General features: G+C 32.0%; 6 protein-coding genes and 1 long non-coding RNA gene across 15 annotated transcripts; 2 read left to right on the forward strand and 5 right to left on the reverse strand.

Moving 5' to 3' along the window:
• Positions 1 to 1,204: 1,204 nt before the first annotated feature.
• On the reverse strand, positions 1,205 to 9,138 carry LOC137930598 (intraflagellar transport protein 81 homolog). Its single transcript, XM_068773894.1, has 11 exons — positions 8,992 to 9,138; positions 8,319 to 8,524; positions 8,036 to 8,223; positions 7,356 to 7,477; positions 6,679 to 6,810; positions 5,969 to 6,100; positions 4,959 to 5,159; positions 3,097 to 3,216; positions 2,506 to 2,679; positions 2,025 to 2,411; positions 1,205 to 1,372 (listed from the first exon to the last, which is right to left on the reverse strand). The coding sequence occupies exons 1-11, from the start codon at positions 9,136 to 9,138 to the stop codon at positions 1,205 to 1,207; spliced, it is 1,977 nt and encodes a 658-aa protein (XP_068629995.1).
• Positions 9,139 to 10,303: 1,165 nt separating this feature from the next.
• milt (trafficking kinesin-binding protein milt) lies at positions 10,304 to 44,372 on the reverse strand. 9 transcript variants are annotated; one of them, XM_068773336.1, is made up of 15 exons: positions 41,301 to 41,551; positions 40,087 to 40,291; positions 36,565 to 36,669; positions 30,695 to 30,799; positions 22,407 to 22,483; positions 21,401 to 21,565; positions 20,104 to 20,302; positions 17,788 to 17,918; positions 16,106 to 16,195; positions 15,151 to 15,356; positions 14,618 to 14,845; positions 14,011 to 14,153; positions 13,102 to 13,257; positions 12,866 to 13,016; positions 10,304 to 12,806 (listed from the first exon to the last, which is right to left on the reverse strand). In XM_068773336.1, the coding sequence occupies exons 2-15, from the start codon at positions 40,238 to 40,240 to the stop codon at positions 12,047 to 12,049; spliced, it is 2,670 nt and encodes an 889-aa protein (XP_068629437.1). In that variant the 5' UTR covers positions 40,241 to 40,291; positions 41,301 to 41,551; the 3' UTR covers positions 10,304 to 12,046. The 9 variants fall into 9 exon arrangements, with proteins under 9 accessions (XP_068629437.1, XP_068629438.1, XP_068629443.1 ...); XM_068773337.1 differs by lacking the exon at positions 41,301 to 41,551 and having other exon boundaries at positions 10,304 to 11,606; positions 12,094 to 12,806; positions 40,087 to 40,426; XM_068773342.1 differs by lacking the exons at positions 40,087 to 40,291; positions 41,301 to 41,551 and adding an exon at positions 44,289 to 44,372.
• Positions 44,373 to 47,318: 2,946 nt separating this feature from the next.
• Positions 47,319 to 47,831, reverse strand: LOC137930693 (uncharacterized). Its single transcript, XR_011108910.1, has 3 exons — positions 47,736 to 47,831; positions 47,465 to 47,667; positions 47,319 to 47,389 (listed from the first exon to the last, which is right to left on the reverse strand). It is a non-coding gene; the product is annotated as an uncharacterized lncRNA (long non-coding RNA).
• A 1,677-nt stretch (positions 47,832 to 49,508) lies between these two features.
• Positions 49,509 to 54,531, forward strand: Prim1 (DNA primase small subunit). The gene is made up of 7 exons (XM_068773380.1): positions 49,509 to 49,681; positions 49,754 to 50,010; positions 50,196 to 50,365; positions 50,642 to 50,840; positions 51,791 to 52,001; positions 52,602 to 52,941; positions 54,051 to 54,531. Exons 1-7 carry the CDS (start codon positions 49,679 to 49,681, stop codon positions 54,068 to 54,070), a joined length of 1,200 nt encoding a protein of 399 aa, XP_068629481.1. The 5' UTR covers positions 49,509 to 49,678; the 3' UTR covers positions 54,071 to 54,531.
• Positions 54,128 to 63,942, reverse strand: Pef (Peflin). The gene is made up of 5 exons (XM_068773381.1): positions 63,809 to 63,942; positions 63,692 to 63,725; positions 55,921 to 56,149; positions 54,906 to 55,049; positions 54,128 to 54,817 (listed from the first exon to the last, which is right to left on the reverse strand). The coding sequence occupies exons 2-5, from the start codon at positions 63,701 to 63,703 to the stop codon at positions 54,594 to 54,596; spliced, it is 609 nt and encodes a 202-aa protein (XP_068629482.1). The 5' UTR covers positions 63,704 to 63,725; positions 63,809 to 63,942; the 3' UTR covers positions 54,128 to 54,593.
• Positions 56,936 to 61,056, reverse strand: lbk (lambik). Its single transcript, XM_068774049.1, has one exon. The coding sequence runs from the start codon at positions 60,761 to 60,763 to the stop codon at positions 58,082 to 58,084; it is 2,682 nt and encodes an 893-aa protein (XP_068630150.1). The 5' UTR covers positions 60,764 to 61,056; the 3' UTR covers positions 56,936 to 58,081.
• A 698-nt stretch (positions 63,943 to 64,640) lies between the features above and the next one.
• Positions 64,641 to 67,929, forward strand: LOC137930357 (NECAP-like protein CG9132). Its single transcript, XM_068773596.1, has 5 exons — positions 64,641 to 64,875; positions 64,942 to 65,147; positions 65,225 to 65,406; positions 65,687 to 65,868; positions 66,737 to 67,929. The coding sequence occupies exons 1-5, from the start codon at positions 64,790 to 64,792 to the stop codon at positions 66,792 to 66,794; spliced, it is 714 nt and encodes a 237-aa protein (XP_068629697.1). The 5' UTR covers positions 64,641 to 64,789; the 3' UTR covers positions 66,795 to 67,929.
• Positions 67,930 to 123,890: the final 55,961 nt, after the last annotated feature.

A 123,890-nucleotide genomic window follows, 5' to 3' on the forward strand; every position in this document is an offset into this window, starting at 1 on the left:
ATATTATGATTAGTTCAATTTAATATGATAAAATCTTTCACGTGCGTTGATGGATGAGGAATTACATCAATCAATCATTTCAGAATTTCTAAATATTTTATCATACTAAATTTTAATTTAAATTAATCCCTAAAAGTATGTAATCCAGAATTGTCCATCATAAATTATTTAGAAGGATATTTTTCACATTAACGATTATATAGGGTATTGATAAAAAATATTCTTTGATCAAAATGCTTATCGATGTTTTAAATTAGATTTTTAGTAAACATAGTAGTGATCAATTTATAATATTCAATAATAATTCCTCTACTTATAAAATTGGCGCTGACTATATTTAAAAAAATGATTTAAGATTTTGTGAAAAAGAAAAAACTAAATATAGTACTTTTCTTTGGGTAGAGTTGTGTTATAGATCCCATAGATCCACGATGAGTTATCAACGATTTAGTAGATTTTCAAAAAAAACCATTGAGTGTTATATTCTTATAACCAAAAAGTTCTGTATTAACAAAATAAAAAATGTAATTAAACAGTGTTTTTCTTTTGGTTTATTAAAAACGTCAAATTTATGCTAGTAAAAATTATTACACATGGATATATTAGGGACATCGCTTCTTCTTCTTCTTCTTATTTTTAGCCAAAGATGCCCACTGCAAGGCATCTGTCTCCCCAGATATCTCCACGACGGTCGATCTTGTTCTGCCCGCATCCAGCGAATTCCCCCGACGTTAACTATGTCGTTGATCCACCAAGTGGAGGGCCTATTGCTGATAGGATTAGAGTCCACAAATCCACGTAAAATCAGAAAAGTTTACACCGTTACAACAAGTTCCGTTAAACAACTAAGTCTTTGTTGCAAGATAACGAAAACGTAGTACTTTTCGTTGCCTTGCGTCGACATGATATGTTTCTTAACATATTTATTATATTATTGTTAATATAATATAAATGTATTACATAAAGATTGAAAAAAAAACAACTACAGATGATGAATGAAAATTGTAGTATAATCCATTAGAGCCTACTCTAGCAATAACGTTTAAGCGAGAAAACAAAAAACGTATATATCACTGTATTTAAGAAAATTTATAAAAATTACATGAATTAAAACTTATTTTAGTTCCACATTATTATTAAACTTTACTCTAAGCAGTTGTCATGAGTGATTAACAATTTTAAGAATCGACTACACCAAAATCCTTTAGTTTAACGTGAGCATTTGAGAATGCTGAGTTATATGCATGCGTCCCTGATTCGGTGCTGGTTCATTCCGAGCCCTAATTTTACATTGCAATAGACGAAGCGTGTTCTCCCACAACCTTGTCTGTTCTTCTACTACGCTCTGACGAGAGCTGATCGCACGTTGTTCCTAAAAATAAAATATATATTTAAACAATTATTATTAATAGTTTTATGTGCGCAAATATTTTGTAATTCTAAAAAATAGTAACTTGTAAAAATAGTAGTTAATAACAATGATTTGTTTATTATTGTACCCGGCACGTGATTTGGCACGTCGTTCATCATAATCGTTTCCTTATAAATATTAATCTTTTACTAAAAACAATGAGCCTTAGTATTTTATATACACGACAAACTGTCGAATTGCTGGGCGTTAAAGATAATCTACAAAACCAAACCCTTCCGTCTTTTACCACAAATTTGCTCTTCTGCTCGACGTACCAAATCTAATGCCGGGTATAATAATACGAGCAAAAGTAATAAGCAAACTAACTAATATGTATCGCTTAACTTAACAAACGACCAAAATATATAGGTATTAAATTATATAATTTGATTTTAAAACAGATTTCATTTATCAGCAACCATAATTAAAAATAACAATAAAATTACACCTCAAGAATCTATTGGTGCTGTAATTAAACATATTTCATTACATTTTAAATAAATCTTATTATTTTTATGTAGATTGAATAATACTTGTACATTATAAATGCCAGAAAAGACACTTATTATTTATAAATGCAGGTAATGATTTTACAGAGGCTAATCAATCTCACCTCTTCTAAATTTTTCACAATTTCCTCTAAATCATTTATTTTCTTTTTCAATATCTCCATTTTGGATGGTTTGCGCGGAGATTGCATCGAGTTTTTCATTTCAAACATTACGTCCGCTTGTAAACTCTCCGCCTTTGTTATTTTTTGCCGCAGGTTTTTCCACTCCAGTTCTTTGCTGTTAAGTTTATCAGTCAATTGTTTTACTTGATTTTTCAAAGGCTCCATCTGGGATGTAATGTTAATTGAAGTCGCTTCATATATTCTTTTCTTCTGTTCGTATTGCTGCTGAATCGTCTGATATTCCTCCTTAACTGGCTTAATTTGTTCAGCGAGTGGATGTATTTCCTCGCGGACTTGAGATAACTTTTGTGCGGTTTGGGCTACGATCTATATCAATTGTTTAATAAAAATATTATATTATCAATTACGTAACAATAACAAGTATGTAATTTTAACATTAAAACGCAAAAAAATATGATACCTGTGATAAATCATGGAAAGACTTTTTGGCAATGTCCAAAGGTTTATTTTTATCTTTTTCTATTAAATCGTCTTCGTCAATTTTCATTTTCTTATGATTTAACAATGCCATTTCAATAGTCGGATCTGCATTATTCAAGATGTGTAAAGTTCTTGATAATATACCAGCTTCGACCTTCGAAAATATTTTTGTTTTTAAATACAAACAGAATAAATCAAATTATGACCGAAAAAATATTTCATTTTTTTCCTGTTAAAGCATTACTACTACGTTAAAATATTACTACTAGGCCAAACCCCACGGTTGAACTGTTACGCCTTCGCTGCAAGATATTTTTTAAATTTTTACCGCCAAGTGAATATATTATAAATATGAATTTTATAGTGACTCTGTAATAATAAGCAATATTAATATTTTATTCTGCTTCAGTGGTTTGAGTATATTGCAAATATACATAAAAATCTTTAGATTATTCTATCTGAAGGCAAAAAAAAACATCAAGCATTCGTGCCTTAAACATTTTTCAGTAGGCACTTTGGTTGACCATCGCTTCTTTATACGAAATAATATATTTAAATAAGTTTATATTACCTTAAATGTGGACAAGTTCGCCCTTTGCCTTTTATATACAGTGCTCTTTGTGCGTAAGGAACTGACATATTTCTTCAACTCCTCACCTCTTAACACCATGTCTCCGAGAAGTTGTTTTACCTGTGTATGAAAATAAATTACGTACAAATTTATTAGAGAAGAGAATAAACTTTCGGTGATCTCATTTAGCTTGGTTTTCCATAACCCTCCTATTTATCAATATTATAGTAAAAATTGGTAATAATTAATATTGCTTAAATATCTAAGTATTTTATTTAAAGAAACATCTCCTAGACATAAAAAAGTAGATATTAGGTTTTTGTGATTAGATTAAAGGCTTTAAAGCTGATTTCAGCCGGTCCTATTAATATCTATAGGGGAAGTCTAAAAATGGAAGCCCAAGCTGTAATAATGATGAAATAAGCAAAACGAACTAAAATATGCAATCATTTGTTACCTGAAAGTATGACCAATAAATGTATAAAGTTAGCGTTAGGTGAAAAGCTAATTATTACGTCATCTACAGAGTTAAAACTTTTATTTAAAAACCATTAACATTAAGAAAAAAATGGAGACGTTATCGGAGGCGATTCTGTCGACGGTCCGACATAATGACTGATAACTCAAAATGGAAAAAATATCTTATTCGATCAACAGGGGCGCTTTATGGTGATACTTACTTTCCCTAAAGTGAAAAGTGCTATTTTTGGCATCTTTTAATGAACATTATTTTTAAAGACGTACGAAAATAAACTGTTCTGACTGGCGAAAAATCAAATGCTACAATATGCACGGAAATGTCAGTCACCGCCTGTGGTATATGTCGATATGGCAGGGCCTTCCTACGATTGATAAAATGCACACGAAATATTTGAGAACATTATTATTTGAAGTTTGTCTAAGTTTGTCTCTCGAATTATGCCTCTCACGTACCTCAAGATAATGATACCGATAGAACTGTACCGCGCCTTAGGTATTCCGCACAGCGAGATGGGACGAGTATTTTTTTGCTTTATTCTATCAGCTCATTGTTAACGTCTGCTGCGACACTCGTACCCTCACCCCGCACTTTCCTTGGGTGTGGTACAGCGGTTTTTGGTAGCACTTGTACACACACTATTGTTTAATATAATAACTGATAATAGTTATTATAATGTTCAATAAGGGTCTTCTTACAGACAATAATCAGCAAGCCAACTCGGCGCTGATTATTGGATTTTACACTGTAAATGATTTTTAATTTTAAAATTTACAGTTCACTCGTAATGTATTTCTTAGCCTTTAATTAACAGTCGCTGTTTTTTGTTTTGTGCAAAGTGTACATGTACCGGGATCCACTGTGTCTGCGGTTTAAGACAGTTCTTAATTTTTTCATTTCATAATCCAGACAGTTTTATTTATGTATACTTCTAAAATCTTAAATTATTCGATATTATACAATATTTAGTGTTGTTAATTGTATTACTTCGCAAGCTATCCCGACAGAATTTGTGATGCCAGAAGTCAAAGATCTATCGCATTCCAATAGCAAAAAAGATAATAATAGTGTTTACTTTATTTATTAAATGAAATAAAAATAATTTAATAATCTTTAAAACCGACCAATGTAGCTGTTAAGTGACAATATAAAATCGTAGCAAATGATCTGAGTTTGAATCAAACGCACGAAGTTCAAAGCGAACTGTCAAATGCACAAAGTTCCAATAGCAATTAAATTTCTTTGAGTTTCTTCTAAAACTATGTTTTTTTATAAGAACTTCCTGCAAAGCGTTAGATAACTAGCCAAAAAAATGAATCAATTCGTTGAGCTATTTTTTTTATTTATGTATACTATATAGATATCTATAATATTTTATAGTTACTTGAGATTGTAGGTCAGCTAATGCGGCTTCGTATTCCTTGAGACTAGCAGTAAGCTCATTAACACGTTCGGCACTGGCTTCTTTATTTCGCTTAATAATAGCAGCTTGCTGACGGAATGGAGCGAGCTTGTCGTCTTGTGGTCCCGCTGTCGCTAATCGGCTCTGCACTATTTGCTCTATCTCGCTATTTACTGCGGATAACTGATAAAATAAAATTTTCTTAAATAAAATGTTCTTGTCAACGTAAAGAAATCATTTATCAACTAAATGTGGTAATCAGTAATTTAATTATAAAACTTCCTAGCAATGATATTAAGGATCTTAAAAAAAATTCTGAACCTGTAACAAAAATTCAGCAGGCAATTCTAGAAAATTCTGCATGTATCTCTGCTTTAATAAATGAATCTTACATTTTAGTAATATTTATTTTCGGCTGCCTTGGACTTTGTTTACTAGGAGAGCGCCTAATGCCGTTGTCATTTCAACCCACATACGCCAACTGCAAGGCTTAAGCCTACTCCAAAAATTTCTATAGGGGGATATACCATAATCTCCCCGCTTGGCAGACAGGTTGGTGATCGGAGTGTTTTATTACATTGCTGCCCATCACCTTAAAATTTAAACCCTATATAATTAATGCACAAAATGTGAATTATTTATGATTGTATACTGGGAATCGAACCCGCGACCTACGATCGTGGATCACAGTGCTCCACCGCCTGGCGACCATTGTTCAGCGCCTACTGTACAGAAGTATTATTCTTAAGTGATACAATAATTCACAGTCTGGTATAATACTCATATCATAAATACTGCGACATCTAAAGTCAATGAGCTGTTTGGCCAATAGCGATTCAACCTGGTGATTCAGAGTATTGAATTTTCTTAAAATAAAACAAAGAAATTTTACTTCACCGACGATATTCTGTTTCCCACTGGCTAGTTACAGTGATGAAATTTATTTCACATTTTTAAATGAAGTTAGCTGAACAAACCAAGTTTCGTATTACCTTATCTTGTACAACAACGAGGTCAGAGCGAGTTGGATGTTGCTCCATAGCAATGTTTTGCATTATATTCAGCTCTTTCTGAAGTTGTGCACTTTCTTGCGGCAACTTTTCTTTTGCTAGATAATTGTTCAGCTAAAAATATTGTAAGCATAACAATTACATTTATTACATGAATAAATTTGTTAGAAATATTTAGCTGCTAATTACTTAAACGCTTCCAATTCCCTGGAAGATGTTTTTAATGGTTGCTACTTAATACACGTTTAATAAAAATCGTTTTAACCGCAAAATTCAAATACTTATGTGTAAAACTTGCGACTAAATTTCCTCTTTAAAAAGTTGACAAATCCTTCATAGGTCTGTATGTACAGATATGCAATAAAGTGCCAAAATATGTCTTAGATGTTCCTATTCTTAGTTTTTAATCTACAGCTAAAAATGTATTATTAAATACATCTTATTACAGCATTCAAGTGTTTTTAGTTGATTGAAACGTGTGGAACTTGTGTTTGTTGACTCATTTACATAGTCTTTATTATGATGTATCTATACATTGTATAATTTCATTTAAAAAAAGCAATTCTTGAAATTCTGACGGCTCACTTCAGCGTATCAGCAATCTTACTTCTTATAGTCTTAACATAATTGATAATTCAAAAGTGCCAGTTAATGCCTACTTGCGATAAGATATTTTGAATTTGAGTCGATACCTGCATTTCCTCTTGCAAACGCTTGATAACTTCGTTTACGGACTTAGGACTGGTACTCTGTCCGTGAATAATATTCAAGTATCTTTTTAACTGATCGGATGCCATTTTTAATTGCGACTGTTGCATTTCAAACTGAAAATAAAAATCGTAAAATGTACTTTTATATGAATATTTGTACTGAAAATGAAACTAGTAAGAACTCTAATATTGTCAATCTTGTTATACACATCTGAATCCTGAACAATCCGCACGGTAGACCGAAGGAAAATCGACGCTTTTGAAATGTAATGCTAGCGAAAGATTCTATGCATACCGTGGAGAACCTATAGATCTATTCTCGATCATCTTCGTATAAAAAAAGGCTTTCCAACATCTTTTACACGAGTATTCTGGACTGTTTCGGCCACACAGCGAGGAGACAACCAGAGAGTCACAAAAACCTAGTTACTGTGGGAAAAGAGACCAAGAGGGCGGTTACCAACTCGATGGGCGGACTCTGTGCAGGTTGTGATGGACATCACATTAATGTAAGCACTCAGAAAAGCGTGTGACAGAGATCTGCGGAAGCAACTCGTCGAATCCTTGACCAAGATTTTTCCAGAAGCGCACGACCTTCAGCAATAAAGATAAACGGCCAAAAAGAATATGTGCAAAGTACATAGTACAATAAATCTTACCTGATTCTCTAACTCCTTTATTCTCTCTTGTTGTAATCTCAGAGCCTTGCTAACATTTAATAAGTCTTCTTTATTACTCACATCGATTAAGTTGACTTGGACATTCTCCAGTCTTTTTATTACTAAGAATTAAAATGTTAATTATTAAAAAAATCTTCTTAAATTTGTAACAATGACTTTAGAAAAATTTAAAGGATTTATTTATAATTCATAAAATTAATAAAAAAAACTTTTTCATGTAATTTATTCGATTGATTTACTTCTTAAATTTAATTCCGTATTATGATTGAAAAAATGATTTGGACCCGTAAGCTGTCGTACCCAAATCTAAATAAAAGGCCAAGAATGGAAATCGAAAACAATAAATGTTTTTGTTTTTCATGTAATGGCATAAACCGATTAATAATCGTGTTACTATGAGAATTAATATCTACATCTCACATAGAATTTTAATTACTACAGTCAAGAAATAATGTAAAAAAATCTAGTGAATAACAATAAATATATACGTAGAAACAATTGTATAAGACAACAAAAGCAGTAGGGCTAAGATCTATGCTGTTAAATTTTTAAATATCAGTATACGATTCAACTATTAAAAACAAACAAGGGTATGTTAATAGTTAAAGTTTAACAGTTAAATAATAGTTTAAGAACTACAAAAAATATTTATATCCTACCTATATCCCGTTCAACTGCCATTTCTTTTATATCATTAATAATTTCGGTCGAGTTTTCCTTCTCTAAAAGTCTAGTTCTTTTATGCACTTCTTTAAATTCATCAATTAAATTCTGATATAAATCCAAAAGATCTTGAATAGCGTTATTCCGGACTACGTCAGGAGGAATATCTGGTATCTTTAGATACCTATTAAAATAAAAGAAGGATAAAGAAGATTAATTTCATTGCAAAGAATATAAATTTCTTTCTTTATGTATTCAAGTGTGCATATAAGTACGTACTTTGCTAAATAAGCCGTCTTCTTTACTTGTTCCTTGTTACTAAGAATCCAATGCATAACGTGATGAATAGTCCTGGCGTCACCGGCAAGTAACTTGGCTCGGAAAGTTGACGGTTCTACATTAGCCGGTGGTCGGTACTTTACACTTCCCAACATTTCTAAAACACGCATTGACACCGTCTCGGAGTCATCTTCACGGACGTCTAGCTAAATATAAAAAGAAAAAAATAATTTTTATTTTTATCTACTATACGAGAATACACAGAGATGACAATTCAAAAGCCTGAAAATGTCTTTGACTAGTATCTGTTGCCGGTGATGACATGCTGATCTGAGACGTGATATCTTAGTATAGGCCGTATAAGAAGGTTGAAGGTCATTTAAAGTGCAATAGAGAGGGCTGTGCTCGAAGCTTCGCTGCGAATTCGAATCAAAAATTCACAGAAAACCCAGGTTATTAACGAAGAATTGCTCCTCTGAAGTGGCAGCGGACGGACTGAACAGCTTGTGCACGCGAAGGCCGTTCGGTCAGGAAGGTGCCTGTGTAGCGACCACGAGCCGATTGACGCAGCGTGGTTAATCCGTTGCGAAAAGTCGCTGAATGCGGGCTGCGCAAAACCCGGTAACATGACAATCTATGTGGGAAACCTATCCCTTGTACAATGTATACTTACTCTTTCACCGGCTTTAAAATTAACTAATAAATCCACAAGCAGTTGCAGTAATTGCTTTTCGTCCAAAGAATCAAATTTTATCAAATCATAGTTTCTACCCAACGTAGAATTTATTTCTTTTACAATGAATTTAATTTGCTCCGTCATTTCTAACTTGTATTCGAATAAACTATGAACAGACTATTTTTTATAACCTCTCCAATTATTGTTTATAGGAATCGTTGCTATGGCAATGTAATGAAAGACTGTAAAACCTAGTGTGCACTAATAATAATTCTATCTTTTTTTATTTGTATCGTCTATAATTTCTTTTATAATACCGGGAGATAACGGAAGTACATTTCTCGTACGACAAAGAAAATATTTTTAATACTTTTTAATACGCTTTCAACCACTAGATGGCGCACCACTTTGCATAGTCGTATTACTTAAAAATTCTTACTTTTTACATTATTATTCAATGATAATTATTTAAAAATAAATACAATCTAATAAACCTGGAGAAACAATTACAACTCTTACTCCTAACAACAAAATGCTTCTTTAGGATCTTGAAACCTTGCTCCGAATTCCGCTTTATATATACACTATAAGGGCAGGTTTCTATCTACCTGGTCTACGTAAATGCTTAAAACTGTACGTATATTAAATAAATCCATCTCTGCTGCGCGGTAAATGACTGAGAAATCATAATCGAATTCGTGAGGGTTTTTAGCTAACCGCAGATATGGCGGAATTATATAGAAGAATGCAGTCGTTACGATGTGAAGACCAGGGGTTTCGAGGTACCATCGTATGTAACTAGGAAAGCAAGTGCAAGGTTTCCTATAAATTTATTTATTTAAATTCTCTTTATATATTCTATTTATATCTGCGAGGATCTTAATGACGAAGGCATATTTTGCCACTTAACGGTTTGAGCAGTACAGAGATAAATTAATAAAGTTAGGTAAAACTAGTTAATATCATAAACCATAAAACACGATAAATAAAAAAGTAAAACCAAACAAAAGGAAAATAATCACAAAAAGCGATAAATATACTAATAATACATAATAGTATAATAAATATACTAATGCCTACAATATAATACAATTATTTATATACTACAATAAATATTTATTTAAATCTACATGTACTATTTATCTACATATAATAAATAAAAAAATCATAGATTCCTAATGTTTCGAGGAATAAAATAAAAGAAAAAAAATTCAAATATTAACGGTTTATTGAATTTTTATTATTGTTTCCATATTCATGGTAAAACAAAAGCGCAGTACTGAAAGAGGACAAATAAAACGAGCAAATATTTTTGGAATAAATTATATTTCTATTATAATTAAAGTACAATCGGAGCTAATCGTATCGTATTTTTGTAATCGTCAAATAAAATGTAATGCTTCGCTTACAATGTACAGTTTGTGCTTCATCCCAATAAGTATATTCATATTTTGTCAATTGTATCAATTCTACACAAATATCCTCTCACAGCCTTTTCCTTATTCAACTTCAATCAAATGTACAGAGCTTTTATAAAAAGATACCGATTGTAGCAATAACAAATGTGTAATTAAGTAAAAACAATTGCACCTATTTAATAAAATCCTATCTGCGTCTTATCTTATTGTATGCAAATGTTCACTAACGACTATACATTAAGTGATGCAATCCTCACTGGCATAGTATCTATCTAGCACCAATGGGGCGAGGGTATTAACATTAAAACGCCACTATATAAACTGATGATCTTAAGTGACAGCCATAACTGAAAATTGAAAGTGTAAATCTTTGGTAATTCTGTAATACAAATTATTGTTTGAACGTTTTTTAATTATTTAACCTCAACTGTGATCCCAAATAATTTCGTAGACTGATATTTCCTCTCCCCGATTTGATAACCTAAGTTCAGTAAATTGAATAAAATATATCGATATTCTGACAACATGGACAAGAGACAGGAGACAGCTGTGATTGTTACGATGCTCATTATTATCAGTGTCCTATAACGAATCCTATTATTCTAATTAGTCTATGGCATGCACCATTACGCCTTTTAAAACCCTGAATCAATAAATTCTAATAAAAGAAACGGATACCGCGATACATTAATATTGGTTACATACATAAATTGGACGAACACGTGAAATTAACTGCCATTTATTACTAAAAAAATCATAGTTCAAAATTATATTATACACAAGTTTTGATTGATTTTATTGCTAAGATTTGACAATGAACATAAATAATTTGTACTCTCCTAAATTAATGGAAATTTATATTATTATTTACAATGCTTCATGACTATAATATTAGGATTAGAATGATATATTAATATAAATATTTTAAAGCCAAAAGTACTAACCATCAAACCAATAATGTTGATAAAGTTTACTTATTAACAAATAATCAAATGATAACAACCTTTGTATAAAACTACTTGACATAAAATTATTATTAATTAATTGTTAAGTAATTAAGGAAACAATACTGGTTAGTCTCAGATAATGTGATGTTTTATTGTGTTATTTTCATTGTACAGAATAACCGAATGAATGAAAAGTGCATGCTTGGTCCTCATGATGTTGCTCTCCCCGCTTCAACTTTTCGAAGTACTGCAATTATTACAGGAATGTATGAGAGGAAACAGAAATGCCATTACTTTATTAGAAGCAATGCGTTATTTGCAGCACATTTAACACTGAAATTCTTTTAATCAGTCATTATAAATGCACTAATGCAAAAATACTTACGAAAATTGGCTACATATTTATAAAAATGTCAAAACATAAACGAAATAATAAAACAATACAATCAAAAGGTAAAATAAATCTCATCGATATGATGATTATTTGCAAACTACTTAAAAACTAGTGATAGATTTCACTTACAAAGATTCTCACAAGAATTGAATAGAAATAAAATCACAAGTAACATGATATCGCTTACTGCCTATTACCGCACCTAGGCTCGCTGATTACCGTACATAATTAAACTAGCCCGAAGGATTCGAGCAACAAAGACACGTAGTGACAGAATCAAAATGGAGAATTATTTACAGCAAACCACCTTTTCTACCAAAAAGAAGAGAACTGAGCGTACCTAAAGGAGAGACGGACTGAACAGGCGGACGAGGCGACGGCGCCGCTCCCACTGTTCCCAAGTCCGTCCGAGGACGAGGCGCTCTCACTCGGGCCCTTCTTCCATTAGCACCCACTACGTTCATATTATCTAAAGCACTAGAAGCATCTAATGCCCCTTGGCCTGGGTGCGCCGGGACACCGAGCGGCGTTTCCGAAGGATCTAATCTCTCGGGCGCCGCAGCCGGTGACCGTAAGGTGCGTTTCAAACATGTCAGTTGTTCCATAGGACTACGATGTACGAGCCCAGTGTACAATGACCCTGGTGTTTGAAGCGCAAGAGGCGCGGGTGAGCCATCTGCAGCAGGCGACGCGAGGTATCGACGTCTAAGTATTGAGGTTCCACTTGCTATGAGAGCGTGGAGGGAAGGAGGTGCGTCCCCGGGTCGAGGCGTTGATGGTGGAGTTGATTCCGGTGAGCCGAGTAAAGGACTGTTCGCAGGCGTGGCAGTTGGTGAGAAGTGTGGACGCGAAGGTGGCGTGCAGAAGGAGTCGCGCCGGGAGAGCACAGGCGATACAGCCGCAGACGACCGCCTTGAAGTTAGCCGCGAACTCCAAGCCGTCCCAAGCACACTGCTCGAAAGGCTGCTCATGCCGCTGCTGCATACACTGCTCACACTGCTGCCGGCCAGGCTGCCGTCGTTTGGATGCATCACCGTACTGTTACAGAAAGAACTACCGAGACTACTCATATTATAAAATAATTAAATCAAATATTTGCGCAAAAATGTTACCTGTTGGTGAATGTGTAAATGTGACTTGAATGTGGTAAACGCGGCATGTCGTCATCCTCTTCCACATCAGACAGTCTGTACAACTTCATCCCTAAACCGGTAGCAGACCTAGGCCCTCGCACGCCAACACCCTCCTGATCTTCTAATAAACCTATTAGTAATAATTAAGTTTTATAATGTTATGTACCTTTCAATTTATTTTTTTAATTAACTTTTTGAATTTCTTCAGTACTTGCCTGACATATTTGGCTTAGCGAGTTGTGCCCAAGTGTGCAGAGTGAGAGATCCTTCCAAAGGTTTGACGATTTGCAATTTATGCGGCGCACGAAACCTCGCGAGACCACCAGCCGCGCCCGCGCCCCATACTGCACTCTCTTCACTCATATCCCGCTCTACAAAATCACAAACAATGTTTAACAAATATCAATGATCATTTACGTTCAATTGTTTTCACTAATCTTGTACACAATACAAAGCTCATTTGATATCTTCAATTACTTTACCAATGTGTTCTTTACACTTCAGATAACTTAAGTTTACTAAAGAAAATGTGACACTAGCATTCCATTTAAAACTAAATAAAAACACAAATGAGTAAATAACACAATAAAAAATAATATAATTTAAACATCAAATATTTCTCAATATATATTTAATAACATATTATTCATGCGCCAAAATTTAAATACTTATATAGAAAATCGTGACAAATATTAAAAAAATAAAAGAAATAATAATAAACTCGTAACGCTTTAATTTCATTTTCTGTAAATTTGCACGCACAAAAGTTCCAGAGCATTAGTTGATGTTCCATTTCTTAGTTTAAAATACAAAATAAAAGTATATAATAAATAAATCTTACTATAGCATTCAAGAGTTTTCACTCGAAAATTGTGGAACTTGGCTTATTTACTTCTTTACATGATTGACAGTATAATGTATATTTCAAACATTATTAAATTTGATTTAAAAAGAGCAACTGTTGAGGTTCTGTCCGGCTATTCTCTGCAGATGTGCGTTCCGATCCAGTGATAGCTTACTTCTTATAATCCTAATACTTTGACGATTCAAAAGGCCGTGTAAATGCCTGCTTGAATAAAGATATTATAAGATTTAATTCAAAAGATCATGATAATTTGAATTACCAGTGTGTCTCCGGTGTCGCAACACGTGAGAGGCAGCGAGCGATGCACGGCGTGAGTTGATCTCTTGCGGTGTGAGACGGCGCAGAGCGGCCGCTAGTTCTGCCGCTCCTGGCGCGCCGGGCACACCCACGCCCGCACCGCCGCTACAATGCATTGTATTTATACACCTCATACATAAGCGAATACAATATTTATAAAAATAACGTTCTCATTAATTTAAATCAAATAAGATGAAACAAAACAATTTTGTTAGCTGATGGACACCCACTGCAAGGTATAAACAAACCCCCAAAAATTTCCACATTGACCGGTCTTGCACTGGCGAATCAAGCGACTCACCGAGACCTTGATTATGTCGTCGGTCCATCTCAGTAGGGGTGTCCGCTAACACTTCAGACAAGCAGTTATTGGTGCTACGTCGATTTTTCTCTGGTTACCTTGTCTTCTAAGGCCCATCATATACGACCACTTTTCAGATTCATAAGTCATCACCGGCAACCACACCCTTGTAAAAGACTATTCGTCTTCAAACATTTTGGACGAGATGTTTCGAAGCTTCCCGAACGCTGTCCATCAGAGTTGCATTCAGAAATTCTCTTTTACTCACGGGTAAAGATCCTCAGATTCCGCGTCAGATGATTCGTCCAAGAAAGAATCCGCGGAAGGAGGTTTGAGCGACGGTTTGGGATACGTCATCAAAGGCGCGTCCGCTACGTCGGATCCCGCCAGCGACGCACCCGATGCGCCAGATGCAACCGACGCGCCCGACGCACCTGACGCACCCGACCACCGTGTCGCACATTGCACCGTCTCAAACACTTTCTGCATGCTTGAACTAAAACAAAAACATTATTTCATAACTAAAATAGTACATAATGTTAACAATAGAAATAAAGAAAAGCTTGTTATTTGTTTCCCCGGGGTTCATAAAATTTAAACTTTTTTATGGGCAACTACAACACACTTTCATGCAATGTCTCTTAACCTTGTAATAAATTTAAAAAAACTCAAAAAATTAGTAACTTGTAAAAACTGACATTATAGTATGAAGGGTTTTTAAGTAATAATCGAGCACCTGAGAAAGGTATTTGTACAATTCTTAAGTTTTAATAATGATTTATATCTGTCTGTGTTACTAACTGTGCAAGCGGGTCGCCGATGCCGGAGTCCAGGCTGAGCTCGGAGTACACTGAGGCGTGCATCTCTCGGTGCAGACTGGCAGGAAGGAGACCGGCGGCCGCGGCGACGCTGGGCATAAGACCACGCGTGGGCTCGCCGCGCCGCCGCAACTGTCGCAGCTGTTCCTGGGCCTCTGCGAGATGCGCCGCCACCTCTGCATAACGCTCCTGACAAATTAGCCACATATTCTTTGTGAAACAAACGAGTTTCTAAACGCGAACGTTCTATGGTACATCGACGCGTTCATATAAGCTAGTTTCTGCGAAAACAATGGGATAGCAAAACACCCTCGGAAACTCAAACCTTTGTTGTGCGGTATATGAAAATATCATCCTTAATTGGTATATAATTGTCAAAATTAAAAATTAAAATTAATGTAAGTGGATTTTGTAAGTCTGACTACCGCGACCTATACAGTCGTCTATCTAGTAAAACAAGTCGCGAAAACTAATCGTTATGTACGAAAATGTCTTCAACGCTTTAAGATTCTGAAAACGAAGAATTATTGTTCCTGATGTATTACATAAACATGAAAATAATTTTATATATAATAAAGATTTCTTCCTCTCTTCTATGTTGCTATGACTGTGTAAAATCTATTCAACAATTTTAAAGCGCAATAAATTCATTGTTCATTAATTGGAAATTACGGCAAAGATGAAGTGTTTTTTTTTTTTATAAAACAACTATTTCACTCTTACCTTCGTAGCAGTACACAAAGAAGACACTATCTATATAATCTAATAAGTAATATACATAAGCGAAGGGCTTATCTTAAACTGAGGCAGCCAGCCTATGCCGAATATTGACAGCTTAGTTATTTACTGCATCGCTGCTACATACGAACGTGTCGGTGCACTAACTAAACATCAAAGAGGGTAACAAAATAAAATTAATATTATACAATTGTCCATACCTTGGCATCGGCCAATTCTGCGGCGAGTGCATTTTGATTTTCTCTTGTTATATCTAAAATTCGTATTGTATGTTCGTGTTCGGCCGATAGCTGTGGACAATGAATTCACGGTGAACAAGGATTACCGGGTTAAGTTTGTATTGTTAATATTTTATGTATTGATAATAAAAATTATATTTGTATAGGTTACAGAAAAACAAGTTTTACATTAAAACTAATTTTTACTAAACTCCTTTAATAGTACTAGAATTAACCAATATACAGAATTGAATATCAGTTCAAACTAGTTATTACCAAATAAAAAGCATGTTTAAAAAGCAAGTCAGTTAAAACTGGTCTGACCAAGGTTTAAGAAAGGAAACAAAAGGGTGTCGCTGCAAAAAAAATCATGATATTTTGTCTCGCAAAAAAAGTATATCCTCAACCTTTTTTTTAATTTTAAAGTTGTTTATTATTACTTATCACATGTTAACCTATGTTTCTTTAATGTAAAATTATTGTTTTTGCACTGTGTCCTGGATCTATTTTAATAAATATTTTTTTAAACTTCATCTTGTTTTCAATACTAAATTAGCTTTTCCTGTAATAGTTTTAACTACTACTCGCAGTGACAACAATTTTATTCTGAAAATCAAATTTTGTTGTCGTTTCAGCCCATAGATGCCCACTGCAAGGCATAGGTCACTCCTAAATATATCGCCGCGATTGACAGACGGATTGGCGATCGCAGTGAAGTTATGATACTCAGAGAACACGTCTGTCTATCCTCTGGAAACTTGTTTGTGAGCAGTGCCAATCTCATATAGTTAATGCCCAAATTGTGAATAATTTAAGACTGTGTCCCGGAAATCGAACCAACAATTGCAAGTCTTCATCATCTACCGCTGAGCTACCAATGCACAAAAATCATATACATTAGTGGTAAATCATAATTTTAACCTTGTTGAATTTTCCTTGAAAGATTTGGCGATGGTTTTTTCAACCCATATATTTATTCATCCACCCTTTTGTGGAACATGATTTTCAAAATTAGCATTAAGACTGTCTCGTTCAACAGATTAAGTCAGTGCTGGAGTTTGTAACTAAATAAGAAAAATAGCAGACAAACTAGCACCAAGGTCACTAGTTTCTGATTATACAGAAATTACCTTATTTTCTAATGTCAATAAAATATTCAAAATGTATCTTTAAATGTTTATTAGTAATATCATAATTTTATTTTATTATTTGAATGCCATTTGGTAAATAATTTACTTTTTTAGCAACGAAAATAATTTTGATGGAAATTTTGACGCCCGGGGCTCAAAAGTTTCGCCATCACTAGTTCATGTTATCACTAGTGTAATTCAACACCAGATGGCTTTGCAACCTTTTAACCATTAAACCTATCATCATGAAAATTACATAAACAGGTATTTTTTCACCGAGATAATTTGTAAATATAAATATGTCTAGCCGGTAGTGCAACGCGTCAGAGAGAGAGAGAGAGAATGTGATAAACAGAGTCTAAAGTGAGAGTAGAAAAATAGATGCGTTCTTAAATGATGTGTTTGGGTGCATTCTAATGAACGTCTTTCGTACACGCTAAACTAACAAACTTACTTACATCATCATGAATTAAAAAAGTTTGATGGCAGATTGTAGCCGGATTTCAAAGTGTTTATTTTTAAAAGACATATCACCTGTTGAAAATTACGCTCGGTGACTATAAGCCTTGCATTTGAGGCATCTAGTTGGTGCTGAAGATCAGCTGCGCGTTGTCTCTCCTCAGCCAACTCGGAACTGAGCACGTTCGCTTCGGTGTTTGCGCTGGCTAAATAAATAAACTTAATTAACAACGTGAACACTGAAGTTAAAATAAACCACGGATTTTTTCTACCAATCTCTGCAAAAATCTTTAAATAATATAACAATTAATTCAACCCAAATTTTAACAATTATTACCACAAAAAATCTTATAAAACGTAGACAATTTTAGACATCACAACTAATAACATTGAATGGAGAAACAATAAAATAACGAGTTTCAATTTAAAACCATTGTATATCAGATAAATCATTTTCATTTAATCATAATGAATATATTAAATATATTACAATATCCGTGAGAATTTTTCTTCATATTTATCACATAATACATAAATGCGCTTTAGATTTAGCAATAGTTGTTGTGCACGTAGATAATTACTTAAAACTATCATATAATATTTTATTTTCTTAACATGTCATAATGTAAACTATAACAAATTTCATTATTGTTAATATTGGAATGAATGCACAGTCATTTGTACAAGCATGAAGAAAGTATGCATTAAATCTAGGAAGTCGTCTATTGTTGAATTAACCGTGATGCTTATCAACACAACGCTTGTTTCTCTTTTAACTTACGTAACTACTCATTATATTACAACGTAAAGTACAACAAAGAGACGCGTAACAAATGTTTAACAAAAAAAAATATCTTAAACTGGTTTATATTCTTTATAATATACGTTAAACAAATATATGTCACTAGTTTACGGGTTTTAATTATTTCTTATAAAGTATATGAATATAATTAAAACTAGTCAATAAGGATTTTTTATCTTTGCGTTTTGTACTTTTGATGCTTTAAATACTCCTAAAATGTGTATTGAACTATAATAAAAAATATTACAGGTTAATACTTAACATAATATTTCTGCCCCTAGGCTACCACTGCTCAGTTTTTGTAAAGCAATACTCGACTGAATCTGCTATAAATATATGTCGTATATTCGATAATCTTCAAATTTCATAGTATTATTTTTCTTTTCCATATAACAAAGATATACATTTCGGACGTAGCAAAAACTCGAAGGTTTGATAACCATCATATTATACTGTGTTCCGTTTTTCAATCTTGACAATCTTCAATCTTCTTCAATTCAAATATGATGATAAGAAATCCGTTGAAACAAGTATGGTCTGACAGGGTGCAAACCTTATAGAAAACACGCTGCTAGGCCACCTTGTTACACCGAACTTCCGGCTTCTATGTATCTTCATTTTTCATCAGGAAAAATTTATCAATAATGTAGGCACTTGATCGCCAACGAAATCATACACAAATATCATTAGATGTTTAAAAGTATTTATACAAAAGTTTGTGATTTTCAATCTTGATTACTCAATTATTTAATTTATATTATAATATCTGTAAATTATCTGTGGCATTATTGTAGATCATGATAAAAACATAATTTCCATACAAAAGTAGTAAGACTGAGACATGACCTTGTGCGAGGATTACAGCCATTGAATTTACGAAATCATTTTCATATAATTTATATGACGTGCAGTGCGTTATTATTGTAATATAGACTTGATAAAATATGGCTGTATGTCACATCAGTAATTCTAATTCTTTACACTGACACGTGGTTATGGTACTTCTGTCTGGCGCTCGAAATAAATACTGTAGCGAAAACCATACATGATAAGCTCGACTGAGAATATTATGGATTATACACTAGAAATTATAGATCAAGCAACGCCTTTCTGCAATTGTCGAAACCTTCGTCTTGTCGCTAGCCGCGTTATGCAAAACTAGACGACGGTTTCGAGAGATTTACAAGTCCAGGTTGGAGTGAATAGCTCAATATCCAGAGGTCGTTTTGACGGTCGGATCAAGTTGAAGCTTTCGCTATGTCACCTCTAGATCTATCCATACGAAATCGCTGCAAAAGACTGTAAAAATATCTATGACAACTCATAAGAAAAGATCATACGACAGAAATCGCCAAGGTCTTCGACCATCTTCGATAGAAGCGTTGCCGGAGTTTCTTTCGCAACCAGTGACAGCCCACGCCCTCGTCCCGCCATTGGTCATTAAGCCCACTCTGTGGAAAGATGCGGTAGCTCGATGCTTCTTGTGCTGTTTAGACTAAGCGCTTTTTGCGACCTACCAACTCCAACCTGCGGAATCTGCAAAAGCCACTTGGGCAATAGTGAAGGACAGGTAAAAAAAAGATACTTACAAAGTTGATTGGCGATGTCCCTCAACAACTGTCGCTCCGCCAGTTCGGCGGAGTCAGCGCCGGCAGCTAAGCGCGCCGCCTCGTCTCTCAATGCACGGTTCTCCCTCTCCAGAGCGCAGGTTCGTTTGCGTAGAGCCACCGCTGTGGGCGCCTCTTGTTCCTCTGTCGGACTGCCCTCCTCAGTGTCATTTGTTAAAACCTTCATGAAAAATATACAATACAATTACAAAGTTCTAAATTTTTACATAAAATACGGTAGTAACTTTGCCAGACCAAGATCTTTTCTGGGCGAAGCAGACAAACATTTTTTTTTTCATTACATTTTATTCGACAACAGTTATTATTTTATTATGCCATAAGTATAAAATCAAAATCACCATCTTCAGCATTTCAGCCTTAAGACGTTCACAACTGTATATAGACTTATATATCTCCCTCGTGCGTTTTCACTTCAGCTAGGTCCCCTCAAGGATTGTCGAGGTGTCGACAATCCATGAAGAAGATTTCTCTATGCTCGGGATTTCTTTACGAGACTAATCAGGAATAAACAGATCCGTAGACGAACAGAAGTAACCCATATGCCCTAGCACATGAGCAAGTTGAAGTGGCAGTAACCAAGCCACATAGTGCATTGAATAGATGGCCAGTGATACCTAAAGGTTCTGGAACGGAGACCGCTAAACACAACGTAGGAAGTCAACAAAAGGTGGACAAATAACAGGTGGCAGCCAACAACTACAGAATTTTTATTAATAAAAATGAATCACCTAGTGTTTATAAGCGAATAGCTTGACACCAAATCAGTTTTTTTTTAAATCATGTTAAAGCACTAGGAAGGGTGTAATGAAAACATGGAAAATTACAAGGTAAATAGTAAAAACACTACTTTTATTGACTCGTCAAAACCCAACTAATTAACAACATTTGACGTCAAATAAAGCCATAAAATGTGTGTACTCAACCAAATATTGAAAAACCAGGAAATTGAATCATATTGCTACTTCTTCTTAGTCTTGAAGAGAATGAAATAGAAAGCTTACTTTCGTATTCGTAGTGAATGATGTGTATAAAAACATTTTTGTAATGCGAAAGACGAATAACTATCGACGAATACGAAATCTATCAGAGCTGCTTGTTATAATATTTTACTATAAACTCTAGTGAGCCCATAGAATATTAATTAAACGGGTTTTTTTTTGCTTAAAGTCTGTTCGTATCATATTATATATAGATATAAATTATTATCCAAAGGTTTAAATTTAGACCCCAGTCGGTGAAAATTACAAAAAGAACAAACCTGCAGCAGATCTGTTTTGGCGTTGAGGTCGTGACGCAATTGTGTGACCAGGTCCCGCGCGCCACGCAATTCTCCCTCGAGGGCGGTCACACGTGCTTCCAGTCTCCCATTAGCCGCTAGCAGCTCCTTGCCGATTCGAGCCGTCAGCTCCAAATCCTTCTCTTTCTGTAGACAATATCAAATTATAGTCAACAGTCTTCGTGTCAGCTAACAGACGCCCACTGCAAGACATCGCCAAAAATCGGTCTCCAAAGGTGGGTCTTTCACTGCCACTATCTACCGAATTCGCGCGGTTTTGACTATGACGTTGACGCAAACTAGTGACGGGCCTACCCACGTGGGTTGTCAATACGTATTGACAACTATTTCAAAACCTATTAAACCATTTATATAGGCCTGCAGTCTACGAATTTTGTGGTTGGAACGTTTATCATCGTCGTTTATCATCTTGAAAAATGTAAAAATTTAAATTTTCACTTAAATCAATTTCTACGTTTACGAACGTGCAAAGAGTATGTATATATATATATATATATATATATATATATATATATATATATATATATATATATAAGAATTATTTGAAAATATGGAAATGTTAACCATAAAGAACAACATTGATTTTAAATATTATTAAATTATTCACCAGGGCAATGATACGGTTAATATAAACCAGACCAAAAATAACTAAATGTTATTAAGGAAATATTCTTCTTTACAATATTTGTCTATAAATAATAAGAAACCTGTTTAAAATGTCCAAAAAAGATCAAAAATTTTAAAACTTGCATTCAATGCGTTAAAAGTTGTTTAATTCACTTTCTCACATTCGCGAAAGCCTAAGACATCAGGCACCTATTTTTTATTTCGAAACACTGGAACAATGCATGATTGTAACTCCTATGTAAGAAATGATTGACAGACAGTTGTAGGCTGCTTATCTACGACAAATTAGATTTAATGCTAAAACAATTAAAAAGCTATTTCAGGAAGCAATTAAATTTACCTCTTCTAAGAGCCGTGTTACCGCTTCGATGTCATTGTAGGTCTTTGTCATTTGGCTCACCCTGTTGCTGCATAGAACTGCAAACAGAACACTTTTACTGTACTAAGAAAATAAACTACATGCTTGTTTGCAAACATTAACAGTTGATAATGTCAACATTTAGAGATTATGTTAGGTGCAGTGTCTTCATACAAGCTACAGTGATATAACCTTTTTAAGCGAACATTTTGTTTGTGTAATAAAAGAATCAAAATAACCAATATATGTAATTTAAATAAATGAATTTCATTTGGCCATTTTATATCAGTTTTAACAATGTCAGTAATTCACAAGTACGTTACCATTTTTACATAAATACATTTAAAAAATCACTTCCAAAACATAATATAATACAAATATGGTATAAATTAAGTAGTCCTAAATCAAAATAACGATATTTTTTTTTGTTTCCATGATTGACCCCACGATCAAGATGTGTGCATGCAGCAACCGAAACGAGAGAACTCCGTTTTCACATAACTTTCTCTTCTCTCCATGTTCGTATCTAATGAAACACTATGCATTACGCCTCTAACAACTGCAAGTAAAAAGACCATACCAGACATAATGGATATGGTAAACTAACACTTAAAACTATTGTAAACGGAAAGTGAAACCCCAGTGAAGTGTAAAGAACTTATGCGCTACTTGCCAGAACCGACACTGATAAGATACAGAGTGTTCAAAGACAACTAATAATTAAAATAAACACTGACCCGCTAAGATATCGTCGATGTTTGTCGCGCTCATTGGATCTAATTCAATCTACGATAACATTCTTTAACAATAATCAATATAGAATATAAATTAAATACAATTCTTGATGAACGAACTGCAAAGATAACAACGCTCGCGAACAGAACGGCTAAGTAAATGACTGCGTACAGAGAGTACGCCGGGGAAGCAAAACAAACTGTTCTATTGTGCAACATGGGAAAAATGGAATACAAGAGACAAAACATGCTCACAATTTCTTTATACGTTTGGTGTCAACAGTCACATTATATCAGAATTACCATGAGATTTCAATCACTTTATCTAATATTAAACAATATGTTAAAAGCATAGTACACACACAATTGCATAAAGATTTAACAGAACAATATCTTTTGTCTAAAATATTTTTTAAATGTATTTTCCATAAACTACATATTAACCTATTGTGTAAATATCTATATGACGGTTGCATGGTAAAGCATATAGTGTCCTTTGACGCATATTTGCAGATCCTTCACATTGTTTACAACTAAAAGCGTAAATCGTGCGAATTTGATTTAACTTAATAGAACTTTAGTGGTACGAATCGGTCAAACTAACATATATGTTAATATGTTATACAATGACGGACATACCGTCTCGTGAGTATTGTTTGTGATTTCCATCGTATAAAATGTTTTATCGATAAAAATAAATATACATAGTTAAAATATTTTCTTACGTTACAAGAACTCTCTGGGAAAAGATATAATTAACAAATACCTTTCAAAGAACCGTATGTAATTTTTACTGCATCTTACCTAACATCTCTCGCCGTGCCGTGTAACGGCGGATATCGATTGTTAACAGCGACGTTTCTCTCACGACACCAAGGGCTTTATTGCGTGTCGCAAAATATATTCGTAAGTTACAATGCAACTTCATAACTTGAGTTAACTTCGTCATTAACTATACTAATTAGTTTTACATACGTTCAAACAAGTTAAATATCCACATTATATATAGATATTAAAAGTAGACAGAATTACGCAGGACATAATCCAGGAATAGCTTATTTATTTATGCCCATTCGGCACCATGCCAAACACGAAACACGTGTTTGAAAAGTATTCAGCACATTACCATGAATTTTTTGGAACTCTTGGATATGTATCTAACATTTGAAAAACTAAGTAAATAATAAAAAAAATAATAACCAAATAAAGAAAAAATCAATGTTTCTTGTATTTTATATTCATTATCTTAACTACTAGACTCGACATTATTTAGGTTTTGTACGTATAAAGGTTGTTTGATGATGTCTTAAGAACATATAAAAAAATTACACTAAAATCAAATGTTCATCATAGACGCCCGGGTAGACGTGTCAATTTAATAACTGAATTAACAACATTTCGTTAAACAAGTGCTTTAACCGCACACTAAATGAGTTCAACCACAACAACAACCATTTATATTTCCTTTTAACAATCCATTGTCTCCCTGTACCTGTGATCAATAAAAATGAATCATGTATTCTATTGTGTGTATATGTTAACAATTGATTGGATGGTATGTAGATGAGATCGTGTTCGCGAATCGATGATTTGGGTGACATAGCTGAAGCATTCATTAGTTAACTCTTTCGCTACGGGGTCTGTGTGCTCTGACGGAGTAACACCGCTGAACGGTGATCGATGTAAGCTATACGTAAAAATGAACACATCGCGGAGATCATGATCAAGTGGTCACCAATGTCGCAGGAGATGCTCGTACATAAAGGGTTCTTTAAGCAAAGTTCGTAGCGAAAGGGTTAAAAGCAAATAGAATAGCAGATATGAGAGAGCAGAACTGAAAAGCAGAAGATAATTGGAAGGATCAGAAGTTGCGTCTAGCGATGAGATGTCCGAAAATCAATGCGTTATTTGTTTGTAGCCATGGCCGTACCTCGATCAAGGAGCAATGTCCGTATGACGCGAAAGTAGAGGCGTCCGAACCTGTCTCGCGCCACGTGGTACAGGAAATCTGGGTACTCGCCGAGGCACTCGCGGAGTTCCGAGTCGGGGAGGAAGCTGAGCTCTTGGAAGAGTTCGCGATCGAAGCCGGGCGGCGGCGAGGCGCGCGAGCCGCCCGCGCACCCCGCGCCCCACCCCGCACCGCCCTCCGCCGTGACGCGCCCGACCTGCGGACATCGGCCCCGCCCGACCCGCCCCGCACCCCCGCACCCGCACCCACCCCGCACAACCCTCTAGCACTCACGCCCTCTACTGTTCTCCATCAATGTTTTATTACAAATAAAGATGAACGCTTTGTGTTACAAATAACATTGCTGCACTTCACTAATTTAATTGTTTACTCTGGTAAATCTGTATAATAAGCCCTGTTTAAAATTGAAAAATATTCATAAATTCAACTTCCTATGCTACGCAGTAAACCAGTTGTGGCGGAGAGCCACCCTAAGCCTCCGCCTTCTGAATATGTCACTTTGAAGTTGTCATACTGAACGGTCATAATAAAAAACCCTGAATCGTTAGAATTAGACGAGACCAAATTCATAACAAGTAACGGAAATCCATTAAAAAGATAATAGTAATTTATGAAAAGATATGATAAATCCAACCAGTAATAATGACACGTCAATTTCTAAATATTTATATGACATTTTTAATTATTCATTGTTCGACCAATCAAACAAAAGCAAATCGTTGATTGTCCAGTACAGTTTAAAAGAGTTCGTAAATAATGAATTCTTTTAACAATAAAAAGCAATGTTTATCTTTACAATCAGTGATTACGTAATTCACGCCTTGCGGCGACAGGTCTTGTTCTTAATGAAATCAGTCAGCATAGCGTCATGGTCAGGAGGAAATAAATGAAATACATTTTACATTAATTGCTAACTAACCTCGCTCTATAAGTGTTGCCAAACGTTATGGTTCGCCCTCTATTCTAAAGCGTACGTTTTAATAAACAAACGAAAGATAAGTTCGGCCTAGATAAGAAACTATAAAAGATAATAGAAACGTGTTCAAGTCATTTACAAACATTGAACATAAAATGTATTGTAGCATCTAAATTTTTTTTTTCGCTAAGTGTTGGCCTAAAACGCTACGAATAGTGTTCTACTCTTGTATGAGAGGAAACCTAGTATTCTATGAATTTTCATAGCGATTCTGAATGTTTCTGGTTCCGTTTATACCTGTCTAAAAACTTTAATTAAAAGAAAGAAATATAGTTTAAAGATTAATAATTCTCATGAAAAATAAACTTTCAGTTTTATAGATTTCATACGAGACTATGTTGTAATATTGGAGGCGGTGCAAAAGGTCGAAAAGCGCGTGACTCAATAACTGACGTCAAACAACCTTGTCCTGATCGTGTACTGCTTTTTGACACCAACTTTACCGCACCCATTTAGACAAATTGTTATTCAAAAATAAAATATATGAATGTAATATCCTTCAAAGCGTTTATACAATGTACAAAAATATGCTACGTATACGTGAGAAAATAAATAAAGGTCCGATAAATATAACGCGATGTGACGACGATAATTTCGCAATCATCTTTCCGACAAATGCACTTAAAAGTTGAGTTTTGCATTTGTTTACCGACCCGCACTCAAGGAGTTTTAAAAAAAAACTGTTCTTAATTTCTCACGACATTCTGTATCCGTGCAAATTGAATAAAATTTACGCAATTTTTTATACTTTTTTTCTTAAATCTTATTTTATATTTTAATTAATCATTAAGTCTCGTCTGCGTTATAAATTTAATTAAAAAACAAAAAGATTTATTCATATAGTTTAATCAGTCTATAATAGACATAATGTAGGTTGAATGAAAACATGAAACCTATCAAAAGCGTAATATCGATCGCATTAAACACACGGTAAAACTTTGGAACTGGAACGTAGAAGCAGCCATCACGGCTAAGGCCTTGGCCCGTTTAAGCAAAGAATCCGCCCCGAGAATTTAGCTTGCCAATTTATTCAGCGAGATGATTCAGGGCAACGCTATTGACACACGGCAGGTTATTATAGAGAAAGTAAAACTTGACACGTGAAAGTTTCAAGATCATCTGAATTATAACTGACAATGTAGACATATATAAAAACAGTACTCCTAAAGAGAAATTTTAAATCATATATAAATAACAGTAAATGAATTACGATGCTAATGTGATTATGATGTATAATTAAAAAAAAAACTTGACGTTTCTCGTTTGTCTATTAGGTAGGTAATAAGAAAATTAAACTTGAAACTCTATGAACACTATGAGTGATAACGATAAGACCTATGCTATCGCGCTGTAATTAAATCTTTCCGTTTGCAGAAACAAATGAATTGTTCAATTTCTTTTTAATATTATTCTCGGTTTGAATTCGAATCGAGCAGCATTTGAATACTAATTACAATTTCTGCTTCACCGCGGTGCGTTTTAACGTTAGCTGTAACTGTGGTTGCGTGTTATAAATGATGTTGTAAAATTGAAATGAAATTACTGATATATTTATTGAATAAAAATAATTATTACATTAAACGTATGATTGGATAAAACGTCAAGTTTAAAAAGTTAATACTACATGACGGTAGAAAAGTACCGTCCACACACCTTCAGTTAATTAAAAAAAAAGTGTTAAAAGGTTTTTACATTTGAGGTTAATAATAAAATTTTACAATGAAATGCACATGTAAGCATCACTATTTTCAACACGTGACCACAAAACACAAATTATTTCACCGCCGGAAAATTGAGCAAAAAAACGTCCACTCCTGTCCGCAACGCGGTTTAAACTAAGAAATGTACCTCCTGGCCAGTTATAATGTTAACAATATAACTGTTAGAGTTGATCACGCGATTCTACATCTTATTGTTATAGCGATTAAATTGATAATAGCGTACGATGTAGTCAAATTTATGCAATTGTACTATGCATGGCCAGTGAGTTATATCAAATACTATTTACCGTAGGGTTGACTGCACCGATTTCAGGCGTTGCGAATGGATCAATATTGAAGGAACGCCTTTAGTTACATTATATAATCAAATTTGAGTTTTAAAAAAGAACTTTAAAGACATATTACAAATTACATTATATAAAGCAGGATAAACCAGGTATTTGATAAATTAACGCTTCATAATACGTATAGGGTAGATATAAGCCTATACGAAAATACACTAATTTACTGCAAGCGGCTAAACAAATCAAATACCAGCATCTTACTTGGCTATCATATAAATAATTATGCAATATTATATGCAATTTACAAGTATCATAGCAAAACTATTAATTTAAAATAATAATAAGTTTAGGGTATATAGTATATGGTAAAGCTATTTAAATATAGTTTTACATATATATCTTTATACTAACAAAATAAGCTATTAAGTATGGATTTTCTCTCACGGTTAAGATAACGTGTGGAGGGCGCAGCTGTTGCGCGCCTAGGGCGGCGCCGTCGTCGCCATCGCGGCGCTATCCCCGAGCACTCAATCGATATCGAGCCAACTCTGCGTCGAATGTAACGCGCAATATACAACCGCCCTTTTAAGAAGCGATGCCATCTGTGCGAAATTATTCGCCATGCGGTACCTTACGTAAATGAGTGAATGCGTACTGGTTGGGATCGATGAGTTCTTGCGGTCGTTTTGGCGTGCTATGCGAGGACTCGGGTGACATGTACGATACTATATCGGTCAGTGCAGTTGCACCATTGCTATGTTTAGCGCAGGCAGCCGCCGCTCTGTCGGCTTCGTATCGATCGGACGCGTGTCGCGTGTGTACCGGCCCGCGCCGCACTGCTGTCCGTGCCTCGACCGCCCCGAGCGCCGCGCATGCGCTGTGCCTACACAGATGTGACTGGCGTTCCACGCACAATCGAAATTCTTATCTCGTTAACAACCATTTTATTGAAGTTTTCATTCTATTATTACGATATTAACGACCTTACAATTATCACAATGTTCGCGTGATAATAAAATAAATTTAGGAATGCATTGATGTAAATATCTTTTGAAGTAAAAGTATACAGAGTCGGTGAAGATTTGTTATCGATTAATTACATTTTATGTAACATTCATTGAGCTGCCCACTATTATTTATAAAATTATCTTTGCATCACCTTGGATTGACTAGTAAAGAATGCCTATACGGTATAGTCTATCATTACACAAGTTTTAAAAAGAGTAAATAAATAAATATACAAATAATTGTTATAATCGAGAATCCGCAATTCTATAAAGCGGAGACTAATCTCATATCGTGTACGAAAGAGATTGTTGCAGTCTACTATAAGGTCAACACGTAAATTTACATAGTACATAAACTCAGCAGCAAGTTTTCGCAACGTGTACTTTTTAATGTCCCATCCAAGTAAAGAAGAAAAAAAGACTTATTTGATTTAAGTCGCACTTACGTAACATAGTTTATATAAAAAATTAATAAAAAAACTGCTTTAAAATATCGTCAACGAACAAAAACTTATTACGTAGCAGGAAGTATGTTTACGAGATTTGTTTATAAAATACAACCGCTTGTTGGTAACACATAAATATGCAAATAAATTCAGTGGTGAAACACCTTTCCAACTTTGAAATATAACTCACTTCTTTATTTTAATAAATAATTGTTTTGTAACTACTCATGGGTCGGCTTTTACTATTTATTTCGGTACACATACAAATGGTAACGTATAGATATAATATTGTTAAGCTGTAAAAATCACATAAATACTCAAATCTTTAAGGTATTATTGTAAAATAATGTTAACATTGATATAAATAGGCCAAAGTAAACTAAAAATGATTTTCCGAAGATTTTCCGTATAGAAAGGGAAAATACAAATTTTTATTATACATTTATTATTTTCATAGGACTCAATTATGCTATTTCACTTGTCATATTTGTCATACTCTTGGTGATTTCAATCCGATCTGCATGAGTGCTGAAAGGCCTACTAGGAAGTTACTATCGTTTGTTTATCATCACCAAGCTTCGCTTTAGATATTTTTAACTTTTAAACCTGCCCTAGCATATGCTATTTAAAGTATTTTTAACTTTGTAGTAAAAAAAAATTACACACATCATATGCACTGAATATTGGTGACAATAATTAACGTAACAAAACTAATAGTTATAAAATCCATACGATGTACCGTCATTTACGATAAATAAAACGATTTTTCTGATCGATTTAATATTTAGTTACTAAATACTTACTTTGTCAACTACATTAAAATATGTAGGTAAAAAGATTTATCACAATTTATCTGATTTTTATTGAAGAAAGAAAATTATTAACTTTGCGCAAGTGATATCCTGACATTGAAATTGCACAAGTCCTATAAGTTATACTGTTATGCGGAACATTAATAAATAAAATTAAAAAATAAAGTGAAATATGTATGTTCACGTGTATTTTTAAACATCCACTTAAAAATCGACAGGAACTTTTCGGAAAACCAAAAGTAATATTACTTTGTTTGATAAGTCAAAATATAATACTACTTAAGTAATAACATAATGATATAATAATAAAAGAGTACTTACGGAAGTAATTCAGCGTTTCCCTGATCTGATCAGGAGTGAGTGCAAGGTCGTCGGAGCTCACAGGCAACGCCGGCGAGGGTATAAACCAATCCTGATTCTCGTACCCTTCAAAACAATGTATAATTTTAACATTTATGAGACTGGCAACATTGTGCGGATAAAAAAATTAAAAGCACTGTTGGTTATGATGAATCACACAATGTCCTTGTTTCATCCAGTTCGTACTTGATTTTTATAACACATATTTAATACGGTTTTATTTTTACCCATTGGATACTAACGTGTGCACATCACTACACTCGCGTTTTTCGAGCAAGAACGACTAAACTGATAATCCAGGGCGCAAGGTTATCAATATAAAATAGTATACATGGATGTCACAGCGATAACGCGAACAGCTTTATTTAATTAAAACCTTTACAACTGTTAAAACGTATACACTGTACCAAAAATGAAACCTAAATAAAGTATGGTAGTCGCCTTACTGGATTAAAATTTCTAGTTTCGATCAATCTGACAAAAGGGCCTTAGAAACCGGTTCCGTAGAAGCAAAAGGTACTTGTTTATAAGATATCTTTAGTTAGAAGCTTTCACTTGATCGAGTGCATTAAATATGTAAATATGCTACATTCCAAAATCAAAACATCAAATAAAAACACTTTTCGACCTAATTTTAAGTATTCGTATCAAGCAATAAAACGTTAGAAAACAAATATACCGTCGTACTAAACAATTAATCTTTATTTGATGCTCATCATTGCACACGTAAAATAGAAACATTAAAAGTTATTATAACATAAAAAAGTACAATGGGTAGTTAATCACTCGAGGCAATTTTTTACAGACATAGAAGGAACAGGTAGTCAATGTGTACATTGAACGAGACAGTCTAGAACATAATCCTAGGATAAACAAAAGATTCGGACTAATACTATTTAAACATTTGTAGCTTAAGTTTGGATTCTTCACTTCTTTCAAGGTTTAATTAATCGTGGCCGCAACACTTACATAAGTACTACTCCTCTATAAGCAGCTTATTCAAAATATGATTATTTATAATCTGTCTATGAAGATTTAACTTATATTTTTATATATAGCATTTTGATGGTTATGTGAAGCGTATACCATTATGCAAACAGGGCTATACAGAAATACATTATTGAAGGATTATTACCTAACTACGCATATAGATACGATAAGTGACCTAAAATGTTGCATATCCAACGGCGCCATCAAACCAGGACAAGACCTAAGAATGCATGGAACTCAACGTACTATTCGCGATTGAACTGAGCGCATATTACGAGACCGGTCGGACGCCTACAGCACCGGACTGCGGCCGATGACTCGAGCGATGAGACACCATTATTAATAGTCATCGCGACGCCGGCGCCGGAAACCTAACCTCGAACACTTAATGGGACGGAACAGTGATTATGTCCACAGAACAATATTCTACAATGTGCACATTCTGCAACAAACTTTCTACACATGCTATTTGTGTAACAATCATTTCCCTCTTTGTACAATAGCGTTGCGGAAGGTTTTTTTATGAGAAGAAAGTCATTTTATAATAACTATCAACGAACAAGAACTACGAATAATTAAACTTTAAATAGAATTTAAATCATAAGCTCAACACGAAAATCGGATTGATTTGGAAACTCGCACCTTAATTTTCTATTGTCTTTACAAGTGGTGTAAGTTGAAGCTAAGAATGTCTGGTTGCAAAAAGTAATATTTTTTATTACAATGCATCGTTTGTTAACTCAAACAATAAAATACTTTGGCCATGTTATTGGAATGAAAGACGACACTACGGTGATATTTGTCGTCCAGGGTACAGTGAATGGCTTAGATTAAGAGGTTGCTTTAGATCAGGAGAATCGATTCGGAATCGATTATTGTGCCTTAAAATAGGGAGACTTTGTGAAAAGAGTCCTGCAAAAACGAATAGGAACCGTTTGTTAACATTAAATTACAAATAATTAAGTTAGTCACAGAGACACAAAATTTTTAACATATAAAATTATAAACGCTGGGCAACGTTCGAGTAATTACTAAACATCTAATCCAATATCCCTCAATGCGCAAAAGACGAAGGTCTACTACAAATATGTGTTACCAGTATATATTTACAAGCTTACACTCGCTAAATGAGCCATAGAGAGGACTATGCTCAGGATTTATCTACGTGATCGAATCAAGAATGAAGAGATCCATAGACGAGCTGATTGGCAAGTTTAAATGGAAGGCTACATAGCTCGGAATATATAGCTACTATAGTCCACTCCAAAACCCAAGGCCCTTGCTTACCACGGACGGGCAAACGCAACGTAGTTCGTCCACCCACAAGGTAGTAAATTGTTTTCGGATTATTTGGTATGTGATAAGTAACAAAGACACGTTCACATAGTTTGCAATGGAGCGTCGCTAAAAATATTTTTAATTATGCATAATAAGCAAACAATTGCAAGTAACGGTGAGAACAACACCGATAAAAGCCGATAAGGTGGTATTCAAAACCTTATCCTCGAACACATCGATCGTATTATCAGGCGTAGAACACTAAGGTGAGAAAACACGCTAGAAGAACAATTTCTTTCGAAGAAAGCTAGTAACCAATGATTACCGCTGATAATTACAGGTACTAATTAAAAGTTGTGTTTAATGCCATGGACTACTGCAGCTAAGATATACAGGGTGATTTGTTATATGTTTTAAAGCTTTAAGTTGTAAATGTGTAGTTCATTTACCGGCGAAAAGCTTTAAAGTTATTACACCTATATCCAATAATCCTGCACAAAGTGATCACTGTTAAATATGTTACATTTATTTATTTTTTATAAGGGGGACCGGAAAATTATGTCGTTTCTATCGACATATTTTACAGAAAAAAACAATTGATTTTTACTAATCAGGCATTGAAAATTTGTGTAATAGATGGCAAAAGGTCGTTTGATAATGAAAGTGAATAAATTTTAGATTAGAAATAAAAACTTGTTAAAAATGTAATTGTATGAATTTAACTTAAGAAAGCGACATGACTTTCCGGTCCCCCTAATATTTAAAAGCGACAGGCCAATAATAGTAAACACTAATTAGTTTTCGTAATACAAATTTCGAAAACGCTTTTTGTTACTATATTAATCATTGATTTCTGTACGGAGTGTACAAGACATTAATTGACAGCGGCTTATACATTCACCGCTTGAAAGCTATCATATGTATCACCCTGCATCTTCTTGAAGGCACAACTTTCCTAACGATAATTTCTATCAGATAAAACAATTTGAATATGATATTAAAATAACATATTCCACTTAGAAATATGAAGAAAATAAAATATTGAAAAAATTGTTTTAAGTTCCAAAGAGTTCCTCATATGATTTATTACTCTGACAACTACAAATGAACCTGCTTCCTATATGTATATTTTAGTATTTAGTGCAATGAATTTTTAGCTCTCTAAATATACGTTCGACGACGAAAGCAAATGCGCATTATTTGTTATGTTCGGATAACGAGAGATATTTGTTTTGTGGCCTACTTCTTATTTTATGTATGCGTACCATTGTAAGTTACTTCCAATCTCAATTGCAATTTTTATTTGAAACGGTAAAAAATATCATATGAGTTTTTTTAATTAATAGACAGGTGATATTTTTTAATTATATTAATGCAATAACACTGTAACAGGTTTAGTGATATTATACAATGTACAATATCATCTACAATATCTGAATTTTTTTGTAATATCTATTTTATTATGGCACCCTTATAGTAACATTACAAAGCGTACAAACATAATACATAATATTTACAACTTAGTAATAAATGCTAAAATCGGCTCTTAAGAAATTTAACATATATTGTAAAATAACAAGCGTTTATATCGTTTTTAAAAAGAAGGTCTCCGAATAATGAAACTTGGCTTGGGAATATTTATTTCATTAATTTAGATAATAAATGTTGCCGATGTAACAAAGAATACTGTTTAATAAACCCACAGACAGATGTTATATGTTGATATTGTATGATATTTCACGAGGATATGATGGAATCTACCCATTAAGTACATCAGTTTAACTAAGATGTGCCTTGAGCGAAGCCTATGGGCTGTGACAATACCCCGTCTCTAACCTTAGGACTGTGACAATTTCCCTATGACAAACCAGGGACTACCGAGCACATGAGGTTGGACTGTCTTGCGCCAAATGCCTTTAGATCAGGGTTGAGCAACACTCACCCTGCAGGCCATTTTAACATGTTTTTTCGACCCGATAAGAATTTCTAAAATTTAATTAATTTTATTAACCCTCTCTCATCATTGTAATAAAACTAATTATTATAAAATGTCAGTATATAGTAAACCGAACCAATGTGTTTGTGATGAATTACTAAAACAGCGAATTATTCAAACGTAATACGAACGCGACGCGCCTGCTGGATTTTTTTGTACTAAATTTGCATATGAAAACTACTTTATTTTTTAAATTTACATTTCTATATTATGTTTATTATGAATACAGTTTTGTAGATTATTTATAAAATTTACTTGATGTGCGACCCGCGCAACAATTTTAAGATTTAAAGTGGCCCGTTGATAAAAATGTTGCACACCTCTGGTTTAGATAATGGTCTATGGTCGAAATATTATGTCTTTGCGGTTTCCTATTTTTCTTTTAAAAGATACATAAAATAAAAAATACAAGGTTAGAGTAGCGTTAGGTTCTATACATCCACACCCTTAAGTTGCAACTGAAGTTATGATATGGAATATAAATATAAAATTCTGAATGAAATATAAAAATTTGCGCAGGGCGGCATTTGCGCTACTTATTCAGGTAGAGGTAGATAAATTTTGTTATTTAATTTGATAATCTATATTGTACGCGTAAAATTAGGAAGAAAAATATAGTAATAACAAATACAATGGGTGGTCTAATGAATCGAGGCAATTTCATACAGGCAACCATAATATCTAAACAAAAGCAGCGGGTTGTCGAACTGTTCTAGATAGTCTGGCATATGATAATCGCATAAAAAAAAAGATTCGGACTAATAATAGTGACAAATCTGGTGCTTAGATTTCGGGATATACACTTCTTTTTAAATTTGTTTTGTTTATTAGTTATGTATTTCTTATAACTAATTATTAATATATTTATACTTATATAGATTTGTTTTATCTCTCCACTATTTTATATAAGAACGAACGAACAAAAAAGAACAAGAACGAACGAACGAACAAGAAATTGCTCTCTATTAACTGGATACCCCTTATAACGAAATAAATAGAAGGCGTAACGTGTATTCTAAAGACCGTAACGTCCTCTCCCTGACTTCGTTACAACACAATATCACTACTGAGCCTACTATATTCCTCTGTTGAGTCATCGTCGTCGTCGTTGTTTCAACCCGTGGACGCCCACTGCAAGACAGACTTCCACAAAGATATGTATGGGGGAACATACCATGATCGCTTCGCTTTACACTCGATTGCTATGTACTATTATGGTACGCAGAGGACGCTGCTGCCCATCCTTTTGTTGAAACGAAATTTGTTTATAAGCAATTCATTATAATAATGCACCAAGTGCTAATTTATATAAGATTGTATTCCGGGAATCGAACCTGCGACCTACGATCGCAAGTCTCAGTCCTTACCGCTGGGTTACCACTGCTCTATTTGGACATAATGCCCAAAAAATCAACAACAAGGAGAACCTGATGATCACCTGTACATTAGAGGGCAAAAGAGCACGTGGATGCAGCCCAATAAAGCAGTTCAATCAAATTCGCACTAAAATGGTCGCTATCATAAAAGTTTTTTTTTTGGAATTTACAATGTTAAATTAAAATATTACCTCCAAATTGTGTGAGACTGTCAGCTCTCAGTCGATATTTCGGTATGTGTTCTTGTAAAAGACTGACGATCTCTACTTCGGGCACCTCCTCGCTGTTACACACCTCTGACAACAAAAAATAACGATTATACATAAGACATTCTACTAAAATTTAACGTATAAGCTTGATGGATTTTATAATATTTCACAGCAATAAAATTTACTTTATACAATCACGCGAAATGAAACGTAACTTTCGAGGTCTAAAACATGGAGATAAATTCTTAGAAAGTATCTTTGAATAACTCGTGACTTGAGAGTAGAACTTGAGCGAAACGTATATACAAGAAGCGCATTTAACCAAGGCGTGTACTTTCCGTATTTAGTACGGAGGCGGCGGCAGACAAAATCGATATCGCTCCCTCGGCGCGACGCGAATGACGCGGCTGACCGCGCCGTCTGCCTCCCGACCAATTCTTACGATATTCACAAAGGAATTTTCTAAAACTCTCAAGCGTTTACTTAATTATTAAAATGACCTTCACATAACAAAATTATTTACATTTAGAACATATTATTATTGGGGCGATATTAACATAAAAGTCTTTTATTTTAAATACCGAAATAAAAATAATTGAAAATGATGGGCGGAAATTACGATCAACTTGTCGCAAGCTTGAAGAGAGCCATTACGTGTCATGTTGAAGGACAGACAGCAGGAAAATAAAGTACTTTTCCGTACTTTATTCCTACCTGTGATTTCACAGAAAATAGCAACGTTGCGAACTAGACTCGTATAAAAATTTAACATAACAAACTGCTAAAATAACTACAAACACAATGTGAATTATTTAAATACAATGTGAAAATTCCTTTTCAAAATTAATTAGTGTCAATCATTAAAATTTCTCAATTAATTAACCCTCAATCGAACTTATTTACGAAACTACTAATTTACGGTTCAAATTTGTTAATCAAATATGTTTGTGACAACTTAAGTAGTACATTAAAAAAAAAACAATCGCTCTCATTGACGATTAATAATATATACATTATAGAACATTAGTTAATTTACACAAGCATTCAATACTACGTTATTCATATTGAATAAATTTTCTACAGTTTCTATTAATATAAGTTTACTTCGAGTTTTACGTAACAGAATAAGCGAGGTATCTTCGTTTAAAATACCACATGAAAATCAATGCCACGATAGCAGACGACGCATTGCAACTTGATGTATACTATAAACCGTATAGTCGGGCTTTGCGCCTGCGAATCTAGACAGGGAGAACACAAATCGATAGCGCCGGGCAGCTTCGTACCAAAACCATCCACTAGACTCGAATTTTACTGACGCAATTCACTTGGAATACGGAGCAAGAAACGTTTTAATGTTCCTTAAATAAATCATTTATATGTCGAACATGCATTGAAATTTACCTAAACATCTCATTAATGTAAACTATACATAAACAATTCGAATCACGTTAAATAATTAACCTTTTTGGTAGATTACGGTCATTCAATGAGTTTCTTTATATGATTAGTACGTTAGCGGTAACTACGTACTACGGTTGTACTAATGCGGCTTCTCTCTACTTATCATTAGTGTTACTTCTCATACTTGGCAATGTCGGAGAAAACAACACATCTCGTCATTACGCAATGATGTATATATTAGGGGAACTGAAAAGTATTGTCGTTTCTGTCGACTTATTTTACACAAAAACCGATTGATTTTTACTTCTCCAGTATTAAAAATTTGTACACTAGATGGCAAGATTATTGATAAAGAAGGTGAAGAAATTGTTGATTAGAAATAAAAACTTGTTAAAAAACTAGTCGTGTTAATTTTACTTAAGAAAGCGATATTACTTTCCGTTCCCCTTAATATAATAACTACCTATAATACGAATCTTAACACAAAGCTTCTTTAGGAATGCTTAAACCAGTAATAAAATAAATTGATAAAATTCATATAACCGTCTATCATTGATACCAATGTGAATATAATTATAAATGTTATGCTACAAATTTGTATAAAATTGTTTGAATATTTATTATTATTTAAAATACATTTTCCCGACCGTTGCACTGTAAAGGTCTTTCCCAGACAGGTGCAGGTTATTGTATGATTCGACCATATATAATTACATACGGATAATGTATACACCCCCAAATACTTATTATTATAACTTGACAATATGCCATTTACAAAAGAGCAGTGTCGTACGAAACTCTTCCGCATCTATGTATTTATTTATTTTACTATACCTTAAGGTTTTTTTACAGAGACCACTTGTGTATGTCATAAGAAGAATATAAGACCAACTCAATTTCCTTTAAATTAGAATCAGATTAGTCTTTCCTATACTGGCATCCTTAAACTTAAAACTCTAATGAGAGTTCTCTTTATCTATAATCTATATCTTATTAGAATTGTATTAATATTTCGTAAATAGTAGTAATGTCGCGTCATATGTGATTATAAATTCTAATTATCAGACAATATTAATATATGCATTAGTTTTTGATGCACTTAACGCAATGAACGTGGCTTTCAATTATAATAAACCCTGGCTGTTTACACGTGTAAAAAACCCTACGCTACACTTTCGTATACCAGCCAGTGGTACTACATGAAAACACTTTTCACGACATATTTTATAATCCTTGAGAAATTTTTCATAAATATTTATTTAATAGATAAATCTACCCGTTGATTAGTTATAGTAGTAAATACTTTAAAGGGTGAACGTATAGCTCATAAACTGACGATTAATGTAAGACACACCTTTTCAAAAAATAATGGTTTCAGGAATTTTAAATTTCGTAATGATAGTAAGAAAAAGCGTTTCAGAGCTCCATATTCAAATTATTCTTTACCATCTGTCTATAGACTGTACTGACAGAAGTAATTGGCCTGTCGGATTCCAAAAAAAAAATTTCATTTAGATTTTTTGATTTGATTTCAGAGTGGTCATTTTATACAAGGTAGATGGATTTAGGTGTAAAGGTATTAAAGCTTTTTAGGACATTCATCCTTTTGAATGAGAAAAACTAGAAAAAATCGAAACATCGATTTAAATAGATTAATAAAGAAATTCTTGTCTTTTCTTATAGCAATCATAAATTCAAATACCTATCCCTTACTGTCAAATTTTTAACAACGAACAAAAGCAAAGAAATACGTATTAACAAAAAATATTGTGTATATATAAAGCATTATTATTATAATTCCTTCAATATATGAAATAGAAAACATATTTAAAAGTAATCTTCTTTTAACATCAATAAATAAAGTGATCCCTATGAAATACATATCATTTATTTATCCACCGAACTGCGGCAGCCCAATAACGATACATTACTAAGCATAAGATAAATATTGACAATGATTTTAGCTAAAGGGTTATTAGTATTTATATTTATTTGTTTATGATTACATATTGACAATATATATTCAAAATACTTCATAAATTATCTAATTATAAATTTTATTGTATAGTAATGATTACAATTGGCATTAGCTAGACTCACCGTCGGTCCAAGCTAGCAGCAAGTCTTGCTGTTTCTCCTGCAGTTCATTGCGCCTACGCGGACGTGACCGTCGGAGCCTCCTTTCGCTCATCGTCGTACCACATACGCAACCCCTTGTATTTTCAGGACCGAATTGCAATAACGTACCACACATGGGGCGAGTGATGCCAAAAAACAAATAAACAATCCACTTCTACCGCAACATCTGCGGACGTGCACTGGACATTGGTATCATCGTTAAGCATATAATTTTTAATCTAGATACCAGATAACGTAATGAAACGTCACGAAACTCGATAATGACATCTATCACAACCGATGGTAGAGTTCGTGGAAATTTTTACTGCTCTCAACTGCGATTATTTTAATATTCACTTCAATGCCACTTATAAATCATTAAGTCTCGCTTTAGGCCTATTTATAGTCTCTCCGTGGAAATTACTTGAGGTTCCGCTTTATTGTTATATAATTGCAAACAATTATAATAATCGAAGAAAAATATATCCCAATACTAAGTATATATTCTAAGAATTTCTTTCAAACAGTACTTGAATTTTATTTTAATTTCCTCCAATTTAAAAAACTGTATATTATTCGTGTAATAACAAACAAAGAACCCGGTGAAAATGAATTATCTAATCGAATGAGATAAATGAAGCTTATTTTCTCAGAGTCCTGCAAATAGAATTGTTACGAGGCCACACGCACAGTTCAGCTGTGGAGGTGGCACCGGTCGTCGCACTCGTTCAAACAACCAATAAAAATAAGGATGTCGTCAATATGTTGGCACCGCTACCGTACTCGGGTCACCTCCGCACCGGGTTGCCCCGTTAATACAATTAGATCTACTACTAACGGCCTCGTATACCTTTACAAAGGGTCAAACAACTTAATACTCATAATTACGAAAAAAATTATTACATAATTATATATTAAAAAATATATTTATATTTTTAAACAACGCAACAATATTTTTACAAATTAGAACGTTACGTAAACGTAAAAACATGTAAGGACGTCATAACACATCTTCAAGCTAGTTTGTTAGACTGTTATGTACGTCTTTTTTTTATCTTAAAAACATTCGCAATATACCTGGTCCGCCTTTCGACATTTTAATTCATTAATTGAAATTATTATTATATCAAAATAACAAGCCGTTAAAGTAAGCTGTTATGCTCATGCAATCCAGTGCACATAAACATCCAAGATACCTTTCATAGCTTTTTCTTGATAATAAACTATGCTGATGACTCGACCCACTTAATTTTTACTTGCTATATATCATTTAATATAACAATCCAATTGTTATATGAAGTTCTTTAATAATAAACGCACGATCGTGCTGGCACGAATGTGATGTGTGAATTTTATTTAACTTATGACTCAAACTTTACAGAACGATTCTTAACAGAAAACTTGAAAAAAAAATATACGAGACAGTTCATGTAAAATTATAACGCTTTAGGAAACGTAACCCTATGCAAGTCTTCGAGAAATGGAGAGTTATTAAATAATTTAAGTAAAAATCTATTTGGTGGCCCGTGTTCGTCCGTGTCGACCGACGGAGAACTCGCGGCGCTAGACTGGTGTTGCGCTTGCGCTGCCCATCAGCCAAAAATAAAATCACTGGCTTACTGCCAACCTCATTCATGAATGGGGATAAAGGGCTCATGAACCCTACAGCCTCCCTTGATCGTAATTTACACAAACCGAAACTAACTTTACTCGTTTACTTTTAAATTTTTAACTGAATTTCTATAAACTTAATTGGCTTAACTTTTAACAAGTTATAAATAAAATGAAATAAATGTCTAAATAATTTTCATGTTATTGGCCACTAATGTTTAACTTAAGATCTTCTGATCTATGATAAGTAACTAATATTTGACGTATTATATCCTGCTTTGTGTTTCACAACTATTCGCTTTGCTCAACCATAGTCACTGGCTGGATAGAGATGTTGGACTTCCGTATGCCACAGCTATGAGGTTTTACTTAATTAATAATAATCGAAAAATCTACACATGTTGACTTCCTAAAAGCTATTCCATGAAATTCTCCTTAAATTTAAATCATAAAAAAAATAACCAAAAATTAATAAGTTGAATATGTATTCGTTAACTGTTATGCTAAAATGGCCGTCTATGTGATACACCGATTCTAAGAAAACAGTAGGTAATAAAAAATAAATGTATTATATGTCAGTTTTATAACATAATAATATACAAAGGACGCGCTACCAAATTGCTCAAATTTGGGGGCAAAGTTACTAAGATATAAAAAAAATTATCATAATTCAATAGATGAAGTGTTGAAAAATAAAAATATAAAGAAGATAAATACATATAAAAAAAGATAATATGATTGCAAAAATGGTTAAAAGCTCTATTGGAGGCGGACGTATAACTAATTTGTGAGCAAAAAACTTTTATTTCCAATCACCCCTGTACAAAGTAATCATTCTGAAATATGTTACGTTAATTTTTTTCTATTGAAATGCAACAGGCCAATAACTTCTGGCTGTACAAAGTTTGCAGGGACAGATAATAAAAAATAATTAATTTTAACATGTAGTAATTCTAATTTTAAACGGTTTTTCTAGCGTTATTTATTGTTTCTAAGACCATTAATATTTGTACCATTCATTATTGTCGACAAATGATCTATACATTCACCCCCTTAAAGCTTCAACACCGTTAACCAATCACCCTGCAGAGATGTATAAATATCGCATTGACCTGAAATACAATGAAATGTATTTCAGCAGTTTAATAGAACGTTGGCCGAGTTACAAAATTATTCCCGGAATTTCATTCATTCAATCTTGTATAGCATTCATTGAGCGTTTTAAACAGCTTAAAAATACTGCTCAGAAATTTTTGACGCTGTTAATTCGATTTTTAAAATATATTAACAAAAAAATTGTTTGATAGATCTTAGGCACCTATTGTATTAAGCATAGATCTACCATCTAAAGGTCTACTGAACACATAATTTACTGGTTAACCAAATAGAATATATTATAATTTGGTAAAACTTTCAGTCTGTCAATATATCTCCTATTGCTTCATCGTCAATCTGACGTCGTCCACAGCTGGACGTATTTTCGCCATAACTTTTGCAATAGGACCGGCTTGAAGCGGCCCGCATCCAGCGTCTTTAACAAAATCGTCTATCCATCTTATAGTTGGACATCCTACGTTGCGCTTGCCCATCCGTGGTTCTGAAATGAGTTCAGAAGCTAAAGACCCAAGCTGCCATCTGTTATGCAAGCGTGGCCTGACCATTGCCCCTTCATTTTGCCAATCCGCTGGGCCGTATCGGTTACTTTCGTACGTCTACTGCTGCTTAAGAATATATTAATTTAACATAATGTAGTATGCAATTTTTGCTGTCCCGAATTTAAAACAGAGTTGAGATAATCTGTACTTTCACTAAAAAGTTCTAAAAATCACACAAATTTTCAAAGAATTAAAATTTTGTCTAATTAAAATAAGTGTATTAGCTTTTTCGCTCTTCCAACTTAACATATTATTTGTTAAATTTAACTGGTTACATAATTCATTTTGACCATATGACTCACGACTGTACGAATTAACAATTCTGTACATAACAACCGGTCTTACAATTCAATTAACTTACGTTATCTGTTGAAGCCAATGTCACTTCAAAAACTTTTTTAAATATCGTTAGCGCACATTAAACCTCTTTTGAAGAGCGTGCGGAAAAATAAATAATCCACGACTACAAGTTTTGCCTTGTACGCCCAAGTGATGTCAAAATCGCATCAAGGCCATCTACATGACATTCCTCATTTAAAGACCAATAGATTCGTTTGAACTGAAAACTCGAAGCCGTATGAAAGAAAATGCAAATAATAGACCTTTATAATAAAAATTAGATTGCTTCAAACCGGTCCCATCAGAAATTTGTGGGGGGTGCTATGTTCAGCTGTGGACATCCTACGGCTGAAATGATGAGACTGTAAAAGCTGTTCGAACTGAAAATATCTCAAAGATTTATATCTGAAAGTTGTACCGCAACAAGGATATTTGACATGGTTAACAGGTAATCAGGTATTAGTCTGTAAATCTTTAGATGGATCTAGTTTGAGCCAGTGAGTACCTAAGGCCCATGGAACATTTTTGTCAACAAAATCTCACGGCCGAAATGATGATGATGATGAATGTTGTAATTACCAGTGATTGTAGCGACGTGGCGCACTGCACGCGGAGCTAGCGGAGGCGCGCAAACCGCATCCTGGAGGGCCGCCAGCTTGACGAACTGCCCTGTAAAATATGTATTAAAACACCAACTCTTTCTAGAAGTCAAGAAAGAAATAATTCACCTGGAAACCTGTCTCCTGATACTAATTAACAGAGATCATATGGATAAACTATGGAGATGACTTTGATGTGTTATTAATGGATAAATTAGTAAAAGGAAAAGAGACTACTTATTTACAACCTGGTGTATATTTATAGTACGTCCAGGGATTTTTTTGATATGAAAGTGCTTTCTATGATAAGCCAACATTTGAACTTAATTATATATCTGAATAGTCAGTTTCTGCCTATGAAGCTCTAAAATTAATTTGGTCGATTGGTTATAGATATAAAAGATTTAAAATGGTGAATGTTTATTTTTATTAATGTTTTATTTATCATTTGCTTTTAATTATTCAATTGTCAATCAGTTAGTAAATATTGAATGATAATAGAGTAAGAACTTTTTTAAGTCAAGTTTTTAAATTTAATTATTATTCATTATCTGTCCCTGCAGACTTTGTATAGCCAGTAGTTACTGGCCTTTCATATTACATAAGAAATAAAAATAATGTTTCATGTTACTGAGTTATTGCAAATAGATATAAAAGCTTCAAAGCTTTTCAGTGACAAATGAGATATGCTTCCTTTTTAAAGCTTTTAACACTAGTAAATCAGACCATCTGTAAGTTTTTTTAACAAATTCCAAAAATTTTTGTAACAAATAGGACTAGACAGAAGTTACTTATAGCTATAAAAATAATATTCAAGGTTTTAATGAAAGAATTTAATAAATAATGTGATCTCAGTATAGACTTAAATAAAGTTGCATAAAGTCATGTTGAGATTAATTTTCAACATATAGATGCCCTAAATTAATCTCAATCTAAGTAGAGAATTCTGTAGAGATATACCTATATCTGTTTTCTAGTAGTCCCCCGGAGATAAATATAATTATATCAAAAATCTGTACTGGCTTAACTTCATAAAGAAATCACATTATGTTGTAGTTAAAATATCCGATCATAATGAGACAATGTACAGACAATTATAGCAAAAAACAAATAAATTTAAATAAATAAATTTAATAGAATATATCTCTGATCATCTCTAAATTTAGTGAATTGTAGATGGTATTCAATTTGATATTTAACATTATTATTAAATCTATATTAAAGTTTCTTACTGAAATAAATGAAAGAATATTTCATATTCAGGTCAAACTAGCACAAGCGGGACTTAGTAAATACCAATGGAATTTAATTAACCTTAATTTCTCTCATTACAAAGTAAAACAATATTTCAAAAATTATAAAAATAAAAACTGAATGTATTTGAAAACTATACTGAAGATAGAAAATCATAGAAACTAATAGATTGTTGTAACTATAATAATAATCTATTTCATTATTGGTCTTATATTTCTTTAAAAACCTTAATGGAGTGGATAACAATATAATTACATATGATAAATCACATATTTCCCTAAATAGGAGTATAAGAAAGTGCATTTTCTTTATCTTACAGACAAAAATATACCTACAACTTCTCGCTAGTCTTCAATTAAAGCAATGAATATTATGTAACTTTCCTGTGCTTTTTAACATAACAGACTTTGAGTATTAAAAAAAAGGAAACCTTTAAAATGAAAAAAAAAACCTGAAACTACAGTCTAAAAAAGATGTGATGTCATCTATAGGAAACTGGTGGTCTACTCAATTCATTATAAATATATTATAGATCATAAGTAGTAGATCACAATATCGCTGTAGTATTATTATGAAATCTTAAATTCCTTTACAGGGACAAAAATATTAAATAACGTCTTAATTACTGCAACTACTTAATTTTACAGTATACTTACAGATCTAATTTATGGGGCTTCTGTCATCAGGTTTGTAAATAGGTCCTGTAAAAATAACCATTCTTGGAAAATAGCACATGATTTATTTGCTATAATTTTTTTAAATAAGACCCATTGATTTAAATTTTTTATTTCATAGTCTTTGTTTATCTAAATACAAAATAATTCAAAAAACTTTATAAAATTAACCATAATCAGGTAAAAAGAGTTAATTAAGAGATGTTTACAAATTTTTAATATCTTACAAAAATAATATTTTGATAACAGAAGTTAACATAAGGTGGTAAAGTTTAAGAGATCATTGTGTAAAACCCGTATTACTTACCATCATATCTAAGTCATGGGTGCCACCGTAAACTATAAACTTGCTTACATAGATCCATTACAATAGTCATGTCACTAAAAACTATAATCGTTAATATAAGCAATAAAGTTACGATTGTAAAAATAAATACTTAAATCGACCACAAATTCAATGCAGCAGTAAGTCAGTAAGGTCGTTTTTAGATCTCCATTCTCATTGATAGAAAAGTTGCACAGATAAGTAAGATATGAGTTGAAATATTTAACACACAGAATGAAGTTACTAAGATAACCAAAATGACATATTTATTTTAATTATATTATAAAATTACTCTATAATATTAGTGTCATATAGTATGGCACAATAATCGGATTATAATTGAAAGAAGGACTGTGGAGCAAGGATCACTCCATTAAATTCGAATATTGCTATACATTCAACGCGAACATCAGTCGAATCGAGAGACGGCCACACCCTATAAATATTAAAGCGCGTCCGTTTTCTAAGCCATTTAAGTTTTTCGACTTGTGTACTATATTTATTTAATTTAAATAATATTATAATCAAGAACACAAAGAATTAAATTATAATTATGATAAAATATCAAAGGCTTAAACTAATTATTACAATATAATAGTAAAAGAAATGCTCTTCTTTCTATATGTTTATTTACTTTTACATGATATTCAATCATTGCGTTGCATGTCGTTATTTTAAGATTTTATCAAAACTTCTATTACTAAATACGTTCCCGTAAAAATAAATGCCACATTTAACGTTACAAACTGTAAGATATAAGGGATAATATAATTACAAGCACTATCATTCCTAGCAAAATTGTAATTAACACGATGAATATTACAATACCTGAAAAAAATAGGTAAAATCATTTACTTAATATATTAAACAGTACAAATTCATGAAAAATTAAATTTTATTTACCTTCAAGTATTACAATTGTTGAAAAACCCACAAAAACAATGGCTAGTAATATGATTGAGAAAAAACTGCACATGTTATAAAACATCCCAAAATCAAACCAATTAAAGTAGCAATGAAGGGCTTTGTTAAAAAAAGAGATATTGTTTTGAATGTTGTTTTTTCTATTTTCCTCGAAACGTTTTCATAATATCTCACAAAAGGCCCTGTAAAAGTAACATAATTAGGTTATATATATTACCGTTAATTGAAATAAAATAAAAATAAAACTTACACCATGGCAACTTGGCAGTAATAACAACGGATCTTCTTAAATCTAATTCCATTATTACGTTCGATGTTTACAGCAAAATAATTATTTATACGAAGTTCCAATTAGCTCATGTGTAACACAGTAAAGACTACGCATTATTGTGTAATAACGAATCAGAAATGTGGGTATATGTCTAAGAATTACAATTTGATAATAATAATGCTTTCCTTGAAATTTCTTTAGATATACCTTCATGTCGAATTCGTCAGAAACGAATGAAGTATATTATATGAAATTTTTATACAAAAAAAGGCTTGACACTACCCAGTACCCGAACCCAGTGGTAAACATACCGCCGAATCACCATTAGTGGAGACCCAAAAACTACAAACAAAAAATTTATGGATATAATATCAACTTTTTGAGTTATAACAAGGTATTTAAAATTCGCAAAGGTACTGGAAAAGTAGAATATCAACCATAAATTTAGTAGGCCCCTGAAAATCCATATGCATGGAAACGGACACTTTAGACAATTAAAAGGTAATACCAAAACAATCTCGAGATCCTATGAACCAGTTTGCCTAATGTGATACAATTTAAAATGAACAAGTACATATGAAAACCCTCTATCTAACCGTATAATGTTTATAAAACACAGTAAGCAACCAAATTTTGCTATGTGGAAATTGACAGTTTTTATGGTGTACGGTTATTGAATCATAAGAAAACCATGATTCTGGGTGACTGAAATGCTAAAGTCAGAAACACAAATGCGGCTAATAGATTTTTAAACCAAGAGGATACTTTAAAAGAACACTTTTTTTTACATCTTCTGAGGAGAACCTAGAAATTAACTAGCATCACATTTAGAAACTGGGTGTATTTCATTATCGTGAGCTCTTGCTGGTCATAAAGGGAATTCAAATACTATTACAGTACCTTAAACCTCATACTACATACCAACGAAGTATTGCTTTGCAACCTCGACAACGAGATCTGCTCTGATCATAAAACCTGAACTGGTCGTAAAGGCTATATTTATTGAAAAGCCTTTTAATTGCGTAAATTAAAACATTTGATACCTCTTCTATAATTCCTATACTATAAGAATTAATGTGTAGTTGGAATTGAGGGAAGGTTTTTTGGTTTTGGCAAAGAAGTGGGTTACGGCGTTATTGGTCTTTTTAACACGTACGGAGATTTCATCGTGGATACATGGTGCGATAGCTGCAAGCGAATGCAAATTGGTTTTGCTTATGTGTCTAATTGCTATAATAAAGGGCACCAGAGCCAAAACTATAGTTGTGGCAAAGAAGAAGATGGAAAGACATATCGGAAAAGCTAAGCTGAGACATAGACTGAGATTACTTCAATTTTATGAACAACTTGGACAATCTGATTATTATCCGCAAAGATGAGAGCAAGAAAACACGTGTAGGCAGCCCAATATTGTAGTTCGATCGATTCCACACCGCACCGAACTCTACGATATTTCACTACGTATATATAGGAATCTTGTGAATGAAGGCGATGAATTGTACGTTAACGCCGCAAGGAGGAAGAATGAAAATTGCTAACAAAGTAATAAATTATGGGCTGATGAATTAAATAAATAAAAATCGATTTTCCAATCTCTTCATAATAACATATTAATTAACTGAATATCTATTATTAAATAAGTCAAATTGCAGATCAATAGTCATTTTCAATTTTTACATCATTACCTTTAATATTGGCAGAAAGATTATAACCATTTTCATTAAAAAAAAAAACTATATTTGTAGATTTCGCGCCAATAGAAAGGATCGATTTAAAATAAATAAATGCTCAAAGCTTCATTTTGAAATTTTGTAACATAATTTTGTGAAAATAATTTAAAGTGTAGGTTAAAATTACAAATAACATTTTAAGTGTTAACATAAAAGAATACACAGTAAATAACCTCTACATTCCAATATACTATGGTTAGTATTTAAAAATTTTAATCGGATTTTCATTTCTTAACGGATTTTTATTATTTCTTTTTTACTATTCAGGTGGGCCAATATGATGAAAACTTACTTTCCGATATGTTACCCGTGTACTATACCAGACTATTCCCCCAAAATATTTTCTGTCGGTGGCTAGCCTGCGGAAACAGCCCGCAGCCACTTTCAAACAGAGAACTTTCGTTTACACTTGCTGATGATGTTTACATCAGATATTTATCAATAAGTGATCAAAGAGAATTTCAAGCGTTGTTACAAAAGAAAAGTCCATACAAATTAGATATTGGTGCTGTTTATAATAACAAGTAAGTTGTTTTCTTTTGTAAATGTTAAAAACATATTAATATCTAGAATTGTATCAAAAATTATCGTTTACTATATTATTTTATACAGAAACATAAAATATTTTTATTAAACTTCACATACAATGAAAATTACTATTTTATGTGTATTTCAGGTCTTAATTCTTGTTTAATACTTTCAATTTCAGACCTTCAATTTCGCGACATGATGCTGTTGTGTTGGCCAGAGAATTAGTTTTTGATATAGATTTAACTGATTATGATGAGATTAGAACATGTTGTCAAGAAGCTAAGGTTTGTGATAAATGCTGGAAATTTATGGTTATAGCTTGTGAAATAATCCATAAATGTTTGAAAGGTATGTAAATAATCATCATTATGTAAAGGAAACTATTATATTTTGTGTATGGACAATTTATGTGTATATCTCAAAATTACATTAAGTAACTGATTTTCTTGTGGTATATTGTACATTATAAATGTTAGGTACTCTAGAATGGAGTATAGTATATACCATAATATAATTGTAATAATACAATAACGTTACTATTCGTATAAAAGTAAATTGTCTAAAAGTTTTGACTTTTTATACATTGATAAAAACTAAAACTAAATAAACCCTCATTTTCCCTAGATGACTTTGGTTTTCAAAATATACTTTGGGTGTTTTCTGGACGACGTGGTATTCACTGCTGGGTATCTGATTATGAAGCAAGAGTTTTAGACAGCCCAGGAAGAGCTGCCATTGCAGATTACTTATGTTTAATAGTAGGTGGAGATAACCAAAATAAAAAGGTTCACTTAGGCGCTGATAATCTTCATTCAAGCATCAAGTAAATTTGCTCATATTTTATATTTACCTTCATAAACCTTAATCAATGTGGCTTACATAATAAATATTTTTTTTAAATATAATGCTAGTATATTTAAAAAAAATATTTATTGAAATATTCTTCTAAATCTGTTGAAACTATATAAGTAGTTAATTATGAAAATATGATATGAAGGTGCTATTATTGAAACTGTATCTTTCTTAATAAAAGGAATGGTCATAAGAGTAAAAGAACAGTTTTTTTAAGTCATATTTTCATTTGAATTTGCTTGAGTATTAAATGTAATTGATAATATTGATATCTTATGAGGTTTGATCATAATTGTTCTGAAAGTTTGTTCACAATACACACTTTTTTTGACACATATTTTATGAATTATATACACAATGCTCAAAATTGTTGTGTTGGTAACTGTATGTAGAGTTATTTTCAAATTATTAATTTAAGAACATTTGGTAACTTTATAGTACAGCTTGTACAATTGTTCAATAACACTAAGGAATATTAAATAATAATATATATAAATATTTACTTCCGTTCTGCACAAGCAGTTATATTTTAATATATAATGAAATCAAAAATTCTGGCTTATTCTTCTTTATTTATGGCCTGATCTTTTATCAAGCTGGCCGTTCAATTGTTGAATCATTTACTGCTAAATATAAGATGTGCTAACTCACTACCTATTTTTAAGAAAATGGTTAAGAACCATTTTCTAGACCTATGATTACTTATCTGTTAATTTATATTTTTTTCTTCCTCTTATTCATTCTGAGGCAAGTGTGATGCAAATCAGTTTCATGGTTTTATTTATTATTGTATTATAGTTATAATAAGTATTATATCTTATTTATTATAAGTATACATGTTCAATACATATGTACATATATTTATACATATGTATGTTTGTACACATTATGTTAGTAATTAAAATATTTCAATATTTTTAGAAGATCAGTTAGTATCATAGACAAATATTTTGAGGAGTTAATACAGGATCAAGAATTTTTACAAACTCCGGGGAGATTACAAAAATTTTTGAAAATGATTCCTGATGAAACATTAAGAGATCAAGTGGAAAAGAATTTAGAGAAAATGTCCGAAACATCTTTGGAAAGATGGGCTATGTTTGTTAGGACCTATGATAGCTATTTAAGAGATGTAAGTATTTTGCATTATTTCTAAAATGGTTCTTTTTTTGAAAAAGTATTACTGCCAAAAAATGGACTAAATTTATAACATTTATTTACATCAAATTTAAGACTAAAATAATTAAGATTATTCTGTAGTTATGATCTAATGTAACAACATCTTTATTTATTTTAACACTACAGGAAGTTCAGCAGTAGTGATTCCTTACTTGGTTGTCTCTATGAGAGCAATGACACTTTATTTTTACTTAACAGTAAAGATAGTTATATAGCCTAGTCTATTTTTTCTTTTTAACCTAGTCCATCTAATGGTTGCCTGAAAAGAATTGAGATGGCTTTTGTAATGCATTTTTATATTACATCTAAAAAAATATTTAAGGAATTTTAGTATTACATCATTGTATTATCTAGAATGTAAACAAGAATATCTTGATAAAAATAATTTCTTTTTTAATATTTTCGTTTTACTAACCAACAATTAATAAGTAAATCTATTTACAAACTTATTTTTTGTATTATAATCATATACATTATTAATATATATAAATTTTAAGATTATTATTATATATTTCTATGTTTAAATTTGTAATTTATAATTTTACATTTTCAGCATGGCCATGCAATACGGAAAATAAAGTATTTGATTGAAGAAATAAAAATACAGTTCTGTTATCCAAGATTGGATGTAAATGTCACAAAAGGCTTTAATCATCTTCTCAAATCTCCATTTAGTATTCATCCTAAGACAGGAAAAGTTTCAGTAGTTTTTAAACCACAAAATGCCAGGACTATGAAACTGGATGAAATACCAACTATATATACTTTACTTGATGACAGTTCCCCTGATAATGTTCAACATCAAACTAACATGAAAAGTGCTGTTAAAAATTTTCAAGAAGTAGTTTTCTCTTTAGAAAAAGCAGAAGCATTGAGAAGGAGGAATGATCCAAGTATGTATTGATATTCAAATCAGTCTGTTGGTTTATATCTATGTAATTTTCAAAATTGTTTTGGTAATGAAATTGTGTAACATATTGAAATGGTGAATACAAATTGTTTAAATTGTTTTATATACATATTTTAATCCAATTTCAACTCTGGTAGCACAAATTTTACGCAAGTTATTTCTTGTGCTATCCCCTATTAAATATATATACACATAATATAAATATATACATATATATGAAAATTAACTAATTGGCATATAATTTTTTCTGATATACATATATGAACAATAAATAGTAATTAGCAAAGTGAAACAAATATAGTTATTTAATAGTAAATTAGTGCCAAATACACATTTCACACAAAAATAATTCACATCTGTTTTTGTAATAGACATATTGCTCTGTATATGATTCAATGAATTAAATACAAGAGGTTATATTTTTTCCGAGATTCTACCTAGGATAGTCATAAGAGATATTTGGATGCATATTTACCTATAGTGGTATGACTGGCTTATTATGAAAAATAATACATGATAACTGTACTTGTTTGTGTAAGTGAGAGGACTAATAACATGTATTTATGTGTAGACTCTGTTAATAATTCCTTTTGTTCATTTGACAAAAAAGGACCAAGCAAAAATGTTGATATCTGATTACTTCAATTCTGATAATCATACTGTATAGAACTGGCAAAAAGAATAATTGTTACCATCTATAGCTTCCCAAGGCAGTGGTAATCCAACAGTAAAAGTCTGGAGATTTGCGGTTGTCGGTCGCCAGGTTCGATTCCTTGGATACAATCTAATATAATTCACGTATTGTGCATTAATAACATAGGAGTGCCACTGCTAATTAACAAGTTCCAAAGGGACGGGCAGCAGCCTCCCCTGCAAAGGTTCATACCACACTGCAATCGCCAAGTTCCCAAAGGTGGTAATTATTCTATAAACCCAAATTGATTGAGCTTTGCAGCAGGCTATAGGCTGAAACGACCATGACGATAGATAATTTATATTCTGCAGTGGGTCTATTGTAAATTATTATTATTTTATTTTACCTGAATATGCAAACTGTTACATCACATACCAATTATTTACCTTTTTTTTCAGATACCACACTGGATTTCTGATAATTGCAAATAAACAATTATTTAAATAATAAAAGTCATAAAAATTGTCAGATCATTTTTATTTAATTTTATAATAATAATGTAAAATCATAAGCCATGGCATGTATATTACTTTAAAAAATGTATATGAATAAAGAATGTGTAATGCTCTGCCTTTGCTAATAACATTATATTATGGGTAATACACAAAGATCGAATAATCACATGCTTATTTACTTATAGTTAGTGTTAAATTGTCCAACTTTTTATGTAATTTTATGGAATTGTATGCACTTTTGTATCTTAAATATTCTGTAATGGAATGAGCAAGTGAAATCAAAATCATACCAGCTTGTGTGAGCCGACAAACTTTACCTTAGAGAGTTTCCAGAATTATTGCTTTTTTAAATTATCTATTAGAAACTCATAGAAGCAACCATATTTTAGCAGAAAAATATATGCATTTGTAAATGTGATTTTTGTTTATAAAAGTTTTATTTAGCATTCCCTATATTCCTCTTACAATATCCTTCGAGGTTCATTTTCATACGGAGCAACTCAATGCTACAGTCAAAAAGTCTTCGAATCCGATAGTCACTGTTCCATTTTGCTGAGTGTCTCGTACTTTAAACGCCTCCGTGAACCGTTGAATTTGAATACACAATACAATGAAATTATCCACTGATATTTTACCTTCTCTGGGATCACTTCTTTTCGATAGGAATTTTATGAATTCGGGAGAAAATCGAAACCCCATTTGTGTCAACGCTGTAATATATACATATAAAATTAAAACATACAAATTATTTTGCGGAAAAAGAATTTTTTCAGTGGTATTCCAACAAGAATCACTTACCTTTTGATAATTCTTGTTCGTCAATATGTCCCGATTGATCCGTATCGTAAGTTTTAAAAACTGCAAGCCACTGGTTAATATAAGTGTATAATTTATCGAATTCTTCAAGATTAATGTGTCCTGAACGATCCTTATCAAACATTCCTGAAAATTATAAACATATGTAATTAAATACAAATGAGGAAGAAAAATAATTGTTTTTCTTAGTTTTAATAGTAATTAATTAATTTTAAAACATGTGTTGTAATGATAAATGTAGAATACAAAATAAACTAAAAAAAAATTAAGTCAAAAACTAAGTTTCGGCACCAAATGAATCTTACTTGACAAAATACAACTAAAATAAGGAGAGTAAACTCCAAAAAAATACTGCTCTATTAAAAAAGTCCCGGTTTTATTTGACATTACTGATTTAATAAGTTTAGTAGTAAATAAAATTATTTTACTTCTGTCGTTTCAGTTTTACCAGAAAATTTACGATTAACGATCGACTTTTGGTATACAATTCTCACGCATGTGAATTATGACACTCCACTATTGTTCATGTGATTGATTATACACTGAATCAGAGAGCCATTCTGCGGCTCTTTGATGTATTATTTACGGCCCTCACTGAAAACACCAGAGCTCTCACTTTATTTGGTCATTATATTTTTAAAAAATGTTACCGTGCAATATTTTAAAGAATTATTGAGAAGTACTGTCACAAATTATTCACCGAATAATAGACTAAATTTTAAAAAATTGAGAAAAATTTTTCAAAAATTATCAATAGAAGTAAATTAAAATTGTATGAATTTTTAAAATTAAATTCAATAAACATATTTTGAACTTTAATTTTTGTACCACGTCATTCACGTTCTTAATATCAAATATATTTAATTACGGTTAACGACAAATTTTAGATTTTGTATAGACTGACTGTTGTGCTGTTAAGGTGTTTAACAACCCCTGCACTATACCTTCTCTCTATATAGGAAGGAATACAATTACAAGCAAATTGAATTAGTCTTACCAATCATCAAAAGACATGCCGTATCAGAGAAATTTTGTCCTTGGGCATTTACTAAAGCAGATTTTAATTCGGCGGATGAAATAAATCCCGATTGATCCTTATCGACTGCCGCGAACCACTGTTGCACTTGAGGAGAAATTCCACCACCGGCTCCAACTGATGGGTATGGCCCATGACCGATTTCTAATTGATTTGGCTGTCCACCATAGTTAGGTTGTCCATAACCTGGCTAAAAGGAAAGAGTATTATGCTAATATACTTTTAAGAAAAGTTGCTGATTATCTAAATATATTTCTGATGATTTAGAACCCCTGTAGAATAATTCCTATTATATATATTGATAAAAACAAATCGAACAAAATGTCCTCTCGAGAAAAAATATGGACACCAAAACCTATATCATAATTCAGGAAATAAGAATTTTTTAAAAAAATTTCCAGCCTTTGATCTATTTTTATACAATGCTATACATAATAGACAGATTATTTACCTTAATTTATGACCATATCTGACTGTGCTAAATAAATTTGCATTTTAATTGTAGTACAAATGAAAACCAGTTTAATATTTTCAAGATTTTTTTTTATTCTATAAAGTATATAAATAGTAGTTGCCTTATCTCTAAAATATAAATAATACAAAATGCTTACTACTGACATTAACAACAAATGCTAAGTTTTGTAGTTAAATTTTACTTAGGCCATAGAGCACAAACACACAAACATAGGAAGCACAAACACATCAATTTATGAAATTATGTGCATTACAGACTATTGCTTTTTTCCTTTCAATGAATAGAGATTAAATACAATTTAAAAGAATAAGTTTATTTACCATATAATAATTTATGTTTATAACCAAACTCTAAAATACATAGAAATGTGCGTCACTTTCAAAATTTCTGTCAACTAAATAAACTTAAAAAAGAGTAAAGCAGAAAAACAAATAAATTGCAATAATTTATAATGCAATTTTTGTAACTGTCCAAATTGGATGAAAAAGTTTTTCTGCAATTTCAATTAATGTTTATTTTACGGTAACTAAAATTAGTTATACATATTGATTATGAATACTATTTATAGTGAAAATTCACTTTTAAATACATAACAGCTCTATATTTAATGCATACTGCTGCTGTAAATACATTTTTCTAAAATGATATTGTTAATAATGATGACAAACTAAATCAGTTTTCCTAAATCAATTAAAATTCTTCAATAAAAGGGCGAGATAATCATTAAAGCTTAAAATCTTGCCTTTAGATTTTTTTTCACAATTACACATTTTTATTTAATTGTATATATTTTAGCTGTATAAGTATAGATGTATAATGGTTTAACTGTATTTTATAATTTAAGCAAGAGTACATACTAACAGGAGTGATGATCAAACATTTAAAGCTGTAAATCCTACATTTTGAAACTAATGAATATAATTTGTGCCCATATTCTAAAATCTCACTCCTTTTAACATATACCTACCTTTCAACCGTATCTTACTAATTAACTATCCATATTCTTACATACTCATCATTATTTAACTATCAATAAGTTTAAAACTTATGGTTAACCTATTGTTTAATAGTCAAATAAAAATTCTGTATTCTTTTTGTTGCAAAGAAGTATGGAATCAATTAATCTCGTGCATTTTTTTATTAAACAATTTTTAGTTTACAATCTCATACTAGAAATAAAAGAGCTACCATATAAATCACAAAGAAATAGGGAGTAAACATGTTTATTATTTAAGAGTTATAAATATAAATTTAAGTTATAATCTTAACATTATTGCCTACCAATATTATAGAATAACAATGACCATAGAATTAAATGACAGTCAGTCTTTTATATCAAACCAATACTGGCAAGTTTGTTACATTTTGTACTACACAATCAAAATTTAAAATATCTAAATTAATGCTGTTTCACTACCTTGAATTATTGTAATATTTAACAAAAAATACTTAAAATTAGAAAAATTATTAAATTTGAGATTCAAAACCAAAGCCAAAATGAGGACTGAAAAAGTAAACTTTAATGCCTTTTTTGTATTTTTATTATTTTAATACAATTTTGAAACATTCTGATAAGTAGACAACAACTAGTTAGTGAAACAGCAGAACTAATAACAACAGGTTTAATAATAAAGTGTTTAAATATGCCTATACATTACCACTGTGACTAGAAAAACTATAAGTAGCCGGTGTAACAGATGTATTCACACACACTTGTATTGATGGTTTAAATGAAGAAGGCAAAAGTTTGTGCGCTTCAGGCACTGGAGAATAACTTCTGCAAACAGCAGTCTCAAAATGCACTTGTTCATTTCTGTCTGTTGGTACACCATCAAAACTTGTTTGTTTAGCTGAATCACCTGTACCACTATCTTTACATGATGAATGTTCAGATAGATTGTCTGGAAACATTTGTGGCGAATCACAATCACTATGAACTACTTGTGTCATTTTTACACTTTCACCGGGAAATGTATGTACAGCTCTGGCCATACGTCTTCGTGTATGGTAAATAATTACCACCCAAATAATAGATGTTCCCACTGCACAACATACCACTGTTATTATAATAATACCTGTCATATCTTCTTCATTCACCATTATTGCTACAGGAGGTAAAACTTTTAATTCTATCATATCCTTTTTAGTACCCAATTCATTAGTAATTTCACATTCATATTTACCAGCATCATTCACTTCCACTCCTATGATAATTAAAAGTTGGTCCTCCCCAGTGAAAAAATGCCGATCTGTGTGGATCACTGGTATGCCATCTTTAAACCATTTTAACACAGGTTTAGGCGAACCTGTTATCATGCATTGTAAAACAACAGAATCACCACTAATTGCTTCTTTGTTTTCCATAACTCTAGTAAATGAAGGCTCTTGCAATACTGTGAGAGTTGCATTTGAAATGATAGTTCCTGCATGGTTTTTAGCAGCACAACTGTAAATACCCATATCAGTTGTTTTTGCATTCACTATAAAAAATCGAGGATCTGAAGGCATTACATTCATTCTCCGCTCCCGAGCTGCAGGGAAATCATTTCCACCATCTTTTTTCCATGAAATTTCTGGAGGAGGATCTCCAGATGCAGCACAGTCCAAAGTTACAGTTTCACCTGTTTTAACTGTTACATTAGTAGGTGTTTTAAGGAATCGAGGAAAAGTTACGATATTAACTTTTGCCTTAGTGGAATAGGTTGTCCCAAATTTATTGCTTACAACACATTGATATCTGCCCGAATCAGCATTGGTAACATTTGGTATCACTAAAACAGATGTAGCTTGTGATTGTCCTTTCTTTGTCATTGTAACATTCTCATAAACTGTAGGATTACTCACATTACCATTGTTTTTCCTCCACAAAAATGTCATGTTGCTAAATGGGTTAGATGTTGCAGTGCATACCAAATTTGCAGACCTGCTTTTAATAGCAAGATGTGACTTGGGGTGTTCAACAATCTTTGGCTTGGGTGAATCACCACAGTTTTCTTCTTTCAGTTTTGAAATCAAAACACCTCTCAGTTCTGATGGATAAGCACAAGTAGCAGTAATGAATTTTTGTTCCAGCTTATCTTTTATCCATTTTACTATCCATAATAAATTACAGTCACATAATAATGATGAGGAGTTTAAATGAAATTTCTTTATTTTGGTCATGGTCTCAAAGGCATGTTGCTGGATTGATGTTATATTATTACCATTTAAGTCTAATTCTAATACATTAGATAATCCTTCAAAAGCTCTGGAGTTAATTGATTTAATGTGGTTAACAGAGAGATTAAATACTTTTAAATTTTGTAACTTTGAGAACGGTCCAGACATATCTTCTACAGTCCATGATATTTTATTATTGTTTAATAGAAGTGTTTGTAACTGTACCATATCACTAAAAGCTTCTTGAGACACAGATGATATATTATTATTGCTCAGGTTTAGAGTATGTAAATTGACCAAATATTGGAATGTTCTTCCTTCTATTTCCATAACATAATTATGAGACAAATCCAGCATTTCTAAGTTTGTACACAGTTCCCAACTTCCCAAATCTATTTTAGATATAACATTATTTGACAGAGATAATGTATGTAAGGATTCTAACCCATACATCCAACCTTTTGAAATAGTTTTAATTTTATTATGATCTAATTGCAACAGAATAACTGATTTAAATCCATAGAAGGCACCATCCATAATACTGTCTATATTATTGAATTTTAATTTTAATGTTGTCAAACTTGACAACCCTTGGAAAAGAAGACCGCTTATGACATGCAATTTGTTATGGTTGAGTTCCAAAATTTCTAACTTTCCTTGATGCATGAATAAATGATTAGGTAGTGATGATATTTCATTGCGGTTCAACTTAAGAACTACTAAATTAGTCAAATTATCAAGAGCTTTCTCGTTAATTATCCTTATTTGATTACTATTCAGGCTTAAAGATTTTATAGAACTATTCACTGGAAAATGTCCCACGTCTATTGACAAAATGTCATTTCTGTTTAACTTAATTTCTTCAATTTGGTTTGTTTGAAGAAAATTAGGAATACGATGTAACGCATTTTTGTCAAGCTTAACAATCTTCAGAGCAGATAATTTTCCAAAGTCTTTCGTTACTTCTTCATTTAATCGGTTAAAACTTAGGTCCAATTGTTCCACCCACTCGGGAATTCTTGGCACAGAAAATAAATTCTTGTTTGAACAATCAACATACTGCTTAAGACAATCACATTTTTGTGGACATTCATAGTTTTCAGTCTGCAGAGAAAACGGTAATACAAATAATAACAAAACAATCGCGACGAAATAATGGGAGTCTCCCATTTTTCAGCATTTGGCTAGTTGCTCCAATCATTGATAGATGTATAGTCTTTGTGCTTACATAATTATCGACATTTTATTTATCAAGTCCATAAAAATCCTCACTATAATTAACAGTTCTTTACACATAAGTTACATTTTGTATCAAACAAAATGAGGTAATCGTTAGACAACTAAACATATTTACTGATACAGACTCGACCGCCATTTTCTTTAAGAATACTTTTTTTTAAACTATGGTTGTATGCAATAGACAAGCCAAATCTTCGATATTAAAATGGAGTGTGACATCGATTTTTATGCGAAAACATCATCTGAGCGTAAAAAAATTAATGTTTTAAATATAGTTTAATGATTAATTTTAAAAGATATTTTTTTAGGAATTTAAATACATAAATTCCCGCAGACCGATTATAACCAAAACAACTTTGACCTGATATCCGATGCTTATCAAAACTTCATGTTTCTTCATAAACTTCAGGTTTGCGGACCATCACAAACTAGTACAAATCATATTTTAAGTCAAATGCTAATTGCCGTTCTTGTAAACAATAATGTATAAACAATACAAAGGGGTATCATTCTAGAAATTTTCTTATAAGAAATAATGGTAATATTTTTAAGAGATACTTTCCTGGTAGTGGATAATCAAACAAATCAAATATATTATCGATTTCATATTTATCTCAGCATCAGATAGAATAGTAAACGTACACTGGTGATGTTTTTATTATTAAGATTAGAAAAAAAAAATGGTTTGCCCCGCGAGTCGTGAAATAACACTCCAGGCAGATTCCACACTTGAACCTAAATATGTTATCGTCTGATTGTTAACGCGCTAGTGCGGACTGTTGACATACTTCAAGCAAAGAGAGAATAATAGTCTCGTTAACAGACAAGGTTTTATTTTTTAAATAATATCATGTAAAGCATTTTATAACTTAAATAACTCAAATATAGATTAAATGTGCATTGGGAGGACTGCCCAGATTGCTGAGAGCTGAGATTCTGCTCTCAGGAGCTGTTTTGGCTAGTCACTGAGTGCTTGCCTAAGTTACCCAAGTCTTTATCAATATAAATCATTATAATGTTCTTTCAATCTGGTAAAATGAATCAAGTTATGAGGCTAGCCAAACCACATGAGTCCTTAATACAGCAAGGAACATGTAAGTACCTTCAAAAGCCAACATGGATGATCACCCTCAAATAGAAACTGCCTTGTTCAAGCACATTATGCTTGAACATACAATATGGGGTATATGAAAATTTTGTTAACACATTCTATGCCGAGAAAAAAACGCAGTCTCCTATCCAGGCCGTGTCAGTCAGTGATGGTTGACATATAGACTTTCAGTTCAAGCCACGTCAGTCAGTGATGACCGCATTTTGAAAGGGTTTTCGTTTTGTTATTACAGGCCATTATGCAGTGCTGTCAAACTAAATCTCATATTAATTGACCCGCGTGGCTCTCTAGCTTTTCCATATCAAGTAGATTTTTGGAAAATTTAAGAACTTAGAAAGAAAAATGACAATTATCATACAAAGAAATTTATCAAAAAAATCATCCATAAATAATGGCACCAATTTACTTTCATTACAACCAAGTAACATTTGAGTAAAAGATAAAAGCATATAAGCAAAAAAAAAACTTTGTAGTAAAATTTAAACAGATTTATGATTTTTAATAGGCATAAAGGGAAACTTTACTGACGGTCAGCACTGACCGCATTGGCAAAGAACGTGTTATTATAGTGTATACTTGTAAATTAATCAGTGGTTACGAAAATAAATTAATGGTTTAACCTTTGCTTAAAAAAGTAATAAATTCATTTAAAGACCTTAATTCATATATTATTTTCTAATTACAAACTCAATGAAAATTTTAAGTTTTATCTCCTTTCCAATCAATGTATAATTTTTACAAGTTTATATATCACAATACTTTTATAATGTTATTTTTATAATTTTATTCATAAATAGTAAAAACAACTTGCAGGGACAACAATGTCATCTCTTGTAGTGAAAGTGTATGCCTGCTAGGTCTCAAGTCTGATACCTACCATAGCTACTATTCTTAACCTCAGGATTAACTCACTTTATATTTATGATTTATTTAATAATTATGCATTAAAACCCAAGAGAACCATCATTTCAGTGATAGGGTGGTCTCTATGTGCATCTGTGACTGGCATCTCCTGATGAACTAAACAAGGTCATCTGTCCATCTTATGGGTGAACATCCTATGCTGAGCTTGTCGGTCTGTGGTATCTACTCCACAATTTTAAGGTTAGTATTTGGTTTGTTCTATAGGCTTTGTGGCTTGTCCACTGCCACATTAACTTACCAATATGCTAGAATATGTTGGGTATTTTAGTTTGTCTATGGATCTCTTCATTTCTGATTTGATCTCATAAAAAATATCAAGGCCCATTGATTGACTGTAAAATTTGCCAAAATGTAAAATTTGGCTCAGAGAATACTGGCAGATAATTAATAAAAGATTTCCTTCAGAAAACAAACTTGGGTATCGGTTGATACTAATATAGAAAACTTGTCATTTTTATCAAGATAGTTACAAATAGAGACATAGATATTTTAATTTGAAATTAATTATTACTATTTAATTGTATTGAATGGTTTAGTGTATCCATAATTACTTTTATTTGCATTTATGGAAGAATAAACATACCTTTCCACTAATATAAAATATCAGATATAAACTCTTTTTATCTTGGGAAAGACATAAATTATGAATTTGCTTTTAATGGAATAACAAATATCATTGGTCCTGTTTCTAGCTATACAATATTACATTTTACTGTATTAATGCAAATAAAATATTTAATAATTACGATAAATATATTTAGTGCAACTACATTTTAATGTTCTATTGAAGACAATATTCATTCACAAATAAACGTTTTACTTACATGATATGCCATTACTTCGACTGTGCTAGTTGATCTGTAAACATAAAAATTAACCAATATTTATCTATCAAGTATTTTTCATTTAGCAATATGTTATGCTTTCCAGAAAATACCTACTGCTGAGATAAATATTTCTATTAGTGTAATATTTAAGTTGCTCTATTAACAATGTGTTAATTCAATTAATGGTAAATTTGGCTTTAAATTACGAGTAGTCCACTTCCGTAATTAATGTATATGATTATTAGGTGACATTGACATCTAAAGTATATCATAGACTACAAGAATCAAAAGATTTTCATATGCGTCAGATAGAGGTAATGTAGCGCACTGTCTACCGTACCTTTATAAGACAGATACATAACAAATAAAAAAAAGAGGAAATGATTGTATGAGCTTGAACAGTAAAAAAATTGAAGATTCGTTACGCAATGGCCTGTTTTAATAGTAAATAAGAAAATCGTGATTATCTGATTCACTCTCAGTTTTTGGGTTACTTAGATTAAAATTTTTAGTTTTCCCGATATCATCTTTAATACAAATTTCTAATTCTATGACATATAAGATAACCTCCATAACATATCTTAATTAAACGTATTCCTCTCACAATTTTTGGAATAAAAATGACGATAAGGTTAATGTATCTATTTGAGCTCATGTTATACAGTTTTTTGGAACTGGGTGCAGCGTACGTTTTTAAATGTCCCAATTTCATAATTATTGTTTGTTTAAAATCTACTGGTTCAAAAATTTGAATAGGCATTTTTTAAACATGTAGGAACTCTAATACAAAATCAGTTCTTATGTCAAGATTCTAGTTTCGCAAGTAATTTAATACATAGTTTTTATTATGTTCCATTCTGTATTTGTTTAATTTCTTTAATGTTCATTTTCATTTATTATCTACTGCAAACTCTTGGTCACGTCATTAATGTCAAACAATTGATAATGAGATGCTAGTTCAATTAATTTGAAGCCAGTTCTGTATTGTTTAGACCGTTTATGCAAAATCTTAATTTTATTTTAAAATCTTTACTAAATCATTCTCAATTCCTAATTATTTAGTGAATTACGTGATATATTAATTTATTGTTTATAATGGATTCGTATGAAAGTGTGTTACTTGTTAAGAATGAGGTATTCGTATTTAAAATACCTCCAAGAACTTCGAATAGGGGATACAGGTAAGTAAATTTTAGTTATTATGATTATTACCAGATAAATTTATATAAAAAAAATGTTTCTAATAGAGCGGCAGATTGGAATTTGCAAGAGCCACAGTGGACGGGGCGTATGCGATTGGTCGCTAAAGGGGACGATTTGATTATGAAGTTGGAAGATAAAACAAGTGGAGATTTGTTTGCTAAATGTCCTATCGACAAATACCCAGGAATTGCCCTAGAGGCTGTAACCGACAGTTCAAGATACTTTGTGGTGAGAATTCAAGATGACAATGGTATGTAATTTAAACATTCAATTCTCTAATGTTATAATGATAATCATATTATCACTTCATAATAATAAATATTGTAGGAAGAAGTGCCTATATAGGCTTGGGATTTGGTGACAGGTCAGACTCCTTTGACCTTAATGTGGCTTTACAAGATCATTTTAAGTGGTTGAAGAAGGAGCAAGAAGGTGAACAATTACAGGAACAGCAGCTTGATCTGGGTTTTAAGGATGGCGAAACTATAAAAATCAATATGAAAATTACGGTAAGAATAATTAATTTTTATCCACAATAAAAATGTCATTATGAAAAAATATTTCTGGGATGCAGTAGTTAAAAATCCATACAATCTATTTAATAATATCTGACACAGCTTAGTATATAAGCAAGTTATGGATTGTAATTCTATGTATAATTATTAATGAAAGACATTGGAACAAAAAGAGGATTACATCTGAGTGGTTTGGTGCCAGTATATCCATGTCTGTATATATGGTTAAAAAATTATATTACAGCTCTTTACATAGTTGTTCTAAAAATTTCAGAAGAAAGATGGCAATGAAGGCAGCCGACCACGCCGTGCAGGTGGTGCTACAATGACTGGCTTGTTGCCACCTCCACCAGGTGGTTCTCGTCTTCCCCCACCACCATCGCCACAGCATGTCCCAACTCCTACTGTTCCAGCACCTAATGCAAATTCAGAATGGGGTGATTTTAATTCTGCGAGGTAAATAAAATGATATAAAAATGTCATTTATAATAATCAAATGGGTTATGGGCTGTCTTAATTATTGATAAATATGAGTCATATTATTATTTAAATATGGCTCATATTTATACATAATTAAATAAATTTTGTTAGTTTGTTTTCATGAATTTACAAATATATAAGTATTCTTGGATATTTTTGCAGTTTAAAGTTTTTGTTTATATACTAAAAATATTTTCACTGCAAGAAATAATATTCTTAGCCTTTTTTTCCTTGAATTAACCATGATATCTTGTTCACACATAATGCTAAGAGGGACCTACATGTTAGGCTAAAGACATGGCTGACCTAAGGGGCAACTCTGGGCACGTTAAATAGGCCAATTTCACTGTGTACTTGTTAGTTATAGGTAGAGATTGGTGGTTCTTAAGCAGCCATTTCTCGCGCTTTTACAGTAGAGGGAAAAATTCAGGAATAAAATAATGTGGTTTTAATACAAACTTATACTATAAAACAAGTTTTTTTTTTGGGCTTCGATGCCACACTCTGGGTTACTTATGCCTTAGGTTTAAGGAAGGCTTTTATGTTTTTATCTGTAGATATCACTTTTATAATGTATGGATGTGTCATAAATCAAGCCAAAATCTATGTCACATATTTTTAAGTTATTGTCATACAGAATAGTAAATTGAATTGTATGCCCTCTGTAACATTATTATGGCTACAAATTCTCTCTTCATCGTTTTTTTCACTTCCCATATTTTCTTATCCAATTCTGGTAATACTTTGATTTATGTATAACAGTTTGACCACATGAAATGGTTTAAATGTATTTTAATTAAATAATTGTTGTTATGATATTATTTTATGTGTATTATGATTTCAGTGCTCAAAATCAGAAACCAGTCACACCAGCTAATCAGCAAAACTGGGTGCAATTTTAGACAGAAAATGGAAGCAATTGTGATTTGGTGTTGGTATTACTTAAGGCAGGTTAATGTGTTGCACAATACTTACAGCATACTTAAAGTTAAGACTTAAAAATAAAAATAAACATCCATCAAAATTTAAGTATATTGACATTGGAATACTGCTATTTATGATTTCAATATAAATGATACCAGATCACAATAAAAAATATAAGATTATTCTGAATTTGTGATTAATATCTGTATATGTTGTAACACTTGTATATTTGATTAGTGGTAGCTGTAGAACAGTTTTTTGCTCATTGCAATTGTAATGTTAGAAATAACTGTTGTAGAAAATCTCTGTGTAAATAGCTATTTAAGTTATGGCAGAGTTATGTACAAAATCTTAATTATATTTTTGCAAAAGATCAGTTTCAGAATTTTGTTAAGATTTGTACAAATGTACTCGTAAAGACATATTTATTTCATTATAATATGTTCTGTAACATAGGTTTTTTAACTTTTACAGCTTACTTACCAATGCTACCTACTAGGTAGCTGGGTAGCTTCCACAATAAAATAAATCCGAGGCAGCCTGTTTGTTTATTTATACAATAAAAACTCAAATAAACATTTGAGGTGGCTAAGTAAAATTATTATTTTTTTCATTAAAATATATATTTTTACTAATACCCTCATTTTCTTTTGAACCATGGTGTGATACCACATGCTTAAGAAACCTATGTTCTGGTTCTATTCATGCCAGATTATATTTTTCTGTGTGAATGTTATGTACCTATCTAAAATTTACTTTTTTTTCATAATCATTTATAAAATAACATATGTTTAAGAGAAAAAGTTAGGAAAATAAAAAAAAAATATATCTTGTAATTTATTAGTGTAAAACTAGTATGTTATGATTATTTGATGTTCTGTGTTTACATTATCTTATGATGATGCACAGGCAAGTAAAATATGTTTTTTTGTATTACTAGTTGTTAAAGTTCTTTCTATGTAAAGAGTTTGTATCTCTCTAAATATTCACAACATGATTGTTGATTATGCAAACTTAATAATTGTATTACAAATAAGTTATGGCAGTAGTACTGGGCACTTAAAGTTATCGAAACATTGTTGCAACTTTAATTGAATAAAACATGTATTAAAATACGTATTTGATTTTCTTCATTCTTTATTGTCATCTATAGTCAAAAATGTTTAATGTGCAAAAACATACGAAGTTTGCCCAAAATATCAGTGTCAAAATCATCAGTGTAGTTATTTCACTAAATACAATACCCATTAATCGGGAATTGCTTTCTTTTATTTTTGGACTGAGAAGTATTTATTTACGCATGACCGCGTTTGACCACCAATTCTCTTGAAATGCGGTAGATGTGGTCACAGATTAAACACGCACGTTCAGTAGGTACCTATTCACTCTGACCTTGAAAAGACTACGGTATATGCCTTACTCTTACACTAAAGTATTTAGAAAATAAAAGGACTTCAAATTCAATATCAATTTAGTAACTTAGTATTGGGATAATATATCTAATTTAAAGCCAGTCGTCGATGGGCTGTGCGCACCTGGGCGTCTATCGGGAATTCTTTGCACTTTCTGCTTCGCCGTTACCATGGCTTTACCTCGCCAGGAATAGTTTAGCAGATCACATATGGATATGCACAAATTCTCGCCACACTTGGCATGCGGGTTGGTGAGCTTATTTTTTTATTTCAGATATACTCTAGAGATGCTGCTGCCTATCGTCCGTGAATATTAGGTCATAAAAAGTCCGTAAATATTATGCATCTCTTATAATAAAATCTTTGGCTGTACTATTTTTATTTAATTGGTTTCGAAGACATAAAAAATGCATATTTAAAAAAAGAAGCAATTTCATAAAATTTTGTTTCGAGATGATTTTCATATGTTTTATTTTGTCGAAATGAATGAACCTAATAAAGTAATCCTATAAATTTTAAAATTCTGTTATACTTCTTTAAAGGTAATGTAATAAATAATAAATGTAAACCAAGCCGCGAAAATAATTTGTAACGTTTGTGGACCCAAAGCAGAGCCAATAAAAGTATCACAAGGTTCTAAGTTATATCAAATAAAGATACAACCACTTTTCCAACTTTTTTCAAAATTTAAATTTGGGAATTTTGATGTCGAAAATTACGGATAAAAGCAAGGATTTTTAAAAAAAATGATCAAGATCGTTTAGTAGTTACGACGTAGCTAAGAATTGAAAACTAACCACAAAACAGTTTTGACTTATTTGGAAAAACGTGAAATGTGATAATGCATCCACCGAGATTTTCCCCTGGTTCGGTCTTCTCAAAATCCTTTAACCTGTGTCTAGTTCTAGTTAACATTAATAGCCCCCAGCCAAAATTACTTATTGCATTTTTCTGATAAGATGTCCTAAAATTTCTACAGCAACTTGATGTCATTACTTCACCTACAAAATTGCAAAAAGTCATTCAACAAAATTTCACCTAAATAATATAAAGTAATACAATAAATTTGAGACGTATATTATAAAAAGTATATATCTCGAATTTTTCCATACCTTTTGTTTTTCACCTTTGCCGTCGTGACTTTGGCCTCTCACAGTATTATAGAAATAGAATGAGGAACGCCTGTATCCAACAGGCGATGTCCGTTATAAAACAGTGGACGTACTGTGGCTAAAAGGACGATATCTTAATCTAACTGAGATGATTTAAATTTGCCTAAATATGATGAAGTCAATACAAACTCAAAGTCAATTAAGATTTCGTCGTTATTAAATTATCTCAAATAATTAATTATATAATTCGTTAAATTCTTTCTAAACCATTTGTAGGTTAATATATTAAGTAACCTCTTAATGGCATATTAATATTTAGATTCTCACGGTGTTTTTATTACTTTTATCTTTCTGAATATTTATGTATTTACCTGTATAAAACAAATTTATTTATTAGATTTCCTTAATCATTGGAAAATGAAGTTTGTATATACATATTTAAAATTTTACTGGATATAAGCAAAAAGTGGAATATAATGGTAAGGTTTACGCGGAGAGACATTTTGTTTAAGAAATGCTATAGTGTCAGATGTTCGCAGAACGATAATCTTAACGATCATGTCGAAAAGAAGTACCTTATGGTGGAAATGAAGAACAGTTGTTAGAGTAAACATTACTTTAATCGTCACGCAGAAAGAAAGAATCATCGCACACGTTCGATCCTTAGTCTAACCCAGAGTTCTCCAAACTTTTTTGCCCTTGCCATGTTTTTCCGTGTTGGGTAGACCCCCTACTTACCTGATGTTGGTTTCCTGTAAATTTCAAACTGTAGTGAAGTTTAGTGTTAAAAACTTAAAGCAAAAACATGTTATGTTAATTTATATGTTTATTAATTGAATTTAAATTAAAACTACTCAAAATAAAATTTTGTATCTGTTATGTAAAATATACGTAACATTAAATAAACATAAAATAAACTATAAATAAAATAACATAAGCAATAAGTCAATATTTTTAGTGAGAAGGATGAACCTGATGCTTTAGTAATAAATTATCAACATTTGGCGTCAATTTTGTAAGGGATAATCTTAAATCTCCTCGGCTAATGATGTCCAGTCTGTTTCTTTTTTTCGTTAGGAGATTGGTAACAGCGCTAAACCCTCTTTCCACTAGGTATGACGAGACTAGAGACTGCGACTCTCAGGTTTTTACAAGTTCAAAATGTATTGCGACCACAAAGCGAATACCAACATCCTACAACTTACACAATTTTATAAACATACCTATATAGTAAATTTTTTACTTTATAGGTATTTTTATTAATAATGTAAATGTTTTGATATTATAAGATAGTATGATGTAAGTAAATAGGTACTATCAGTGTATGTGTTGAGATCTACTATCGTGGACCCCCATTGTCATTTCATGGATCCCCAAATTTATTTTCGCTGACTTTTTACATTTGACTGTTTTAGACCCCTAGGTCTGTATAGACCATTTTGGGCATCACTGGTCTAACTCGACCCGGGTACCTATAACACCAAGAACCTAATTATAATAACCAAGTATCGTCCATTTTGTTTTTATTATAAAACTGCTATCTCACGCCTACTTTACTTCGTAATCTTGTTGTTTTAAATAAAAATTTCGTGAGGTCACATTGGGTTTGATATAACGCCCGGTGCGGTGAAGATTTTTGGTTTATATTTCAAAAAAGCAAACAACGACCTATTAAAAGTTTAATTGACCTATATAAGAAGGCGAAATTGCGAAGTCCACTCACATACAAGACATGTATACACCTTTTACTGAAATATTTCATTCTATTTTTTCAAGCCAACCATTGGGATTAGTAAATCCGTAGTTAATATAATTTTCTTATCAATGGTCATAATGTAACTATGCTTAATCTTTCAGTATCGTATACTCTCGTCCCTTTATTTTTTATTCAAAGTAAAACTGTTTTATATATTCTTTGAACGCAATAATGTATCTTGTAATTATCGAAAAGTTACCTCATAGTGGTATTAACTAGACGTTCCTTGAGGGTAGTGGCTACACTTGAATCTACGTCTGTTATCGTCCAATTGCTAATCCGCGAGTCCCGACTTAAGCGAAGAAAGAATAATCGTATTTTTGACAGTCAATGGACTTTTAAAGTCACCTAAAGTGCATTAACAAACGTATCCACAATGAGCTTCTTATATGCCGCGTGACTGTGGGAAACCTATATAATATTAATTCCGTAGGTTATATAAATAGACCCGTAATTATGTCAATACAAGCCCACACGATCCCTTTCTGGGAGCGACCTCTCGGTCCCATAGCCGCGAACAGCGTGAGCGATCCGAGGTAAGATCCGTAATATTCCTCAGATTACCGAGTAGTCCACGCTGTTATTTCAAGCCACACACACATTTAACTAAACATTTATATGTGTAGAGCTGCTTCCTTCGTGCGAACGTCATCGTGCAACTAGACTACAAATACCCAGTGAAATGTTTTTTCAAGTTCACGGATCCTTCCGTTCCGTGAACTCTCATCCGATTAAGCTGTAAAAGCCTCTAGGGAACCACAAATACGTCTTCAGAAACAATATACCCCATACAAGTATTCCGTAAAAGTATTTCATATGGAGCAGTCATGCGGTTAAATCAAAATCTTTCTTTCTTTCTTTCTTTTATTCTTTCTTCAATTAAAATAGGGAACATCACTTTACACGTGAAATTCTCTACTCATAAAAGGCCTGCAAAATTTTCTACTCGGTAACATGACATTAACTTTTGTTTAACTTTGTATAAAATACGTAAATATAAAAAAATCAAGGAAGTCTAATTTGGACGTGTGAAAAATTAATTGTTTTATTGCACAATAATAATAAATGAAAAAAGGAATAAACATTTATTTAAATTTCCTAGCTAAGCGAATGACGTATCTATGTAACTAATTTTGGTCCGAGTGCGTATAATTAACATGTAATATGATGACTCAACTTTCCCTAGTGTAAAGTTTTACTATGAAAAATTGTTTCATTAAAATTTGATTATTACAATCAACACACAGATTAAAGAAATATCAGCATTCGTTGTTAACCAAACCGGATCATATAAATCCTAATGGAGATGTGTTTAAAAAGTTTTAAGAGAAATGTGAAAATAATCTTCTCTTATTTGTAATTCAATATGACAAGATCGATATACTTTTAAGAGGCGATTATCATGATTTTTAAAAATATTACCTTTTAAAACAAGACACTTAACTCGTTGTAAGGCTTACTCTTATGTACCCTTATATATTAAAATGTACATATATGGTGCGTGAATTGAATGTTCAAGTTTTTAATAAAAAAACCTTTTAAATTTAAGAAAAATAGAAAAAGTATTACGGGTTTTAAATTACGAATATGATTAAACATGTGGAATAATATTACATACTTCTAGTTTTATCTTTCATTTTCATCCTGTTATTACATTTATAAAATGTCAAGGTGTCATTACTCTCATACCTCACCATACAACTTTTCTGATGCTTGTTAACGATGTACAAAGTTCAAGTATTTCATGTGATCTCAAATTCACTCGTGAGCCTTAAAACTCTTCGGTAAAGTTTTTACATTATCTTATAAGAGACGAGGCTACGACACAGGTAAAAAATAAATTTCGTTAGAGAGAAATCCGATTCTTACAGACAAGTACGTTGTAATCCTGGCATTCACTTGCTTAAAGTTAAAGTTGCGTCCAATTTTTGAAGCGATTAATGTATTTCGCACATCAGTTACAATTGAAATGTACAATTCATCTTCTTCTCCTATGCTATCACATGCCTTCTTCTCTTGAGTTTGGGCCTTGTAATCTTATGTAACTTATGGCGTAGTGATTTTTAAGTGATGTCTTTTGATTGTTACTATTTCAGTGAAATTCAGAACCTTCTTAATTTTACTTAGTATGACCATAATGACGTTCGCAATTCTTCTTATTTTTTTAATGCCCCCCGTTATTGGAGGCATCTCGTTCCCCTTATCTTACTTCCTTAAGTTTATGCCTTATCTACAACTATAAATTTCCACAGATGTAGTTTATTTCTCTCACACAAATATTAAGTGTGAATCTTCCTTTACAGCGTAGCGTTTTCCTTTCTGTTACATGTAAATTTCAATCGCTTAGTTGTTATTTGCCTTTCGCGTCTATAACTTAGTTTATCAAAAAAAAATGAAGAGGGTATTTAAAAATAGTAGAATATTCATTGAGGACCGCTATTTATGTCGAACGATAAGTATAATGTAGAGAATGTTTAAGAAATGTTATTTGTTCACTAATTACCAAAATACTTGTTTTTTTTTTTATGTCTACCATTTGGTCTATATTACATTGTCGCATTAGTTCTTTTTATGCAACAAAAATAAGGACGTAGAATTTTCTGCACTATTAAAATGCGCGAAAGACCCTTCATAGTCTTGGCTTAATGGATACTACCGTAACGGAAAATGTGCTTTAATGGAAATTCCATGTTGTTCCATTAAATTTCAAAATTTATGTATTGCTTATTAACTCTAAGTTATTTCTAAATATCGGAAATAACCGTGCTTTAGGTAAGCAAAGTTTATTCCCGTACACCAAATAAAATTATTAAGAAAATATTTTTATTTGAATTCCTTGGTTAAAATCTTTTCTATTAATGCTTCATATTTTCTGTTTTCTCTCATTGCTAATAATTCGTTTTCTGTCTTGAAACTACACCATGTAACTAAATTATATTAGATAGGGCACTTATTTATATTTTATTAAGTAAATATATTTTTATTTTTTATACTATACTTATTATCAACTGCTCGCGTCGCGTAGACCGTATTGCCTATTGTGACTGTAATTTCACAAAATACATTTTAATTAAATATTAATATGTCAGTAAAATATTTTTGTCAATTTCTATTACATGAGCTATAGTTTGAAAAAATAATTTTTTATAAACGCCGCCTCAACCTCATTACAAGTAAAATTTTGTAAAAATTAGTGTTAGCGTATAGCTCTACACGATACGAAAATTTTATATTAAAATATTTATAAAATTATTATATATTTAGAGATATCGTGATGAGTCAGTATACAGGTGAAGCCTCATGTATATTATATGTAGACGGTATAAAATTTTATAAAAATTCCAGTGAATTATTATTATATTTAATATGGTTACGAAATGGACGTTATATTTTAGGTTTGTTGTATGTATATGTTCAAAATAATTTCTAAATTTATTGTAAATAAAAATATACACACACGCATATAAAGGTTCGTAATGTGCCATTGCCATCTGACTTTTTGAACTTTTACAACGTTTAAGCAAATAACGAATATGTAATTTGCTAATAATAATAAAACTAATGTCGCACGTGATATTGCGACGTTACACGTGTTTGAAATGTAACATAGAAAGTCAGTGCCGTTGACGCCTTTGGATAAAAATATAATATAATTATAGTATCTTTTAATAATGCAATATTTAATTCATAAGCATTTTTATATCGATAAGAAATAATCGCTAGTATAATTACTTCAACTTGCAATAACATTTATATTGTAACTTCGTTGTTTACATAACTTACAAAGAAAATTCTACGGTTGTATATTATAATAAGACATAAGAAGCCTGTATCCAACCTGTTTCCTCAACATAATCTCTGATAACTTCCCAATATATATTTTCTATACAAACATAAAGGAATGCGATTTAAATAGTACAAAAATAAAAGGCACCTTAAGGAAACGTACATCTTTCATCTTGACTTCCATCATTTTTAACGACTCCATTTCAGGCGCATTTGAAAAGCTTCTTTCCCCAAAGTTTAATCCATTTTCGTTCTTCGAAAATTAGAGTACAGCTTCGTTGTATTGTTTTCATACAGATAATTCTAGTTGAAGGGTTCAAGCTACAGAGGTTACTAAGTATCGGTTACATTGTTTTTTTTTATGTAAATGAGAGGTTACTCTTCCCCCAAAAATTAAAATATTAAACTGGCGTAAAAATACTTGCTATAACTAATAATGAGTAAAACTGCTAGCAGTCTATTGCAGGCTTGATGTTTACCAAAGCACAGAGCCGATAGTCTCTTTCGATAGTTAGTTATAAACCTAGTAACTGTTGAAATGCTGATTGCTGGGTCAGTAACCCATGCAGACGAGGTAGATTCATAGATATTCATAACTATGTTTTCCTTAATCATTTTTAACTGACAATGACGTTGCATAATCGATACTTTAGTTCATTAATATTAAAAATAGAGTGAGTTTATTGAAAAAAAGTAGCGGTAAGTCGGAGATATACTTTCGCACTCATTAGTCGTGTTGAGCAATGTGTTGTCACGAGGAAAATGATGATTCTTTTTCTTTCTTCTTCACAGCCGATAGACTCCCACAGCATAGACCTCCCCCTAAGATGACTATGATGATCAGTTTTGCACTGCCCGCATCCTGTGAGTGCTCGCGACTTTAACTATATCATCGCTCCACTTAGTTGGGGGCTTACTCACGCCGGGTCTACCTGGTCACCACCCAAAAACCTTTCGGCCTCAACCGCCATCGGCTGCATGATGATTTAGTGCATTCTTAAAGCATATGAACTATAATAATAAGCAAATCATGCTATAAATTCTATTCTCCACACGATGATTTACATTAACGACGTGGACATTATTCAGTCGAGTTGAGAATTCGTCCAAGCTTCATTTCTAAGTATTAGTATATACTAACACAGTACATAGTAACACAGATATCTGTGTTACTTTTTTAGATGCGAAATTTTTAATGTATTAAAATATCTTAGTTGAAATAGAACAGGCACGGACAGTATTTATTCTAAAAGCGGTATTTTAAGACGAAAAAGATTTAAACTCTAATGTTTTGGCAACAATAATAAACTAAATCATCAACGTCATCATCATCATTTTAGCTGTAGAACGTCCACTTTTGGCTAGGCGTCTCCCATTTATTCATCGATTGCAAGCGGCCTGTACCCAGTTTTCTTTAACGACCTTAAAAAGGTAGTCTGTCCAATTTATGAGTGGACGTTATCAGCTGTGTTTGCCGGTCTGTGGTTTGTACTCCAGAATCAAAATTCCCCAGCGGCTACCTGTTCTACGCGCTGTGTCCTGTTCACTAGTACTTTAACTTACTAATCCGTTGGGCTACGTCTGCTACATTCGTTCGTCTACGGTCTATTTCCTGATTCAATCTTGTAGAAAAATCATGATATCTTACTCTCCACAGGTTGATTATGAGTTTGCTAATAAGGCCCGAATCACGACCGTGTTTCAATACCGTATGCCATCATCGGTAACACCCTTTGGTCAAGACCTTAATGTTTAGGCACTGTGATATTAAAGATGTTTCGCAGTTTCTACCATTTTAATTTGTCTATCCGTTCGGCTATATTAAACTCATAAATTGTCGTACTTTATTTAACTAACTAATTTTCATAGTTTTTATTTTTGTTAGTTTAGATTTTGATAGTTAATTTTATATTGTTTTTGCATCTTCCCCAAAGTTATCATCCCGGAATTGCGAATTACGTCCTCCGCTCAAATGAAAAAATTTATTACTCAGCTCAAGTCTTTCCCGTGAAAACTTATTTATACATATTTGTGTATTGTATTATTTATATATTATGATTAGTGTTAAACATACTATGAAGTAATGTATTTGTCTACGCTGTAATATTATCTATTGTAGGTCCATTTATCTAACAAGTAAGAGTAGTAAAATTTGAATAAATAATTTCATCACCGCTTATTATAACCGTAAAATAGTCCGGAGAATATTCTTAAATTAAATATTGCATCATTAAGTAACGTTGCAAAATTAGTATGCAATTTCGTTAACTTAGAATACAATGGTACATCATCTTTACCAACATATATAAGCATATCAACACGGAGACGAGAAGAACACGTTTAGTCCCTTTACCCGAAAAGAAATCAAGACCGTGTTATAAGAAGTATAGAAATTAATGATTTGTGGCTGGTAAAATGTATGAAAAACGGAGTCTGTAAGCAAAGGTCTGGAATATTATACGCACTAAATACAAAGACTGAAAAATATGGTGTGTATTATATTTAACTACTCCAGACTTAAAGCGGAGTTAAGGGAGCAAAAATTTTTAACCAAAAATGAAGTCAAGTAAACGCAACATATTTATTAGGTTGCTTGTAAATTCTTTCAAAGGATTTCGTATATTTTTATAAGCTAATGTAAGGGTTGCCTTTTACCCTCATATTTTATCAATTTCTTTATATTATCTTTCACTCTGAGTGGATTTTCTATAAAGCCTTAGAAAATATGACGTCAGTAGATTGAATTTCGTAATAATTATATTTAAGCCAAAGTAATGCTAGACGTGGTTTATTTAATGGAATGTTTAGCTTAGACATTCCTTCACTAAAATTAATTAATAATTAATTAATAATATAGAAGTTTATAGTAGTTTAAGTGAGATATAGTTAAAACATTTTTATTTTAAATTGCATCTGGCATTGTAGATCTAATTAAACTTCATGTGATAGTTACGGTTGCTTCCAGCGTGAGCAAAATAGATATTACAATTGTGGGAATGTATAATAAGTAATATAATGGTACCACTCTTCTTGTGGCGAAGTTGTACCATAAAGAGTTAGAGACGTTAGTACATTAGTGTTACTAAACACTTTTTTAGTCGTCTACGGTATTTCTATTGTCCTTTGCGATTAGCAGAGTAGTCTATGGGAGTCGGTGTACGTCCCTTTTCGTTCAGCTTCTCTGTAGCACTTTAAACGCATAGATTTTTAATGGCAACGATTATGTGGGGGCTATCATTTGAACCACCAATCGGAAAACAGGACTATTTCCAGCCCTCGTGTTATTCACTCTACCTAGATAATACGTCTCTCCTTAGCGGCACCTTTCCTTCCCATAATATATAACGTGGCCACTACATACGCTGCGTGTGAAAATTTAAAAGTTTACGATTCTCAGGAGGCTTTAGTACCTGGAGAATTGAGACATTAGTGTTATATTGAGCTGGTATCCGCAATATCCACCTTTACCACCTTATTTCAAAGGCATGATGCCTTTCGTTTTCTTTTTACTTTATAAGAATTTTTTATTTCTTATAGTTGGCGATGGTTACGATAATTTTTTTCCAAGTCAGTTTGACGTTTTTATTTACTGTATTTATAAAAAGTATTATACGGGATCAAGTATCATAATGTATTTATTATAAATATATATGCTATATACATATTTATGTATGTTTCCGTATGTTAGTTTGTGTATGTTTTGTATACGTTAACTACATGTTATTTATACTTCTACTGTTAACTGTTAATTGCCTTGTTTGATAATACCGCTCATTGTACGTTTTATTTACTATTATGAACTACATATATTTTCAAGTGTGTACACTAGAATCATTAAATTAATTTAAAAATCGTAAGTTTAAAACCCGATGTTAAAATTTCTTTCTCTGGGAGCATCATCAAGAGATACTTGATCAATGTATCGCAAAGTTATGCGACTTTTGAATCCTAAGCCATTCACTCTACCCTAGTCAACAAGTTTTTTCATAACCATGTTTGTGTTCTATTAAACAATAAATTTACGCTTATGATTATGTTTAAATTTTCCTTCACATTTTTAATTTAATTTTTTATTAATTAATGCACTTTATACTTGAAAATCAAGTATTTAATTAGAAACAAAAGTTTAATTTTTATTTATTATTATTAATAAATAAAATTTAAGATATTTCTAAAATTGAGACTTGAAGTGTTTTTTCCGTACCTTTCATGTTGCTTCGTCTATTGATAATAGTTTGTTTATCTGTTCCTGCACTTATAGTACGTATAAAATTTGGTGTCTTTAAATAAAGGATTAATAAAAATGGTTTTTTTATGTATGACGACGAATTACCTTTAACTACTCTGCCAAAAACGATTACTCTGTATAGCAAAAAATACATGGTTTTTGTGACTGTAATTCTCATGCCTCGTAAAGTTTTATGTTTCATATTACTATCTACGGAAATAACGATAAATATGAAGACAAACTTCTAGTTTTTATTATCATATTAAGGATTTGTGTTGACTTTGTACTTTCAGGAAATTAAATTATTATCCTCGTCATAAAACGGAAACATTATTTAATGCCATAGTAAAATTTTCATTAATAAATCATTATTGAATTTATATTTATTTGTAGTAATTAATTAACTAAAAATGTTTTTCGGAATAAATGGTACTAGGCTGTATAAGTGGTGCGTAAACTTTGCTACGTCTCTCGTGGGAGTAATGTAAGAAACGTAAATCACAGATATAGTCACCTAATAAGATGGTGAATAAAAGAGATTATTATCAAGTGTGGACAATATGTACCAGGGCGAGCTTCTCAACGACAACTAAATTTAATTTTATTAGGATTTTTTTAAATAAGCATTAAGTGACTTATCTGCATTTGTGGTAGTTCAGTAAGTAATGGTTTATTTGTTTTACTTTATAAACATAATTTTATACAACAAATAAACGACTGAATCGTTTTCTGAACGTAAAAAAGGGATTTTGCGGTTTTGTAATTATATCTACACGGTTCAAAGCAAAACTTGATGATTATTGCTAGCAATGTCCAGTAATCATAAAAATTGTGATGGAGTTTAAGTTCGTTGAAATGCTTTAAGATTAATAACCGGTCGCGCTGTGATTTAAACCTTTCAGGCTTCCGTTAATAGAATTATATTATCGGAGGCTATACACATGACTTATAACCGTTCCTATTCAAAATCTTTTGGAAATCATCAGTGGATGTCCTTGCTAAAACGATGATGATTACAATGCGCTCAATCTCTTTGTGAAGCATCAATCTAAGTAATTAGTTACTTAGGTACTTCTTGGCCACCTTCCAATTTGGTTAATTTAAACATTGTATTAGATATGCTCTCTTTAAACTGTGATTTGTTTGCAAACAACTGGTAAGGCGCCGAAATGTTTTTTTTTTACCTCGAAAGCCATTTGAGAAAGTATACTATGCGCAGAAGAACTTTCTCGAAGTCGTAACGGCTATCCGTAGTTGTATAGATTTGTAATATGTTTTGTCGTAAGGAAAGTTTGTTTAGAATTGCGTTTGAATAATTAAGTTACTTAAAATTTATCTCTCTATTAGAGATCCCTCTATTAGAGATTTAAGCGTAGATAAAACATTTAATAAAGTTAGCTTTGCCGGAAGCTATAACTAGATTTTACGAGATCAGTTTGGGAATTATAAAATTTGGGTAAAATATCTAACAATTATTTCAATCTAACTTATTCCGTGGATTATTTAAATTTTTGTTCAAAACACTTGAAATATTAGTATAAGTGTGTTAAAACTTTTCAACAAATAGCTTTTATTGTAACTAACCAAAAAAGGTTATTGGTATTATAAATGCGTTATATACAATAACTAAAAACATGTGAAAATGCTCCGTACGTTTTATTTTGTTTGTTTTAAATTAATTTTTGTTGTAAATTTGTTGAGCGTAGTTTCAGCATCAACAATGTATTATAAAATGGTGTTCTCTTATTCAAACCTTAAAAATAAGAAAATTTATCCATAACCTTTAATTTATTAGTCTTTATTTATTTATGTATTTATTTTCCCTGTAAGTTTCAAATGCGTTTTTATGCTTTTTCGCCATGTTTAGACTGTACTCAATTATACACGCCGGAAAAGCGGATATTGCTTTTTTGATAAATCTGCCTATGCTATCATCGTCGTCCGTGTGCTATATACAGTCTAAAATGCGTCGGGAAATATTAGCGCCTATGTTCCACGCCGTCATGCGACAAACTTCTTCGATTCTCACTTTTCGAGGCTCACTTCCAGCAGTGGAGGTTTTTCAGCTAAAATAATAATGTTGAAGATATTATACATCTAGCCTCGAATCTCGAGAACAGGAAAGTTATTTGAGCTATCGTCAGTCCAAAGCTATTGCTGATCTAGGTATGGTTTCTACTAGTGTGTATACTACAAACATGGCATTTTGTTGGAATGACATTACTAGTGACTTTAAATCGAGTCTTGTCGAGAAGATATAAGATAAAAAGATTTTTATTTCTAAACAGTATAGTCATCAACATCTTTGGCTGTGGGACTTCCACTGCTGGATTAGTAGATATGCATCAGGAGCCTTCCATCAACCTTGACAAAATCGCCTATCTTTCTGTGAGAGTGAGTTTTTCTGTTGAGACCTACGTAGGGCTTGCCAGTCCGTGGTCACCACTCGAGAAACTTAAGGCCCCAGCCATAATTTGTTTTACGCGCCACGTGATCTGCGCATTGCTACTTCAACTTTGCTTATCCCTTGAACTAAGTCGGCGACTATCGTCCGTATGTGGATCTTGTCATACTTGATATGGTCTTTTGAGAAATCAAACCTGTTCGGCGTTGACCTTGTTAGGGTCGTGGGAAGACGCTGGAAGAAGGCCGTTTCCAACCGAGGTCCTTTTGAAATCTATAGGAGTGAGACATAGTCTAGCAGTGAATGTCGTACCGCAAAAAGAATGATAATGTTGATACAGAGAAACTTAAATAGACTTGAAGAATTCAACTCAAATTTAGTTATACTATCTAAAACATTCTTTGTTTTTTTACTCATTGCATAACATATTTTCAATTTAGAATGTACTAAGTATTAAACTTTCCAAGTATTAAAAAATAAAAATAAAAAATCTAAGTATTAAATTTTCATTCTAAGTGTTTTATTTACAACAGAAAAGTGTTCTGTGTAGATATAACAATACTAATAATATACTTTATAATCTCCTTTTATGTAATAAAATAGAGAAAATATACTATGTTTTTATCCAACTGCGATTACATTTTCTTTACTCTCTTTAAGGAAGCTAAGTATACAAGAAAATCGCAGCTTTCTCCCTTATATTGGTTTCTAAGTATAGAAGGTGCTCCATACTTACGTAACAACTGTATAAATCTTTATTTCCTTTAGTATTGGCTTTCAAAAGCGTTTTATTTTTCCTTCTTTTTCATAAAGTTTTCGTTAATGTAGTATCGTAGTTTTTTTTATTTCGTTTAATAATACTTGACAGGTACAAAACTATTTAAAATCAAAGATTTTTTTTTGTTTTAACGAAAAGAATATGTAATTTGACTATAATGAATGAATAGGACAGTTCGTTTTATTTTTGTTGCAGCGGTCATTTGTGTGGATATAAGTTTTTTTATGTTAACATGTAGCGTAAAAACGTAACAATAACACTGAATATTTTACGCCAAACGATTAATGGAAATACTGGATAACTATGAAAAATTTTAATCAATTTTTCAACATAAGTATTAAAAAAATTATTACACGTGAGAACATCTATCAATGGAAAAATATTTTTAATAAAACAATTAACAATATTAAATGACCTCGGGGTGAAATGGAACGATTCGCATTAGTGCTTAATGAATTGATATTCGGTTATGCAACGTTAGTAATATTGCTTTTTATTTTATTATTGACATAATAATAGGTTAAAGAGAATTTTTTTTGCAAGTAGTATGTTTACATTTGTATTATTAATCTCTTTGGCTGTACTACTTGTGTTCGTATCTGGCCGGTTTAGGTGAAATTAAAAAGGTGATATTTAAAAAAAAACTAGTTAGGTAAACTTTGTTTTGAGCTAACGTAAATTTTCTTTCTCTGTCAAAATGTGTGAATCTTATGAAGAAATTCGATAATTGTCAAAATTATACTTTAAAAAAGAAAAAAAATTAGCTAAAGCCGCGAAAACAAAATTGTAACTTTTGTGGATCTAATGTAGCGTCAGTAAATGTAGCACAAAGGTAGTTTAAGCGTTTTCAATCCAAGAATTTTGATGTCAAAGATGCACTACGTTTTGATCGCTTAGTTACGGATGAAATCGACTATCAGTAGTTACGGCGTAGACGAGCTGAAGAAGAAATTAAACTTTGAAAATATGTATCTCGAATTTTAATTTAAAGCGCGAATGATCTTTTCAATTCTTTATATTTTTTCGATCCCAAACTATTACATTGACATGAATATGTACATTGTAATGTATTTATAATTTATAATAATTAAAAAGTTTATTTTTACCACATCATACTAAAAATGACATTATACATTTCAATCATTTATAGTAATCTTATGTGTACGTCATTAGAAGAATAAAAGTCCTAATTTGATAGATATGAGAATCAGATTGCTATTATAGAGGAGTTATAATGGTATTCTTCAACCTAAAGTTACCAGGGCTCTAATCTGCAGAAAGCCAACAATAATCTTAGACGGATTTTATGTTACAAAATCTGGTATCTGGTAGCACAACACCGGGTTGGGTTGTTTTCTACAGGTTGAAAACACAGTTTGTGTTATGACTTTTTGATGAATTATATTGGTGTTGATTATATCAGACACATGTCTTCCGTGCAGTCAGTAGTCGTTTAAAATAACATAACTATAGAAGAGACCTAAAATTTTGGGATACAAAACCTGTCATGTTTTACAATTATTTAAATATCATTATTGTATTCTATATATAAATATATATTTTAGGGAAACCGGAAAGTCGTTTCTATCAAATTTTAAAGAAAAACCGATTGTTTTTAATGCTCCGGTATTGAAAATTTGTATACTAGATAGCAAAAGGTTGTCGATAATGAAGATCGATATATTGTTGATTAGAAATAAAAACTTGTTAAAAATGTAATCGTATGAATTTAACTTAAGAAAGCGACATTACTTTCCGGTGCCCCGAATGTATAGCAATATTTTTTTGGGAATTTCGGTAACATATAATTGCAATACATATCTTTTGTAAAATCATCGTCATTATACTCTTGCAGCATTTTTAATAGTGTTTGTTACGTTTCGTTACAACTTCACGCATTGATATTTTTAACATAATTAAAAACCAGGTTTTTAAACATTTTTAAACAATGGATGTTATGGTATGAATTTACGTACAATATAAACTTTGTTTTAAATTGTTAACGAGAATACAATGAATATGTAAATATCGCTGTTTGAAAATAAATTCGGTTGTGTTTTATTTCCCTCACGAATAAAAAGAATGAATGTGATTGTTATTCAAGAGCAATTAAGCTCTGATGACGAGAAAATTTGTTGAAACTTGTGATTGTACGGGAGATGTTTATTTTGGGTTTTAAATTATTAACAGCTGTATAAGAGTTTCAAGGTTTACATGACCATTGATAGACAGAATATTTACAAATTAATTTATATTTACAAACTAATGACACCAAAAAAAAAGTTAAAAGTCGAAAATAAGTTAACATGTAACATGAAATGAATTTTATTTTACTCCTAGACATTGAATTTAAGTGAAATATTTTATGCATAATGATATCACGCGAGATTTCATGCGTATAATTATTACACCATTTATGTTAAGGGGTTGTTTCGCGTAGATAAAATAATATTTATTATATTTTGTAAAATATTATGAAATTATAAATATTCCTTTATAATGTGTGTTATCTTGTACTGCAATAACACTTTATAGTAACAAATAATGTTCCCAGCTAATGTTAAAAAAGCTCCTGTTGATGATTTTTAAAAAATGTCAAAGAATGTTGAAGTGCAATGGTTACTTTTATAGAAGAAGAATGTATAAGATTCATAGAAAATAGCACTCCTTGAGAATGATTTGCTCGCCTTTAGGTTATTCGAATATCAATTCTGTTATTTGAAATATTAAAAAAAAAAATATGATCCCGCTAATTTTCTTCCTTCTATTCCTTTTTATATTGCTTTGGGTTAAGAGCAAAATCCATGCTGAACACAAACTCAATTTTCAGGCTAGATACGAGGTCTCGGCTCAGGGTCGACTCACTGTAGAACTCCTTTCGAAACTCTCCGACATAAACAAATTGGGCAAATTCATGAAGATATATGTATTTTCATCCAACACAACTGCTAAACGGGCACGGGTACTGCAATCAATACCCGCACCGTTTTAAACTAATCGACAACGATGCTTGTGATGCCGATGTGACGGCATCTCATTATAGACTTTTCACCACTTACTCAGACATTGTTTTCGATTCGAATCCTAAAGACAACCACGTGTCCCTTTGCGAAAACCTTATTATACCTTCGTTCAACTTACCGGAAAATCTCAGGAAAAAATCTACGGCAGGATTTTTTCATGACTTAGGCCGGCAGGTTGTATTAAACCTCAAGACATTTAACGGTCTGTAGCGCTTAGGCAGCGACTTGAAATAAAATAATGCAGCAATTTATGTATAATTCAGTATTTATTTTAACGGTATATATACAGTTAAATATATTTAACTATAAAAAATTGTAAATAAGAATAAAACGCTGACGTGACTCTTAGCTTTGAGAAGAAAGATCCTTATCAAATAGCAGCAATCCCTCTTTCAACTGTCTGCGCTCAGTAAACGCGAAAAAAGTGTATTGTAAACAAAATACCCCAGCGATAAAAATTGGAAATAATAAATTAAACAAAACTAGATGGACGACAGGTCACGGGAAGTCGATTGATGATTCATCGATCATCGTTGTGATCTTTGAGGGAGGCCTATGCCTTGCAGTGGGCATCCATCGGCTGAAAAGAAGATACTTATGTTATTATCCAAATATTTGGTAGGTCTTTATAAGAAGTTTAACATTTTGCTGTTAATAAGAAACGTAATATATGATATATTTTTTTAGATTATTTTAATTTGAATTTATAAGTAAGCAAGTGCAACATTGAAAAATTATAACTAATTATAACATTAATGAACGCTAAAAATTATAATTTGTACGTCAATTTAACTAGCCTTGTATGCGCAAAATAAAATCTTGCAAATGGGAACTGGCATTTAAAACAGAGCTTTGCAGTTGGGCTGTATAATTGCGTGTTACTTTTAGCGCCACGAAATGAGTTTTCTGTTAACCTCCGCTTGCAAAGGGAAGTTACTCAATATTACGTTAAAATAATTTATACAATCATTCTTGTAATCATTTTTAACTTGATTTATGGTAATTATAGGCTATTTATGTGTTATCAATATTAAAGCGTGTTTTTTTAATTATACAGGGTCGAAAGAGACAAGGAGTCATATTGATAGTAAGTTATTCCCTCCGCCGATTAATAAAACCGTATCTAGAAAATTAAATATGAAAATGATAGGTTTCAATGGCTCTGATATAATTTGTTCACACATCCTTTAAAACGAATCTTACGAATATTTGCATATCGCTTTTTAATAGTAGAAATAGACGTAGTTACGCGTCGTAGTTAGTATTTATATGATAGTTAGGATGTCAGCAAAAAAAATTTTACACCTTTTTTCAATCATCCTGTACAAAACAATCACTCTGAAATATGTTACATTATTTTTTTAGTTTTTATTGTAATATCTGCAAGGATAGATAATGAATAATAATCTATTTTAATATGTAGCTATCCGAATTTTCATTATAGTTCAGGAACCATCGTGTTGTTCGCGAACTCATTTCAACGAAGCTAATGTTGCTGCCCTCAGCGACGACTTCAACAGAAAGAAGAGAATTCGAATTTTGAAAAAGCTTTATTTAAATATATTTTCATTACGTTATTTATTATGTCTGAAACCGTTGATTTTTGGATGGAGTTGTACCATATGTTAATCGATACCGCAAATGAGTTGTATCCCTTTCAAGCTTATATACTAATAACCAGTAATATTGTGTAGACTTATAAGTATAAAGTGTACAAGGTAGGCTGTAGAACATAACCTCTATTAGTTAACAGATTGTTGCTGTGTTATTGTTTATGTCTTAATTTTAAACCATACAGAAGAGTCTTAAAAAGCCTTTTTGCTTCCAGCATTAGCGACCTCAATTTATTATTCGAAGTTGAACATTGAACATAACCCTCTAAGTTAAACAAAGAGGCCAAGTGAGCAACGTTAAGTGATTTCATTGTGTTCGAGAGCATACCCGTATTAGGAACAAATGCCATTTGCATTTCGTAATTTTCAGGACCACTATGAGATCTTTTGAGCAAAGAAGATAAAACACGATTGAATGGAAAGTAAAATTATATTACCGTATATAATTACATCTTAATTATATCTATGGAAAATTAAATGTAAATGTGTTTTATAAGAAAAATAATAACGGTTTAATTTGGGAAAGGAAGGTATTAGACGATAAATGAAAACGAAACTGAATTTATTTTCGGTTTGTTGATATTAATTATGTTTCGTGTTTTAAAGGTAAAATTGTATGATGTTTCCTACATTAACAAAATATCTCTTTCTGTGTTTAATATCATTGCCTAAAATATTTCATTGTCTGCGAAAGACGTGTAAGGTGTAATCTTTTTAGCAATAACAGTTAAGCCAGGGATTTTGTTGACGTCGTTTCAGCCCAAAGACGCTAACTATACGGCATAGGTCTTCCCCAAATATATTTATGGGGCTAAACCATAATAGCAACGCTTGGCGGTGTGTGTACGCAGCGGATGCTGTTACCCATCCTCTTAAACGTGTTATTGAGTTGTGGCAATCCTATATAATTAATGGAAAAGTGTGAATTATAAGACTGTAATCAATCCCGTTACCTACGTTCGCAGTTCTCTACTGCGGGGCTACCACTACTCGAGTAATATTATTTGTTTTTTTTGCATTATGTTTAGTAAAAATATAACTAGAGTTACAGAGAGACGCTTATTAATCAAATAATTCTAAGTTATACATAGTACGGTATAAAGTGATAAGTTAAAAAACTACTTAACTGTTTTTGTTCTAAATTTTGTATTGTAAGGAGGAGAATCTCACAAGACCGTCATAAAATCACTCACCGCAGTTCTGTTCCATGTGGTAAGTAACGAAATCCGGTCGAACAATTACTTTTTACGAGGCTCTGGCTTAGTCAATATATTGCAGGCATCACTTATCTGTACGCAATGTGTGAATTTCTTTTTGTTATACTTTATATTTGTTATATCTTTTATAAGCACAAACAATTTAACTATAAACTTTTAACAAATTGTGTTGTAATTATACTTTAATTGTGTAAGCATGTGCAGGCCGTACGTAGCTTAAACCTAGTTTTTGCTACAAAAGTCTGATATCTCCCTCATGAGCCTGGGCTCGGGCCGTTGCATAATACTTTGTCGAGGTTCTATAGGCTGACCAGGCACAGAGGTACCGCAGAGGGATCTTCGGCTTGGACTACCATTCCAAACAAGCTTCGCATTCCGACCCAAGGGCTAATAATCTGAATGTGATTAGAGTGTGCTAATACAAGAGTAGTTTAAAAAGTCTAAATAATAACAGAGTTTATTTATTTATTTTATCATAAAATACAAATAACTTTATTACACGAATTGTTAATAAATTATGTGCGCTTATAAATACATAATATTATATATTTATTACAGATGAAAATAAGAAGAATTAATTATATCTTAAATTAAGTTAAGCTATACCATCCATGTGTTTATTTTTTAATTGTTTGTTTTTTCGATGTTTTGAATATGTAACGTTGTATCTGTGGCCATTGTTTAAATAGATTTCATTATTTTTATTATATTTGGCAAATTTTTATTACTTTGTAATATAAAAAAGGGTAAAAACCACTCGTAGACTGCTAAATAAACGTGTGTATATATACGCGCAAACACAATGAAATATTCGATACTTCGTTTGTTATGTTTCAAAAACTTTTGCCACAGACAGACTGTTAATAATAGCGCTCCATTATCATTTTGCGTCTTTGTTCACAATGAAAAATGAAGCTCTGGCGTTATAGTAAAATGTTATTGCCGTTTGAAACAACAAGAGATCATTTAATAACTTTTTATTACAACCTCTACATCTTGTTCGTTGAAAAAAATTAACAATAAAATAAAAAAATGGATGGATTTCAGTAACGGTGACGGATATGATGAACCTATGTTCAACCTGACTCAGAGAGGTGCCTTGGATTGGATTAAGCAGGTGGCTATGGACAATTGTTTTCTGCGTCAACAACGAAGGTGGTCGCGAATGGGCAGGCTTCAGGGAGAATACAGCTGTATTTTCCCTATTCTCCGTGAGTAAACATGATCATCAGGTGACGTTGGGGGTGACACCTTTCACGGCCGAAATATTGCTCCTAGTACTACCACAGCTATCGAACATCCGTTCTTAGATTTTAGTTTTACTTGTGATAATTATCTCATCCTCTCCAATGGTTTCGTAATATCGTGGTAATTTCTAATATCAGCGAAGTATGAAGATTGTAGGAGTTTTAGTTGGTGCAAGACCTAACTAATCCTTTCTTCGAAAATGCGGGCGTTAAACAATAATGAAATATATTTGTTGTTGGCAATATCGTTTTTTATACGTTTTTTTAACAAGTAATATGTTCATGGTCATTTCACTTACTTCAGATTGAAATAAATATAAAAGTAATAAGGTAAGAAATAGATGTCGCAATTATGTCCACTAAGAGGGCCTTATAACAGAGACCGGTAACAATAGTAAGTTATTGTGGTGCGTTAACGAACATGTATATAAAATATTTTATTTAAAATTTAAATTATTGCTTACTGCTTTCTAATTAATTGTATAGATGTTAAATTATACACAAATAGTCAGTGTATTTTTTTATTTTACGTAAATAAATAGTATTTGTTTTAGTTTAATCTAAAATTAATTTAGGCTAAATATTATGCACACTAACTAGTATTGAACTACGCGCGGCTTTACCCATATATTTTTATGGCCGGCTGGTAATGCTCTCTAATGGCATCGTCGTTATTGTCACAGTCATATCATACACATATCGTAGGACGCTTTCTGTTATACACAGAAATCCTATAGATTTTCAATAGGATCGGTAGGGAGCGATCTGTATCTAGAGTCAGGGTGGATGTCAGCGCTTGCCGGTTCGTAGTCTTTACTCCAGAACCTCAAGGCCTCAGCGACCATTGGTTTGCTGTGTGGCCTGCAGACTGCTACTTCTACCTGCTAATCCTCAAATCTAATCCCCTGGACTATGTCGGTTATTTTTGTTTGTCTACGGATTGCTGATTGGATCTCGTAGGGAAATCCCGAGCATAGCCCTCTCTAAAATAATAATACGATGTGTGATTTGAAGATATCACAAAAAATATATAAATAGTGAATTTAAATACGGTCGTTAAAATATTCATAACGCCTTTTTGAATTTTGCTGGCTATACTTATTCCGAATTTTATCACAGAATGTGTGACTCGTCAACAACTTTGTTTAACTTTGTACTGTAAAGCGCATCTGCATACAATGTCTATCACTGGCAAAGCTGTAAATTTATGTTAGCAAACACATCTCTTTGTATAGTTTCATTAGTCCGTAGAAATATTTTTATAGCTGTATACGAAAGATAAAAAAGAATATAGTTAAGATTAACACGGTTGCTTTTGTTCTCACAATCTTGGCCACGTGCCACTGCTCACAAACAAAAGGATGGTCAGGAGCTTCCTATGCGTACTAATATACTTCACTCCGATTTCCAACCCCCCAGGTATATTCACCCCTCCCCCATAGATATCTTTGGGGGAGGCCTATGCCTTGCATTGTATGTGCTGAAACGATGTTGAAATCCTTTGCCAGAATATTAGCCATACGGTAGAAACCTTTATTTGTGGTGATTTACCCATACCTAAAACTTACATTTTATTTTTGCCTTTTTTATTTATTTATCTATATTAATCATCTAAACTTGATATATTCTAGATTCTTTCGTGAATGCTTTACTTAGTAATACCTGCTTATTTAGACATAATTTTTATTATTATATTTCTACTATTTCTTCCTCACTTTGTATGTGTTGTGGTCGTGGTTTGTTGTTAAAGAGAGCTCCTCTGCTTGAAACGCGTCCTGTTTTCCGACAATCATTACAGGTTTCTCGAAGGATTCGAACTCCACTATCATCAAATTATCAGGAGAAAGTCTAAGGCTAATATGTTTCTACTAGAACAATGTAAAGTTTGCGAGCAATTGTTTAACCCTGGGAACAGACGTCTGTCGTACGAGTATATCAAATCAAATCATATACGTAGTTATACAAGCAACATGAACTTGATATCATGTGTAAGAGCTGCTTTCAAATTGTATTTGTACAATAACTTGAAATGATGACCTGTTATATGCTACCAAAACCGCTGTACCGCGCCTTAGGAAAGTGAGCTGAGAAAAAAGAGCATGAGCTTAGCTGAGGTTACGGGCGTTGAGGATAGCTGACGGAACTGAGCGGCCAAAATTCCTCCCCTGTGAATGCGCCCATACTTGCAGCGCGGTGCATCGGTATCCGTAGATAAACAGATAGATAAACAAAAGAGTATAATCCAGGTGCACTTCATTTATTTTGTACTCTCTTTTTCCGGTATATTTCTAGAAAACCATTTAGAGAGCTATTTTGCAACTCAAATACACTCTGTTCTCTGAATTTTTTTTACTTGCGAAATTCTGTTAAAACCTCATTGCGGAGCGAGAATAACATTAAATTGTTCTCAGCCGTAGCTCGCCAGCACTGACAAAGAGAGCAAGTTAACGAGTTTAAGTGATTTCATTGTGTTTGGAACTGTACCCGTATTATTAATAAATGCTATTTACATTTTGTAATTTGTATAGAATCTTGTATTGAAGAATCATAGCAGTTTGATTATATTAATTATAAAGTTAATATTGCAGCTTTTAAAGTTTCGGACTTATTTGTTAACGTACATTGCAAAATTAATATCATAAATGTTACGAAGATTGAGGTGCAAGTAATTCTGTAATTCCTTACTTCTTTCACGTGTACACTTTGATGTATATAAAGTTTCCTTTTCACAAATACGTGTAAATTTTATGGTAAGTATATTTTTTATAATATAGTAATTTCGATTAATCTTGAAAATTATACCAGAAATAGTTATAGACGCTTTTAAGTGATGTCAATTATGTCGCCATTTTTGTAACAAAAACACGAATGTAAACTATACAGTCTGCAACACTTGACTTGGAAGAATGCAGATATTGAGGAAGACAGTAACTATATATTAACACTTATGTACATTGTTCTATGACGGCCTTAATGGCAATTTATGGTGGAGTTTCTTCCTGCTTCATTTCCACAACTATAACACATTACGAAGCAAACTAGAGTCAACAAAAAATAGGAAAAAAATTGATGACCAATAAGAATTCTGTTAAAAGTTCTGATGTTTAATAAATGATTATTATATTTATGTTTATCTTAATGTAATTATAGACATTTTATTCCAGTTAAAGAAGAGTGATAAGCAGTGATAAGCAGTAGACAGATATATCTGTATAGATAGGAAAAGGAGTAATATAAACCGCATCAAGTTTTCACAGTCGTGCACTCTTGTTAGAATGGTCGTGATTATGCCCCGGTCGGCTCTGGTGCCCCGCTGCTCTCGCTATGCATCGCCATGTAGCTTAGTGCTTTACTGACTGAGAGCATTCATTTATTGAGTTTTAATTGGCAGTTTTAATGAGATCTTTGAAAAGCGTCCATAATATAACTTGCCTTCCACTTTGCCTTGCGACACCAAAAGTTTTGAGTCAAATGAAAAAATAATACAATGAATCAAAAATAAAGGCATTAGGTCAACGTTGATAAGATATTTAAATACTTTTTATTTTTACATCTGGTATAAATTCTGTGATTGTCCGTCAAAGTAAATTTAATGTCATATAAGTTTAAAAACCATTAAAACAAGTAATAGTATTATTTTTTTATATAAAGCGTATATCCATTAAGAAAAAAATACATGTGAAGCGATTTATAAATATGGAAATTCTTAACGACTTTCTGCAATACCTTGATTGAAAGATAGATTGAATAACACCGTCACAAGATTTATTACTCTATACTCTAGAGATTGAAAGGTGTTTCAAGAATGTTTTAAATTGATTAAACTGATAAAAATTTGAATAAAATAAAGAATTAAGTCAGATTTTATACGTTTTTTCATCCATTTTTAAATTTTCTCTCTAAAATGTTTAGTGTCTAATATATTTTATAAAAATCAAAAACGATTTTTAATAACATAAACCTAATAACATAAGAGAAAGGTTTGAACAAAGATAAAAGGATTTATTTTTATTAAAAACAAATATAAATAACTCAGACAGAGTTTAGTTTTAAACTGTTAAATTACTACAGAAAACTTTGATGAGAAGCCCGTAGGGAAATCTCAACATTAGACATTGCGCCCCTATTTAACAACAAAGTATATAAGCGACAATGAAAGTTAGTTTTAAACTATTTAACAATAATAATTGTTAAACTATTTAACACTGTTTAATTTCTTATAAAATATTACACAAAATTTTCGTCGAACTGCTGTACCAAGCAGTGCTAAAATCTTTAAAGGATAATTCACGCTACAGTTAGGTAAATTGACATTCAAGAAAAAGCATGCCATGTAAAAGATATAATGGGAGTATTGCAGAATATATAATATATACTAACTTACTATAGTTTAACTACAAGTTTATAAAAAAAAAAACACTTCTATAAAAGTATTACGACTACTTTTCACAATTTTTTTACACCGGAATAGTTCAAACCGAATATAGAATTATGACCTAATAATGTATGATATACGGCCCGTTTATAACATAAAAAGTTTTAGAATACAATATTTCGTACATTATGCATCAATAATATCACTAAGGTAATTGTAGCCATAATACGTATATAAGTTTTTATTGTTAAGCGGTAAATATACGGTTTGCAATGGTGTCAGATTCTTGTAAAAGAGATTGATTGCTAGAAGACATTGACTTTTTATATAACAATGTTTGCATCATTAATTTATTGCCTTAAAATAATAAGGAATCAAATCCTAAAGAGATCTGTAATGATGTAAAGATATAATTGTCCTTACTATATTTGTAAAACTTATATTTTTAACATCATATATCTCATTTGTCTATTTACATAATTGAAATCGACTAGGAAAAAATTGTTATTATCATTATGTCACTACGAAAGAGGAAAACGTAAAAGCTTTTATTTCTCTCTTTCGTAGTTTATAGCGTTCTTTTCGTACAAATTCAATTGGACATGTTACTTTTATGCTATCTGAATTTTATATTTTACCGCGATGGCCCTCTGAGAATCAATTTATCATATTCTGTTGGTATATATTGCAGGAGTATGGCACAACTATTGATTAGTTTGTTTAATGGTGTTTTGTAGAATTTTACATCATCATCATCATTTTATTCGAAGGACGTTCGCTTCTGGACATGGACCGTTTCCTTTGAGAACGTCCTAAGCTGCGCTTCTCTTTTTAGCTGATAGACGCCCACTGCCAGACAAAAGCGTCCCCTGAAGATATATGGGGGGTATACTATAATTGCCACGCTTGGCAGACGGGCTCTCAAACTGAGTGTGGTATCATAGTACAAGGAGAACGCTGCTGTTTATCCTCTAGAAACTTGTGTGCGAGGAATGGTAGTCCTGTATAATTATTACACAGAATGTGAATTACTTGATTTTGATTGCATTTTGGGATTCGAACCCACGACCTATGATCGCAAGTCTCGGTCCTCTACCATTGTGCTACCTAGCTGCGCTTTTTTGTATGTAACTATAATATACACCATATGTGTACATCAATTAGTATATAAACATATAAAGGTAAACTTTAGTGATAGTCAAACATTGATCGCTACGGTTTACCCTAGCTAACCTATATCAAAGAGTTAAATCCATTAAAGTTTATCTATATCTTGATGCAAAACCTTTAAGCATTGATATATTTTTAAATATCATTTAAACAAATTGTTTTAATTAATAATCTAATAAAACTACATACCATTATTATTTTCAACACTCTTTTTACATAAATTAATCTGTTAACGTGTCTGACCGATGGCTCTACGTAAAACGTTAACAATATTGTGCAATTTGTTTATTTATAATTTATTGTACACTAAATAACAATAAAAATACACCTAAAGGGAAATGTTACCAAACAATACAGATAATAAATAAAAATTAAACAATTTATGCAAAAGTTCAACAGGCGGTTTTATAGCTCGGTGCGATCTCTACCAGACAATCTTTGGATAGAGATGAGAGACGTGAAATAAAGAGCGGTATATAAGGGAATAAAGGTGCAATGTTCAGTTCTTAAACATTTAAACTTTATTGGAAAATTATAACGAATAATAATAATTTATAATGAAAATAAGAAAGAATGACGTGAAAGATGAAAAAAGTAAATCTAAATCCCCCGTTGCGGTTATTTCAGCTTACGAAGATCATTCTGGTTAAATAAAGAAGATAAAAATATTAAGAAAATGTAATACAATCGCTGTAAGAAATTTACAATAATATAAATTACTATTAACCCTTTTAGCGTCAAATCGTTGATTATACAGGCTCCTCCGAAATAGCACATGCGTTGATTAATGAAATATCGCTTTGACAGTTTTGATCCCTGCCGAAATAACCGTAAACTAAGTAACGCTTTGATTTAGTTACAAACTCGACCCATGAAATGTTGAGGTTTAAATCTATTTTGTTGTTTCCTTCATTAGATTTTAAGATAGAAGATTGATGATGATAAGTTAACGGTAACTGCAAACTCAAATTAAAGAAAGTGATATTAAATCAACATATCTATATAATAATAAATGCGTATGTTTAATGATTACCTAGTTTTATTATGGTATGTTATTAAGTGGAGTTGTTTTTTTGTATAATCGTTTACTACTTAGAGACAGCCTTTAATAATGATATAATAAGTTTTTGTTTTAACAACTAAAAAGGGTTTAATTTTAATTGGAAATATGTCAGTCACTGTACTCTCTCTTTCTGTGGTTGCAGCAAGAGTCGGCTTAGGGGAAAATATTCACAGAAAAACCCGCAAGCCGGGATGGCGGCGGGAATCGGCACGTCATGCATGGAGGGGTCTATATCTACGATCCTACGATTGAAATGATAATGACAATGACGATACTATGTCATTAGAACATGCACTGGATATAGGCCTACTCCTATTCAGTCCAAATTTCTCTATACTTCGTTCTCTTTTTCTATTTTTCCCGCTCTTTTAACTGTTTCATCGTTTAACTTCTGCTAAATTTAGTACGTCTATTTCTGTTTTTTTTTTTTGTAACAAATAACATAACGTTGTTACACACTCTGCCAATGAACTATGGTCTAGATGGCGTTATATATGTTTTAAATTTTGTATATAGTACTTTTGATAATACAAAAAAAATTACGTATATGTTTACGAGCTATTTTAATTCACTATTTTAGGCAGCAATAGGGATATGAATATGAGGTGGGCAGAAGATGACCTAGTTAAGGTCCTAAGAAATCACTAAACGCAGGCTGTATCTTGCCGGCCCTATTGTAAATCTATAGGGAAGGCCTAAAACTTCTCACAGCTGAATCGATGATGAGTGTGTATGTATCTCACAAATAGTTCTGTCTGGTATCGATCCTGTGATTCGAGTTAAGAAAGAATAATAATATCTAATATCTTAATAGACAACTTGAGACATAGAAGTTTTACTTCAGTTTAAATTAAATAATAGTCTGTTCAAATCATTTGAAGAAAGCTTTTTTGAAATCAGAAGTTCTTTAACGTCAAAAAATAATGCCGGAAATTGTTAAAAGTAGAGTATTTGAAATCTAACAGATAAATTTGGCCATTAATCACTTAATTCAATATTGAATTTCCTTATCTTGTGCTTTTTATAAAACAACGAATTTATTTTTTGATTCTGTCTTATAAGATATACTTATCAATTTTCTTTTATTATAAGCTGTTAAATCTTGTTTAAAACAAAATGAATGCTTGTTTTAATGTGACGTAAAAAGTTATTGCAGTATTAATATTATTATAATTTGTACAACGTCGTTCATTAATTCTAATATATCTAAAATATATACATATTTACGTTACTCAAGGTGGGATAAGGTAGTTTGTGTTACTAAAATATATTTTAGTAACACAAATTACCTAATCCTACCTTGAGGCCTACAGGCCTTTCCCATAGATTGTCAATAAGACCGGTTAAAAACGGCCTGCTTTCTGCGTTTTCCGATGACTTTCTTATCCTATTAATTTTTTAAAAAAGTGCGTAAATGAGTGTTAGGTTTTTATGTATTCTAAAATATTAATATTCTTTTATTCGTTTTGTAATTATCTTATCCTTACATTATAGATAAACACCATACATTTTTTTAAGATTTATATAATCTAATGTCACTTTATGCATAATCTCAACTTTATTCGTATTTGCGTATTCGTATAATTTATCACGTAGTAAATTAATTTATTTATAACATTTTATACAGAGTTTTTTATGGCCATATCAATAAACAAAACTTTAATAAATATCCTGCGCGGTATAGTAGGTATACAGGTGTTTTAATAGCAACGTAATAAATTGAACTATTTTTTTTATTAAGGACATTTGTGATCACAAAACATTCCTGTTTGCTGTGTCTTTTCGAAACAGAACGCATTTCTAACAGTCGCCGCCTTTGATTTTTTTAAAGTTAAGCGATCTCATTACGGAGATTGAGTTCTTATGACACTCTTCTCTTGACATTAAGTGATCATCATAAATGATTTAAAGGAGAACAAAGTTAAACGATCCGTGAAGGATATGTTTATGTACATTTAGGTGTATTGTTATTTTATCAGTAACACGTTATATTTTGTTTTTATAATAATAATTTGATAAAAAGCATAAATTATTTTCCTGGGCAAGCGCATTGTGTTTTGTACGCGGTATTGGTATTCTATAAAAGCTCACCAATTCCAATGAATGTCATTTGGTTAATTAACTTTCAATTAAAATTAATCGAATTCGTGTTATTTTCTCTCTATATGACAATAATAATTAAGTTCGTGTTAGGGTAATTAAGATGAACGCGTTATTTTGTAGATTATTATATGAGGAAATGTCTAACGTTCAAACAAATCTTTTCGTTTCTAGAGGAGCCCACGAAAATAGTTACTAAAAAAGATTTTAAGACTAAGCGAATGCTGTACTTTGTTGCCTCCAATCTAATATATACAAATATACTAAACTAAATACACTTGCCTTCTCACACCTTAAAATCTTGTGTAGCATTATGGTGGATGTATGACTCCTTTATCATTTGCCATGAAATGATCACCCACTGTTTACTCTCTAGAAAAAAATTGTTTAACAAAAATGCCATAATCAAAACGGCGCAAAAAAGTATTTTTTTTTCGTTTAGAATTAACTATGTGCTACAAACCGTTTATCTTAACAAAATTAACTGCAAGCCTAATTTATAATAATTTGTAAGAATCACCTTCCTATAGGGCAAACTTTTCGCAACATTCTGTTGGATTAGGTCGTAGGTTTTAACCTTTTAATAGAGTGCCATCCTCTTTACAAGGATAAAATTACAACGTCCCTCATACACATTAAAATTTAGCGGTATTTTAAGACTTTTTTAATAACGCCCACCCATTTGCTTTTCTATCCGCTACCGCCTACATGAATAGCTCCAGCGCCCACTAGGTTGTGCAACCGCCCCGTCAGAAAGCTATGGATTATGCGAAGAAAATAAAGAAAATATTTAGAATTATAATTGAATGTAAGTAAAACAAATTAATTACCGATTAAGAAAGAAGAGTCGTGAGCTAGGTTCTATATCACAGACAACGGTAGATAATTCTTTAATTATAGCTATGTATTGCCAAAAAACGTAAAAATGATCTTGATTGTCTGCATTAGAGAAAAAATTATAAAAAAATAGTAGTCAAGGAAATAAATATGTTCACTACATTACAAAAATGAGACTCGTAAGAACCCCTGATATTCGGGGACGATGTATAGCACGAGAATATTTTCGTGTAATACATTTGATTCTTGGACAGGTTGTCCACGGCACAGCAGACCGATGGAAAATCAACGCTTTTGAAACTGCTGTTTTGATTAACTCCGTATAAAGACCAGGCCCTCCACTATCTGCTATAAGTGGATTCTTGTCTACTTTGATCACAAGGCTCAGAGGCAACTATAGAGTCTCGATAAGCTGGTTATCGTAGGAAAAGTAGGGCGATCAACCAACCGATACAAACTCTACGCGAATGGCGACGGGCCTCACAGTAACGGAGCGTTCATAAATGCAGGTCATAGAGAGCCGCGGAGACAACTCGTCGAATTCTCAACCAAGGCTTTCCAAGAATGGCGCGACCTTCAGCGATGAAGATAAACGACCAAGAAGAAAAAGTAGTCTACTTAAAAACATAAGATCAACCCTAAAATAAGGCAATTTATATATCATTAAATTACAATAAATTTTCTCAAATTTTCTAAACAGTATGTATTATATTAAATATTATTTTTATTATATTATATATTTATATTAAATAAATTCAGGAAATTTTCTTGAATTTAACTTAAGGGATGCCTTGTACTATTGTTGGAAGGTTTTATTTTCTAATCTGATTATAAAGAACTACTTACTGTGACTTGTTAAAAATTCCTAAGGAAAGAATGATAAGCAGAGCTTAATAGTATTACGTCCGCTCTATGTCAGTTGCAATAAAATTAATTAAATTAATTACTACAAATAAATTTACAATCGCAAAGAATTTGAAAATGTGATAATTTTAAAAAGTACACCTTTAATACTAAAAAGCGAACTGTATCTTCATCCAGACTAATAATTAATCGTGTAGTTGAACTGTTGACATCCCATTCATCGGTCACATATAACTAACACGTATACTCAACGAACGAACACAGTGTAAGTCATTAATTATAGCTTCTAGACTAAGATGTAATGCCACCTCTCTACTAATTGGATCTCGGATTTCTTTAACACATCATGGAAGGCTTCGAAACAGGCTATTGTTAAGTTTTCAATTTTATAAATATTTCATACCAGGTTTTTTTCATCCGTGTTTTTTTAGCTGGAGTATTTTTTTCATTTTTAAAATAAGCATAAGCTTCTGGAAAGTCATACATCTTTTGTGCTTTTTGAAATAATTATATGTAATGATTTCTCTGTTTCGTAATTCTTTTTGCCATGTAAAATAAATTTTGCTATAGACAAATGAATGTATACAAGAAAAAAAATGTTAAATACATTAAAACTAATGAACGACTATGTTCAAATTATAATAATATATAAAATTCTTACAACTTTTTACGTTGAATTAATACGCACATTCGTTTTATTTTAAACAACAAACAACAGCTTTTTAAATAGAATTAATAAGTAAATTTTATAAGACGGAATTGTAACAGAAATTTGTTATTTCACAGATATCGGTGTAAAGAAATTCAACATTGAATTAAGTGAAGTGAAGTGAAGTGGAAAGCAATATTTTTGTAAGGGAGTCATAGAACTATATAGTTATTCAAATCGTGTTCACATCGAAGGCTGCTCACTTTATTTATATATACATGAATCGCGAATGACTCAAGGTCACCCAGAGACCAAACAAGAGATTTATTTAAATTTAAATTTACAGTGTAAAAATATCTTTATTCGACTAGGCATTTACACGCAATTTTGATTTGTCGATTATTTTAGAAAGTTATCATTGGATCCGAATCCTAATCTGCCGACAAGAAACTCAACTGCTGCAAAATAAAATTTAGCAATGTTTTATGTATTCATTATAATATCTTCCAAATAAAGTAGGCAAAAAAAGTTTCACACATTTCAAATCAACTACAAACTTTTGAATGCTGTATTAAGAGTTATATATAAAACTAAGAAAAAGAAAGTCTAAGATATCTTTTCGAACTTTATTATACGTGCGTATCAATGAAGGATTTGTTCTCTGTTTGAAAACGATATTTAGGCGTAACTAGTTAATTTTTTTTTTGTATGTATTATGTGTCTGTCACTGTTTTTGACATAGGGATCCAAATTGTGGTGTATAAATAGGTTTATCGACTTTATAGTCTATTCGGTGTAAGATCGACGAGAGCTACAGGATAACTAAGGCCATTGTATATGCATGTAGCCCTGAGAATTGTTTGCCTGACATCTTTCGGGTGACATGTTGATGGTGATGCCGATTTCTTAAACATAATGTATAAATAACTAATATATTTAAACTTATGGAGTTTGAATTAAATTATAATAATTATATATTTATTATTAATTTAATTGCTTAAATGGATCTTAATTAAATTAATTACGGTATTGTCTGCACAAGTAAAAACTTTCAGTTTTCTAAACTCACTATTTGTAGAGTTTGTTATCTTTACATTATGGAGGATTCTTGAAAGAAATTTGACCAAAAAAAAAGGTTGGTGGTATTAATGTCACGGATGTTATTTGTCTTCTTATGGAGATCCTTTTTTGTTAACGTCATGTACACATTGACATAAATATATATGCTTAACTTAGAAAATATTATATGCCTAAAAATATTATATAACCAAGTTTGTATACCAAATTATTATAGATTGTACAAAATGATGTCTAAAATACTGTTTGTTTTTTCCGTTAAATGTAATTCAAGAAGTTAGAAAAGAATTTAGATAGTTATACGTATATAATAGTTTATTAGTGAAATCTTAAATTTATAAAAGGCATCCTTTTCCCCGTTTGCGGATGAATTGATATCAATTGAGCATTTGAATCGTTCGGATAATGGGCCCCATTCTGTCTAAAGCCTGGAAAAGTTTTACCTATAAAAATGTTACGGTATCTATATAACGAATTCTACAGAAAGGATTCATTATAAAATATCTCTAAATGTAATATTATTCCTTTTTTATTTTCAACTTTAATATTTTGTCGCCAAAAGTGCCTCGTAAAAGTTAACTGTCAGAGTAACTAGCTTTAAACAAATTTAGCAAATATGAGTGCATTTCAAACTTTGTCCATAAAAACTTTGACAAACGCGTTTTCACGTGGACAATTTTAAATAATGCTACTTTTATCGTCGTCTTTACTTTGTACATCTGAAAATTTTATTTTTATTATATTTATCTGTCCCTTTAACTGTGTATTAAGGTTCACGATTAATCCAATTTTTACAATTTCGCAGTATATAAACATTTGATAAAAACACTTTTATTAATATTAAGTGATGTGACGAGTTTCTGCAAATCGATTTTTCTCCAGTGTCTGTATACATTAAAAATATTCATTATAGTATCCATGTTGATTTTTAGATACCATGAATCAAAAGTTGAATTTTTTTAAAGTATTGCACCATGTTATAGGTTACTTTCTATTCTTCAAATAATTATATCGATATAATAGATAAGTTTTAAGTAAGGATCTATGCAAGTTAAAAATTGCCAACAAAATTTAAACATTACATTTAAACAAACATTGAATCGATAGCACCGTGCCTGTCGTAGCAAATAGATGAAAAAATTATGAAACCTTGTAATTCAGATAACCATGATATTCAGCACAAACTTTACTCATATGTATATAGTTGTAAAAGCTATTTAGTAAAATACCTATTCAAATGTTACACGAAATAATCCTTTAATCGGAGCCGTGGGTATTTGTACCGTGAAACGTAATCGCATTTCGCGCATGACCTCTCCACCGCACCGGCTCGCTGTGCATATACCAAATCGCCGTAATACTTTAAATTCAATTCAGATGCAGGGTGAAATACGAAGTTACATAACGAACATGTAACATACAAGCTTCGTTGATTAAAGCAAAACTAGATAATTAGAGAATACTAATACTATATTTAATTCACTTGCTACTAGAAAAATTTTACGGAGGTATAAAAAACAGTGTTTTCTGTATGTTAATTCAGGATATTCGTAGTCTTTATATAACAAAAATGGTTATGAGAGTACCAGCGCAGTATAACAGTACTCTCTCGTTTGAGAAACTACGAAACATCTTCCCGTCCAATACCCTTCAGTGCCTTATAATGAAGGACTATGATCAAAGTGTTTTGAATTTGCACTTGTACCGAAACGAGGTCTCTAACTTTAAGCCTCGTTAGCAAGCTGACAGTCGCTCAACAAAATAGGGAGAGGGCTATGTTAAGGAGACCGAATCTGGAATGTGGAGATCCATAAACGAACTGACATAACTGTTGAGGCCCATCAGATTGGCTGTTTGAAGTGGCAGTAGGTAGGACAGACAAAACAGATGGCCACTGGTAGAGGATGACTTTCTGATGGTCATGCAGCGGCAACCACGGACCGGTAAGCGCAGCGTAGGGTCCATGTAAAAAATAGACAGACGTCCTTGTTAATGTCATCAGAAGTGTCTCCAATAGTGGTCAGAAAATTATATATTAATATAGCAAAAATTATTTAACAAAACGTTACTTTATTTGGCCAGTACATATGAACACTGTTAGTGTTTACAATAATTAATATATATATTTTCATAAGGTCTCTTTAAATTTTTGTATGAGCTTTTATGTTGTATAATCAATCGCCAGAAAGCAAAATACACAAGGAAAAGATTTTATTGAAAATTTAATCAAAGCTAAACGGAGTACAACGTGATCCTTGTAAGAGGAGGTATATTAAATTTTACATTTTAATTTACGCGTCTTCACGATTTTCACTTGTCTCTTACCAACAATCGATAATATAAGTATAAACGTCCTATATTTTAAAATCTAGCATTTTCACGAAAATACTAATAACTTAGTGAAAAAACTAATAAGAAATCCTCAATTTCCAAATTAATTTCAGAAAATATGAACGTAGTTATTTAGCCGCTATTAATTTGGTTAAGGTTTTGGAAAGAAGGTCACGCATTGGCAAGCATATTGTAGAAAGGTGAATGGACCCAAAAGGTGGATAAACGACTTTATCGGTGTCGACAGAAACGAAGTCGGATTGTGCGTTGTTGTTGACGCCAAACCCTAATCATATCAGATTCCACGACACTTCTTCTCCCACCGCTAACGCTTTTAAAGTGGTATTAGTATAATTAGACAGACAGTAGAAACCAACTAGGCAGAGGTTCGACCATCTTGGACGCCCTTGTATCGGAATGTCAAGCGAGCGTATTCGACGAGTGACAGCCCTAGCTGAGGTCCCATCGTGGGGGTCCTTTAGCTTGATCGTTCCATGGTGCGTCAGCCGGTTCCGGCGTGCTTACACTCCGGTGAATTAGAAGTATGGAGCGGTCTGAATAGAGGCTCTTATGAAGGCTTGAGCTTTGCTACCTTAGATGTCCTCAGGCAGGACGCCTTCTGCGCCCTTCAAACCTGTTGAATCTGAAAATGCTATTAGGGCAGCAGTGAAAGTTCATTAAAAAAACACGTAAGTCTTTGAAAGTCGTCGAAAAAAGCTGGATGCGGGTCTTTTTTAAACGGTGTTATTAGATACCAACGGGGAAGGTTCAAGTCGAGCAGAGGACGTCCATCGGGTGAAACGATGTAGATGATGAATTTGTTTCATAGTCGACTGGTAAAATCTTGTTATAAGTTCATTTGGGTCAAAACGTGTTAAATTTATTAAACGTTAAAGTTTATTAAGTTTGATTACATGATCTCTTAATTGGGCGATAAAGTAAAACGCTCAAAATATCATTATTTAAGTTCACCGTTAACCCATAAAGTTACTTTGGTTTACGAAATACAGTTAATGATTACGTCAATTATCCAGTGTTTCACTTTCCGCTTTGCTCAAAATTTTAATATAAACACATAAGGCTTCGCTGTAAATTTTTGACATAATCAGAAGTTTCCAATCTCATGTATATAACTTTTGTCGTTTTGTTTACATCGAAACAAGCGCAAGTACGGGAAGAATATCTTCCCCTTTAAGATAACTTTTTCAATAAAACACAGCCGACTGACTCGCGCATAAGTATTCCTATATTTATGTTTATTCTAGAAATAAGTTTTCATTTTCTTCTAAAATAAAACGAACTTTATGTACACTATTAAATTATAAGACAATTTTTACAGTACTTTTTGCTGAAATTTATATCTATTGTAAGTTGATACAGTTATTCTTAAGCAAATTAAAAATCATAATTTGTTTTTTATTTTTATTTTACATGTATTTTTATATTTTTTATTTATTTTGTATTTTATATACTAACGGTTTCGACCTCGTGTCCAATTAACTCAAATTATTAGTATTAAGTTGTAAATATTTATTAATTTTTCTCCTTTTTGGCATGTTTATTCTTTGAATAGTCATTAAAACAATAGTAGTGAAAAATAAAACGTAAATCTGTAAGTTGATTCTCTTTTATAATGTTAACGCACATAGGGTATACGTGTATTATTTTACATTTCAGTTGCAGTCGTATTAAATCCTATTGTTGGACAGATTTTTATATTTTAAAAGGAGGGAAGTAAAATACGTAACACGTTGAATCTCCACTTTATAGTACTTTCGATCCTTATCTAGTTAGACATCATTTCTTATTTTCCTGGTTAAATATGCTCCGTATATTACTTGTATAGTAATGTACTTCTTTGTCATAACCAGTAGGTACCCTGTAGACGCTGAGCCTGATGATTCAGTGCAGCGGATCCAGTAGCATTATTCTCATTATGCGATCTAAAATCGGCATGGCGCCGAGTAATGAACTGTTGAACGCCATCGTGTGCGAATTTCCTTGAATTTTTGAAGAGGTTAGTGCAGAGGCTTGACTTCCGCACCCAAGTAAGTAAAAGTAAAAGTAGTCAGAAGGCCCTGCCGCCAGCATTTGGCATCCAGACAGAGTTAGTTTTTGGTCCGGGTCTCCTCCATCTCTCATTCTGCTGTCGAACTATATCTTCAAAAGGTTGTGTAGGAGTGGTCGTGGTACGGTAGCTTCTTGTTCTTCGGTAGCTTCTTGTGCTTCGGTAGTTCGTCGGTTGTATCTTGTTCGTCGATTGCTTCTTGTTCGTCGGTCGCTTCTTGATCTTCAGTTGCTTCTTCCTCGTTGACCGCACCTCCGCTAGCCCTTATAATGAGCGCGGAGACTCTCAACAGCGCGATGCAGATTTTCGTTGCGTCTACTGTGGCGCCATCTGTCATGTATCTGTTTCACTGCCGCCGCCGCCATGCGATTGACGGCCACGTGGGTAAGAGCTTGGTGTTTGAGTGGCGCGCGATATGCACGCCACAGTTGTTTATCGCAATATCGCAGCCTCGACGTACAGAGTTTATTACGGGTAGGCTACGAACGGAGTTAGTGGAGAGGCTGAGTGACTCTTCTTGATAGGAAGAGAGAGAATAAATTCGACATTTATGAAGTTTGTCTATCTTTAATCCTTTTAAAGAAATTAGTGTAAAACCTTTTTATTTAGCCTGGAAGAGAATAAGTCAATACACATAAAAAACACACCCACATCCTGAATTATGTTGAAATGATTTACAAATTTTAATAAAACCACATGGACGGATATTAAGGTTTTGTAATTTCTATTAGCCGGTAGAGAAAAATAAATTTATTATTGTTTTACGAAATTCTCTGAGTTTATGTATAATTCTTTCTAAGTTTATTTAATAATTTTCTATACAAACCAAGCGTGCGTCTTAACTTGCCTCGCGATAGATCCAATTTGCTAGCAGTGTAATGAGCAAACCCAGTCATCCGTGTATTTTAACACTTAATTACAAGAACGATCGAAAATAGCTCTGTATTGAATAAAGAATTTCCTTATATAATAAAATTATCTTATATTTATCTTTACATATTATAAAATTATTAAAACATTTTTAATACATATTTTTGACATAGAATAATAATAAAAAATCATTTTGCAGATGTCAATTCTTAATAAAATTATATCTGTGATAGATTGAAACTCTAAAATGTGTTGAATCTATTTTTAATTACAATATTAAAATCAAAAATAATAAAACTTAAAAAAAACCTTTTTTAATTACTTTTGACGAGACAGACGTAATTTTTAAGAAGACGCCAGAAATTCTGACTGTCATGGAAATCGATACATGTACTTCAACTTATTATATATTTCACAATAATTACTTATTTGTTACATTATTAGAGATTCCTACCTGTGGAACAACATAACATAACTGCATACTGTAAAAGGTCAGACGTAAAAAGTGACTGTATCATTTCCTATTCGCAGGCGTATAGAGCGCCCAATCTATTGTCGTCTATACATTATATTGAACCGCGGATATACAAATACAACCAGTATTCCTCCTCTCTTTCATTTCCATTAACATGAGGCATTGATGCGGAGGTTCCGAAACATTCTGAATCACGGAGAGAAATCCTGATAGTGTTAAATTCAGTAAGATTTCTGATGAAAAATAAATTTCCGTGACCGATTGCAATGCCAATTTTAACAGCTTCCACGATAGAGTAAAAGTTATTTTTATAAAAATACATACATGATAATAAAAAATACATAGTAAGGAAAAGAATGGATGAAAATTGTAATTGTTTAGATTTATACGCTTTATATCTGATACACTGACGTTTATATATATAAATATATACATACATAAACTTTTTTATAGGAAACTACGTTGATTTTATAATACTTAATATTACAAACAACAAAATGATAGAGTCGGCGACGAGACAACCTAACTAATTTGTTTTAGAACTCACTATAGACACCGTACGTAATTAGGAAAGGCGATTAACTTTGAGATAAACCTCCAAAGTTTCAAATATGTTGTTGCGGTTTTGGCCCTTTAGTTTAAATTTGTTTTTGGAGAGAGCATAAATTTATTTTGTAAAAGTGAGACGAGCCTGGCTTGTTATGATAAGTAGGAAATTAATACAATTTAGTAGTTTAAAACTACGCAATATAAATCTTATGTCAGTGGAAAAAGTATAACCTTTATTTGTAAAATTAGACCTAGTACTGAAGAATGTACACATCTGTTTTGGTACATCATTATTATTTCAGCCGTAGGACGTTACATGTGTGACGTTATATATAAAGACCTCCCTCATAAAATATCTTAAAAAGAACGGTGGACGCCTGCTTCCTGCGAACACCGACGACGTTAGCAAGGTCTACTTTGTCCACTTAGTGGGTGGGTGACCCACAGAGTGAAGGATTACGAAAACGTAAACTGTTAATTACAAGAGTATCGGCATTTATTACAATTACTGTAGTCACCAATCTCATCTACCGTTTTAACTTTCATAGAAAGAGTCCTATTAAAAGAGCGCTATTTACTTTACCCGGTGAATAAATCGTAGTACATAACTATTCTCATTCCAATTATTGTTTCAGAACAAATAAATTGGTTAAATTATAATACACGTAAAGTTTGTAATGGATAAAGTTACAACTACGTAACTTTTAATTAACAAGTATTCTATAAGTGAAACCGGAACGCCTAACGTCGAGGTAAAGTTTGATCACCAAATTAATTAAATTAAACGATAAGTAAGCCAAGATTGACTAATTTGTAATTCGATATCCGTTCGAGGTTTAAAGATATCAATGCGACCCCATCTTATCTTATGATTCCGTTCACGTTTATTATTTCATACAAGTATATGCAATATGAAGTCCTTAAAAAATTCCGAATTTTCAAACAAGTAAATAAATTAACAGTGACTTAAGAATAAATCTTAGAGATGTATATAAAAAAAAAACTATGTTGTGAAAGGATCCTGAGATTTTTGTCGTACATGTTCTAGTTTTAGAAATGTAAGTGCCGTTTTTTAGCGGTTTGTTTCTATTGACATGACATTTTTAAAGGTTTTGAAAGGACAGGGCGCAAATGACGTTTAGTATCGTTTTTATTATCAAAGCTGGAGGACTGTTTGGAACCTCGGCTGAGGCCCCTATACTTTAATATCGGAATAAAAAATACTTTATTATCGGATTGAGAAGTCTTTTTGTCTTCTACGGTCTTAATACACGTCTGTACGTGAAAAGTGTGTTATTTATGGTGATTTATTTTAAAACTAGTAAAATTAATTAATTCTTAAAACCAAGTAGTACGATATTCATGTAATTATATACTGACAAAGCGCCGATAAATTAAATTTAGATGATCAGATCATTTTTTGATTGGCTATGTGTATATTATCACAAAATAAGAGACAAAGCAAGTTAAATTTTTGATGCAACTGACAGAGATTAACGACCGTCATTGTGAAAGGCAAAACAATGTCTGTTATATTTTCATATAACCTGAAGGGTTTTACATCAATTAATCATTTTTATGCTCTTGACTTAATAACATAAAACATTTATGAAATTTCTCTATAAAGTAGCTGAACAATAAAATAATCTACGAAAAACTGTGATATAGTTGTAACAATTAAAATTATTGGTAATTATTTTTTATTTATGAAGTAGGAACCATCAACAAATAATACAACAAAATTAACTTTTTTTAATGGCGCCCGTTATTAGGAGCTGGTTCCCCTATCTTGTGGAAGGGCAGGGTCATTTCTTTTCGTTTAATAATTTTTTCACATCATGTTTTATTTGCGCACTCTACATCCATTCATCTTAAGTTCTTTTATTCTTTTCCTTACTTTCCACATTTCGTCTGCCTTACCCTTTCATTCCATTTCCCTCTTTTTCGATTCCATTCTTCCGTCACCTAATATTTACAATTTTTTTCTGTCATTTTACAAAATTTTGTTTTACAGTTATTATTTTGTTTACAATTATTTTTTTTATTTGATTTTACAATTTTTCTCAAGTCTTATTTCGTTTTATTATACCTTTTGATAACGAGGTCGGATAGTATATCACAAAAGACGTCAATCCCTGATTATACTAGCTGCTGGAGTTCTTTCCCTCTCTTTTTCTCCTAACGCTAACGCTTTCCGAAGCGATATAAGCGATATAAGCGTTATTAAACGGGCATAAGCAAGCGACGAAGGTTCAGCCCTATCGATGTCAATCAGGTCGAGGTTCACACGAGAGGAGGCTCTTGTGTTTAGTCACTCCATGAAGCGTAGCAAGCAGCCAGAGCCGTTTTTTTAAGGAGCTCCTGAACTTCGTTACCATAAATAAAGTTTTTAGGTTAAGTGCCGCCTGCGCCGTGCTGCCAAGAACAAAAAAATGTTGGTACTAATTTGACCAAATCAAATTAATTTTATATTAAGCCAACTTACATAATTTATTTATTTATTATTTTATAGTCGGCCGCGTTACTAAGTGTCTCCATTCAAGGTTTCTGATCCGCCCCGGTATGGAACGATTTGCCGGCTTTCTTATTTCTCGAGTAATATAAGTCATGTTTCTTAAGGGTCAGAGAGATTAGGTACCTACTGACTCAGCGTCCTTCATCTTCGATTACGCCGTCGCATTCCATCAGGCTAGTTTGTGGCTATACGCGAACAAAGTATGAAGACATTGCATGCAGGCCGCTTCTTCTCGTTCTTATTGAAAATCTTAGGGGGAGGCCTATATTCAGCATGTGTATGTCTTATGACTGAAATGATGATAAAGAACCTAATAAAGAAATAATCTTTAAATTAAAGTAAGCTTTTTAGATATTTGATGAACGTGCGAGGACTGTGGTTAAAAGGTCTGAGTCCTCCAAATCGCAAAAATCCGTGCTACGGATGCATTCTGACTAAAATTGGTTCGGTATTTTCTGCTTATAAATAGATGGGACATATGACGTGGGTATCAGCTTATTTAAAATATCTGGGCTAACATTTTCTTGAAACTATTTATATAAAAATTTAAGATTCAATACATTCCTTCTATCACAAGGGTAATAAGGGTGATTTATTTAAGAATATACTTGAAATTTAACAAGACGTGTAGTAGCCGTAAACATAACAGAATCACATCGACTCGAGTGTCCTAGCGTGGGCGAACAAATACGATAGAACTTGACGAAATAAGATAAATAAATTGAAAGCTCCACTTAAAACTTTAACGGGTATTGCAGCTGTTATTCAATGAAATTAACGCATTTTTGTGAAGACAATTTTTATTGTTCGCTAGTTTATAGATTTAATGAGTTTTTTACTATTTCTAGTAATAATGAATGTCTTTTGGATAAGTGTCCTTTTAATAAGTTTTAAGTAAAAACGAAGGGCATTATGAAGGTTAATTTTCAAGAGTTTATAGAGGCTTCAGAAAAGTTTTGCTTGAGTACTGTAATTTCAATTTAAACATCAAGAAAACCAGTACACTATTTTACAATACACCTATTACCCGATTTACACGGTAGATACGTTCCTGAGAAAAACGTGTAAATCGAAAATTAAAAATTTTCAAGTCAAAACTGTGTAAATCGAAAAGCTTGCAGCAAAAGCATAATTATGCTTTTTAACAGTTGTCATTTTTTTCAATTTTTTAGGTGTACGCATAAATAAAAAGAAAATGCATTGACAAGTTAAGATATTTAATATATTACGAAAACACTGTTTTTTATTTAATTACAATACATTAAACAGAAGAACAAAAAATGAAACCAAAGGTGTTTTATTATCCTATATCACTGTCAGAAATTACTATCATTCTTTTTTTCGGAATCGAAATTTCATCACACGAAGTTATTTGTGCCGATTCGATGTTTGAAGCAGAAATATTTACATTATGAAAGATGGTAATAAAATCGGTTATTAAAACGAAAAAAAACTTATGTGGAAACCCGTGTAAAAGCGAAAACGTGTAAAACAAGTACCATGTAAATGGGAGGATAGGTGTACATTCAATTATAAACACACTACCAATTTTTAACGTAACTTAGAGCGCGGCATCTGAATAATTGAAATAAAAGTGAAATTTAATTGAGCCTTCATGCACTTAAAGCATTTTCCCATCAATTCTAATATCATTATTAATTCCAGAATTTATAATAGATTTCATATTTATTTACCACAGCTTGTAAAAAATATGTATTTGCTCTTAGATTTTGAAATACTTTAATTAAAAAGGTTTTTTCAAATTTAAAACAAGGTCTTGAAATATTTTGGGTTATTATTTCTAATGTCCACTCTATCTCACCTGTTATGAGCTCATTGCATAATCATCTTCGGAAAAACAATCATGGCACCATAGATTAATCTGAATTTGAATAAATTCGGTATTGTTAAATGTATTTGAATGTATATTACGTGATTTATTAAACATATGTTTAAACGAATTTAATCTTAAGTGATATGATCTGGTAATAATTAAACCGGAGGATGCGTTTTAATATTTATAAGTATTTTGCCTCATTTGTGCCGAAATTTATAAACATAATATTGTTTACAAAAATTACTCGCATAATATAACTAAGTAATTTCACCCGCGATTAAATCGCTTAATGGGTCCCCTTTAGGCAATTTATAGTGTTGTTACCCAAAATCTTAAACCAAAATAATATTTATATGTAATTTAAGTGATTTTTTACCAGTTACCAGTTTTGAACATTACTTTTTACCAGTTTTGAACATTACTTTTGAAGTTTTAAAAAGTTAAACGAACTTGAATTTGTTTTTAATATTGACAATTAATCGATAAAACCAGCAAGGACTATGTATGACTTGCTTTTAGTAATATTTTTTACTTTTGTACTGCTTCTAATATAACATATAATTCTAAGTGTTTAATGCGGCAATGGCTGCAAAATCTGCACGAGAACATTATTAAAATTGAAGGTGAAGACATATTATATTTTACATTAGCAAAAGGGTATCATATAAGTATAGATGATTATGACTAAATTTAATTTCAATCAGTTCGTATCAACCCGCAAACGATATAATTTAAAACATATTCTGAAATTTAATTAATCGATCTTTTGTTTCTACGGCGTTTCCGCGCTCGGTTCAACATCCATAAATTCATCAGTTTTGTTTTTCGTTTCTGCCAGGTTTAATTACGTTATAATAACTTTACGATAAATTAATATACTATATATATATATATATATATATATATATATATATATATATATATATATATATGCGTGTGTGTTGTAACGTTTCATGTTAGTTAAAATTTTAACCAAAAAATATATAAACACGAGAAACATCTCTTAAATCACAATACAGCAAAAAATTCTTTAACCCTTAGCGGGGAACGGTACATCAAGTAGCGTGGGGTCGTGGAAGCGTGCTATTGGTTCAGCGGATTTTTGTTTTTTTTTTCAAACATTCCAATACGCCCGCGCACCAGCCACAGCAGGTTTACATCGATAGCCCAGGAGAAGGACCCTGGCCTCGGTCGCTTTCACTAGCTAGGTGACGTCTCACGCGTCGACGCACACTCTTTGTGTCGGTTGCGTTCACCAGCTATGTGACATCTAACGCGCCGGGGCCAATTAGAATTTATGTTATAAATTCATGTCTTGATCCTTTTCATTCTCTGGACATCAGTTAATTCACGCCACAACCTTTATATCACTCCGCACCCCAAAGGGGTTAGTGCTAAACAAACATTATAAAGACAATATTAAGTAGCGTTTAGCTATAAGTTAGAGTTCCTCATTTTGTCTGTGTCCAAAGTCTATCATTATGTAATGATAATTACTTTTCAATTTGTTTATTTATCTCTCCTATTTTTGTTTTATGTGCTTTACAACTTTTGTAACTCTGTTCTGACAGTAAACAATCACATCAATTGCTTTCGGCTTCTTTCTTTCCCTCATCGCAAGCCATCTCGGGATTTACTGTCAGCGGAGCAAATTGCACATACATTTATATATGTATATCATAACTTTGACATTTATTCATGTGCGAGTTTTATACTAAAAATAATCTACAGTCATTGAGGTTGAATTTATATTAACTTGCACCGGAACGAACACATCCTGTGAACTACCGGCCCTCCCTGCTCTTGATTTGCTGCCGCCTGACAAGTCCTGGGAGATTGTGCGGCTGAATACCACCACCATCAGGAGAGTACCGAGCTGCGGTGTAAAATTAGACCAGGCCTTCTGCCCACTACCCATTTTAATTAAATATATTTTTTCTTCTGTTGCCGAGTTGCTGTTTTTCTTTTTACCTACCATCACAGCCTACTAACGGTACAGTGTGTGTGTGTGTGTATCTAAAAATATGTATATACATGTACATATAAATGTATATAAGAATTTGCAACCAATATACAATGAATGAATACTTGAGTTACATGAGTTTATTCTGGTCTCTCTCGTACTTCCATGTGCTCATTCCGAAAAGCAGCGTTGACACATTTGCTAGTCTCCTAATAATTTTTTTTTTAACTTTAGAAGATATTGTATCTGAGATTAGTTACATTTGGAACAAATTAACATTGATATTACAGTTAAAAAACATAATACTAGCTCGATGAATAAAAACTCTACCATTAAAAAGATAAAGATAAAGTGAATTAATACAACATTGGACTTTTAACAGGACTTTTACTAATTCGTTAACCAATTTTTTTTAATCTGTTTTATTATTGACTTTATCTGATTCGCAAGGTTAGTTGTGAAGAGGCAACAGGAAGGAACTACGAAAAACAATATATGTTTACAATAGTTTAAAATAAAATCATTGGGATAGAATGCAGTGTCCATGTAAAAAAAAAAACATTCCCAACGCCATAAGCACTACAACAGACCGCAAAAGACTCAATGTGAGGCTCATGCTTGCACATAAAATCGAATCAGGAATAATGAAATCGATAACAAAAGTAACGGACATAACCTAGCGGGTTGGCAAGTTGAAACGGCAGTAAGCAGGGCACATGGCGCACAGAAAAGATGGCCGCTGGGGTTTTGGGGTTCTGCAGTGGAGACTATGAACCGGCAAGCATATCTTAGAACCTTCACCCACAAGGTGAACATATGAAGATCGTCTGTCCACTGGTAAGGAAGTCTCTATACCAAGCCGATTCCAACAAGACTTTTTGGAAATCTCTGGGAGCTACGGTTTGTAATGTAATGCTGAATGATAAATATTTTCTCTTAAACTCTAGCATGCTAATAATATTTCTAAAATTACAGGATCAGTACTTAAAAGACTAGGTAGGTACGTCTAGAACAATCGGCTCAAAGTATGGTCTTAATACTTTATCATGCTGTTACTGTTTTGTTGGTATGTATTGTTGGTAAATTATTTATAGAAAATTATTGTTAAATCTTGAATAAAAATGCTTTGAGTGATGTTACATTACCACCTGTTAAACTAATCTTAATTTCAATCATTGTATCTGCGCATTGTTTCTAAATACCTATTTCGCACGGAGCGAGAGTAACAACATTAAATTAATCTCGGGCGTACGTAACCTTTTGAGTTAGACAAAGGAAGCAAGATAACAACGTTAAGTGTTTCCATTGTATTCAAAAGCTTACACGTACGGAGAACTAATACCTTTCACATTTTGTATTCTTTTGATTCGTAAATGGTATTAAGTAAAAAGGTTTAATATGATACAGTTTAACTGAATTTTAGTTGTTCTATCTAATTAAAAAAAAAAGTTTATTTACCGCAGACGCAACATAAACATATACTACACTTCGGTAGCCAACCCGCCTACCAAGTGTGGCGATTATGGTATATCCCTCCCATAAAAATCTTTGGGGGAGGCATATGCCTTGCAGCGGGTGTCTATGATCTGAAATGATACGATACGAATGTAACATAATTTAATTACAGAGACTTTTGTCTGTACAATCATGTATTATATGTCGATTACATGTTCTGGTTTTTGCAAAAAAAAAAATATAACTATAAAATATATAATAACACTGTTATTTACTTAATTTTCCGAATAAAAATCAAGATTTTTACTAAAGCTTTCTTAACATTAACAAAGATTGAGAAAAATTTAATTACACGATACTAAAGGATAAAGAATTTACGAAGAATTCGTTGAAAATTCTCAATTAAATCATTTTGTTAATGCAAAGTTGGGGTGGCGATGTTTTAGTTAGAGCTTCGAATGTCTTGGGTTTACTTCCCCGTCAAGTCTAATAAAGAATAAACATCTCTGTTGTCCGCAAATACTTAAAACAAAACTCGATTTAAGAGAATATGGAAAACACTTTTTATTTCTTCATGATAATACTTTTTAAATATTAAACTTTAGTAGATCTAGTAGGCCACCTTTTTTCTGGTTACCGTTGAATATAACACAAAATATTTGAAAATAAATGTTTGAAAAACTTTACGTAGCTAGTAAGAAGCTGCTTTAAGTCAAAACTTCATATTACTGAGAATATTTGTTTCTTTAAACGTATCGCATGGTTTTTTAGCATTGTAAATAATACGCCATTCCCAATATCATTTGCTTTATTGCGCGCTGTTTCATGTAGGTAACTTTCCCAGTAAATATGAAACGCTTCGGTCGGCAGGTGAACAAAGTAATCAAGATAATGGTTCACCATTACGAGATGAAATATCCAAGCGATAAAGTTAGCGTATATACAAAACGAGAGGTGTTCTGAACTAATTTTTATTGATATTTTTTCAAAGATCATGAATTCTTTTTATGTATTTTAAAAGAAGGTTTATTCCAATTCCAACTTTGAGAAAGAGGTCATTCAATCCAAGTCGACAAGGCTGCGTTCAAGTTATTACAAAACATCTTCTCATCCAAAATCTGTCAGTGTGTAAAGAAGAACATCTACAATCGATCAGTGATAGCTTCTTCTTTTCAGCCGATGGACGCCCACTGCAAGGGATAGGCCTCCTTCAAAGATCGCCACGACAACCGGTCCTGCGCTGCCGACATCCAGCGACTTCCCCCGACCTTAACTATGTCGTCAGTCTACCTAGTGGGGGGGGGGGGGTTACTTACGCCGCGTCTACTGGCTCGTGGTCGCCACTAGAAAACCTTTCGGCCCCAACGGCCATCGGATGTCCAGGAGTGATGTGCCCCGACCACTGCTACCTCAGACTAGCAATTCTTTGAACTACGTCGGTGATCTTGGTTCTTCCGCGGATATCCTCATTTCTGAGTCGATCTCGCAGCGAAACGCCGAACATCGCCTTCTCCATTGCTCTGAGTCCGAGTTCGAGTATCGGCGAGTGATCTCTTTCCCGAAGTTGGCCTTACTAAGATTGACGGTTTATACCAGGTAAATATAGTAGTCTACAAATTCGGGAGCAGTGATGGCTTATATGGCACCAAAACATGGCAATCAAAACTTCTGGATTCAAGTGCAAGCTTACAGTTGCTTAACGAGTTTATGAAGAGAGCTGTGCACGTATTTTCTCTAAGAGATCAGATATGAGGCGATCCGTAGAAGTCCATTATAACCAATATAGCCAAGCGGATTGGCAAGTTGAGAAGTGGCCTGCCACTTAGAGCGGAAAATAAATAGCTGCTGTGACATTATAATGTGTATATTTTATTTTATTGTTGTATATAAATATATACATTCATATTATTGATGTGTTACTCCACGTTATTGCTTGATTTAATATAAATTGTATTAATAATTTTCAAATAAAGTAAATCTTAAGTTCATTCGAATTTACTAATAAATTCGCCAAATTTAAGTCATGGGCTGAAAAGAACAGAAAAATGGTTAAGTAGTAAAGTAATAAATATGATATATAATCATTTTTATACAACTTATTTCGTTCAAATTGTAAACTGTAACGTCAACTTAAATTTAAGCAAAGATCCTTTGTCGTTAGAGAAAACAGCTGGCAATATTATATGAAAACAAGAGCAGAAACAAATTTCAACTAAAATTTTCTAAAATTTTGCTACATAGTGAACGTCTCAAAGCTTTCTTTCATGGATACTATAGATTTATTATATTAAAAACGTTTACCCACTTTTTTTGCTTGAATTGAATTTGTAATAAAATAGGAAACAAGAGGAAAATATTTTTAGTTATAATTCCGCATACTAATTTAGGTGTTTTATACATAAAATTAAATTAACCAATATAGATTGGATACGAAAACACTGTTTAATAAATTAAAAATATCGCAAGGACGATACGTTTTGCAGAGAGACCTACATTATGTTGATAAAATTTTGGACAATTAATAAGTAAAATCTTTAAATAATTACAGATTCAAATGGCTGTATACTTTTTGACGGCCTAAAATATCTCCCCAAACAATAGAGCGAGTTAATCGACTACTACCGCCATCTATCGGCACGTTTCGTAGTTACAATATCAGATGCCATCTTTATACGTTACATATTTAAATAAAGAACAATAACTTTTTAAAAAAAATTATTGTTCTTTATTTAAATAAGTTATTATTTATAATTATTTACATTGATTTACAGTGATATTTTCAATAATATAAAATTTATATTATTTATAATATCACTGTAAATCCAATAGGCAAAGATAGACACTTAACTTTTTAAGGTTCAAAATAACAAATATAAATTTGATTTAGCTAATCTTCATTGAAAATAAAAGCTGATTTACAAAAGACATGTTTTAGCCATATTTTAATTCGTTAGTTTATTTTCTGTCTATTTAGTTGTTCTCGTTTCAAGGAAAAGGGTTTTAATAATTGTCGCATTTTCCATAACTGTATGTGGCAAATGCTTATAAATGTAAAAGCATATTAAAGCTTAACATTATGTGATATGACTTTCATCTTAAGATCTTAAAATATGGTGTTGAGACACTTCTATTTTACATAATCATAATTGATTACTGTCCGCATTGTAAGTATTCATTAACATTTCACATAAAGTTTTAACAGCTCGCATTTTAGATTGCACTTAAAAATAGACGTACGTTCGTAAATATGTAGCTAGAAATTGCCGCGGTATTCCAGTGTATGCGCTTGTATTTAAGGCGGGATCAAAATAACCGATCGTTAATTGAATTTAGAATTCATAAATAGGTTAAGGTATTTCGTGTTCACTTTTCTATTTCTTGTCTGAAGATTTTTATTTGAACGTTGATGGTTTAGTGGTTAGGGGTGAGGCTAAAAGTGTGGGGTTCATTTGTCGACTGGCGTACACTTTTTGCGAAATTAATTTTTATTAAATCAATGTCACTACACATAGACATTGAAAAAAATACGATGAAAAAACCATTTTATATTAGTAGCTAAAATCCAGAATATGATTTACAGGTATTAAACCCTACTGGGCCTGCATGATGCATTATGGCTGGTACTTTTTAGGTTACCGCAGGCTTGTACTGTAAACATACAAATTGTATAAAACAACAAATGAAAAATATCGCTAATATGATATCGCTATAAATTGAAGGTAATGTTTTCTTAGATGTTAAAATCTTTGCTCAAGTAAGAGTGGTCGTCTTCGTTTTTAAAGGTTATATTGCAGGCTTTGCCTTGCTTTTTAAATCTTCACTTCTGGATAAATGTAACACAGCACAATAATAAGAAGCAAGTTAACCGTGTTACGTGAAAATTAAGCTTCTTCAGTTTTGTTCAACATTAGATTGGAATGCTGAACATCCTAGCCTCAGTTAATTTTTAATGACTATCATCGTTTTTAGTATTATAGGTCTCTCCAATTAATTTTCAATAGGACTGGTAGTAGGCGGCCAGCATCTAGCATCCTTAATGAGATCGTCTGCCCATATTATGGGTGGACATTGTACATTGCGCTTGCCGGACGGTTGTTTCAACTCCAGAACTTTAAAGCCTTAATCGTTTGCATGTATTTAGGTCTGACCACTGATTCTTCAACTTGCCCGTTCGCTGGGTTATATCAGTTATTTTCGTTCTTTTACGGATCTCCTTATACCTGATTCGATTTCGTGGAGAAATCCCAAACGCTATAGCGCGTTGAGTACCTGTGTGCTTGCTAATGAGTTTCAAATTATGGTCAATCGATTCAGGGCCGTAAGTCATCACTGGTAACACACATTGGTCGCAGACTTACGTCTTAAGTTACCGGGGTACATTACAATTCATAGCATTGTTATTATTAGCAAAGCATAATATGTAATAACAAGTCAAAATAACATTTAGGTTGTCACTTGTTCTATTACACCTTGCAAATACATATTTTGTGTTTTAAAACCCTGAAATTAATAATAATAATAATTCTTATGCGTAGTGATAATTACGCATGTATCTTAGCTGGAGGTTCCTTTGGTAAAGTTGGTTCGGGCCGCTACATCACAAGCAATGATCGGGTGAGGATTGGAATAGGCAAGAGAAATTAGTCCATACTATCGAGACTAACGAGAATTACGAAAAAGTTCCAGACCTTTTAGTTAATTTTAATGAACTATTGTCTACTTTATTTAAAATAAATTTCCATTTGATTATCTCAATCTTAAATTCGTTTATATTTTAATACTAATTAAAAATACTCAAGCTAAAGACATCTTTATCCAGAGTTAATGGACGTAACGTATACGAGCTGCCTCGGGGATCACTAATTATGAGAAAAACTGTGTTATTTTCTGTTACGTATTGAAAGCGAAACTAGAGAAAATGTTATTGGTTAAAATTAACATTTTATGTTCATTGCGTCTATAGTAAGTAATTTTCTGGAAAAATATTTTTTTTAAATTGAACTTTGTTGATTGGGGCTGTGCATTTAATATTACGACACTCTATGTACATCACTGTGTAAACACTGATGGTCACCGGCACGGCTTTTCTGAGTATCATATAATGCAAGCATATGCTTTTCACTCGAAGACAATACAAACTATAATAATAATACAAACATATGTAAGAGAGCTTTAGGTCACTAAAAAGCAATGGTGAAAATACCATCGAAGCTTCATTGCGAGATCGAATCAGTAATAAGAAGATCCGCAGAATAACTAAGGTAACGTAACTTAAAACTTTAGTCGTCTGAAGTAGCAATGGGCGCATTGTGCAACCTAATAAAGTTAAATATTAGTTTGTAGACACTGGATAAAGGCCGCTTTCAACCGGTTTTATTCGAAATATATGGAGGATGCCTAAGTGAGCAGTAGATGTCATACGTCTGAAATGATGATGGTGGTGATGAATTGTCTGTATATGCAACAATGTTCCTGCTTACTCGTATCAAGGGAAATAATTGTATCCATGTTTCCGGTAATAGAATATAAACATACACTCGATTGGCTTCACCTCAACATCTATATTTGTATTTAGGATTAAATTTAGTAATTCAAAGCTAAAATGTTAAAATTTGCAAAACAAAACTGTTCTAGGTAAAACATATAGGTAATAATTCTAGAATATGCAGGTGTTTTACAGTCTCATAAAGATTTTATGGTTCATAAATGCTGCACTAGTGTTAAATAAGAGCATGTAGCCGTATTTAATAACTTACATTTCGCTAAAATTTTAAAAAATTGATGTTAATAAACAGAACTTATTGGCATATTTTTCATATTACGAGTATATATGTATAGTCCCTTATCAACGACGTATGTGTTTTTTTCGCTCATCCAACTCAGTCGCTTTGATTATTGTAACAAATTACATTTTCTGTTATGAATAATATAATTCTAACAGTCAGGAATCAAATCCTGATTATGATCCAGGTTTAAAAATTAAAGTATAGCTCTCAATTTTTATATGCCCAGTGTTTTTAACTGCAATTTTTACTACTTTTTATTAAATATTTCTTATATATCAAATTTCAGTGCATCAGAAGAAAACAATGTGGGGCGACTGTTTCTAAATTCACCTGTGCTACCGTGTAACAATGTACAAATAGAATAGCAATAAAGTTGTATTTGTAATAAATCATTTATATAACATTTAAAGCACTCATTAATCCATTGGACACGCGTCAATGATTTAATATTCCTTTTTTTTAAACAAAATGTATGAACCATATTTAAGCACAACAGAAATAAGTAATTAACAAATATTTGCTTTCCTTTCATATTGCTTTAGAACTGAAATTTCTATTTAAAATACTTTATTTTGTAAGTACGGTTTGAATATTGATGAATATCTTCGATAAACATTTTGCCAAATTTTAATGAACTTTCATTAAATTTTAGGCAAACTCACAACAAATTTTGATTATTTTCCTCTTCTTTAGCAGTCTATGTAAAAATTGAAATTTATTATCAATGAATTTGTTCAAAAGTATATATAAACAAAATTTGTTTTGAAAGTTATACTTTGGAACAATATTTGAATGAGTTATTTAATAATACTAAGACATCGTATAGGCTTATTTATTTCTTATTTGTTTATTGATTATGATTTAAGTAAAAACAAATTTAAAAGGTTGAAACACATATTTTAGTTTTGAATACAAATATCAAGACAAGAATTACGGGCAAAATTTTTACTCAGTAAGAAAGGGTGAACCGCATCCGTACCGCTATTGTATCTTCTCTTAAAAAATAAGCAGTTATGACAATATCTGCTAGGAAATACGTAACGTAACAGACATCTTTTGTTAAAATTACTTCAGCACCAAAAGACTTTTGTTCAAGTACAATTTATACTGTCTAAATTTGTATTTATTTCAATTATCTTTGGGTTACTGGTGAATACCAGTATATGCTCATATATCACAGCTTTAACACAGCAGTCTTGGTTTCTTCAACGTGTTCATGGCTTCTATACATTTATTAATTTATCCCAAAACCTCAAAATTCGTGATATTTTCTATTCGTGGATTTTAAAACTTACATCGCTATACTCACTTCTCAAATTCTTACAAGGTTATAATTAGTGCCGATGCAAGACGAAACTTTCTTCTAGACGCTAAACACATAGAACCGCATAAGCCGCACACGTAGTGTTCAGGTCGTCTTTTCAACCGAATAACTATTAATAATTTAAATTATGTAGTTTAAGCTTGCATTGTTCAAATTGTCTAGTTAAAGACGCAGACGCTCTATGCTGAAGGAGTACAATATGATGTCGACTACAAAGCGTGTGTTATTCACAACCTAGCCGTTCACCTATGTCGCCGACGTCCACGACGTCAAGCGGAGCTTTATTTAATAAATTCCACATAAATGTAATAACGAACTAATAACTTCATACATGTCTCTCTGGTTCTTTGTTCGAAATTTGTTTCTGAATTCGTAGCATTTTACTGCGACTTCCTTTGATCAATTTTATTTTGTAGAAATACGTAAGTCATGGTTTTCTATACTTATATTCTACTGATTAATTTCTCCTAATGATTTATATCCCATTTAAGAAAAAAATTATTCAATATTTCCTTGTACCTAAAAAACACATAAAACCTATGTGTATTTTATATCCAATCTATTTCTGAAACCAAATTGAATGTTTGATTTAAATCATCATAATTTTGGACTATGCCTTGATAAATTTCTTTTGAAAATCATTAAATACCTGTCTTATTAGAAGTATTGTTATATGGTTTCCACAAGCGGGACTTGGGGTAGGTTTTTGGGGATTGCACCCAAACAAGGTTTCATTATATTATTTTTATCTATTATATTAACTCCGAGTTATATGTCGTTTACCAGTTTTCGTAAGGTTATTGTTGGGGCCGTTCCATTTTTTTTAATTATTTTTTTAGTTATGTACGATGCACAATATTATTTCAGATTAGAGTTCTAAAAGTCTTAATTCTGTTACCTTTAAATTGTCTTTCAATTTATGACAAATCGGGTAATTTTATTAAATTAATTATTGTGTTAACTCATATTTTGTAAGCACTTCATTATCAAAAATTAATTGTTGGGAATAGACCCTAATTGGATAAGTCTTGTTGGTATGCCAGCGGCACAGAAAAAAACAGAGAGTTGTCGCTTAAACCACAGGATCTTAGGATCACACGAGGCATTATTACGTTGTTGCTCGAATATAAGAAAAGTCTCAAGAAAGTGTTTTATACTGAAACAGTCATATACACCAAAATTATATTAGT

The sequence above is a fragment of the Battus philenor genome, unplaced genomic scaffold (assembly GCF_028537555.1).
Source record: "Battus philenor isolate CCGP_79_NKW_IND1 unplaced genomic scaffold, ilBatPhil1.0.hap1 SCAF_6, whole genome shotgun sequence".
NCBI lineage: Eukaryota > Metazoa > Arthropoda > Insecta > Lepidoptera > Papilionidae > Battus > Battus philenor.

Coding starts and splice junctions, on each gene's coding strand:
- Prim1 (XM_068773380.1), top strand. Junction 50,011..50,195: donor GGTGCTGTTTATAATAACAA/GTAAGTTGTTTT, acceptor TTTCAATTTCAG/ACCTTCAATTTCGCGACATG. Junction 52,942..54,050: donor GAGAAGGAGGAATGATCCAA/GTATGTATTGAT, acceptor CTTTTTTTTCAG/ATACCACACTGGATTTCTGA.
- lbk (XM_068774049.1), bottom strand. CDS start 60,763: ATGGGAGACTCCCATTATTTCGTCGCGATTGTTTTGTTATTATTTGTA.
- LOC137930598 (XM_068773894.1), bottom strand. CDS start 9,138: ATGACGGAGCAAATTAAATTCATTGTAAAAGAAATAAATTCTACGTTG. Junction 8,224..8,318: donor AAGACGGCTTATTTAGCAAA/GTACGTACTTAT, acceptor TTATTTTAATAG/GTATCTAAAGATACCAGATA. Junction 5,160..5,968: donor TCGTTGTTGTACAAGATAAG/GTAATACGAAAC, acceptor TTATTTTATCAG/TTATCCGCAGTAAATAGCGA.
- milt (XM_068773336.1), bottom strand. CDS start 40,240: ATGTGTGGTACGTTATTGCAATTCGGTCCTGAAAATACAAGGGGTTGC. Junction 30,800..36,564: donor CAGTCTCACACAATTTGGAG/GTAATATTTTAA, acceptor ATTGTTTTGAAG/GGTACGAGAATCAGGATTGG. Junction 13,258..14,010: donor GCGACACCGGAGACACACTG/GTAATTCAAATT, acceptor GTGATTTTGTAG/AGCGGGATATGAGTGAAGAG.
- Pef (XM_068773381.1), bottom strand. Junction 55,050..55,920: donor GGCATGTCTTTTGATGATTG/GTAAGACTAATT, acceptor TATAATTTTCAG/GAATGTTTGATAAGGATCGT. Junction 54,818..54,905: donor CGAACAAGAATTATCAAAAG/GTAAGTGATTCT, acceptor TATATATTACAG/CGTTGACACAAATGGGGTTT.
- LOC137930357 (XM_068773596.1), top strand. CDS start 64,790: ATGGATTCGTATGAAAGTGTGTTACTTGTTAAGAATGAGGTATTCGTA. Junction 64,876..64,941: donor ACTTCGAATAGGGGATACAG/GTAAGTAAATTT, acceptor TGTTTCTAATAG/AGCGGCAGATTGGAATTTGC. Junction 65,148..65,224: donor GAGAATTCAAGATGACAATG/GTATGTAATTTA, acceptor TAAATATTGTAG/GAAGAAGTGCCTATATAGGC.